Below are 121,896 nucleotides of genomic sequence, written 5' to 3' on the forward strand. Positions count from 1 at the left end.
AGACAGAAAAGGAGGGAAAGAAGGTCTCAATTCCAATAATTGAAGGAAAATGTACCATTTTGAATAAGAATACAGATATAAAGAAGAAAAAAATGGGACAAAGGGGTGGGAACAACAAAGTTAGGTTTTTAAAGCTTAAACAGAAATTAAAGGCTAGGAAGTTGTTAGCTAATAGTAAGGCTGCTTCCGTTTCCACACATCCAAATGTGCCCTGTAATGTCTATAATTTAAGTTCACGTGTACTCAGCCAAGAAGAACTGTCACTTCTCTCGAAGGGTTTAAAATTTGCACCTACTTCAGGAGCAGACCCCTTTAGAACTTTCTTAGACCTACAAAAATTCATTAGAAAATTAACCATTAAGAAATTTTTCCAGATGAAAAATAAAGATTCTAACTCTGGAGATTGTAATTCGGATAAATTGATTAAATTTAAAAAACCTTCAACATTTTATCCATCTTATATCAAGGGTCCTTATATAGAGACCTTTGGAAAACTTGTGGCTGATGAATTAAAAACATGCATAAAAAGAAAGAGAGAATTCATTTCAATTTGTCTCATAAAGAAAGACTAGCATTAAAGGAACTTCAAGATGACTCTAGTTTAATCATCAAGCCCGCTGACAAAGGGGGAGGAGTTGTAGTCTTAAACAAAGCTGATTATTTAAAAGAAATTAATAAACAACTGTCGGATAAGAATACTTACCACAAATTAAAAAGTGACCCCACTAATGTAATAAGGAAGAAATTTGAAAATCTTATTACTAAATATGAAAATATTGGTACTATTGACAAAGAGGTGTGTGATTTTTTGAGAAGACATCCCCATACCACCCCCTATATATATATATTCTTCCGAAGATCCATAAAGATCTGGTCCATCCACCAGGCCGCCCCATTATATCTGAGGTAAATAGCCTGACAGCTAATCTATCTGCTTATATCGACCATCATCTACAACCCCTAGTACAAAACAATCCCTCATACCTAAAAGATACCAGAGAAGTGTTAAACCATCTAGAAAATACCTCATGGAACTCAAGTATGTATATGGTGACAGCTGATGTCACTTCCTTATACACTATAATTGAGCATAAAAAGGGCATAACATCAGTTAAATTTTTTGGGGATAAATCCACCATAGATGAAAATTTTAAACATTTTCTCTTGGAAGGAATTATCTTTTTTTTTGGAGAATAACTATTTTTATTACAAGGGTGAATACTTTCTCCAAAAAACAGGAACAGCTATGGGTACCAGGTTCGCTCTGAGTTATGCCAATTTGTTTATGGCTCATTGGGAACATCTTCATGTCAATGACAGACTCGGAGCGAACCTGGTATCCTGGAGAAGGTATATAGATTATATACTTTTCCTTTGGAGTGGGGATAGATTCTCTTTAGACATTTTTTGTACTAGCCTCAACTTCAATAATTGGAACATCAAATATACATTTGATGTTAGTCGCTCTTCCGCCCATTTTTTGGATTTGCAAATTTACATTGAGAACGGGAAGATACAGACACAATGTTATCATAAACCTACGGACACCAACACTCACATTCCACCTTCTAGCCAACATCACCCTAACTGGTTGAAGGGAATCCCATATGGGCAGTTCCTTTGAATTAGAAGGAACTGTACAGATGACACTTCATTTTCCATACAGATGGATAAAATGTATGAAAGTTTTCAAAGTAAAGGCTATAACGATCAACTACTCAGCAAAGCCAAAGAGGAGATAGAAATGATAAATCGTAAGTCTCTTTTAAAACCCTCAAAAAGACCTGATAACAAAGATTTTCAACTATCCTTTATTACTGACTATAACCATACATATAAAAAGATGGAACAAATTATATCGAAATTTTGGCATATTTTAGGAAAAGATATATACCTTGCAGAGATTCTCCCCAATAAGCCTTCCTTTATATACAGGATTTCACAAACTTTGAAGGACAAGTTAGTAAAGGGAGCCTCAATAGAATCCCCCAGACAAGGGAGAATTAAGTCTAAGGGATTTTACTGCTGTGGACAATGTCTCCCTTGTAGACAGATTGCCCATAACAGTAGCAAAATAGAAGAATTTGCCATTCATAACAACTCTTATAAAATAGAATCTTTTATTACATGCCATTCAAGTAATGTTGTCTATTTAATAGAATGTAAATGCGGATTATGCTACGTGGGAAAAACATCACGTCCCCTGAAAAGACGCATATATGAGCACATTCGAAATATTAAAATAGGATACGAGCAACACTCTCTATCTATGCATTTTAAAGACCATCATAAATGCAACATTAGTGATATAAGGAATTTTATTGGTATAGATCTAGTACAAGGGGATTGGAAATGTAGAGACATTAACAATAAATTATCTCAGAGAGAAATGATGTGGATTTTTAGGCTTAATACATTGATACCAACAGGATTAAATAAAGATTTCGAATTGAAATGCTTTTAAGAATGATTCAATCCCATTTAAATCCTGTTTTTCTCCTCTATTTATTTAGTTTCAGAAGGATGAAATTATGCAAATTAACATCTGTTTTGTCTATTTAATATATTGAACTTCTTTGTAGAAGGGCAATTGACACATGGTCTCATACCTTTAATTCTCTCACTTCTTGCATTTTTAGTGGATTTAATTTATCTAATTATCATAACTTATATTCACACAGACATCACTGATCATATATTTATATCATCAAGGATTAATATCCACACAATTGGAAATAATTGATTCCATTTTATAGGGAATGCTTATATGTGACACGATGTGCCATTTCCCTTCATCTCCGAATTTCTACAAGTACTTTTGCACTTATAAGATGTCGGGAAATAGATTACTATACTCTTCTATCCCCATGGGAATATAGTTTTCTGAGAATATCTTATAAATATGAATGAATATGCATACTATGTACTTATTCACGGATCACCCTGATTATTGATCACGTGATCGGAGACAATTTTTCCAAATGTATTACAAAGTTCAAAATTATGTGATGCACCTTGCCATTTGTTCATATGTATTTTTATTGTCTATGTAAATTTAAGTTTGTGTGTAATGAAAACAATCTTTCCTTTATTAATTGGCGCTTCCATACACTTTTTGGATCCGATCATGTGATCGGAGTGAATTATAAAAGGAAACACAGTCTGCTACGCTCATTACCTTGAAAAAGATCCAATGAATAGGATCGAAACTAGTCGGTGATTATTACTGCGTTTCCTCCGTGTCTGCCTGCCAAGACAGAAGTCGTCCAGACTTAGACTTCAGTGATCGTTCAGCCTGCGAGTCCACTCCTTTCACAACTCTGCAGCGAAACATCCGGACGTAACTGACTTCTTGATTATAACTATCTGTGTACGACCTATTTGCTAGAATGGCTTACATGTGATGTACTGACTACTACTTACTCCGCGGTAGGAACACTTATGTTTTTTTTTTACTACTACCTAAAAGATATACCTCTCTGTTTTTTACATCTATTGAGAGGCTTTGAAGAAAAAGGGAGGAGCGGAAGGTTTATGTGTATTTTGAAGTGCCAATCTTAAAGAATCTACTGTAAAATTTTCATAATCATCTGAAAGGACTTGAACATCATACCATCAGTCGATATAAGTATCATTTTTTGTTTTATACTTATAAGATCTATTTTATTAGTTGTGTTCGGAAAACCGCAGCGCAGAAAAGTCATTTAATTATCTTTTTTTGTATGTCATTCTAACTTTGGTGTAAAGTTTCAATTTACTGATCTGCAGAAGCGGTATATGTAGCGCTGTAAGGGTATTCACCCTCTATTACATCTGACTGGTCATTAGTTGTTGTAGGATCAGGGCACCTGTTGTTTAGCTAGTAGCATTCTGTGGGTGGTAAACAATAGTCTCACGGTTAGTGTAGGTGGGAGACTGTGTGTTGACAATGCAGGTGACAGAGGAACGCGAGGGAGCAGGAGTCAGAAGTAGGAGCAACTCGGTGAGTATAGCTGCTAGGCTTCCCTACCTCTGAGTGGGCCCTCGCTTATTGGCGAGTAAAGTACCTGGGCGGAACTGTTTCTAATCCCAAGAATTTGTAGCGCCGGTTTCTGGCCCAGAGTAAAATGAAGAATCGGCAGGCAGGGTAGAGTGAGTGTCTCTGCCCCATTGTCGTGGCCTCAGACATATTGTCACCTGGTGCAAGCAGATCCTCACTTTTGTTTTTCTTCTTCAGGCGGCAGTGCCGGAGGATGTGAGAGAGATACTTAGATTAAACAAGTCGCAGGCAGTGATCTGGTGAGTCATTGGAGTGTAGGGAAGGGGATTGTAGTCTGTGCGGCTCTGTCTCTGTCTCCTGCGCTGTTCACAACATCATGATCATTTGAGATGATGGTTATGACAGACAAAAATCACAGCACAAACGCTAAATTGTGTAAAAATTGTTTAAAACATCTAGTGTGCATGCATGAATCGGCATGCTTCAGTTGTTGGTAAAATCGCTAACGATATTGCATCGTTAGAAATTTTTTGTAGTGTGTACTCAGCTTTAGACAACAACATTTTAACTTTGAATTTCCACAGTTGATAGTTATCATTAGATAGCTTGGTTACTGCTAGTCTTATATCTGTGTTGCTTGCCATTTACTTGCTTTTTATATCTGTATTCCCTCTGTGGTATAACAGTGGGTTACTCACATTTGCTCTGCAGATGTTTCTTGTGCCTAGGTCCTTGTAACTGGATTACTGTTTCTTGCATGTCTGGGATTCTGGTGTCTGGGTTGAGGTTCCTTATGCTTTTGCTTGTGTTCTTTATGCATGTGTATATTAGGGATGTTCACTGGCTTGGTTTTGATTTTGGTTTTGAATCAGTATTAACTTTGTATTTTGGTTTTCATTTTCATTTTGGCAAAACCATCCTCACGTGAATTGGTATTGGTTTTGGTTTTGGATCTGTATCTGACAAGAATGATGATACCTCTCATGTGTCTGTGTGAGCAATGGCACTGGAGACTGAAGAGTGACAAGAACAATGCTACCCCTCCTGAGTCTGTGTCAGTAATGGCACTGGAGACTGGAGAGTAACAAGAATGATGCTACCCCTCCTGTGTCTGTGTGAGCAATGGCATTGGAGACTGGAGAGTGACAAGAACGATGCTACCCCTCCTGTGTCTGTGTGAGCAATGGCGCCGGATCTCTTGGGAAGGGAGATACTTATGGAATCCAAAACCCGCAAGATCTGACGATGCAACAATGACATTTTGCCTAGATGTCAGATCCGAAGAAGCAGGAGAGTACAAAGCCGGCTCAGCTCGGTACTCAGATTTGGGATGTTTGAGGGGACTTGTTTTTTTAGAAAACCGAGCCTGTGTATCTCTAGTATAGACCCATAACCTGTTGCAGATTGCGCTTCTTTCATACACAGTCCATACGCACACACTGGGAAGTCCCTTGTGGAATAATAACTTTATATTAAACTGTGCAGTTTGATCAGCATACAGACAGAACACATCTTGCATGTAACATCAACATGAGAAGAAAACCAGAAGATTCCATGTACAACAGAGTACAATACTATAATACAGAGTGATAAACCCAATAACACATTTAAGAACAGCTCCACATGCAGTCCCTCCAGTGTAATCATTCATGCAACATTAAATCTGTTGCAATACCTCAACAAGTAATACTTATCAGTTTACTGCCATAAAGTTTTGTATGGCATCATTTTATGTCTTCTGGATAGATATATGGATAACTGGATATCTATCTACAGGATTTCAAGTGATAAGCAGCAATAGAAAACCAGCCACACATTAAAAATGTGCCTCTTTGTATCTTACATACTTACCAACTTTTTTCCATTGCCTTCCGGGAGCTGCCGTGGGGGAGGTGGGCGTGCGGGAGGCGGGACTCCAAAATCGCGTCATTTTGAACCCGCCCCCCGTGACGTAATGACGCAATAGCGTCATTTTACAGTGGGGGCGGGGCCAAATGCTGCGATTCGCGGAGTATCGCTGTATTTTGGCCCTAATTCTACAGATGCAGGATTTTGCCATACTCTCCCGGGAGCAGGGCTGCCAAGAAGAATTCAGGGCCCGGGTACAACAAATTCATGGGGCCCCCCTCATAGTGAAGTAAGCCCCAAAATTTTTTTGCGCCGCCTTACGGCGGCGCAAAAAGAATTATGTATATGGTCATATATTCAGGGGCGTGGCTAGCCAAACGGCAGTGCAAAAATTTTGGGAGGTGCGGTCATGCATTTGGGGGCGTGGCAAACGTGCCATTGGGGCGTGGCTAACATAAAAACCACTAGGCTCTCAATTCGCCGGAGCGTCACATATGTTTAAGCACTCCTGACTTTCAGGACATCTACCACCACAGGGTAGTATACAAACAATGCAGTGTGTACACAAACAGTTCAGTCTTGGCCTACACCTTACATTGGACACAACATTCACCAAAAATTGGTATTGTCCCTACTAGAATCACAACATTTCACACACTGTGCTGCTCTCTCCTACCTGTTCTTCTCACTTTCTCCACCTGTGGCTGCTGCTTTCTTTAGTTGTGGCTTGTCCGGATCCAGAAATGTTGAAGGACCTATTTTGAAAAAAAAATGGCTACATTTAGAAAATTACAGCCAGCCCCAGCGTTAAATCAATAGCACCCACGATTGATAATTAGGCCTTCCTCCAGCTCCAATATTACAATAATGTGCCCCTTCATCATCGCCATGCCTTATGATCACACTGTGCCCTCCATGCTGTTTTTGCCCCCTTCATCTGGCTCCCCTTCATCAGACTATACTATGCTGCTCCCCCCCTTTTTCAATCCCACTGTGCCATGCCTCCCCCCCCCTTTGTAACCCCACTGTGTCATGCTGCCCACCATTTTTTAACCCCACTGTGCCATGCTGACCCCTGTTTATTAACCCCACTGTGCCATACTGCCCCGTTTTTTAACCCATCTGTGCCCCTCTCATTTTTTCACCCCCTCTGTCATGCTGCTTTCCCATTTTTTAACCCCTCTGTGCTCCCCCCTCAATTTTTAACCCCTCTGACATGCTGCTTTCCCATTTTTTAACCCATCTGTGCCCCTCTCATTTTTTAACCCCTCTGACATGCTGCTTTCCCGTTTTTTAACCCCTCTGTGCTCCCCCCTCAATTTTTAACCCCTCTGACATGCTGCTTTCCCATTTTTTAACCCCTCTGTGCTCCCCCCTCAATTTTTAACCCCTCTGACATGCTGCTTTCCCATTTTTTAACCCATCTGTGCCCCTCTCATTTTTTAACCCCTCTGACATGCTGCTTTCCCGTTTTTTAACCCCTCTGTGCTCCCCCCTCAATTTTTAACCCCTCTGACATGCTGCTTTCCCATTTTTTAACCCCTCTGTGCTCCCCCTCATTTTTTAACCCCTCTGACATGCTGCTTCCCCGTTTTTAACCCCTTTGACATGCTGCTTTCCCGTTTTTTAACCCCTCTGTGCTCCCCCTAATTTTTTAACCCCTCTGACATGCTGCTTCCCCGTTTTTTAACCCCTCTGTGCCCCCCCTTATTTTTTAACCCCTCTGTCATGCTGCCCCCCCGTTTTTTAACCCCTTTGTGCCCCCTCATTTTTTAACCCCTCTGTCATGCTGCCCCCCCGTTTTTTAACCCCTTTGTGCTCCCCCTCATTTTTTAACCCCTCTGTCATGCTGCCCCCCCCCCCCCGTTTTTTAACCCCTCTGTGCCCCCCTCGTTTTCCTCCCTTCACTTACCTTTTCTCCTCTCTTGGTCTTCTCTGCTGCTCTGCGCTCCATTGCTCCAGACTGACTGAATGCTGGGCATGACATGATGACATCACACCCAGCATTCAGACAGTCTGAATAGAGCACAGAGCAGCAGAGAGGAGGGATGCCGGCTCCGCGATCAGGTGAGTATGTTTTTTTTTTTTTTTAAACTAGCCTGCTCCCCCCACCAACGACCGAGCCCCCCCCCCACCCCCCCCCGCCAAAAAAAAAAAAAAAAAGGAAAGGAAAAAAAACGTTTTGAAAAGAAAAATTAAAAAATTAAAAAAAATCAGCAGCGCAAGGGCCCGGGCCGGGCCCCCTGACATGCCGGGCCCGGGTAATTAGTACCCGCTCCCCCCCCCTCTCGGCGGCCCTGCCCGGGAGTCCGGGAGACTCACCCAAAATGCGGGAGTCTCCCGGACATTCTGGGAGAGTTGGCAAGTATGGTATCTTATATAAAAAATGCATAATATACTAAAATAGATATTAATTGTATTAAATAAATGAATGGAGAAAATCTTTCCTAAGCAATACATTACCTTCAGCTGATAATCTAGTGAACCAAAGAATATGAAAATACAAAGTGCAGACAACTTGCTGAAAACTATCATGAAAACAGAATTCAACAAGCAGCGTAATGTGAGAACAAAGAAATGTCCAGGGAATTTTTATTTATATGTACAGCTTGGAGAGTCTAGAAATGTCCAAACTATTGGAGAAGGTTCAAAAGACAAATAAAAGTCATAGAAAGATAAAGCTGTACAGGTTGCCTGCACTTAAACTAGACTTTGCAGTTTTCAGTTCTGCCCCTAGAGCAATGGATTCCAAATTTTCTGAGTTCGAGGCACCCTTAGGGCGTCCATAATTTTTTCAAAGCACCCCTAATAATTACCAAGAAGTCCTCCGCCTTGCTCACCCCTGTGAGATTGCAGCGTACCCAAGGGAGCCGCGGCGCACAGTTTTGGAACCACTGCCCTTAGAGTAAATGTTAGTAAACAGACACAGGCATTGCAGTTACATCTCAGCCTACTGTAGCTGTATGATTGCCAAAGTACTACAAAAGCCAATGCAAGAATATACACAGAAATGTGCAGTTTGCATTGCACTCAGTAAACAACATGCTGAAAAATACAAGAATTGTCAAAACTGTAACGTATGCCATAATTCAATATATGCCACTTATACAATGCACCAGTTCATAACATTCAAACAAGCAAACCAATCCACATTTAATGTAATTGAGTGTATCGGGTTACTATGCCTTATTTCACAACAAATAGAAAATGAGGTTGAAAACCCTCATACACAACATAAAAGAAGCCCTTTATGTAGGTTCATTTCTTTTCATTTACAGAGTAAATAGCCAGTGACAATTGTCACATTCTCTATTGTAATTTACTAAAAAGAACAAGCAATATTGTATTACTTCTAGATAAAGAAGTTTTTAAATGAAATTGAGACAGAGTAAAAATGTACTCCAAGCTGAATGCCCTTGTAATTTAGAAAAGCACAAAAATAATTTGAAATAACATTTACAATTAAATTATCTTATTCTAATTAAGTATAATGACTGATAACATATACATAATGATGAATCATTAGACTGCTTGGTCTGAAAATTGCAATAGTAACTGATAGACTATAGAATCTAAACCAACTGCTCTCTCCTATCAAAGGTACAATGTGGGTATATATATATATATATATATATATATATATATATATATATATACACATACACATATAGATAGATAGATTCCAGTTGAGACGAGACTCAAGGATTTAAGACAGACTGTAGTTGTATCAAATAAGTATATTTAGTCCATTCAAACACTTCAGTACATGACTTTTCTCATGGACACCATGACCTGCAAGGAGCTTTCAAAGCACCTACGGTAACTCACTGTTTAATGGTACCAATTAGGAGAGGAGTATAGAGTTATTTCAAGGGTGTTACACGTAAAATGAAACGCTATGAAGACTATAATAAATAAGTGGATAAAATGTGGCACAACAGGGACATTGCCAAGATCAGGACATCATTCCAAAGTTGATGACAGGACAAGGAGAAAACTCAACAGGTAGGCTACCAAGGGTCCTACAGAAAATGAACTAAAGGATATACAAGGATTTCTGACAGGAACTGGTCACTCCTTGCATGTGACAACACTCTCCCTTAATCTGTACAAGGCTATGAGTTTGATTGACAAGACTCAAGCCATTTCTCACAAAATGCAACTTCCAAGTCCATCTAAATTTTGGACAAAAATACATTTAATCACCACAAAGCATGTGGCCAAATGTCTCATATACACGATGGCCTGTAAGCACCGTGGCCACTTTAAATTGTATGTTTTATAGTAGAAACAGTTTTGTTTTTGTGCATGAAGCATATAGCATGTTACAGCGAATATATGCTGAGCCTCAGGACATTAGTGTGGGGGTTAATACCCAATTTGCCTAAAATGAGTGGGAAAATGTAGGGCCATCTTTTCCATTGGGCAGTGGGCAGCTGCCCGGGGGCCCAACGGGCAAGGGGGCCCCATAGGCACAGCTCTTAATGAGAATAAATAATCCTGCAAAAGAAAAAAACCTACAAAAAAAACCTACAAGGGTCACTGAGCAAGTACATCTATCTATCTCTATCTCTTTATATCTATATCTGTATCTGTATACATCTATATATCTATATCTATATCTATATCTAGGGGCCCCGGTGCACTGCTTTGCCTGGGGACCCATAATGTTGTTAAGATGGCCCTGGGAAAATGATTGAGGAAGGCTGCCCCCCAATGATCAGCTGGCTTGAGTCAGCTTAGAGTCACTCCAACTGATCCAGCCAATCAGAAGCAGTATAAAGAGATTAATCGGATGGAGCAAATAGCTGATACTTTAGAAAGAAGGGAAAGGCAATGTTAAAGTCTAACTACTAGATCAGCAGAATATATATTACATCGTTGGTATGAATTCACTATATGTTTAGTAAGGGCATTGATTCTATGGATTACTTTAGTTACTACACTGTCAGTTGTTTTATTTGCTCTTTGTCAGTGCCGCAAGTGACTGATATGGCCCAAGAAGAATTATTATAATCTCCATATAAGCTATATATTTTATATTCTATGCACTTTGAACATTTATTTGCACTAATGGCACTTTGCTCATCTTACTATACTAGTAACGCCTGTACCTTTCTACAATACAACTATGGTTACCTCTGAGAGTAAAATGCATCCATTTGGCACTGCTAAAAAGACTTGAACTACTGCATAATCATGAATTGTTTCCGAATTTGTGCATTCTCAACCCCTTCCAGTTTATTATAATATAGCTACAATGATATTCTGAGAGTTCTTAGTTTGCATTAGTGTGCTGAATCCCATATTGAATATCCCAATCTGACCATGCTTGGCAAGCCCTGTCCACCATAATGTGCATAGATATGCTTGTATCTCAATCAATTAATCTTTCCACACTAATCCATGCAAATGCTCATAGGAACAATATGGCATAACCATATGGACTGCATAACATCACAAAGCAGTATGTAATGTTATGGTTTTAGCTTTGTGTCTTCACATTTTTTTACATTCATACATAATTACCAGTACCTCATAGTGGGATAGTTATTTCAGTCATGCCACAAAGGTCGTTCATAATATAAACCAACATATCTGAGGGAAGGTTACAGTGAATCTTTCTACTCTATTTAAACAATTATTAGTTGTACTATTATAATTATGGAAGATTTGTAAGGCGCCACAGTGCTCCGCAGCGCTGTACAGTAGGGAAAACAGGACATACATAAAACATGGACATACATAAAACAGGGACATACAAAGTAGACAAAATAAACGCAGACATGAAAACAAAGGGTATGAAGGACCCTGCTCATTAGAGAGCTTGCATTCTAAGTGGAAGAGGGCACAGTTGAAACAAGAGGAGCAAATGTGGTTCAGATTGGAGACTGGGACAGTTGTGAAAGTGCATTGGTGTGAATAGTGTTATCGGGGACAAGGTCAGCTCAGCAAAAGAGATAGGTTTTCAAAGAGCGTCTAAAGATTTGAAGGTTGTGGGAAAGTCTGATTCAGTGTGGTGATTACTAGTGATGGGATTGCAAAATAACATTTGACGATATTGTATAAGGACACAAATAATTTTTCTCAAAATGAAAAAGGGAAAACACCTGTTTTATGAAAACTATCATCTTGTCTGAATGAATAGAAATGAAGTCCTTTCAGTAGTTATTGTACTTCTGTGACAATAGATGAAAATGATCATTTTATCCCTCTGGCATGCCTTATTATATTTCAGTAGGCAGCAAATGCTTTCTTTATTTTCAGATTTTACATGTTCTTAATAATCAACATCTACTATAGCCTCTTCCCACCTGTCACCTGTTACAACAACAATGCTATGGAATGAATGTGGTGTAGTGTCCTGCTTACCAAATCAAGGATAGTAACTAGGGGTCATTAGATATCATTTCTACTTGTAGTAATTATTACTGTTAATTTTGTAAAGCGTCATAGTGCTCCGCAACACCAGACAGGAGGGAAAACAGGACATACATAAAACATGGGCATACAAGGTGGACAAAATAAATGCAGACATGAAATCCAAGGTGTAGGGCGGACAATACCTAAGAGAGACCGTACATTGTAGTTAAGCTATAGTTCATGTTGCTGAAATGGTAGATTTTCTTTCAATTATATATAAAGCTAAAATCAATCAAATCATGTTTCATTAGATATATAAAGTAAACTTAAGAAATATTACTTACATTAGTTTTCTTATGTACAAATGTTGTTATCTTCTTTGCATTCACAAATCCATAAAAACACAATCTACCTTAAATGAACAATTATTCCTCAGTGCAAACTACATATAACAGCAGCTATGATAATGATTGTCTTCAACTAAAGTTTTACCTTGTATTTTTTATAATTTATTTTATTGTAAAGTCTTCCCCCTATTAACAGAACATTAGGAGATCTAACAGTTTCTCACCTCTGGGGCCTGTGCCCTCTTCCATTTAGAATGTAAGCTCTCCAATTCATTAAGGATCTTAAATTAAGAAGTTTCTTATCTAAGTCTCCTGGACAAAACCATGTTAAAATGCAAGGGTGCAAATTAGTTTTCTGTTTTGCACATAAGTTAAATACTGACTGTTTTTTCACGTAGCACACAAATACTTGATAGCTTATTTGTACACTGAGATTTAAAGTTGATATTTGTGTGCTACATGAAAAAACAGTCAGTATTTAACTTATGTGCAAAACAGAAAACTATTTTGCACCCCTTGCATTGTAACATGGTTTTGTCCAGGAGACTTAAATAAGAAACTTCTTAATTTAAGATCCTTAATGAATCAGGCCCCTGGTCCTTAAGTTCCCAAAATAGATCATGTTATCATTATTCCTCTTTGTGGGAAAACTTTGTGGGTAAATTACCGAACTGGTCAAACAGATTAATGCATGGTTAAGGTAATCCATAAATATGACCTTTTGTGGGACTGGAACACAGGGGCTGAGAAACCATTCTCTTTTCTTAACCCTTTTTTTTCTGGATCCAGACTATGTCTGTTTTTAGTAATGAACAACATTTTAATTACTTACTGTGTGTAATATAAATAGATGCTTTTGTGTATCTATAACTTGTGTGTCCTTGCATCTGGAGGGGCAAAACAGGGCGGGGGGTGTAAACGTAGACCATGTACAGTAACGATGGGGTCATGAAATTGAAATACATTTAGAGGACGGCTCAGCTACAAATATGACTGTCAGAAAGTGTACCTGTTGCAGGTGCAGGACCCCTGGGGCAATGATATGTACTGACCCCTTTTAATCCTTACATAATGCATACTGGTCCTTAAGGAGCGCTGTTGTGAATGACAGTCCAGGAGATCAGCTTTGCTATGATTGGTCAGAGAGAGAAAACCGTAACATTAATAGCAGTTACACCCCATGTGGGATCTGACCGCTAGAAACGATATTCATACAATGTAGTTAATTGATAAAATGTATAAATGAACTACATTGTATCACTGTCCTCCTACTCATCTGTGTCCTGACACTGTTTCCTACTTAATCCCTTTCTCCAGTTCCAATTCAAACCTCAGTGCTGGCACTTCAAGATGTCCGTTGAAAAGTGCTCCTGTACTGCTTAGTGCTGCTAGATGAAATCTCATTCTAATTCTGACTTGCTCCATTTTACATTTATTATTTCATCATACAACTCTGCCTTTCTCTTCTATTTTTTCTCATATATTCCCAGTTGCCCAAACCGCATTGCTTTATTATCACCTGCAACGCCCTATCTTTCCTTCTTCCGTAGTACATTCTCATCTCACCTAACCTCAAAAAATATATTTTAGTGACTATGACTCTCTCTCCAACTACCTCCTAATTTCTCTCCTCCCGCTTACCTCCAAACTCCTACCAATTACATTCAAACTCCTTTATTACTGCCTCACAAACTTACTCTACCCTCACTTCCTCCTTGACTCTCTGCAGTTGGGTTTCTGTTCTCTTCACTCTGCCACAACTACCCTCACTAAAGTGACCATCAATCATCTTTCTGCTAACTCTAAGGGCCACATGTCAATGTTCATCATCCTACACCTATGCACCGCTTTCAACACCATAGGCCACCCTATACTCCTGCACATTCTTTACTCTATGATATTCTTCTCTCCTGGATCACATCTTACCTCTCCAGCTCCTCCATCTCTTTACCTCTCCCCTATTCTCCCTCTTCCCTTTGGAGACACTCAAGGCTCCTTAGCTCTCTGCTCTTCTCACTGTACACTTCCTCCCTTGGTGAACAAATCAGTATTTTTGGACTCCAATAATACCAATAAGTTTGGACATGCAAATTTAGTTTTCCTCCCCTGACTTCTTCCTTTTTTTCAGGTTTCCAACTGTCTCTCTTATATGTCCTCAAGGATGTGTCAAAAGGTACCTTAAGCATAACATGACAATCACTGCACTAATCACCTTCTTTTATTCCAGAGTCCCCTCTATCCCTACACCATCCATCTCTGTATCTCTCCATCATCTACCCCCCCCCCCCTCCCCGGTCCCACTTTCCAATTTCTTTATAATATTTCTGCCTGGCTTAACCCCTAGTTCTCCTCAGACCTGACCACCATCATCCTAGATGACTTTAACATCCCCATCAACAACCCCACTGACCGAGTGTTCATCAAACTTTTTGCCCTTTCTTCCTTATTTAGCCTCTCACAATGGACTTCCCACAACCACTGCCTCATTCACTCCCTTGACCTTGTCTTCTCCCATCGATGTTCTCTTTCTGACTTCTCCAGCTCTCCCTTCCCACTACCTGACCACCATCTCCTCTCCTTCACTCTTTCCTCATCTCCTGCACCCCTCCACATGACCAAATCTACCCACTCTAGATGCATTCTTGATGCTCTCGATCCTGCTATTTTCGGCACTTCACTTGAAACTACTCTCTCCTCTATTCAATCTGGCCTACCTCAACCAAGTGGCCTCCCTGTACAACCACACCCTAACCATCGCTCTTGACTCTGCTGTCTCTACCTCTTCTGTACATCTTCAATGCTCTAAACTCCAAACTTGGCACTTCAAATATACCCGGTTCCTTCTAAAAAGCACACATACCGCCAAATGCAACTTTAGGAAATCTCGCTCATTGGCAGATTTCCTTCACTTCAACTTCATCCTCTCATCTTGCAATTCCACCCTCTCTCTCACAAAACAATCAATCGTCAAGTCCTTCATCTCTTCACAGTTCTTCAATCCCTGCTGCCTTTTTGCCACTTTCAACATACTTCTTTGCCCCCCTCCTCCCCTTCTATCCTCCTTTACTGCCAGTGACTTTGCCTCCTTTTCAATTGAAAAATTGAGGCTATCAGACACAAAATCTCCTCTGTCCATCACTCCACCCTCCTCTCATCCCAGCCACCAACTCTTGTGCTCCTTCTGCCCCACACAGTGTGACAAAGTCCATTCTCTTATATTATCTTCTCCACCCTCAACCTACACTCTGGATCCCATCTCCTCTAACTTTCTTCGCTCCCTCTCCCCCACTGTCTGCTCCCACCTTGTTCATTTCTTCAACCTGTCCCTCTCCACTAGAATCTTCCCCTTGTCCTTTAAATATGCTCTTGTTTCACTCATTCTTAAAAAAAAACCATCCTTGATCCCACCTCACTCTCTAACTACCGCCCCATTTCTCTTCTCCCTTTTGCCTCCAAAATATTTGAGTGGCTTGTCTACAACCATCTCAGCAGCTACCTCTCTTACAACTCCCTTCTTCATCCTCTCCAATTTGGCTTCTGCCTCCTCCACTCCAACAGAAACTGCCTTGACCAAAGTCACCAATGATATTTTGTCACCCAAATGCATTTCTCCCTGATTATTCTCCTGGACCCTCTCTGCGGCCTTTGACACAGTGGCTCACTCTTTCCTACTCCACACCCTTCACACTATTGGCCTTTCTGACACCATCCTTTCATGGTTCACCTCCGACCTCGCCAACCACTCCTTCTTTGTTTCTACCTCTGGTTCCTCCTCTACTGCATCCATCCTTCCCGTTGGAGTCACACAGAGTTCTCTTCTTGGCCCCCTGCTTTTTTCTCTATACATCCCCTCCCTGGATGAATTCATCAGTTCCTTCAGCCTCCAGTACCACCTCTATGCCGACGACACTTGACTCTACATCTCATCTCTTGATCTCTCCCTTTCCCTCCTCTCTTGGGTGTCCAGTTGCCTCTCTACCATTTCCTCCTGGGCTTAATCAGCATTGGTTCTCCTCTTAGAGCAAGTTCAGTCTCATATTTTGTGACCGAACACTCCCATATGTGAAAAAATTATGAAAAAGATTGTATCAGAATACAGTAGCATTGCATCAACTGTATGGTAATGCACTACTTATATCTAAGTTGTGAATTGCGTTCCAAGTCCTCAGGTATTCTGTACAACATTTATATAATGGCTGCTTTCTACATCACTATGTAGCTATCTCTTCATGGAAATACTTCTCCTCCCAATTTTGAAAATGGGTGTAAGATTAACATGTAAAACTAAATGATGCATGTGAAATCAAGCACACATTTATTGGTAAAAGACAACAGTTGACACTTACATGAAAGTTGCAATTAGTCTTCTCCGTCTGTTCGGCTTTTAGTATATGCTGTTATCAGAGCAGAAAGTCTTTTGAAAAAGTTCAGAAAGGAAGGAAACGCATCGAGTCACTAATACACCTGGCGATTTGACGTACTTTAACTTTATCTGATGCATGTGTGAGTGGTATGACTTTGATGTGGCTTTACAGACAGACAAAATAGCGCAACTGTTCTAATCAGTTTTATCTATGGAAGGTGGATGTGACAAACTCAGGGAGGGAAAGACATGGGTTTGACACCCAGCTACCAGGATAGATATGGGGAGGAGCTTGCTGTTTATAAGGCTTGTGTTTCCTGTGGGTGGGGCATTCATTGCCGGAGAAGCTGGCTGAACAAATTGACAGATATTCTGTGTTAGATAAGTGCCAGGGATCCCAAAGGGGCAATTGGATTCTTATGTCAATCTTGTTTGCCATCCTAACAATAAAACAGTAGGCTGTTAAACCAGAATACTTTGTGAGTGTGCAAGCGTCACAATATATAAAGTATATTATTACACAAATGTTAGTAAAAGGCAAATTTAAGTCCTTCCCATGAAAATGCTGGGTGTGACCCTGTTCTTATTTCGTACTATTGAAGATAAGAGAGCAAGCAAGAAAACAATTGCAAAAAAGTGAGGGCTAAAAGTGTTTGCCATACATTTGAAAATGAAAATACTGTTGCTTCTTCTACATACTTTTTCTTCTTATAGAGTGAAAATCTACATGTGATGCAGTCCTAAGTCTACACTAGCTGTAATTCCTGATCGACAAACAGCTGAGAAATGTGTGCCAGACTGGTACAGACAATATTCTTGCCCACTCATAACATCAGTTCACCTCTGCTTCTACCACAATTATATGTTTGTCAATGAAAGACCACTAAAAGCAGCAGGCATTCCGTTATGCCTTCTTCTTCCTACATTTGACACATCTTTACTTGAATAAAAAACAGTAGTTTGCAGTGGGGCAAGGACACAGATGGTCTAACCACCTGAGAGATATACATATATACAGATTGACAGGAATGAAGCATCCAAATGATAAAACTGAATAAAGTCATAATCAGGTTAAGGTTAAAAATCTGATAATCAGTATTTGAACCAAAATGAAAAACAATGGCAGACAAAAGAGAATGTAGCGGAATGTACCTCTCCTACATCATCCTCTCTCTTTGAGCAAAAGACCATACAAGGAATAGGTAAGGTATAAATAAATACTAATTTATGATTTTCTATATATAAATATAATACAACTTATTTACCAATTGTGACTGAATAGATGTATTATGGGAAATATCATACTATATTACAACAAAACTACTAAAATTAAAAGTGGTCTAAATTCTGACTTAAATGTTATAACATCATCATCATCATTTATTTCTATAACACCACTAATTCTGCAGCGCTGTACAGAGAATATTTGTCATTCATATCAGTCCCTGCCCCATTAGGGCTTACAGTCTAAATTCCCTAACACACACACGGGGGTCAATTTTGATAGCAGCCAATTACCCTACCAGTATGTTTTTGGACTGTGACATATTTGAAACAGCTTGCAATTAAATAATAAATACATTAAATTGTTTGAAAAAATAATATGAATATAAAGATAAATATTATTCTCTAAAACTGATAATATTAGAAGCTTGAAGAATTTGTAATTGTTACATATGATATACATTTTTTTCTCATATACTGTATTTTACACCATTGCATTTTTGCAGTTTGTGGTTATTTTATTTTAAATATGTAAATCTTTCTGACACATTTTTCATTAATGGGCTCTTCAATAGTTCTCCTGATATGATCTACCCTTAAGTGTTGAATAGCAATACCATCTCAATACTAAAGCGGAAACCAAACAATAACTGCACCCAACATGTTACCCATTTAAACAGTAAGGTTAATTTATGAATATTGCTCAAAGGTGTAACATCATAACAAATACAAAAGTGGAAGCTGCTCAAATCAATTTATAGGCCATAACAGGTGCTTGAAAGGGTGGGGTTATCCTGCAAGGAACATACACACAACATTTTTTCCCCCAGCACACTGCTATAGCCAGCAACAGATCTGCCATTTCTACTGTAGATAAAAATGCAAAAGTCTTTGTTGCACACATTTGCAAATGTATGTTTAAGCCATCCGCCATGCCAAGGCGCTTTTGCTAATAGGATGGTCCTACTCTAAACAATGAGAGTCCCATATATTTGGGCCATACATATGTGTTTTTAAATTGAGAGCCAACTTACCAAAGAGGTACCCCAGAAGCCTCCGAACAGCAATTCAGTGCCAGTACCCCCTCTCAGCTATTGACACCAACATGCCTCTCAGACAAATACAAAAGTGGAAGCTGCTCAAATCAATTTATAGGCCATAACAGGTGCTTGAAAGGGTGGGGTTATCCTGCAAGGAACATACACACAACATTTTTTCCCCCAGCACACTGCTATAGCCAGCAACAGATCTGCCATTTCTACTGTAGATAAAAATGCAAAAGTCTTTGTTGCACACATTTGCAAATGTATGTTTAAGCCATCCACCACGCCAAGGCGCTTTTGCTAATAGGATGGTCCTACTCTAAACAATGAGAGTCCCATATATTTGGGCCATACACATGTGTTTTTAAATTGAGAGCCAACTTACCAAAGAGGTACCCCAGACGCCTCCAAACAGCCATTCAGTGCCAGTACCCCCTCTCAGCTACTGACACCAACATGCCTCTCAGACAAATACAAAAGTGGAAGCTGCTGAAATCAATTTATAGGCCATAACAGGTGCTTGAAAGGGTGGGGTTATCCTGCAAGGAACATACACACAACATTTTTTTCCCCAGCACACTGCTATAGCCAGCAACAGATCTGCCATTTCTACTGTAGATAAAAATGCAAAAGTCTTTGTTGCACACATTTGCAAATGTATGTTTAAGCCATCCGCCACGCCAAGGCGCTTTTGCTAATAGGATGGTCCTACTCTAAACAATGAGAGTCCCATATATTTGGGCCATACATATGTGTTTTTAAATTGAGAGCCAACTTACCAAAGAGGTACCCCAGAAGCCTCCAAACAGCAATTCAGTGCCAGTACCCCCTCTCAGCTACTGACACCAACATGCCTCTCAGACAAATACAAAAGTGGAAGCTGCTCAAATCAATTTATAGGCCATAACAGGTGCTTGAAAGGGTGGGGTTATCCTGCAAGGAACATACACACAACATTTTTTCCCCCAGCACACTGCTATAGCCAGCAACAGATCTGCCATTTCTACTGTAGATAAAAATGCAAAAGTCTTTGTTGCACACATTTGCAAATGTATGTTTAAGCCATCCGCCACGCCAACATCATAACAACTAATCAGACATTACATTTTATTTGTCTAGTGCATGTTTAACAATGAAAAAATATCTTATTAGCTGCTATGGTTTTAAAGCATATAAATAACTCAGTAACTATTACTTGCATGTAACATATTTTGTTAAACAATACCATTATATGTTATAAAAAAAAATGTGTTCTCTGATATCAAATGTACATTCATATGTTATTGTACCATTTGTTGGGCATGTTACATTCTGCTGTTTATACCACCAATGTACTATTTTGTTTACATTGTTAACATATTTACTAGACATGTTTAATTCACTGTACAATAATGAACAACATTGTCTGAAAACAATGGGGCAGCACGGTGGCCAAGTGGTTAGCACTTCTGCCTTACAGCCAGGGCCGGACTGGCCATCTGGCAATTCTGGCATTTGCCAGAAGGGCCGAATGCCAGATGGGCCGGTCCGGCCGCCCGCATCTCTTCCCGTTCATAAGCACCGCTCTGTTTGATGGGCGTTTTCATTGACGAGCGGTAGCACGATGATGTCACGACGTCACTCGCGCCCGCGTAGTAGCTTATAGGAGCAGGCACAGAAGCGCGGTTTCTTCCCTGGGCTGTGAGTGAGGGACACTTAAATAACAGCAGGCAGCCAGACAGCAGGTAATTCAATTCAATTAATTACTGTACCAAAATGGCTGTAATCCGAATGTCATACAAAGGGGGCATCTGTGTTTTCATTAAAAACCATTACAGTGAATCTTTTTTTAATTTATTATATTCTGTATATAAGAAATGTTTCTTCCACAATAATATTACAAGGATTGGATTATATTGTAATTTGGACTTTTCAGGTGGGGACTTATTTATCTCTTATACTGCCAACCATACAGATACTATTTGGTTGAGAGCAGCTGTGACTCTCTAGAAGTGTGCACCACATCAATATTCATCAATTATAATTTTATTCTTTTAAGAAGGTCATTTTATGGTTTATGTGTATTTCTTTATAATCTTTCAAAGTTTTTGAAGTTTTTTTATGGTAGATGAATATGGTGTTTTATGTTTATACTATATCTTCATTATTAGACAATTTTTTATAAATAACTCAAAGAATTTTTAATGGTCTTTTTGGTCAACGCTGTATTTTTTTTGTGTCGTTTTTTTGGTTTGTGTTAGGCCACTTGGCAAGGTCCTATTTTACAGCTGCGCCCATATATATATATATATATATATATATATATATATATATATATATATATATATACATATGTATATATATATATATATATACATATATATATTTGATTTTTTTTTTTTTGTCATGTTAACGTCTTTTAACTACTGTACCTATATTTCCCAAAGGAATGACATCAGAGAATAAACATATATATTGCGTGGGTTTCCTCTGGGTTCTCCGGTTTCTTCCCACACTTCAAAAACATACTAGTAGGTTAATTGGCTGCTATCAAAATTGACCCTAGTGTCTCTCTCTCTCTCTCTCTCTCAGCAGGGACTGATGTGAATGAGTTCTGTGTACAGCGCTGAGGAATCAGTGGCGCTATATAAATAAATGGTGATGATGATATATGTGTGTATGTATATATATATATCATGACAGAAAAAAATAAGGGTAAGATAATATAACAAGAGCAGACCTTATTGCCCCGAATTTCACAGTTATAAGCATTAATATTTGTTTAATTAAAGTTTCCGCCATCAAAAAGGAATCTTGTTCGCTGACTTTGTAGGCATTGATGTGATATTACCTCTGTCCTGTTCGCTTTTTGATTGTTTTCTCTTTTACTGCAACTTGCTGAGGAGTCAGATTTACATGGCGATGACGAACACGCGTTATCTTTGGTCATAGTTTGTCTACAGGCTCTATCCTGCTTCGCCCTTCATCACAAAAGAATCATTTATAAAATTATTTACCCAATTTTTTTGTGTGTGTATTTCTAAAGGTGTGATATATAATATATATATATATATATATATATATGTATATATATATTTTATATTTTTTTTAAAAAAACATTACTGTTTTGTGCATTTTCACGGTGCTCCAGGTGATTTGCGCAACAAGGGAATTGATCAGGGTGGGCAGAAGACAAAGCGTGACACACAAGATTGCGCCACTTCAGCGTGCACCAATATTGCAATATTGTGCATGGAGCCCACAGCAGGTGGGCCTGTGTGTTTTAAATGCCAGGGCTGATTTTTAGTCCCAGTCCGGCCCTGCTTACAGCACTGGGGTCATGAGTTCAATTCCTGACGATGGCCTAATCTGTGAGGAGTTTGTATGTTCTCCCCGTGTTTGCGTGGGTTTCCTCTGGGTGCTCCGGTTTCCTCCCACACTCCAAAAACATACTGGTAGGTTAATTGACTGCTATCAAATTTACCCTAGTCTGTGTGTGTTAGGTAATTTAGACTGTAAGCTCCAATGGTGCAGGGACTGATGTGAGTTCTCTGTACAGCGCTGCGGAATTAGTGGCGCTATATAAATAAATGGTGATGATGATGAAGAAAGCTATGTTTTTAGTATGGTTGTTACTGAACTTTTTTGCTATTCACTTCAAAAATGAACTTTAACCGCATTGCTCAGTATTCGCTGGTGAAACGTGGAACTGCATACATATATTGCACTTTGTACATGTTATGTCACCAGTTTGTTACAGAATAAACTAAAAAATGATTAAGGGACATTTAATGAATTTCAGTAAAAACATGAAGCTTGGAGAAATAAGGACACACAAGGAAATGAGACCATGATATTGATTACTATATGTTATGAAAGGGATTTTCCAAAGTCTTTATGTAAAACCATTTCTAAGGTGTGTTTGAAAAGTGTCAAATTATCTAGAGCTCGGGTTCTCAAAGATTTAGTTTAAAAGGCTGCACAAGTAGAAGATATCTCACTTCAAGGCCTCAGAGCCACAAGGCACCAGTTAATCCAATCTTCATTTCACCATCTCATTTGTATTGCAGAGATGTCGCTTCCTCTTCTGAAACAAACTGCACTCATATTCCTCATCATTGGCCTCTGTGATGCTGGGTAAGTGACCTCTGAAACTGAACTTACATTACATTATTCAAAATCCAGTGTGATAAAGCTTTTTAGTAAATAACGAGCATCATTTATTTGGCAAACTCTTTCTTCACCTAGCAGTAGCAGGTTTGTGTATAAAAAAAAAACAAAACAGACTTAAGAGCATGTATCATGTTATATTATTATTATATTATTAATATTATTATTATTATTATTATTATTATTATTAATAATAATAATAATAAATAATAATAATGCAGCACAGTGGTTAGCACTTCTGCCTTATAGCACTGGGGTCATGAGTTCAATTCCCGACCATGGCCTTATCTGTGAGGAGTTTGTATGTTCTCCCCGTGTTTGCGTGGGTTTCCTCCCGGTGCTCCAATTTCCTCCCACACTCCAAAAACACACTACACACTAGGTTAATTGGCTGCTGTCAAATTGACCCTAGTCTGTGTGTGTATGTGTTAGGGAATTTAGACTGTAAGCTCCAATGGGGCAGGGGCTGATGTGTGCGAGTGAGTTCTCTGTACAGCGCTGCGGAATTAATGGTGCTATATAAATAGCTGATGATAATCATAATTATTTTAATTATTATGGATATGTGAATAAAGTTCATAAATTCGTGAGTAAAATATCTCTGGTCATACCTGACCTTTCCACAATTATGGTGTAACTGAGAATATAGATCAATTTAAATATTTACAAAAAATGCCTTTGTGACTACATCACAGAATTCTTCTGACAAAATGTGAAAGAAAAATCTGAATACAATGATGAAAATGACTAATTTTATTTTTTCACACATATCTGAGAAATATTTTTTCACCCAGTAATATTGCTTTTTCTAAAAATAACTGGATAATCATTAAATTGTGGACAGAAGTGTTCTTTCATACGAAACCAAATTCGGATCCACCAACCAATTTGGAAAATTTTAAAACACAGAATTTTTGTAATCTTTCTTACAGGCCATCATACCACATTATAGCACCCAATGACATTATCTCTGGTTGTAATACAACACTTGCTGTTCACTGGTTTGGCACTTACTCTAAAATTAATGTGACTGGGACGTTATTTGACAAAGGTGAAGTTTTAGTAAACACAAGTCAAGTCTTCCATAAAGGTAAGTACATTGATATAAGTCTAAATATCTGTAATAATGATACAAATGTTTCAGGAACATTTACCAATGTAGTGGACATGCTGAAAAGCCTTTTTAAAATGATGGTGCTTGACAGCAAGTCAATTTTCAACACTGATAGAAAAAATAAAGAATATATAGCTACCTGCAGTCCAACACACCATTATACAGCTTTAATCAGGTACAAAGGATACTACTAGCACAATTGATGAAATTTTGGCAAATCAGCCTTCAATTTAATAACAGAGTCCAGTAAACAACATTGCTGCACTAAATTAAAGGATACAAATAACTTAAATAAGTTTGGTGTAGGGCAGCACAGTGGCCAAGTGGTTAGCACTTCAGCCTCATAGCACTGGGGTCATGAGCTCAGTTCCCAACCATGGCCTTATTTGTGTGGAGTTTGTATGTTCTCCCTGTCAGTGGTGTACGCAGGGGGGGTTTCTGGGTCTCCAGAAACCCCTCCCCTCCGCTAAAAAAGTGCCCTATATAGCGGCACTGTACTATACAGCAGCCACGGCGCTGTCAAAGAAGCGTCCACGGCGGGGCTGTATTGTATACAGCACTGCCGCGGACGCCTCTTTGACAGCGCCACCGCTGCTGTATAGTACAGTGCTGCCTAAACACGCGGGCACATGTGCGGCAACTCTCTCGGTTTTGTTTTGGGGTTTTTTCGGGGAAGGGGAAACCCCCCCTTAAAAATGTTCCGTGCGCCCCTGCCTGTGTTTGCGTGGGTTTCCTCCCACACTCCAAAAAACATACTAGTAGGTTATTTGGCTGCTATCAAGATTCACCCTAGTCTGTCTCTCTCTGTCTGTGTGTGTATTAGGGAAATTAGACTGTAAGCTCCAAAGGGGCAGGGACTGATGTGAATGAGTTCTCTGTACAGCGCTGCGGAATAATGATGATGGTGTATCCTAGATCAGAAGAGGACTCGATGACCTAACACAATGACAATACAATTTTGTTTTATTTTAACTACAATACTCAGCCGTAATAGTTATCTACTATATGTAAATCCTAAAAAGCTATGTCGCCTTTCTGTAAAACTAATTGTGCTAGAAAATGAAAATATAAGTATTACAGCAAAAATATAATAGGAAAGAAAAATAAATTATAATTTAAGCTTGTCTACTAACACTAAAATTAAAATGGCTCATTGTTTTGTGTAACATATTTAAAAGAGAAAGGGTAGGAACACTCCTCCTGGCACAGTGAAATATACGTGAAAAGTTATTCATCAAAAATATATAGTTATATCATGCATTATGGACACTTACTGAACTATAGCCAGGTGAAATAAAATTTTAGTTAGTACTTATATATGGATCTTTGAAGCCACAGGTGAATTAATAATTATACAGGTTTACCTTATCTATACATTACAACAGGTATTGTATTCCTTATAATACACATTGGGCCTGATGTAGAGTTGGATGCAAGTTACACTTAAATCGTAAGTCCATCTCAGTGTGAGAGAACACAGAGACGGATCCTTGGCTACTGTGCATATGCAGTAGCCAAAAGTGCTTTTTGCGCTTACAAGTTTTGGCCCATTGTTTGTAATGGTTGTCCTACTTCCCGCAGCAAGTATCTTATATTCTGTCTTTAAACCTAATTTTTCCTTTATTTTATGTAGATTCTATTGGAATGCTGAGTCTTCCTGCAGTAAGTATGGAAGTAGCTGACTTTATGCTATACAATACTATCTTTGTATAAACAACGTAAAATAAATCAAGTAGTACTCTTTTGCGTTCACAAAATGCACTTTTTTTTTCTATTGCTTTAGTATTTTGCCACATTTCAGGCTCCTCATAGATGTGAAATAAAGGAATCCACTGACATGAGCTAATTTTGAAAATAAAATAAGAAGTGTAAATTAGGTATACAACTTTTAATAACAAAGGTAACAAATGTGAGCCCATTAAATGAAACAATGAATAAATATCTACTCTACTAATACAAAATATTAATTTGCCTATTAGAGACAATGATATTTGCTTTTTACATTAATCGTATTCCTTTTCATAATAGACAACATGACGCACTCCTACACACTCTAGTACAAGCTTTCTGGGTTCTATGAACAATGGAAGCAGAATACAGTGATAATGGCTATTTATTAGCAATACAATGGAATGGAAACAGAAATTGCTATGCTGCCCTTAAAAAAATCTGATGTAATGGACTTATCTCAGCTAGACTGTGGTTTACAAATACCTTCCATGATCTTCATCTCTTCCTTCCTTAGCTTGTATTGCAGGTTCCTTAAACTATAAGCCAGGTACCCAGTCCAATAACAGTAGGTTTAGTAGGGTCCTTTCTTTATATACCTACTGTACTAGTAACTAATGTAATTAACAATATTGTTTTACTAACTAATGTAATCAATACATTTGCTGGGAACAGTGTTATTACATCATTACGTTGAACAAGATCTGTCCAATGAGCATGTTTTTATAACATGTATGCAAAAATATGTTCAAAATTATTCATACAAAGGAAAAATAAGTAAACATATATATGATATACAGTATATGAAAGGTTTCAATGCAGGAGTTTGTCAAAATTGTCTTACTCTTTTAACTGAACAACATAGAGAGAAAAGAGCTTAAAAGTTAATTTAATGCGGACTCTGCCCTAATTGACTGTGTGCACAATCACATTTTTTTTTAGTTCAATTTTAACACTATAATTTTCAGATTGCTGAGCTTAGAGGGGACATTGTCACCATCGGGCAGGCAAGACAACCCACCATAAAAAAAAGCAATGTATTTACATTCATACACTCTGCATAGTTTGTATAAAATCTTCTGGGCTTCATAATTCCAATTATATCCTCTCTACTTTTAGCTGCAACTGCCTGTGAATACGAAATCACATTTCTATCATTTGGTTGTAAAAGGATTCCATCAAGATGAATTGCTCTTCTACTATGATGCCGGGGTAGAGATGACAACGGGGAACATGTCTATATTCATACAAACAGACAAAGTGACCTACAGACCAGGAGAGGTGGTCAAAATCAGAGCCATTTCTATGGATCCTGATATAAGACCATATAATGGACCCATTGATATTATTATAACTGTATGTATCAGCCATTTGTTTTCACTATATGTAAAGATTACAAAGATTTAGTATTCAGATGAAAAATATACTTTCTATCTATCAATCTATCCATCCATCCATCCATCTATTTCATATATATCTGTCTGTTAGTAAGCACTATTATAACTAGAAAAGAAACACATGCAAATCAATAGGCAACTTAACCTAAGGTTGCTGAGTTATTTTTCACATCTGGCAGATAAATAAAGTTGTTTTTGTTTTTTATTGCACTAAGTGTACTAATGTCTAATGGGGCTTGTGTCCAGTTGGGTAAAATATGTATCTCTGTACAGCACATACGCACCAAGTAAACGCATTCATACATCCGTAAGCAGATTGTTTCACACCTTACACTTATGACTCCTTATGACTAGTGAGGCAGAATGCGGGAGTGAAAGGTTGAGCAAGTGTAAGCTGAGTACAGTAAGAGGAGCGTTCAAGTAATTGCGACTGAGGTAGGTCTGGATGGAAATGCAGATACGCCTTTCAGGAGACGTATCTCATGAAGGAACTGGAGGGCTGGTGGGACAATACACAACGATGATGACAATCAGCATCACTAGTTAATTGCTTCTGATTGGCTGAAATTACAGAATTCAACAGTGTAGCTTTTCTAAGAAGTCGTATCTTTCTATTTACATTACTAAACTGATATTTCCATTTGGACTGTGACAGGAAAGAAGTCTCATTTCATTTTTAAAAATGAAAAAAAAACCCTGATGTTTGTATTTGAATTTTTATCTGTGTTTGTATTTAATTCTATTTTATATGGTAAATGCAACTTTCAAACTTATTAAAAGCTGTGAAGACATTATTTTCTCATGCGTATATAACGCTTCATTACATTATTAGATTGTGTACAAGTAGAGTAATTCAAAAGCTGCTTCTACTACTAACACTGTCAAACCACATCACTGCGTTTTCTCTTTCGTGTAGCGAAACTACATACCCACTTGCATAGGCAAACTGAGAGGGGCTTTCCTAGTGCCTGGAAACCCTTTGCCCAGCCTGGGGCACTGTATGTTTAAGGTGGATAAATGCCGTCCCCGGGACCAGCCACTTTGCAGCTTCTGTGCAGATCGGTTTTTTTCTGCACTGTTCGCAGCCATCTCTGCCCCGCTGTATATCCCCACCCCTTTCTTCCCTCTGCTGTGTGTCCCCGCCCCTTTCTCTCCCACTGCCTGCATGTTTCATGTGTGCAGCAGGAGGACACAACACACAACACTAGATGAAGAGGGTAAGTGTGTGAATGTAAGAATGTGAGTGTGTGTGTAGGGGGGGAGGTTCTCATGTGCTTTTAATGTAAGTGGGGGGATTTAATGTATAAGTACAACAGTTCCTTTGTAAAAATAGTCTTGGAGGGACTTTTAATATAAGTGTGGGGGAAGGGAGAAAGGAATTTTAATGTAAGTGTAGGTGGGTTTTTATGTGATATGGATGGGGTGTAAAATATAAATTTTAATAGTAGGTTGAGAGTGGGAGATTTTAATTTATTGGTGGGGTGAAGGTTGGGGATATTTAATGTTGTGGGGTTTTGGTGGACCTATTAAGGGATGGATGATGGGACTATTAATTTAATGTTGGGGTGGTTTGGGTGTATTAATTCAATGTAAATACCATCAATTTAATGTTGGGGTTGTTTGGGGGACAAAGGATGTTTTTTAAAGGTGAATGACATTAATTTACTGCCCGGGTTGGTTGCTGGGAGGCCTAATTATTAAACGTGTGTGCTTTTGATTTAATATTGGGCTGCTTTGGGGGAGGGAGGCCTACTGTGTTCACTCATTGCTGGGACTTCTATATCATGTACCTGTCCTTTTTTTTTTCCAAACAGGAACCCAACATTCAGGGATCCAGACAAGCAGCAACTGAGCTTAGGATACGAACAGGAGAGAGCAGGACAGTCTGCCAACTGTTCTGACACATTCAGTCAGAACTTTGTAGGGACAGTTGAGAGGCTCTTCTCTAAAAGGGAGAGCTGCGTGTATCTACAAATAGTGGACGCAGCATTGCCCGTGTATATAATGGGGATAGGAAGAGTTGGAGAGCAGCTAAGCACTGTCTGAAATTATAGCCACGCCCTCATGCATGGTGGTCACGCCCACTGGTGGTGTGGCGTTGAAACCCCTCTCTACAAATCCTGCGTTTGCCCCTGACTTGTTACTCATGAAGTAAGCTTGGTGCATACACTAGTGATCAGTGGCGCACGCAGGGGGGGTTTCTGGTTCTCCAGAAACCCCTCCCCTCCGCAAACCAACGGAACTGTACAGCAGCCGCGGTGCTGTCAAAGAAGCGTCCGCGGCAGTGCTGTATTGTAGTATAATTCAGCACTGCCGCGGATGCTACTTGACAGCGCCGAGGCTGCTGTAGAATTCAGACTCTCCGAAATGAAGCTGCTGCGCATGTGCAGCAGCTCCCTCTCTCAATATTTTTTTCTGGGGGGGCGGAAACCCCCCCTTCTAAATCCTGCGTTCGCCCCGGTGATGTACAGCTGAATGCACCATGCTACACTCTGAACATATGCATGAAAAAGCTCTTTTTTTCATGCATGCATCTTTGCCTGATTATGCTCTTACTGCTCCACAATTGTGAAATTCAGTTAACAGCTTGAACTGAGGTATCTCCTGATATAAGAAATTGTTAGTTACTCGCATTTCCATTTCAAAGCATTTCCACCAACAGAAAGCTATACCATTAAATTACCATGACACAGAAGAACTGTTTGATACATATATCTACACAATATTAATGTTTATTGTGTGAGATTTTAAATATTCAGAGCATGAAATCAGGTGTGGAATCTTCAGAATGCAGAATATAATGTACTAGCTCATAAACATATAATACCTATTTTTATGTTTATTTTTTCTGTAGGACCCACAGGAAACTGTTATCCAGCAGTGGCTGAAACTGAAGCCCGATTTGGGAGTGGTGTCTATGGAATTCGTGCTTTCTAATAATCCTTTGCTTGGTACTTGGAGAATACAGGCTGCAACAAAGGTACAAAAAAATCAACACACAAACAAAACATATTTCTTACATTTTGCTGCAAAACCAAATTACTTGCTGATGATTGTATAACTTAATGACAAGAGAGTCCCTAAAGACAAAAGCACTTAAACGCAGACATGTGTGCTTTTCAGTAGCTTTACACTCACCTGTAAGGGGTTCATATTCCTGTGTCCAGGCCAGAACCGGATTTAGACCTCATGGGGCCCTAGGCAACATACTGGTTTGGGGCCCCCCTACCTAATACAATCCATAGCACTATATTTTTGTAGCATACCATATACCCCTATAGTTGAGTAGAAGGGAAGCTATGTGCCGCAAAAGGAGGGGTGGCCATACCATTGGGGGCATGATTTGCATCGTTGGGGGCATACCTAACATGTGAAAAGAGCTAGGCCACCCTCCTACAGAAAAAGGCAACACTAAATAATTACAAAGCAGTCTTGTTTTTTAAGTAGTTGGGTCAAAACAACCTAATAAGTATTTAAATCAGGACAGAAATACTTATTAAGTTATTTGCAAAAATAATATGCATAAATCCAATCATGTGCCACTTGTAACTTCTGTCCCTCCATCATAACACTATGCCCCTTCATTGCCACCTTTGCCCCTTCATAATATCACCTCTGTGCTCCTTCATATCACCATGGTGCCCCTTCACATCACCATGGTGCCCCTTCACATCACCATGGTGCCCCTTCTTAATTATGTTTGAAACAACTTGTTTACCCTTTATCATAGTGTGACATTGTGCCTCCGTTAGTTTGCATACCTTTCTATTGCTTTCTTCTCTTCTGTTTTCTTCTTTCTGTGTTCTCATCTTCTGTTCTGTTTTGTCTTCTTTCTTGCCCCGTCACATGCGCTGCTCCTCTCCGCTCCACAATGAGTCTTCTCTGAATATGATGTCGGGCGTGATGACATCACACGGCGTGACTCACCCCAACATCCAGTGGAATGCAACAGAGCAGGTCGGAGGGGTGGAGGCTTCCGGGGACCACTGTAATCATGTGATTTTATTTTATTTTTTTCCATCGGACACAATGTTTTTTTATTGGCTGGCATACCCCACCACCTGCTTTGCTGCCGGGCCCCCTAGGGACCGCTGGGACCTAGGCAAGTGCCTAGGTTGCCTAGTGGTAAATCCGGCCCTGGTCCAGGCTGACCAATAATAGCAAGTGGGAGTGACCTGGCAGTTTATATAGATCCCTAGCAGGTCTGGACTGCTCAGTCTGCTTCACAAGATCCCACCAACCCACACCAAGACGGAACTGCCTGCTTTCTTTTCTATGTTTTAACCAGATTTTTTCCCAGCGTCACAGAGCAGGCACAGTTGGTAGGAAGGGCACTGCGAGCAGTGGTTGATACACATGGTGCTATCGCTGATTGGCCGCAGATCACTGACTCCTTCGAGGTAAAGTGACTCTTGGTGCTTTTTGTGTGAGGGATCCCTTGGCCTGCTTGGCAAGCATGTCATTGTGAGCCGAGATGGGGTGTAGTCACTCTGACGCCAGATTTAGCGCTGGCCAAGCAGTTAGGGATTAGTTCCCAGGTTAAGTGGATACAGGACAAGTTCGCCATCCATGCTTGGTTCGGGTAATCAGTTGGTTAGCTGCCCCTCAGTGCACTTTCTCCGCCACCAAGTTTTTCCTAATAAATAAACTATGACCTATTTTAGCCATTTATACATTCTCTGTGCCTTCATTTTTGTCAAGTAAGTTAAATATTAACATTTGAGTTATGGGAAGGGTCAAGAAAAAGGCATGCAGGATATGTCGTTTAATGCAAATATCTATCAGAAAATAGTAGAATTTGCTAATTGCTCATTCTTTATTGAGTAAATATTTGGCATTGCATGATACTTAGGCCAAGGGAAAAGTGTAGTAAGGATTTGGCGTGACTAGGCATGAGGATGTAATCTCTAATGTCTTTTGTTGTATTCCAACTTCTGAGGGATACAAAGGTGCGCTTAGGTAGTATAGACACAAAACTGAAATTACACTTTAAATCAAGAAGGTATTCACTTGCACAGGCCCTACATCTTCACACAAAACTTGTTGATGAATTGTGGCTTTTCATCTTATACTTGTATTAGTGCTATGTATAATGGTTAAATACTACTATCATTTTAACTTTTGAAAGATTATAACAGTAATTTTATCCATTCAAGCTTATCACAATTCCTACTAAACAACATGTTTTGTTTCTTTTAGAAGTCTTCAAAAACTGAACATTTTGTTGTTGATGAATATGGTAAGTTAACAATATGGTGGTTGAATTGCTTCTATACTGTTTGCTCTGCTATGACTATCATGACATAAAGCACAGCTGCTTTTATACAGTTGGAAAAATAATATTTTAAAGCATACTTTTATGGAGCCTAATGTAAATGACTGCATACTAATTATAGAATAAATGCTAATAGGATCTTAAAAAAAAAAATATCCGTGCAATGTGGTAATATTTATAACTAATTGCAAATACAGTATAATCAATTCAACATGGGCTACTTGTAAACATAACCTGTAAAATATATATAAGAAAACATATTCATAATGTTTCATTTACTTTCTTATTCGTTTCAGTTTTGCCCAAATTTGATGTCTCACTAAAAGTTCCATCTCTTTACATTGATTCAATACAACCCGGCATTTTTGGAACAGTCACGGCAAAGTAAGAGATTTTAGAAAATATTCTGAATTGTAAACTTATAATGCAATTACTTTTCATTTTTTTTTACTATTGGCTGTAAAGTATATTTGAATATAAAAATATAATTATTACTGGTACATATTTTACCCATTTTAGAGCTGTGGCCCACAGGTTAAGAATTCGTAAATTACAGTGCAATAGAACTTAGAACAATTAAGAAACAGTAAACAAAAAGGCTGGAAATTAGTGAGAATATAAGACACTTAATATAAGACACTTATTAGCACATCTTATTGCTATGCCCTATTAAGATGTTCTATGTTGAGATTATTTAGGTGTTACTTCTAACATTCTCCATATTACTTCTATCAGTACACCATATTATGTGCCAGATAGAACCTCTTATTCAAATAATGAGATATGCCTATTATTATGAATCTAGGGTCTGATTCATCTTCTAACGCAGCCTGCACACAAGTCGTGTTCTTAAACAGAGCATGAGCGTAAATACGTCCGTATTCAAATCCAAGTGGATCTCAAGATACCTTAACATTTGAATCTGTACTCTCTGTATGCTCTGCATAAACAATACATGACGTATGTTAACATCCAGAACAGACTGCATAAAACTATAATCATTATTAAAAATGTTTTATTTTTAATTTTTTACATTAAATACATAAATTGGGATGTTCTTAATACATACTGTACATACAATCTGTTTTTATAACTTGAATACACATGTTCTGTGTTATCTAGTGGCACGCATACATTTAGGGCCTGATTCATTAAGGATCTTAACTTGAGAAACTTCTTATTTCAGTCTCCTGGACAAAACCATGTTACAATGCAAGGGGTGCAAATTAGTATTCTGTTTTGCACACAAGTTAAATATAATAGACACACAGGACAATAGAGGTGTAAAAGTATTTGTCGCCAATTACCAGATCACATCATTAAAACACATTAGGCCAAATTTAAAACTAGGGGTAAATCCATCTAAGGGGTGCAGATGTACACCTGGACACATGATGTTGTGATGTTGTGATACAAGTGGTGCAAATTCCATTTGTTTGCTCCTTGGGAAAATACTGTCCACTTCTGCAAGCACTGTATTGCGTTGTATCCCCCTTAACCTCCTGGTCATTAAATGGTCAGTAGGGCAGAGAAACGGTTGTTAATTTATTTGAATCGCACCACTGTGTATGTATATATATATATATATATATATATATATATATATATATATATATCTCTATCATGCACTTGTAAATATGTGTAACATAATTATTTCAGTAAAGTGCTAGCCACGCCCCCAAATTAGGTTGGTCACACCCACTTGGCAAATGTCACTCCCACTTAGATGGGGGGCGTCGGTGTCCTGTCTCGTCCAGGGCACTAAAATGTCTAGTTACGGCACTGATTGTAACATGGTATTGTCCAGGAGACTGAAATAAGAAGTTTCTCAAGTTAAGATCCTTAATGAATTAGGCCCTTAGTTTTTAATGCAAAGATGATGCCGTGACAATTATAACAATCAGGCGGCAATTACACCTGCCCTGTTGCTGGTGCAAATGAGACAGCTAAAAAACAAGCACGTAAGAGAAACCAAGAGCTTGAATCGCGCCCTTACTGTACATTGCCTTCGCTCATTCGCCCCCTGCCTCCCGCTTTCCTCCCCTGAAGTTGTAGGTAGTGATGTCATCTGCATTCAGTTATGAATTGTATGCAATTGTGTTCATTGGTGTAAAGTTCGTTTCTGATCATGGGCAGAGCTGTGTCATGCAAGTTATGGCATGCAAAGGGACTTCTTTCCGAAGATGAATCAGGCCCCTAATGTTTCACATTGATTAGTTATAAGTTCCCTTTTTATTATAGCTATGCGGATGGAAGACCTATGGCAGGCAATGTAACAATAACTGTGGTACCAACATATTCCTATGGATATATGAGTGATGTTAGTAAAACATATGAGGTAAGTCATCTTCTTCCTTCTTTCTTTCTTCTTTCTTTTTCCTGGGTATTAGCAGACAGACAAAAAAGTAAGTGCGCTGTGCTCACAAGCTTACAATCTATTAACATTGTCTTATTTTAACAAAAAAAAAAAAAAGGATTGAAATAACTTGTCTATGCAGAAGAAGTTTCCATAAACTGCATGGATTTATTCACATTATCTTTAATCTATAAAGTAACACAACATAGCATTAAAACGCAGTGAAAACCAGCAGCTGATTATATCTTTGTTCTTTCTTCTAATAAATGTGTTTTTGTGTTGCAAGACCCAAAGGTAAATCTTAGAATTTAAAGGAACACAAAAACATTCAAACAGATATGACAGCTAAGGGGTACACGACATGTGTCATCTGTTCTCTTTTGATCTCCATCAGAGAACCAACATCAACACTCAAAAGGATGGACTCTTCTTTGAACTGGTCTTAACAGTCAACTCTTACTGTCTGATGTTACATTTAGCCCATTAACGTTTCCAGTCAGCAACTAATCCTTTTCTATGACCACTTCAGATATTTGCTCTGACTCTTCTTGAGATTTGTGTGAAACACCTGCAATGTTAATATTTTAATTTGGTTTCTTTACTTTACCGGTCATCACCAAGAAAACTAATCTCGACTCATCTTACCTGTTCAGCTTTCTCCCTGTTTACAATCTATAATACCAGTTGCTTAAACATTTCAAATGTTTCCCTTTTTACCAGACTAACTGGCTATCTCAACTCTCACAGCCTTTTTTGATGGTCTGCAATCTAATTTTTGCATTCAGCAGAGTCTGTCCTATGTAGATTGACCAATAACCTTTAGATTGCTAAATGCAAAAGGTATTTTTGGTGCTGTAATGCCCCATTGATCTCTCTGCTGCTATTAACATGGCTGAGTCGCGTCTTCTTATCAAGTTTCTACATTCTCTGAGAACGGCTGCATGGACCTCTTCTAGATGTCTGGTCGCTCAGGCTCTGTACAGTGCTCTCTACTGGAACCTGCATTCTTCTACTTATATATTCTTTCTAGAGTACTTCATCTGCTGACTTGGGTTTTACTATACGCACATGTCATGGGGCAGCACGGTGGCTAAGTGGTTAGCATTTCTGCCTCACAGCGCTGGGGTCATGAGTTCAATTCCTGACCATGACCTTATCTGTGTGGAGTTTGTATGTTCTCCCCGTGTTTGCGTGGGTTTTCTCCGTGTGCTCCGGTTTCCTCCCACACTCCAAAAACATACTAGTAGGTTAATTGGCTGCTATCAAAATTGACCCTAGTCTCTCTCTCTCTCTGTCTGTCTGTCTGTGTCTGTGTGTATGTTAGGGAATTTAGACTGTAAGCTCCAATGGGGCAGGGACTGATATGAATGAGTTCTCTGTACAGCGCTGCGGAATTAGTGGTGCTATATAAATAAATGGTGATGATGATGTCAACTTAATCTATCTTTCTGATGCCTCAAAATCGGACTGATGTTTGCGATACTCTCCATACAAGTAACCCACCACTCTGACAAAAGTACCTAGGACAAAATGGAGCTTTTTGTATTTTTACCTAGAACTGTTTATATAATAAACTCCATACTTTTTCATTTCATATTAGTACTGTGGTCAAAACACATGCCCCCATAGTTTCATGCCTTAATAACAGAGGCTTATATTTTCTGTTTTATCTACTCTCCAACTTTCTCCCCTACGCTCAACGGCTATGATTAGCTCCACCTCTACAATTTGCACCAGCCTATACTTTGATATGTTGCTACATATTATCCCTTATTTACATAAAGATATACATTGAGGGATCTGCTTAGCTTCTCTCAAAATTGCCACCTTTTTGCTCCATCCACTCCCACTGCTAACTCACTCTATATGCTTTTCAATCTGACTCCTCCTTACCAGTGGTAGTCAAAACCTCTTAAATTGTTTTAAACTCTGTCAGCATCTGTCTTCAATACTAAACTGAAATCCTAAAAGGAAAATTCCACACAGATGCCTAATAACTGTATATACAACAACACTTGCATGTGGCTCAGTCTGTCATAGGGGTCAGTAATTGTTATTTTTTTAAAGAATGTTGTCATGTGATAACTATGGGAAATTGTAATTTTTCTGATGTGGAATGGAATCTGCCAATTGCTAAGTCAGAAGTGGTGACAGTCTGGATTGCTTATGCAAGGTGTCTAAGCAATTAGTTAGTAAACCAACATGCAAGGAATCAATCCTTGATTTTGTTCTCACTAATGGAGAATGTAAAATCAAATATGCCTATAGAAGAGAACCTGTGGTCTAGTGAACATTGGTCAGTGTGGTTTAATATACAGGCATCAGCAAAACAGAGCCACACCAGAACACATGTTTTAGATTTTAGACAGGCTGACTGTTGTGAAATGAGATAATATAATAATAATTCATGTAAATCTGTTACAGGGTTAATAGGGGAAACAGTGGAATAAACTAAAATATCATTATCAGCTATTTATATAGCGCCACTAATTCCGCAGCACTGTACAGAGAACTCAATCATACCAGTCCCTGCCCATTGGAGCTTACAATCTAAATGCTAATATTACTACTAAAATGCTACTAGTATGTTTGTTTGTTTGTTTGGAGTGTAGGAAGAATCCAGAGAGAAGCCAAGCAAACATGGGGAGAACATACAAACTCCACACATATAAGGCCATGGTTGGGAATTGAACTCATAAACCCAGTACTGTGAGGCAGAAGTGCTAACCACTAAGCCACCGTGCTGCCCAAGCTGCTTACAGAGCTTTGTGACAAATACAATAGTGAAAAGCAAAAAGAAAAGAGAGTTAATATGCAGTAGTTGTTAAAAGTGCTAAGAAAACTGTAATATAATATAGACAAATTTAATCAGAGGAGGATAAAAAAGCCATATAAAGCTATTCTAGAAAATCCTAAACACACAACAAAATGTGCTCAAGCACAAACAGAAGAAACAAATGCACAGTCAGTAAAACAGGAGACAAATGGTCTTTAGATAAATTAGTGAAAAGAAAAAAAACAAAGGGAAGAATAGTGTGGTCAAAAACTGAAGGGGTGGATATGATGACTGACAAAGGAATTGCAGACTGCCTAAATAACTATTTTTGCTCTGTATTTATTGTTCAGTGTTCCAATGGGCAGGTATATACTATTATACTGTAGACACACATATATTTACTACAGAAGAGTTGTTACTAGAACTCACATAATGAAACATTGATAAGTCAGGGGTCCAGATGGAATCACTGTTTTCTCAAACAATGATTTGTATTTCAAGATAACAGGTTAATAACATATTCTGCATTTTTAAAGATAAAATTAATTCAAAATATAAATATACTTTTTCTAAAAAACATGTATTCCCGGATCCAAGATCCAAGGCAGCATGTATGTGCTGGTGGGAGATAATTTTAAACAAATCACATTTTTTCTTTGTGGCATAATACAAGAGCAATGCTAAAAGTTTCAAAACCAGTTCAGGCCATGCAGTCAATGAAACTAAATGCTTTACAATCATGTCCAAGTACATATTAGTGTAATAAGATATAGAAGGAACGCACTGTATAAAAGTGAGACACTGTGATTACCAAAGTTCACTTTACTTATATTGAACACATGGGGCCTGATTCATTAAGGATCTTAACTTGAGAAACTTCTTATTTCAGTCTCCTGGACAAAACCATGTTACAATACAAGGGGTGCAAATTAGAATTCTGTTTTGCACATAAGTTAAATACTGACTGTTTTTTCATGTAGTACACAAATATCAACTTTAAATTTCAGTGTACAAATAAGCTATCAAGTATTTGTGTGCTACATGAAAAAACAGTAAGTATTTAACTTATGTGCAAAACAGAATACTAATTTGCACCCCTTGCATTGTAACATGGTTTTGTCCAGGAGACTGAAATAAGAAGTTTCTCAAGTTAAGATCCTTAATGAATCAGGTCCATGGATAGTAATTTGTATACAGAATGTACAGGTGGAGCAACGGTCTTTGAGATACTGTGCAAGTGGGTGTTCGTCACATGGAGTGCCAGTTAAGATGCCTACCACAAACTGTCACACAATGTAGCACAGTAATTTTGTACCATTTATTTAAAAGTCCATTCCTCTATATGTAAGTAGCCAAAGCAATAATCCTAATGATAACAGCAAGAGATATGTGTGGTCTGCACTCTTGAGCTCGCAGGAAAATGCACTACAAGTATGGTTATTTTCCATAGCATGCTCTGAAACAGACCACTTAAATGTCTAATCCAGAGTAGAGATTATAGTACATGTACGCAGAGAAGACAAGCTGAAATTGACATATTTTTGTATGTAGACTCCAAGGGGTATATTCACTAAACTGCGGGTTTGAAAAAGTGGGGATGTTGCCTATAGCAACCAATCGGAATCTACCTTTCATTTATTTAGTACTTTCTTCAAAATGACAGCTAGAATCTGATTGGTTGCTATAGGCAACATCCCCACTTTTTCAAACCCGCAGCTTAGTAAATCTAGCCCCAAGAGCATAATAAAGCAACGTACTGCAATGATGGATGTTATTGACTAAGAACAATCTTATAATTTAGAGCGCAATATGTTGAAGTAGAAATCATGCTTTTTTGTATCATGCTTCTATATTCCTTGTAGATCTCAGGATCTGTAAACTTCAGCTTCACACACATGGAAGTAGTAGACATAATGATGTGGGGTTTAGTGAATGTAACAGCCTCAGTTACAGAAGAGCTGACAGGTAATCTGTGGAATATTACACTACATAATGTACATTTAAGGTTTTTTTTGTCAAAAGACATTTTTTGTCTGTGGTGTTTATTAAAGCACTATTTACAGGTTTGCTTTCAAACACAAACAAATGTAACTTGTGTACTATACTATACTATACTATACTGTACTATAGGCCTAAAGATATATCAATTATAAATGGCCAACATAAAGTTCAAACAGCATGACAGGTGAATGTGTAATTTAGCAAAACTAGATAAGAGGTCAAAACATAAGTACAAACTGACCTTAATTTTTTTTATTAGAAATAATGTCTGTGCTGTACACAGATTTAATAAGGTATAACTTAGATTGCCACATAATTTGTGGCATATGGGCCCCAGGTCTATGTACATTGTCACCTCTCTAGGCTTCACAGCAGTATAATGTACAAAGCATCTAAATAAATAGTACTAAAGATGCTGTGTACATTATATTGCTAAAAACATTGGTAGAGTGGCAGTTCAGTGAGATGTGTTGTAGACAATTTCAGCTATGAAATAAATTAGGAAATACAGTAGCTTTACTGGGGTTTTTGACTCTCTTATAACAGCATTAGACAATTGTTCATGATCTAACTATGCAACTAATGTAAAATGCAGATATTCATATCTCCCAACTGTCCTGATTACAGCAGGACACTCCTAATTTGAGGGGAATGACCCACAGTCCTGAAGTCGGCACGTTTGTCCCGACTCACATAAAGTTGGAAGATAAGTCCCCTGCCTTGTGAAGCTGGGGCAAGTGCCTCCGGTGGACCCAACAATTCAAGGGTGTTTTGGGGGGAGGGTTGGCAGCTGCCTAGCACTTCAGAAGCACTGGGCACACTCATTGGGGATGTGTCACATCCCCAGTGTTGCGTTACCACACCCCTTTGGTGGTGCACTTTACTTGTCCCAATCTCCTCAAGGGACAATGTTGGGAAATATGGGTATTGCATAATTATTTTTTTGATAATAATAAGTATTATATATTTATAGGTATCACAATTAAGTCAACATCATGCATCACAAGAGCATATTCTGAGTACATGCTTATACTACAAGACAGAACAGGATTGTTTTATCCAGGTTTAAATTACACCACAAAGGTATGTCAATAAAAGTTTAAATGTTGTATACAAATAAATAGAACTGTTACCGATGCTTATTGTTTATTTATAAACTGTCAATCATGTCATGCTGCACTGTACAGGGAAATTGTAGTCAGTCATATGAATCCTTGCCCCATTGGAGCTTGCGGTCTAAATTCTATGTCTTTGAACTCTCTGAGGAAACCACAGCATCTAGAGATACAACCATGGTCAGAATCGAACCCATGACCCCAGCACTGTGAGACAGCCATGCTAACCACTGTGCCATCGTGCTGCTCTGAATGAAAAGTGATCAAATAAATAAATGAATGTCCAATCCTGAGTTTCAAATAACAGGATATGTTACTTACAAGGACACTTGCGTGGCCAAATACACAAGGGGGTTTAATAGTGTGGTCAGCTGTGATAGTACTTACAGGCAGATCAGTGACCCTGGCTAGGAATGACAAGCATTTTGGCTGACATGTAGTCATTAAGGGCCAGTTTGGACTAAATCTAACAACTCATTCAATTAAGTCCTTGTGTGCATTCTACATTTGCATAGTTTATAATTAAATGTTCCCATTCAAAAAGTAGAATAAGCATTGATAACTGTATAGTATAATCCTTGTGCTTCCAACAATTTTTTCCTGAACTTTACATTTGCCTTGAATTTGCTGCTTTCACAGGTAAAAATACTGCGACTGGATCATGAAGCATTGTCCACAGAGGAGAGAGAAAACAATGTTTCTATTAAAATAACACAGTTAGCTAGCTACTGGTGGTATAATTTCAACATAGATAACAACTCCATTCCACAACAATACATAATCCCACAAAATGGCATTATCAGCATTGAATTTGAAGTACAACAATCAACTGAATTGATTCAAATTGAGGTAACGTCAACATAACAATGCATATATAGGGAAATGGGTGTAATAAGCAATGGGTGCTGTGGGTAATGGACATAATTGGTAACAAATGCTGATAACTTTACTTGCGGCTGTATATTGGAACACACTTGTTTGTTGGACCTTATAGAGCATTATTTGTTATTGTCATAAATTAAGTACATAATTTGTAGACTTTATCAACCTTAGGATCGTGCTGTATTTTTAATATTCTATTTTGTCATTCTTATTGTATAATGACAAAGGCTGATTATATCAAGTTTTTGCACTATGTTTGTGGTCAGAGTTGCAGTAGCATCTTTAAATGTTGTCATTTGGTTATTGCTAGTAATCCAAATCCACATTGTTTTTCACATTGTTAGTAATTAGCAAATGAATATGTTTGCAGGCTGAGTATCAGAACATCACACAATCCTGGCAATTGTACAAATCGTATGGAATGAATTATTTTATAGAGATACAAGAGCCAAGTACTCCAATAGAGGTAATGCTAAACTAAGTAAGATAATTTGTGTGTTCCCCTTCTAAGGTGCAAAGATTGCAATCAACATGAAAAGAAAATCATTATATATTTTTTAACTTTTTTTTTTTACTAATATCAGGTTGGGAAACCATTTGAATTGCAGATTGATGTCTATCCTGAGGTGGATGAGTTATTTTATGTGGTATGTACAGAAAGGAATAATTTGAATTTTTGGTTTCTTTTTTTAAATGCTAATATCTAGTTACTGTTTATAGTATGCGATAGCTAAAAATGTTAACATGTAAATGTATGCACTCAGCTTTAATGTGATGTAGTTGTATTTTTAAAATTTGGGAAAACAATTTACTTAAGGATAACTAAATCCAGGGTTTGTAAATATACATTTACAAATCCTGGTAAAAAAAATGTCTAATTGTGACACTGGCACTCTATATTTTGTCACATAATCTCATGCGCTGCATTTATTTGCCATCCTGTCCAAACTCTATCCCTTACAGTCAGGGCCGGTGCTAGGGTCCTCGGCGCCCTAGGCACAATTTCAAAATCCCCCCCCCCCACCCCCCACTTCTTTCCTTACCTTAACTTGGCTCCATAAAGCTGCTCCTCCCTGCCGGGTCCTGTCCCTCACTGACACTGTCGGGCCGTGATGATGATGTCATGCTCGACAGTCAGTGAGTGGAGGGGAGGAGACGGAGCGCCCCATCAGCTGTTGGAGGGGAGGCGGCGGTGGTGATCCATAGCCTCTCCCCTCTCCCCGTGGATCTATCTGAAGCTGTGCGGCGGCCGTAGAAGGTATGCTCAGCGGTCGCCGTGCAGTTTTAAAGTACAATAATAAATGCATTTTAAATCTGTGGCGCCCATCAGAGCCCGGCACCCTAGGCAACTGCCTAACCTTGCCTAATGGGTGCGCCGGGCCTGCTTACAGTCATTACAGTTTCTATTGCTGAACATCAGCCTGCAGTTAACTCTTTACCTACCAGGAGCTTGAAGTACACATACACACATTTTTAAATTATAGTATATTTGCAAGCTTCCAAAGTGTACCATGGTAATACTACTACTACTACTACTACTACTACTACTACTACTACTACTACTACTACTAATAATAATAATAATAATAATAATAATAATAATAAATACTACTAGGCACCATGGGTAATGGGAGCCAGCTCTGTGCTATGGAATTTGCTGGAGCTATATAAATAAATGTTGATAAGGATTATGATGATGATGATGGGTGCTATGTGTGCTTGAGCACCCCCAGTACTTGTGCTGCTGCGCCACTAACCATTTCTATGCATGGTTTTTTCGAGGGGAGGGGCGATAACGTGAGCACCCCCAATCATTTTAAAATGTTGATAGATACAGTTAATAAAGAAAAGCTAATTTTTAATTGGCGGCAGGATAAAAGATAAAGAACATTTTTGTTATGTCTAGATAAATAAACAGTAATAGGGATACGAAATGAAATACTGTTCCATGGTAATACAAATTAGTTTTTGGAAGGTTTGACTGGAATCATCAAAAGACTCTAAAAGTCAATTACGATGCACAACCGAGGTGCACTGCAAAATACTTTTGTTTTGCACTGATACACTTTGCTGGTATGCCCAGCACATGAAGGGATGCATGCCTCTTGTGGGAGCAGCCTCAGAAAACTAAAAGTGTACCTGTAGGCAGGGCCGGATTAACCCAAGGTCTAACTGGGCTATAGCCCAGGGGCCTCGGGCATCCAGGGGGCCCTTCAAACTCCTCAGCAGCATTATTGATCGGTCCACGGCCCGATCAATGTTGCTGAGTACTGTCAGTGCAGTCCTCCATCCCGGCGCGATGTAGTCTGCTTACTGAGGATATCTCGCGAGAGTTCATGAACTCTCGCGAGATCTCCTCAGTAAGGAGCTTACAGCGCGCCGGGACGGAGGACTTGGGGGGGGTCCTCGCGGGGGGCGGCGGACGGCTCACATTGGGGGCCTTGCGGGGAATGGAGGGCCCCTTAGCCCAGGGGCCTCCATTCCCTTAATCCGGCCCTGCCTGTAGGAAGGGGACAAAAGGAGGTGTCTTGTAGAAAAATGGAGATGTTACATCAAAGACCAACTTCCTACTCTTTTAGCACCGCCACTTTCAATTTAAAAACCTTTCAGTTTTCCTAGTAAAATACTGCTCGGTTTAAGCCTCACTTATGACTTAAATAAATCATGAGATCAGAGTGATGGGTCATCAGGAATGTTTTTATTACTAGTCATTTTTGTCTGTGGAATGTTTTTTAATATATTGCATGGAAGCGCAGAGAAATGCACTTCTCTGCTGGAAGCCTATATATTTAATGGGACCAGTTTGGTGGAGAAACACACACCATATTCAATAACATAGTCCACATCTTCTACCCTCTACCCTTCTCATCTTACTCAACAAACCTATGCGTCCTACTGAAATCTAGGTGCACTTTCACAAATTCAAGTCCAAAGTTATTCTACTATTTTGTACATTAACTCCTATTTATTCTAGTCTGGCTGTTTCAGATGTGACATTTTGGGACCATCATGCTTATTTAAATGTTGGTGTGGTTTAAAGAAGGTGCGGGTGAATGAGGTTCTCTACTATTTTACGTTTTGTTTTACCCCATTTTTCATAGTGCTATTTTGCTAATAGTATTTACCTGTAAACTAGATCTGATTGCTGCCACTGATCACTCTGCACAGCTTCCTAGCTGTAAGATGTACAAGGTCCACACTCTCCTGTTAGCTATAATGGATTATAATGTGTTATAAAATGATAGCATATTATAGTATAGAATCTTAGAATGTGTTATGATCATGCAACATTGAGTGGCTCACTCAACAGTAACCCACAAGCACGGAGCAGGTTAATACACTTGAATGGCGCATACTGTGAAATTATGAGCAGACTATAATCCTGCAATATATACATTAAGTAGAGTCAAGAGAACAGCCATATTTAGTAAAAGGGAGTAGGAAATTAATTATAGCTTTTCCTATACACGCAGGCTTGCAAAAATATTGAAATGCCTAAAAATGTAACAGATTTTTCTGCATTACAAAGTACACTTACACAGATTGTTCCCGACAATATTTTTATTTTAAACCAATAGGCACTTAAAGTAAATGTTAAAACTCATAATTTATTATTCGTCAGCATATTTTAAAAGAAGAAACACACAATGAAAGTGTAATTTGCAATTCAGTCAAGTCTGTAGACTTTTTAGGGATTTGAATGCATTGTATATATATATATATATATATATATATATATATATATATATATATACACAAAAAAAGGCAGTGATCCTCTGCACTCTCTATGTACTGGACTTATATTGCAATATGTGGGACTAACATTCCCTGTTTTTAATATAGTAGAGTGGTTAGAACAGCATTAATTGTATATTATATATATATATGAATAAATGACCAATGTATTTTATAAGCTGACCAACTCACGCCAAAGTCTTCCCATTCTGGTCAGTCCTAACATGATCAAATGCTATGCTTTTAATCTGGGTTTAAGGCTCACCTGCACACAGCTTTTAAAGGCAAGTCTTTCCCAAGCACTAACAGCCATGGGAGACCTGGCCTTAAGCCCAGATAAAAAAGCATAGAGATAAAAAAGCATTGCATTTGATCATGGTAGGACTGACCAGAATGGGAAGACTTTGGCGTGATATTGCAATATGTGGAACTAACATTCCCTGTTATTAATATATAAAAGCATTTAGTACAGCATTAATTATGTGTTTGCAGAGTATTCCTGTTTTTTTTGTCTATACAATGTGGGCAACCCCCTCTTGCACCCCAGTCTGTATATATATATATATATATATATATATATATATATATATATATATATTCATATTTGGGCTACTGTCTCCTGGGGTTAGATGGCTGTACACAGGAACACCCTCCCTCAATTGAAGGACCTTTGTGCCCCCCCCACACATAACAAACAGCACTTACTGGCCATACATTGCAATGTCTCAGGAAGCATCTGACCTCCTCCCCAGGTCATAAGAGACTCAATAAACTGCCTAGCAGCATTTTAACAGCACCTCAGCAGGTGTAACTCCTGATTAGCCAGCAACTTACTAGCTCTCTGGAACCGGAAATAAGCCATGTGAATGGTGTTTGTCTTTCTCTCTCCATACATAAACCCAGGGACCCTTACAAGTTTTCCCAAACACAACATTCTCCCTGGGGTTTTAGAAAGTACAAGACAGAAGCCTGTTAGATACATATCTGCTTTTAATCCCTTTCCCAGTGTTTATGTCACAGGTAATAAGAGACTCGAATAACTGCCTAGCAGTCTGTTAACAGCACTTCACCAGGTGCAACTCCTGATTAGCCAGCAGCTTGCTAGCTCTCTGGAACCCAAAATGAGCCATGTGAATGGAGCCCGTCCTTCTCCCTCCATTCATAACCCCAGGAACCCTTTCAAGTTTTCCCTGGGGTTTTAAAACGTACAAGACAGAAGCCTGTGAGACACATATCTGCCTTCAATCACTTTCCCTGCGTTTATGTCACTAAAAATATATATATATATATATATATATATATATATATATATATTCATTTGTAAACTCATGTTTTTTAGGGATAAATGTAGTTTGTTCTATATAATGTTATTATAATAAAGACAGAGCACAACTTTGTTCTTATGTACTGTAGGTTATGGCTAAAAGGATGCCTGTCTCTGCTGGGAGGAAGAACAGGACATCATTTAGTCTCACACCCCAGCACTCTTGGGCTCCCTCCGCTGAACTCATCCTTTACTTTCATAATGTTAATGGAAATTACGGTGATATTGTGCAAACCTCTTACATGCTGTACATCAAAGGCATGTTAAAGAACAAGGTAAATGTCCTCAATTTATCTTTCTCACCTAACTGTGATTGTACTAGGTGTAATCTAATTACCTTAATTAATTTTAATGGTTAAACTCATGTAAGGTTTCTAACTGTACAGCATTTAGATTACAATTTGAAAAAAAGGTTTTAGATGATAAATTGTTGCTGCCCTTTTGTAGTAAATGTAACTCTTGTGATAAAACATCATTTTGAAATTGTGTCAGCTGTTGAAATTCTTTCTGCTTAACATTGAGTGTGGTCAGTACCAGGTTTTCCCAGCCTTTCTCTTTGCTGTAAGTCCAATCTCTACCAAATCACTACCCAGCGAACACAGTACTAAAACGCCTGAGATCAATGGATTTACACTTATTGACTGAGTACAATTTTTTAAGGCCTCAAAGACAGAACAATTTAATTTAGATTTTCATTGACAGCAATCTTAAGGCAAATACATAAAAAGGTTATAAAATCATATACTTAAGATATAAAAATATGTACTATAAAATATAAAGTCAGAAAGCCATTCATTACCAATTGTTCCATATTATCTCCAGTCATAATGTTAAGAACTAGGGGCCTGATTCATTAAGGATCTTAACTTAAGAAACTTCTTATTTAAGTCTCCTGGACAAAACCATGTTACAATGCAAGGGGTGCAAATTAGTTTTCTGTTTTGCACATAAGTTAAATACTGACTGTTTTTTCATGTAGCACACAAATACTTGATAGCTTATTTGTACACTGAAATTTAAAGTTGATATCTGTCTGCTACATGAAAAAACAGTCAGTATTTAACTTGTGTGCAAAACAGAAAACTAATTTGCACCCCTTGCATTGTAACATGGTTTTATTCCAGGAGACTTAAATAAGAAGTTTCTTAAGTTAAGATCCTTAATGAATCAGGCCCTAGATCATGACAGCATGCTTTATATTAGCCTTTAAGGCATAAAGAGTTGAGAACACTACTAGTCTATAACTTTTAACCTACAGTTGTATTTATTTTGTCTCTGTTGCAGGCGACTTTATCGTGGAGTAAAAACACAGCTCAACCGTCAGAAAATGTGTCCTTATCTGTCAATGTTAAAGAATCCCGTTCTTTGGTGGGACTCCGAGTTGTTGATAAAAGTTCCACACTTCTAGGAGAAGGAAATGATTTAACTACAAGTAGAGTGAGTTTGCGTGAATATACCACTTGGGAAAACATACACATTTATAGGCATGATTGTGTTCTAGAAAGATTGGACCTGTTTCTTTTACTTACTATAAACTGCTTAAAAAACTGATCAAAGGCTGGAAATGGCTGGTGCCTTTTTATGTGTTTATATTTATATAATCTCATTGTATTTCCAGGTGGAAAAATGTTTTATGAGTTACATACAGGTATGTATTCTATTAAACATTTCTTAAGTTTGGGAAATGTAGATTTACTACTTCTGACACAATCATATATTTAACAGTTTTGATACAGCCCGGCCTGCAACTGTACATAGTATGCTGAGTTGGATGCATCTCAGCTAATCATCATCGCTATCAGTTCATACATTTTGCCAACTCATGTACTTGAACTCACCCTTATTGTACTTTGCCTACACTTGCTAGATCCATGCAGCCAGTGCTAACAGTTACTGTGTTATTTGTGGCTTCATGCAGCTGTCAACCACAGGCACTGTGCTAGTTCTGGCTCCATACAGCTGTCAACCACAGACACTGTGCAAGTTGTGCCTTCATGCAGCTGTCAACCACAGGCACTGTGCAAGTTGTGGCTCCATGTGGCTGTCAACCACAGGCACTGTGCTACTTGTGCCTTCATGCAGCTGTCAACCATAGGTACTGTGCTAGTTGTGGCTCCCTGCAGCTTTCAACCACAAGCACTGTGTTAGTTGTGACTCCATGCAGCTGTCAACCACAAGCACTGTGTTAGTTTTGACTCCATGCAGCTGTCAACCACAGGCACTGTGCTAGTTGTGACTCCATGCAGCTGTCAACCACAGACACTGTGCTAGCTCCTGGCTCCAGGCAGTTGACGATTATAGGCACCATAAATCTATATCACTGTGAACGCCCATGCGTGACCATAGTGACATATTCTAAAGCATAGAGCCATTTTTTAAATTATTGTGACACAGCTAAATTAAATGGTCTAGCAAACACTCTATAGATAAAACATGTTTTTTTAAGTTTATTCCACTCTCTGAATAAATAATATAGTTACTAATATTGAAAGTGAAAAACATTTACGTAATTGTATTGATCCAGAAGAGGGTAAAGAATGTAGTTTGCCATACATACTGCTTTTTTTAAAAATTGAAGTTTTAAAAGTTTCAATAGTTTTTAACATTTGTAAAATACATCTAAATGAGCCTGACAGTATAAAACCATTGTTTCTAGTCTTATTATATCCATTTATGTTTATAGATGCATTGCATTCTATTGCTGTAGTGTTTTGTGGAACTCTACTGTTTTGTGTACTTCTGCATTTCAATGCTTATTAGATGCTCATAAAGCACTAGTAAAAATACTTAACCCCTGTGAATCCAATGTGTTTAGATGTTTGATTTATTATAAAAAGTTAAAAGAATTGCAAATTAACCTCATAAGAGTTAAACAAATTCCTATTCTACCCCTATAAATGGCAAAAAACATTGGGCTTGATTCATTAAGGAAAGTTAAGCAAAAGTAAGCAAGTAAGGCAAAACCATGTTGCATTGGAGGGGGAGGTGAATTTAAAATTTGATGGCAGATTTATAGTTGGGGTAGGGCATGTCCTAGATGAACTTTAAATTTCAGTGTACAAATAAGCTATCAAGTATTTGTGTGCTACATGAAAAAACTGCCTTTTCCTTATGTGCAAAATAATTAGAGATTCCCTAAGAACCGAACATACCCGAACTTAGCAGATCCGGGTACCGAGTCGAGCCGGCTTGGTACTTTCACGCTTTTTAGGAATTGAAAACGAGGCAAAATGTCATCGCTACGTCGTCGGATCTCGTGAGTTTTAGATTCTGTAAGTACCGCCCTCCATGGCGATCGAGCGCCATTTCACAGAGGGACACAGAAGAGGTAGCACAGTCTGTAGAGCAGTTGGACAGTGTCATGGGTAAAATAGAAAGAGGAGGGGGTAGCAGTGTTCTTTAAAGTCTACAGTGACATTCACGAGAGCTCCATTGCTAATTGTCATTGCTGAAATAGAATTAATAGGTCTGGCAGGCTTGGTCTTCTAAATCTGCAGTCCCATAATGTACGGAGTTATATAGGTAACACACAAAGAGGAGAACTACATTGCTAATTGTCATTGCTGAAATGCAAATACTAGGCTGGCAGGCTTTGTGTAAATCTGCAGTCACATTGTACTGTGTTATATAGGTAACACACAAAGAGGAGAGCTCAATTGCTCCATTGCTAATTGTCACTGCTGAAATACAAATACTAGGGCTGGCAGGCTTGGTCTTCTGAATTTGCAGTCAAATTGTAAGGTGTTATATAGGTTATACACAAAGAGGAGAGCTTCATTGCTAATTGTTATTGCTGAAATACAAATACTAGGGCTGTCAAGCTTGGTGTAAATCTGTAGTCAAATTGTACGGTGTTATATAGGTTACACACAAATAGGAGAGCCTCATTGCTCCATTGCTAATTGTCACTGCTGAAATACAAATACTAGGGCTGGCAGGCTTGGTCTTCTGAATTTGCAGCCCAATTGTACGGTGTTATATAGGTTACACACAAAGAGGAGAGCTCCATTGCTAATTGTCATTGCTGAAATACAAATACTAGGGCTGGCAGGCTTGGTCTTCTGAATTTACAGTCAAATTGAATGGTGTTATATAGGTTACACACAAAGAGGAGAGCCTCATTGCTCCATTGCTCATTGTCATTGCTGAAATACAAATTTTAGGGCTGGCAGGCTTGGTCTTCTGAATTTGCAGTTAAATTGTATGGTCTTATATAGGTTACACACAAAGAGGAGAGCTCCATTGCTCCATTGTTAATTGTCATTGCTGAAATACAAATACTAGAATAAGCAGGCTTGGTCTTCTGAATTTGCAGTCAAATTGTACGGTGTTATATAGGTTACACACAAAGAGGAGAGCTCCATTGCCAATTGTCATTGCTGAAATACAAATACTAGGGCTAGCAGGCTTGCTGTAAATCTGCAGTCACATTGTACTGTGTTAACAAAATGGATTCACAGCAGTACACAGAATACTGAAGCTTTAATGAGACAGACACAAATATAGGGAAGGGTGCATAAATTAAGGCAAGACATTCAACAAAACTTCAAACACTGATAGGGGAATGGGTTGGGGGGGGGGGGGTAAGGAAGGGAGATACACAAGCCCAAGGTTTTATTGAATAAACAGATACATAGGGGGAGAATGAGAAGAGAGAGACAGAAAATTAATCATCTTCCTCTTCCTCAGGACTATCAATGGTGTTATAGTCTCTTAGCAGGCTGTGGCTCAGCCTGCGACAGTCCTGGATGGTCATCTTCCTCCTTTTCAAGATGAGGCAATTTCTGGCAAGCCAAATAGCATCCTTAAAGCAATTCATAAGGCGCCAGGCCTCCTGGATTGCCCCAGTGGTGTTGGTCCCAGGAAATAATCCATAAAATACCAAAGGCAAGTTCTGGGCACACTGTCCTTAAATTCATGTGCCGCACTGCAACAGTGCCTGTGCAGTGGGGCAGTCCCAAAAAATATGCTGTGCTGTTTCCCTTCTCGTGATGCAGAAGGGGCAGTGGACATATTTGCACAGGTTCCGGGAGTGCATGAATGTCCTGAGAGGCAGACCTCTCTGAATAGCCATCCATGCAAAGTCTTTGCGTCTATTAGCCTCTTAGAGGCCACATTCTCTCACACGTATTTTGTTGTTGCAGCAGAGAGACCTGGAACAGACCTCATAATGTCTTTAGCTCTGATGAGCTTGTGGACAGTTTGTGGCTTCCACAAGTCTAGTTTAAGTCCCTCCAGATGGTGCTCTCTCACAAATTGTCCAACATCCAGGTAAAACCAAGGTGTAGTACAATTGTAAGGGAAAGAGCTGTCCCACTTGTACCAACCAAGGGTCCTCCAAAGAGTCATGAGGAAAAAGCAAGACATGGACTTCACAGCAGAAAAAATATTCTTTTCAATAAGAGTTCTGCGGATGCAGTTACAGACAAAGAAGGCTCGCAGCATGGTGGGGATATCCGGGATCCCTTTCACACTTTTGAGGGTCTCCTTGTACATGACCACCCGCTTCACTCTGTCCATGTATTAGCTGTAGAATTACCACAGTTATCCAAGGATCAGGTGGAGTGATCAAATGAACCATAACTGATTTCATGATCCAAGGACAAATCCATCTTGCACCACTTTTCTTTTCTGCCACTGCTATGTGCCTATTTTTCCTAGATGTGCTAGGAAATGCTGTGTGTTTGAGTCATTGCTCTGTCACTTAGCATCCAGCCAGGTCGCTGCAGTATTTGCCCGAATTGACTGCAAATGACTTGAAATATATATTATTGAGGTTAATAATAATGTAGGAAAAATAAAAGAGCAAAATTATGTGATTTTAGCATATTTTAGCAATTTTTCTAAAAAAAAACAGGTCCAAAACCAAAACACACGAGGGCTGTTTTACCAAACCAAAACACGAAGTTAATCCAGATACAAAACCAAAACCAAAACCAGAACACGGGGGTCCAATGAACATCTCTAAAAATAATAAACTCATTTGCACCTCTTGCATTGTAACATGGTTTTGTCCAGAAAACTTGAGTACGAAAACTTACTCAATTATTTGCATCAGGCCCATTGTTCCTTTGTCTGCATCAGTTATATTATTTATTAATCATAGATACAGCAACATTTTCTTATAAGAAATACATCCAGACAAGACCATTTTAAATCCAATTAGTGAATTTGACATTGTCACCTTTCTTAGTTGGAAAATGCACCAAAAATCTTAGTAGTGTCAGAATATGCAATTTAATGTGCTAAACTGAATGGCTATACAGTGAACAGTAGGACTAGATATATGTTTAGCTTCAACTTTTGTTTGCTAATAAATGATTCCTTGTGTTACAAACTAAGCCTGACATTTTTACTAATCTACCACCAGCCTAGGGATTACAACACTCTGTCTGACGCCATAATAAATACGCTTTATCTGCCAAATGAAGGTGAGTCTTGTAAAGAATATATTACGTCTGCTGGTACATTCTTTAAATATTACAAAGCTTAGATAAAAGTACATTTTACTTTGCACTGTGTGTGATATGCATTGCTATGTTTATAATTCGCTTGCTATTCACTTTAGACTGCTTTTCACCTTATAGAACATGCAATATACACTGTTATGTGCATCTAGTTGCATCCAATAACGATTGTCCACTTCCAGTGATGTGGTTTCAAAGCACAATTTGATTTATTAGCCAAAAGTAGCAGAATAACAAGTGTGAATAAAATAAGTACAGCCGTTACTTATCGCAGGCGCTCTTTATCCAGTGTACAGTCATTTAGGTCTGAAGGCTGTGGTCAAGTAGACTGAACACTGGTCCCAGAGCTCCCACTTATATACAGTCAGTGATACATTGAAAACAATACAGATTATGTGGCTTGCTTCCATAGGTTCAGGCTTCGGGAGGGTTCAGTGCAATGCATGTCATTGGCCAGTTCAAACGATAATATCCAAGGGTGGGGGTCAGTTCTCCTGGAGATGCATTCCAATCTTCCCGCCAAGAACTGGTTTAAACTGGTCTATTTGCACTACACAGACAATATCATTCTAATCATTTATTTCCTACAATCTATAACTTCCATACGCAAGGTGCGATCCGTTCGGCGATTGAACGGACATCTGCGCATAAATTGGGGATTAAAATGATACCAGACATGATATGTTTCCTGTGACCTGAACCTTGGATATCACTAACGTGTATATAACTTATAATATCAACCATAAATATTGCAACATTTCGACATAAATAACTATGTGTTGCAACTACATTTAATATGAGCTAATTTCAAGTGTACGGCCCCTGTCTCGATACTCACATTTTGGGAGTTATGTTATAATAATACACACATTCTTCTTCATTCTATCTCTCTCAGGAACACATTTCCTGTTAGGGTACACGTTCTCAACTACTATTAGATTTTTGTCCTCTGTCCATTTGCAAACATTATAACGCGGGCAGCACGGTGGCTCAATGGCTAGCACCTCTGTCTCAATTCCCAACCATGGCCTTGTCTGTGTGGAGTTTGTATGTTTGCGTGGGTTTCCTCCGGGTGTTCCGGTATCCTCCCTTACTCCAAAAACATACTAATAGGTTAATTGGCTGCTCTCAAAATTTACCCTAGTCTGTCTCTCTGTCTGTGTGTATGTTAGGGAATTTAGACTGTAAGCTCCAATGGGACAGGGACTGATGTGAATGAGTTCTCTGTACAGCGCTGTGGAATTAGTGGCGCTATATAAATAAATGGTGATGATGATGATGGTACCACTTCCAAGGCAGAGTGGAAGGACTTCATAATATAAGACATTAATGAAAATTAAAAAAATATTTGAAATTGATACATTGAAAGATAACTTCAGCATGTATAATTCAAAGAAACAGGATGTATGTACACTAGGGATGAGCGCACTCGGATTTATGAAATCCGAGCCCACCCGAACGTTGCCGATCCGAGTCGGATCCGAGACAGATCCGGGTATTGGCGCCAAATTCAAATCTGAAACTGAGGCTCTGACTCATAATCCCGTTGTCGGATCTCGCGATACTCGGATCCTATAAATTCCCCGCTAGTCGCCGCCATCTTCACTCGGGCATTGATCAGGGTAGAGGGAGGGTGTGTTAGGTGGTCCTCTGTCCTGGTAGATCTCGTGCTGTGCTGTTTAGTTCTGTGCTGTGCTGTTTAGTTCTGTGCTGTGCTGTGCTGTGCTGTGTTCTGCAGTATCAGTCCAGTGGTGCTGTGTGCTGTGCTCTGTCCTTCTGAGGTCAGTGGTGCTGCTGGGTCCTGTGCTGTGTCCTGTTCAGTCCAGTGGTGCTGTGTCCTGTGCTCTGTGCTTCTAAGGGCATAGTTATTTCCCCAATATTCCCCTGTGTTTAAAAAAATAAAAAAAAGTTATTTAAAAAAATACCAAAAACTACTTTAATTTTTTTTAATTACCACAAAATTTGCACAACCAATCCTGCAGTATAAGCCCATTGGTACTGCAATATTACCAAGTTCACACATTCAGCAGTAAAAGTCCAGTGGTACTGCAATATTACAAAGTTTACACATTCGGCAGTATCAGTCCAGTGGTGCTGTGTCCTGTGCTCTGTCCTGCTGAGTTCCGTAGTGCTGCTGGGTCCTGTGCCGTGTCCTGTTCAGTCCAGTGGTGCTGTGTCCTGTGCTCTGTGCTTCTAAGGGCATAGTTATTTCCCCATTATTCCCAAGTTTTTAAAAAATAAAAAAAAAGTAAAAAAAAAATTACAATTAAAAATTAAAAAAAAAATATATATAATTATAACCAAATTTGCAAAACCAATCCAGCAGTATAAGTCCATTGGTACTGCAATATTACAAAGTTCACACATTCTGCAGTATCAGTCCAGTGGTGCTGTGTCCTGTGCTCTGTCCTGCTGAGTTCCGTAGTGCTGCTGGGTCCTGTGCCGTGTCCTGTTCAGTCCAGTGGTGCTGTGTCCTGTGCTCTGTGCTTCTAAGGGCATAGTTATTTCCCCATTATTCCCAAGTTTTTAAAAAATAAAAAAAAAGTAAAAAAAAATAAAAAATGTAAAAAAAAAAAAATATATATAATAATTATAACCAAATTTGCAAAACCAATCCAGCAGTATAAGTCCATTGGTACTGCAATATTACAAAGTTCACACATTCTGCAGTATCAGTCCAGTGGTGCTGTGTCCTGTGCTCTGTCCTGCTGAGTTCCGTAGTGCTGCTGGGTCCTGTGCCGTGTCCTGTTCAGTCCAGTGGTGCTGTGTCCTGTGCTCTGTGCTTCTAAGGGCATAGTTATTTCCCCATTATTCCCAAGTTTTTAAAAAAAAAAAAAAAAGTAAAAAAAAATAAAAAATTTAAAAAAAAAAAAATATATAATAATTATAACCAAATTTGCAAAACCAATACAGCAGTATAAGTCCATTGGTACTGCAATATTACCAAGTTCACACATTCTGCAGTATCTTGTGCTACATATAATGGAGACCAAAAATTTGGAGGATAAAGTAGGGAAAGATCAAGACCCACTTCCTCCTAATGCTGAAGCTGCTGCCACTAGTCATGACATAGACGATGAAATGCCATCAACGTCGTCTTCCAAGCCCGATGCCCAATCTCGTAGTACCGGGCATGTAAAATCCAAAAAGCCCAAGTTAAGAAAAAGTAGCAAAAAGAGAAACTTAAAATCATCTGAGGAGAAACGTAAAGTTGCCAATATGCCATTTACGACACGGAGTGGCAAGGAACGGCTTAGGCCCTGGCCCGTGTTCATGACTAGTGGTTCAGCTTCACCCACGGATCTTAGCCCTCCTCCTCCTCCCCCCCCCCCTACAAAAAATTGAAGAGAGTTATGCTGTCAGCAACAAAACAGCAAACAACTCTGCCTTCTAAAGAGAAATTATCACAAATCCACAAGGCGAGTCCAAGGATGTTGGTGGTTTTCAAGCCTGACCTTCCCATCACTGTACGGGAAGAGGTGGCTCGGGAGGAGGCTATTGATGATGTAGCTGGCGCTGTGGAGGAACTTGATGATGAGGATGGTGATGTGGTTATTGTAAATGAGGCACCAGGGGGGGAAACAGCTGATGTCCATGGGATGAAAAAGCCCATCGTCATGCCTGGTCAGAAGACCAAAAAATGCACCTCTTCGGTCTGGAGTTATTTTTATCCAAATCCAGACAACCAATGTATGGCCATATGTAGCTTATGTAAAGCTCAAATAAGCAGGGGTAAGGATCTTGCCCACCTAGGAACATCCTCCCTTATACGTCACCTGAATAACCTTCATAGTTCAGTGGTTAGTTCAGGAACTGGGGCTAGGACCCTCATCGGTACAGGGACACCTAAATCCCGTGGTCCAGTTGGATACACACCAGCAACACCCTCCTCGTCAACTTCCTCCACAATCTCCATCAGATTCAGTCCTGCAGCCCAAGTCAGCAGCCAGACTGAGTCCTCCTCAATACGGGATTCATCCGAGGAATCCTGCAGCGGTACGCCTACTACTGCCACTGCTGCTGTTGCTGCTGTTAGTCGGTCATCTTCCCAGAGGGGAAGTCGTAAGACCGCTAAGTCTTTCACAAAACAATTGACCGTCCAACAGTCGTTTGCCATGACCACAAAATACGATAGTAGTCACCCTATTGCAAAGCGTATAACTGCGGCTGTAACTGCAATGTTGGTGTTAGACGTGCGCCCGGTGTCCGCCATCAGTGGAGTGGGATTTAGAGGGCTGATGGAGGTATTGTGTCCCCGGTACCAAATCCCCTCGAGATTCCACTTCACTAGGCAGGCGATACCAAAAATGTACAGAGAAGTACGATCAAGTGTCCTCAGTGCTCTAAAAAATGCGGTTGTACCCACTGTCCACTTAACCACGGACATGTGGACAAGTGGTTCTGGGCAAACGAAGGACTATATGACTGTGACAGCCCACTGGGTAGATGCATCCCCTTCCGCAGCAACAGCAACAGCTGCATCAGTAGCAGCAACTACAAAATGGCGGCTCGTGCAAAGGCAGGCAACATTGTGTATTACAGGCTTTAATAAGAGGCACAACGCTGACAACATATTAGAGAAAATGAGGGAAATTATCTCCCAGTGGCTTACCCCACTTAGACTCTCATGGGGATTTGTGGTGTCAGACAATGCCAGTAACATTGTGCGGGCATTAAATATGGGCAATTTCCAGCACGTCCCATGTTTTGCCCACACCATTAATTTGGTGGTGCAGCATTACCTCAAGAGTGACAGGGGTGTGCAGGAGATGCTTGCGGTGGCGCGCAAAATTGCTGGACACTTTCGGCATTCAGCCAGTGCCTACCGCAGACTAGAGGCACATCAAAAAAGCATGAACCTGCCCTGCCATCACCTCAAACAAGAGGTTGTGACGCGCTGGAACTCCACCCTCTATATGCTGCAGAGGATGGAGGAGCAGCAAAAGGCCATTCAGGCCTACACAGCCACCTACGACATAGGCAAAGGAGTGGGGATGCGCCTCAGTCAAGCGCAGTGGAGACTGATTTCCGTGTTGTGCAAGGTTCTGCAGCCATTTGAACTTGCCACACGAGAAGTCAGTTCCGACACTGCCAGCTTTAGTCAGGTCATTCCCCTGATCAGGCTGTTGCAGAAGCAGCTGGAGAAAGTGAGGGAGGAGCTGGTAAGCCATTGCGATTACACCAAGCATGTAGCTCTTGTGGATGTAGCCCTTCGTACGCTTTGCCAGGATCCGAGGGTGGTCACTCTTTTAAAGTCAGAGGAATACATTCTGGCCACCGTGCTCGATCCTCGGTTTAAAGCGTATGTTGTGTCTCTGTTTCCGGCGGACACAAGTCTACAGCGGTGCAAAGACCTGCTGGTCAGGAGATTGTCCTCTGAAGAGGACCGTGACATGCCAACAGCTCCACCCGAATTTTCTTCCACATCTATGGCTGCGAGGAAAAAGCTCAGTTTTCCCAAAAGAGGCACTGGCGGGGATGCTGATAACATCTGGTCCGGACTGAAGGACCTGCCAACCATTGCAGACATGTCTACTCTCGCTGCATTGGATGCTGTCACAATAGAAAAAATTGTGGATGATTACTTTGCTGACACCATCCAAGTAGACATGTCAGACAGTCCATATTGTTACTGGCAGGAAAAAAAGGCAGTTTGGAAGCCCCTGTACAAACTGGCTCTATTTTACCTGAGTTGTCCCCCCTCCAGTGTGTACTCGGAAAGAGTTTTTAGTGCAGCGGGGAACCTGGTCAGTGAGCGGCGAAGGAGGTTGCTTCCTCAGAACGTTGAAAAAATGATGTTTATAAAAATGAATAATCAATTCCTCAATGAAGTACAGCACTGCCCTCCAGATACTACAGAGGGACCTGTGGTTGTGGAGTCCAGCGGGGACGAATTGATAATGTGTGATGAGGAGGAAGTACACACTGTAGGGGGAGAGGAATCAGAGGTTGAGGATGAGGACGACATCTTGCCTCAGTAGAGCCTGTTTAGTCTGTACAGGGAGAGATGAATAGCTTTTTTGGTGTGGGGGCCCAAACAAACCAATCATTTCAGCCAAAGTTGTTTGGTAGGCCCTGTCGCTGAAATGATTGGTTTGTTAAAGTGTGCATGTCCTATTTCAACAACATAAGGGTGGGTGTGAGGGCCCAAGGACAATTCCATCTTGGACCTTTTTTTTTTGCATTATATGACCAATCAACAGTCGTTTGCCATGTTCAAAAAGTAAAACCAAATTTAAAAAAATTCAAGAAATTAAACCAAAAGTAAAATGCCATGTCATAATTTAAAACAAGAGGTATTGACGTGCTCTAAAACTACTGTATTGTTGTTTATATTTTATAAACACTACACTTGAAAGCTTGAGTCTTTCAATAAAAAAGTAACTGTCCATTGCACGAATATTTGCAACAGGGACAATTTTAGGGTTAAGAAAGTCAACTAATAACACTTCGACGCTGTCTGTCTTTATAAACACTACACTTGGAAGTTGGAGGAGGTATTGTGGCCCCGGCACCAAATTTACTACCGGGGCCACTCCACTGTGCAGTCCATATTTAGGTGTATCAGATATTAAACAACGGTGACAGTTGATGCCTAATTTTTTAATTATATTGTGGCCTCTGTACCAAATTGTGTACCGGGGCCACCACACTACGCAGTCCATACCCTTTTTTGGTGGAATTCTGACACGTGGAGGGTTTTTTAATTATATTGTGGCCTCGGTACCAAATTGTGTACCGGGGCCACCACACTACGCAGTCCAGATACTTGTTTGGTGGAATTCAGACCAGTTGAGGGTTTTATTATTATATTGTGGGGACCACTATATCTATACCACACTACAACTCTATACCACTCTATTTAATACTTTAATTCTATTTAATACTTTAATTCTATTTAATACTTTAATTCTATTACTAATTACCATAAAGAGGAACTGCCGCTTCTATTTAATACTTTAATTCTATTAGTAGTTACCATAAAGAGGAACAAAATAAACCAATTTTACCAAAAGTATAATATGACTTAGACTTACAAACACTACACTTGAAAGATGGTGCCTTTAAATGAAAAAGTCAGTCTTCATTGCACGACTATGTGCAACAGGGACAGTTTTTTGGTTTACAAAGTCAACCAATAACACTTCGACCCTGTCTGTCTTTAACATACTTGATGGGATCTCAATGACGAATTGTCTGTACCATGTTTGGAGGAGGTATTGTGGCCCCGGTATCAAATTGGGTACCGGGGCCACCCCACTACGCAGTCCAGATACTTGTTTGGTGGAATTCAGACCAGTTGAGGGTGTATTTATTTTATTGTGGCCCCGGCACCAAATTTACTACCGGGGCCACTCCACTGTGCAGTCCATATTTAGGTGTATCAGATATTAAACAACGGTGACAGTTGATGCCCAATTTTTTAATTATATTGTGGCCTCGGTACCAAATTGTGTACCGGGGCCACCACACTACGCAGTCCATACCCTTTTTTGGTGGAATTCTGACACGTGGAGGGTTTTTTAATTATATTGTGGCCTCGGTACCAAATTGTGTACCGGGGCCACCACACTACGCAGTCAAGATAGATAGATGCGTATCATAGATAAAGTACATTCAGTGGTGTGGGGCAAATTGAAAAATATTCAAAATGCACTGACATTATCAAAAACAAGAGGTTGTCACACGCTAAAACTCCAACATGTATATGATGGAGAGGATGGAGGAGCAGCCGTATGTGTAGTGTAATGCAGACCTGTTGAAGGTTTTTTATATATTTTATTGTGGTGCCCAGTGCCCACTCCTCTAGGCAGTCCAGGTACATTTATTGGTGCGATTCATAAAAGTTCAGGGTTTTTAATATATATTGTGGTGACCCACTCCTCTACGCAGTCCAGGTACATTTATTGGTGCGATTCATAAAAGTTCAGGGTTTTTAATATATTGTGGTGACCCACTCCTCTACGCAGTCCAGGTACATTTATTGGTGCGAATCATACAAGTTGATGGTTTTCTTATTATATATATTGTGGTGACCCACTCCTCTAGGCAGTCCAGGTACATTTATTGGTGCGAATCATAAAAGTTCAGGGTTTTTAATATATATTGTGGTGACCCACTCCTCTAGGCAGTCCAGGTACATTTATTGGTGCGAATCATAAAAGTTCAGGGTTTTTATTATATATTGTGGTGACCCACTCCTCTACGCAGTCCAGGTACATTTATTGGTGCGATTCATAAAAGTTCAGGGTTTTTAATATATTGTGGTGACCCACTCCTCTACGCAGTCCAGGTACATTTATTGGTGCGATTCATAAAAGTTCAGGGTTTTTAATATATATTGTGGTGACCCACTCCTCTACGCAGTCCAGGTACATTTATTGGTGCGATTCATAAAAGTTCAGGGTTTTTAATATATATTGTGGTGACCCACTCCTCTACGCAGTCCAGGTACATTTATTGGTGCGAATCATAAAAGTTCAGGGTTTTTAATATATATTGTGGTGACCCACTCCTCTACGCAGTCCAGAAAGATACCTTGTTGCAACGTTTTGGACTAATAACTATATTGTGAGGTGTTCAGAATACACTGTAAATTAGTGGAAATGCTTGTTATTGAATGTTATTGAGGTTAATAATAGCCTAGGAGTGAAAATAAGCCCAAAAACTTGATTTTTAAACTTTTTATGTTTTTTTCAAAAAAAAATCCGAATCCAAAACCTTAAATCCGAACCGAGACCTTTCGTCAAGTGTTTTGCGAGACAAATCCGAACCCCAAAAATAACGAAAATCCGGATCCAAAACACAAAACACGAGACCTCAAAAGTCGCCGGTGCACATCCCTATTGTACACATATGTGCACTGTTGTTATGTAGGACTGGAAATATGCATATACTAAAAAAGATACATGCAGCACTTATCAGAAAATCAGATGGAAAAGCAATACACTTTATTTTCACCGATTTTACATGCAAATTTATAATGCATAACGTGTCCTGTAAATAACAAGCCCTAAAACACAATACATTTGGACAAAATACAATAGGTTATATTGCCCTCGTGTGTCAGTCACTAGTATTACATGACAATTCACAAAATAGGCAAAAAGTTCTTTTTAATACACATCGCGCATAAAATCACTTCTGCAAAATTATAGAAGTAAAACTAAACTAGGATGCCAGAACATTTGTGCAAAAAGGTTAATTAGTAATACAATCTAAAACTTACAAGCATTAGAAAGCATGCATAATACTTTACGGCACCTCTAGTTTTATGTTTTTACTCAATTCCATACTTGCCAACTCTCCCGGAATGTCCGGAAGACTCCCGAAATCCTAGTCGGTCTCCCGGACTCCCGGGAGAGCAGGCAAGTCTCCCGCATCCCACAATTTCCTGGCCAAAAAAATGCGATTTGCGGTGAATCGCGTCATTTTTGCCCCGCCCCCCGCGACAAAACAGAATTTTCTTTGCTGGGGGCGGGGTCAAAATGACGAGATGACCGCGCCCCACCACCTCCCGCTCTCTAGTCACGCCTCCTGCCCAGGATCTCTCGGACCTCACTGCCTGAAAGTAGGCAAGTTTGCTCAATACTTATTATGTTCGTAAATATATTCTGGACAGAGAGGCTTCCATTTTTATGAAACAGAAATTGACATCCTTTTTAATATGTAATTTGTTCCACCCTTAAAATGTGTCATTCTTCCTTTCCATTGCAAATAAAGTAAACTAATTCAAGATTGCTGTTTACTATTTTAATCCACATATGAAAAATAGGGATGCTTACAAAACAAGAAATCACTTTAAGATTTGCAGTGGCTACTCTCTTATTTACTTATATAAGCATAGTTATATAGTCATTGTTTAGAATGTACTATTTAGTTATAGTTTTTTGTGTGTATTTATCTAAGTTACAAGACTTGTATTTTTCTGTGTTTCATTTTCTTTGTTTCAAATAACAGTGGCAAATACTTCAGTAAACTGAGTAATGCACCTAAATCAGTGTTACAGTACATGAATTTAATTAATCTGTAATTATATTTTTTAGCATCTGAGCTGGCCATTTCAGGCATACAATTCACAACGCCATCACCTCCACTTGTTAGATCACTAATGCCAGAAACTTGGATTTGGTTAGAAGCCAACATCAGGTAAACCCATTTTTTATGCTAAGCTGCTTAATGAAACTGCAGTGTTTACTGAGCTGGGTTTGGTAACTGAAAATACGTTACTTGTATTTGTGATCCTGATATATGTATAATATACAAGTGAGTTCAATATGTGTATAAACTCCTGTAAATGATATTTCTGTGGGTTCAGAGTCAGAGTTCAATAGGAAAATGTGTATTTTAAGGAATTACCAGGGCCGTAATGAGGGTGGTGCGGGCCGGTGCCGTCGCCCAGGGCGCAAAGCCAAGTGGGCGCAGCAGCAGCCCGCTACCTGCCTTCATACTTTCAGCCCTTAAGTTCCGCTTAAGGGCTGAAGAAGAGAGAGAGAGGGAGAGATTAACTAACCAGAGTTTGATGCTTCACTCCTTAACTTTAACATCTGCCGTGAACTTACTGTCAGTGGAATGCACATGCGTTCCACGGCGGAAGTTAAGGACAAACATCAAACTCTGGTAAGTTAATCTCTCTCTCTTCTCCCCCTCCTTAGATGGGGGGCGCTGGTGCCCTGTCTCACCCATGGCACCAAAATGTATAGTTACGCCACAGGGAATTATGCAACCCCTACTGCAAAGCACATGTATTTTATTATTCACCTCTGGCTGTGTGCTTTTACATGGTCACGAAACTCCTCAGTGACTTAGCGGTAGATTTACCAAACCTTCTAATCTGGAAAGGTGGAGGTGTTGCCCATAACAACCAATGAAATTCTAGCTGCCATTTTCTAGAATGTAATAGATAAATTATAGCTAGAATCTGATTGGTTGCTATGAGCAACACCTCCACTTTCCAGATTAGAAGGTTTGATAAATGTACCTCATAATTATCTTGGTCATTTGCAGCAAGGGATACATTATGCCATATATCTAAGTGTGTTTTGTTTTCAATATTACTCATGCAGGATAGAACAATGGCAATTAGTAATATGGTACAGACTTTACATTGTAATCTAAATTTAGGAGGATCTCTGGCAAGCGCAAAAGGTGCTTCTATCTTTGTTGAAGTGCACTTAGACATGTATTTTCATTAATACAGTCAATGCATCTTTCAATTTCAGTCTTTCAATAAGCTGTAACTTGGGTGCCATTTGTTGTTTATGAATAATATTTTCATAGTGATAAAGTCAATATTAATATGTAGCTACAGCTACATACCGAGTTTAATCTTTCAGTGATTGCCTCCATGTACAGGGCTGTGAGTATACAACTCCAAAATAGATAAACAGCTGTCACTGGAGAGAGAAGTCCTTGCAAATTCTAATGCAATTGTTTTCTGTGCTTATAATACAATCCATTAATGAATCATTATTATTCAACAGCTCAGGAGCCACCTTCAATCTGCCATTATCTGTCCCTGACACAATGACTACATGGGTGGCCAGTGCATTTGTTATTTCTGAGACGCTTGGACTGGGTGTTACAGATGAAGCAGTTGAGGTGATAGCCTCTTAGAATGTTGTTATCTATGAGTATCTCAAAATTACTTTACATAACGGAACTGTGATTATTTTCAGATATAAACAGGAACACATTCTGCAAGTAACTAAGGTGGCTCTTCCAACAATTTCTTTGTAGTGCAGGTTAATACTGTGTATTTGCATTTATGTGGATTTAGTATCTTCAAAAGTGCCCAAGTACTTATTTCAAAGGGAGATAATCCACTTTCTCTTTTCACACTTATTTTCTAAATATCTGAGTCAATTATCTGGAGCTAAAGGCATTTTCTTAACCTCAGTTTACAAACTCAATACAGGTTATTTCAATAGGAAAATTAATGTCAAAAGCAGATACAGAATATTATCACACGATCAATACTATCAGGTTATCAATACTGTCAGGTTGGCAGCAGTTATGTATCTTCAAATTTCAAAATGTATTTTATAGTCTCCTGTCTTAAAGACAGACGAGAACTTCTATCTTCCACAAAGTCCTCAGTGGTAAACATTTTCTTTGTAAACTAAAAAGCTATTCTAATGTTATTTCTCCTCTCCCCTCATAGAATGCATACAAATGCCTCTGCAGCTAGAAAAATCAAAGTTCTGATTATTAGGATATATTAGGCCACTTCACAACACACAATCCCCTGATCCATTCTCAAACCTGAAAGATATTAGTATGAGGGTGTGTATGAAAAGCTAGAATGCAAGGAAGAGACAAATGGTACACAGCTAAAAAAGTAAGAATAAAGAAAATACAAAGCAGAATCCAATAAAATGCAAATCCAACAAAATGATTATAAACTGCATATTAAATAGCAGGAAGGGTGAATCCCTCATTAGTACATTACTACAGTTTAATTAAATTCTATCCCCTTCTGACACTAGAAATATGAGGATTTCAGTTGGTGAACAGTTGAACTTGATAGACTTGCTGTCTTTTTTCACCACAATGACAACTATTTAATTATGTGAAAGCACTCAAGGCTAAACTTATATATAAAAATCATTGTCTGTTTGACTTTCCGGTTATGCATTCGGACATCCCTGCACCGATTTGGATGAAACCAATACAAGGTGGTCTAGTTGAATCCTGACCATGTTTTAGTGGGATTAGGGTTCCAGTCAGACCTCCCATTGGTGTACGCTGGACAGAACTTTGACCCGGGGAGCCTGTTCTGAGCCTGCATTTGGACACCCCTGCACCTGTTGGGATGAAACCAATACGAGGTGGTCCAGTTGGATCCTGGTCAGGTTTTAGGGGGGTTAGGATCTCATTCAGAACTCCCGTTGGTGTACACTGGGCAGAACTTTGACTCAGGGAGCCTGTTCTGAACCTGCAATCAGACACCCCTGCACCGATTGGGATGAAACCAATACGAGGTGGTCCAGTTAGATCCTGGCCAGGTTTTAGGGGGGTCAGGGTCCCGGTCAGATCTTCCATTGATGTATGTTGGGCAGAACTTTGACCCAGGGAGCTTGTTCTGAGCCTGCATTCAGACACCCCTGCAGCTATTGGGATGAAGCCAATGCCTTGTGGTCCAGCTGGATCCTGGGATAGGGTCCCAGTCGGACCTCCCGCTGGTGTACGCTGGGCAGAAGTTGGACCCGGGGAGCCTATCCTGGATGAATTTGGATGACAATATAAAAACAAAAATGACACTAGGCAGCCACATCATGGCTGTGTTGGAAGAACTGCTAAGCTACTAATTATTTTTAAAAGGTTGACAGTTACATCCAACTCATTGATAATTTAATAACTTGAAGATTTAAACCCGGCCAACACTGGCTACTTCAGCTAATTTTCTATATGTTTGTGGTATCATGGTTCACAGGTAGTTTTTAACATACTAATAATTCAGACTGTTAATTTATGGTGACATATTTGCTTTAGTGTGTACACAGCATATATGTTTTCATGAATGAAGTATATCATATTGTTATACAGTGAGATACAAATAGATGTAAATAGAATGAAAGTGTGAAAATGTCCTCCTCAGATAATTTGAAAATATATCATACATATTTGTCATGTTATTTGCTTTTATGCTACTGAATATTTTTTTTATGAATTCTTATGTTTTTTGCAGCTTCAAGTATTTCAACCATTCTTTATTTCACTGATTCTCCCTTATGCCGTAACTAGAGGTGAATTATTCATTGCGGAAGCCACATTATTCAACAATTTGACAGAAAGCCTTGAGGTACAGTGTACAGATTTTACATGGTAATTCTGTTGTGTTGTATTGTACTACATCAGTGATATTACTCAGTGTACAGTGCTAAAACTTGTGATTAATTTCTCCTTCCAATGAAATAATTACCTACCTCACTCCACCTGCATCCCCTACCTGAACAAAAATATGTACTGTTTTCTTTCTGGTACCTTCAGACATAACCCTTTCTCTCTTCCAGTCCCGTGGCTACATTTATTTTCTCCTCCTGACATAATATATCCTCTATTGACCAGTATACGCAGCTCACAGCTCGACTAACCTAAAAAAAACTAAAAAAGGAAATTAAATGGGTAATCACTCAAATTCAGTGCCATGTTACTACTCTAATTTATTCATGTGTGTTGATTAATGTTATGTCTAAAAAAGGACTGGGCTGGTACTGGGTCCTGAAAGCCTTGATCCCCTCTGACATCACCACCTCTGAATCGGGGTCTGGCTGGCAAATTTTATTTCAGGCTGCCAGACTCGGCTCAGCAGCCTGTTAGGAACATTTCAAAGGAAAAAAATGCAGGTAGCCCAGTGACCCAGCCCAAGGTAGCCCACTATGGGACTGGCCAGTTGGTCAGATGGCCCTCTGCCCAGCAAGCAATGTAATTAATTTAAGTTATGTAAGTGAATTGCAGAAAGGTCATTTGTGTCTGTACTGTAGACTTGGGTGCATTTGTGCATGTTCTATAGATTGGGGCATTTATGTGTGTAATGTAGAATGGGAGCATTTGTGCCTGTACTGTAGACCTGTGGGCATTTGTGCATGTTCTATAGATTGGGGCATTTATGTGTGTAATGTAGAATGGGAGCATTTGTGCCTGTACTGTAGACCTGTGGGCATTTGTGCCTGTTCTATAGATTGGGGCATTTATGTGTATAATATAGAATGGGGGCAATTGTGCCTGTACTGTAGTCTGCCTGGGGTAAAGCATGAGAGATATTCTTGGGGTAGTAGTCCACCCAGTGCTGGCAGGTTAATTCATTTTAAGAGGCATTATGAGCTATTCAATATTTTTCACACTTTTTACAGAAGAAGACAATGCAGTAGATTTAGGAGTGGGGCATTGGTAGGGCAGTGAGAGACACAATAGAAAAATGTGGCTGAATAATTGTCAGTGTGACACCAAGTGTCCTTGGGCAACCTTTTTTCTTTTTGTGAACTCAGCACTGCTTTAAAAAAAATAGGCACACAGCCTATGGTTACTAGTTAGAATAGGAGGTAACAAGAATTTTGACATTAATCTTGCATAGTATAGTCAGTATGCTTAAACTAAATGTTATTTATTTGTCACGGGAACTTGGCAGCCCTTGAGACTACAAATAAAAAAATGATACAAATTCTAAATAAAATAAATTCATAATGTATATCGTAAAATGATTGTGTTTGCAGGTTCTGGTATCTTTGGAGGCTAGTGATTCATTTGAAATATTTGTACCAAATAATTCAAGTTCTGTAGCTGGCCAACAGATTGTGGATGTTCCCAGCGATGGAAAAAAAACTTGTCTATTTCTAATTAAACCAAAAGAACTGGGTGTGATCCCAATCACAGTGAAAGCAACTTCGAAAACAGTTTCTGACATTGCTACCAAACAAATACTTGTGAAGGTCAGTGATTGCTGTATACAATGTCTTATCTCTCCCATTGCATGTTACATGGCTTGAGCGTAATTAATCTATATTGATACAGAAATATATGTAAAATGTAGAATTATGTGGTAAATACAAACAAATGTCTTTAACAATCAATCATGAATAATAACTAATAAGGGACATTTAGATTAGGGTTCTCAGTTTTTCACACTGAATATATTTTATTTGGAATGTTTAGTTTTTAAGATCTTTTCTGATATGGATAAATTAATAGGATTTAATGGTATTCTATAGTAGTTTACCAGGTCTTCCACAAAGGAAGCAAAAGTTGAAAACTAGAGTGAGTAAACTAAATTCCATGGGGTAAATGTATCAAGGTCCGATTTTTTCAGCGTTTTAAAATCGCGGCAAATCTATGACCCACGATTTTAGTCCCCAAGTCGCCAGATGTATTAAACTGCAATTTTGAATCTGATCTTAAAAATCTCTGGTGATTTGCTGCAATGTCAAACACTCCCGTATTTAGCTAACTCTCCTGTGTTTTGCAAACCCTCTTGTGTTTCCTAACTGCATAATTAGTAAACACATCACTGTTACACTACCTGTCTATAGAGCCGGAGGTCCGGCGGGTGTCAAAAGTTTAAAAATAGATAAAAGTAAAAAAAAAAAAAAAATGTGGGGCAGCCCCACCCGACCACTATTAACGCTAGTGCTGCCAGCTTACTGCTGGTTGCGTGAAAATCGCGGGGACCCCACGCAAATTTTTCACAGATTTTCACACAACCACCAGTAGGCTGGCAGCACTAGGGTAAATAGTTTTGGGTAGGGGGACTCCACACATTCTTTTTTTAGAACATTTATCTATTTTTAAACTGTTGACACCCGCCGTACCTCCGGCTCTATAGGCAGGAGCAGTGTAACAGTGATGTGTTTACTAACCACGCTGCTAGAATGCAGCGTGATGTATTTAGCGATTTTTAATTGTAGCTTCATACATTTGAGACTTGTATAGCCAGAGTGGCAAACAGTCATGACTTTGATCTCTATCGATTTTGTAAATAGCGATTTTGACAGAAACACATCTCTGGCGATTTAATAGCAAATCTCACTTTAATACACCTGTGAGATGAAACAGCCGCGAGAAAATCGCTGGATTTTCAAAATCAGAGCTTGATACATGTACTCTCAGGTCATTTAAATGCCTCCACAAATAGTGACTCCATCCTGATTCTTTTAAAAGAAGAATATTTCCCTTGTTAAGAGAAAGGTGTTAAATACTCATATAGTGTCTGACATACGTTTTTATTTGTGTAAAATATGCATTTCCGTACTGCACATGCACAACTAAAATGCGCACGTATATATGTCTGTATGCAGATTTTGTCACTTCTTACACTTGTGACGCCTTATGGCTAGAAAGCCAGAATGGAGACGTGAAAGGGTAAAGGGTAAGCGACTGTAGGCCAAGTTCAGTGGAGGGTGGAGGGCTGGTGCAAGGATATGCAAAGATGATGGGGACGATTAGAAACACTAGTTTCTGATTGGCTGAGTGTACATTCACCTGTCCAGGTGACAGTACTTCATTCATTAGTGTAGCTGCAATATTATATAAAGGGACAGCCATTTATTTGTATTACTTAATTGATATGTCCATTTGAACTGCATCAGGAAAGAAGAGTTCCATTTAATTTTTAAAGAGGAAACAAGTTTTTATTTCATTTAATTTTGCTTAGTATTTTATATTTGGGTTTGCATTTAATTATATTTTATATGTTAAATGCAAATGTTGCATTTATTAATAACAATGTGAGGACACTACTATCCCTGGTGTATATGCCACTTTACATTTTTGTATTGTTCCCAAATAGGGTAATATGACTTTGCATTTACTACTAAAACTGTTAAGTCGTCAACGCTTTATCTACACTATTGTGATGCATAATTAAAAACTCTTGTTGCTCCTGATGACAACCTGGCACATATGGTAGAGTTGTAGAGCTGGACACATTGTGAGATGAGTTAAACTAAACATATGCACATAAGTGCGATTTTTCATGTGTGTGTAGTTTCCTGCTTATGTTCTAGGCACACATGTATCCAACTCTACATGAGCCCCCAAGTGTTATAATGAATTTGATGCAAAGTTTACAGGCCTGCATGCTGTGCTAATGATGAAAAATGCCCTAACAATATGTCATTATACTTTACAAAGGCTGAAGGAGTGCCACATTATTATTCCCAGTCTACTCTTTTTGACTTTACGATCACCACATTGCCAAGTCGCCCTCTTTCAAAGACCTTGTCATTCAATTTCCCTGATGATGTGGTGAAAGGAAGTCAGCAAGCTTATGTCACTGTTATTGGTAAGAATGTTTACATTAAATTTATATAATGTTATTAGTGTTATCAGTGGTCAAAATGAGTGTGTACCATATCGCCACTTGCCCTACAGCCTTCAATGTAAACCTATTAAATCCCATTCACTTACATTCACCTTACATTTTTCATACCGCCACTTCTACATTTCCACTTCGACTGCTATTTGTTATTCAATACGTTTCAAAGAACCTCTGAATCCCAAATGTGAAATATTCAGATATGAATCATGAAGGTATAATATATTGTTCAGCATTAGTCTGACATTAATCTGACATTGCAGGTCTCTTAATGAATAAATTATTATCTTTCCACTCCACTGCAGACAGCTGATGCACTTCCCAAATCCTTAGGACAGTGTCCTAATGGGATTTGATGCAGGTCCAAAAGCTAAGAGGGCAGACATTTGGGTTGCCGTGACATCACTAGCTCCAACCCAATGTGTGAATCTACCAATTCAAATAACATAGGTCATTTATGAAATGCAAATAGTCTGCTGGACAGTGTAACAGCAGCTTTGGACATGTCATGCACTCGATTAGCACAATTGCAATAAGATTGCCACATAAGTTTACACAGCAAGGCTACAGCATTTGCAGAGAAGTAGATGTTTGCACAGATAGATGGGAGGCATTGGATGGAGTTAATGTGTCCCTAATAAAAGTAGGCAGACCAATGCGCCTCATTTTACAGAGCAGTGCAGAAATTAGATTTCTTTTGCGGCTCATGATTATTGCAATGTGATAAAAGTGTGAACAGGGTGCATTCCTTGCTGTCCTCATGGCCATTGACACTTCACAAAATGACTTCTAGGCTCAGTTTAGGTCACCTTATATTATATATTTAGGTCACCTTATATTGCAAAGAGACAAAATTTACACCGTCTCTTGCACTTCAGCAAAGGAGCAAATCTATAGGCACATTTTACATTTTATGTAAAATAAGCAGTCCCGAAGACCCTTCACTCTAATAACTAATTTAAGCCATGAATGAGTCTAAATGGACATCTTTTATTTAATGCAATGGGTGACTCTAAAGTGGTAGGAAGTTAAACTTTGCATGTCATTTTTCATTTGTATAGTGAGCCTCCTCAGACTTTTCTCCACATAACTAGGCACAATTCTAGGTTGCAGAAGCGTCTCCCAAAAGCAGAGGGTAGACAAGGACCATCCAGTGCAAAACCAAAGCAATTTATGCTGCACATAGGATGTCCATTGTAAATTACCTCATATCTATTTCCACAAAAGCAAGGCTGCAAGACTGTCAGTCACTGCCTGTCTCTTTAATTAGACCAGCAATTTGCTTCTCAGGAATGAACGATAGCATGGTAGACATCTTTAGTTAAGTATAAATACTTCAATTATTTCATGTATACTGCTCAGCTCAGTAATTTACATTAAAAGAATACAATTTAATGAAAAACTGAACATCATCATCAACATTTATTTATATAGCGCCAGCAAATTCCGTAACACTTTACAATTGGAAACAAACATTAATAAAACAATACTGGGTAATACATGCAGACATAGAGATAAGAGGGCCCTGCTCGCAGCTTACAATCTATGGACATAAAAGGATGGTACATGAAATAAAAGTAGCACTGATATTCCCTCACTTTGTATTATATAATCTAAAAAAGAATTATTCGATTGAGTAGAATGTTGGGAGAAAACAGGAAAAGCACAAATAAATAAAAGGCGATGAGGGTTCAAATGTGATAATAGATGGATCTGGAGCAAACTTTTTTCTCTGCAAACCTGGGGGTAAATGTATCAAGCTGAGAGTTTTCCGGCGGGTTTGAAAAGTGGAGATGATGCCTATAGCAACAAATCAGATTCTAGCTGTCATTTTGTAGAATGTACTAAATAAATGATAGCTAGAATCTGATTGGCTTTTCAAACCCGCCGGAAAACTCTCAGCTTGATACATTTACCCCCTGGTGTGTTTAAATTCCATAAAGAGTTCTGCAATGATCGCGCTAACTGGTCTATTTACTATGTAGAGAAAAACCCTATCTCCAGCAAAAACTGGTGTTCTTGAGAGAAACAGGGCTTCTTCCTATCTATCATGGTCTACCGCCATGCTTTCTCTAGTGATAGTCTAACCCATGCATATGGAAGTCTATTTAACAAGGATTGCAGCTGCATTTTTTCCAGAACATATGTAAATTACTTCTTACATTTTTTATCTCTGGGAGGCTGAGTCTATAGCTCCGGCAATATTTTCTTGGTAAATTGTAGTGATAGAAGGTTTCTATTTCTGAGATAAGCAATAGAAAACCTGCCATATCTCCTCTTTATAGTAAACAAACCCCTAAGAGTGGAATTCATAAACAAAATTTTAAGCTGTTACATTTGTTTTACATACTTTTTTCTTTACCAATATCACCACAATTAACAAAGGTATTTCTGACATGAAAGTCAGTTTAGAAATTTACATGTTAAAACTGGACTTGGCCAAATTGCCTTTATTTTAACAAATGTTTTTGTAAATCAGAAGTTAATTTTTTTTACATTTATTTATATTCAACATTAATGCATCTTATTTTATTAATTAAAAAATGATTTCTTCTTTCAACATTTTATGGCTGTGCTATGTGCTACTCTTAATTAAGTTACCAGTTTAGTGAAATAAAAAAGTAATTATCAATTCTCTAAAATCACTTAATAATTATAAAATAATTACATTTTAGTAGTAATAATTTTATTTCACAAAACAGTGTAAACACATTACTTTGGTTTCATGTTAATAAATAGCTTTAAAAGCTTCTACATAAAGGATTTTACTAAGGCAATCCTACCTCTAGCAAGAGACAAGGGGGTTGCTTAATACAGCCCTTTATCTTGGTGGCATATCAATTTAGTTAACCAAGTTTAAATGGCAGTGAAGGGGTGGTGTGAGCAGAATAACAAATCACAAAACCATGGGTGTTAGTGGGTGGACAAGAATAAATCAGATGCTGTAATCTTTTAATTGTGACTTGTAAATCACAAATAACTTTGTGATTGATGTAATCATTTTTATTATTCCACAGAGCTATTAACTCTACATACATGTTTTTATTAAGGAAACCTTCTTGGAGCTTCAATCGATGGTCTGGAGTATCTGATACGGATGCCTTGTGGTTGTGGAGAGCAAAATATGATTTTCCTTTCACCAAACATCTATGTTCTGCAGTATTTAGAAGCAACTAACCAGGCATCAGAACAAATAAGAGCAAAATGTATTGCAAACATGGAACAAGGTAAGTATAAGACTAGGGGGTAAATGTATCAAGCTGAGAGTTTTCCAGCGGGTTTGAAAAGTGGAGGTGTTGCCTATAGCAACCAATCAGATTCTAGCTGTTATTTTGTAGAATGCACTAAATAAATGATAGCTAGAATTTAATTGGTTTTTCAAACTCGCCGAAAAACTCTCAGCTTGATACATTTACCCGCAGATATGTACAGTTTTCTTCTTGTATGGGATTCGAGGAGGAGGCCCTCACTGTCTGCTTGTCTGTAATACATATATCTGTCATCCAGATGGAGGTCTAGGATTTTGTGGTGTGTCTGTCAGAGACTTCTTTTAGATGATAGACGTTGCTGAACTTCTTACACTTCTCATACACATAGCTGTATAAGGAGAAGTACACAGACACAGTGAATAGCACAAGTGCCAAAATTGGAGACCAGGTGCCGGATTAAAGTTTGAATGCAACTTGCACGCAAGTTGCGTTTAAAAAGCAAACACTGAACTTAAGCATTGTTCGGACCACATTAAAATGAAGCGGGATCTCAAGAGGTAGACAGATAGAACAGACTGCAGTATACTGTACACACAAGTGTATGTGCCATATAAAGTCATATCAGAGCGTTTACATTTTTTTTTAGATTTGTACAGTAAATTTACAACTCTTAACAATATAATCATTAACAAAAATCTGGATTTGAATTACATATATATCAAAATGTGATTGTAACCATCATTTATAATGATTTACTATATTTTACATAGTCCATTCAATTTTACAGAGCTGTACATATAGAATTATCCATGCAGTGATTTGTCCAAGGCTACAAGCAGCTTACAATTAGTTTTCAACAGAGACTTTCAGCAAATTTCTCATTGTCACAATTATATTGTTTTTATCCTTAACTACTCATACTCTTTTTCATTTTTAAAAATATAGGCTACCAGAATGAATTAAATTACCAGAGACATGACGGTTCCTTTAGTGCCTTTGGGAACTCAGATTCTTCTGGAAGTACCTGGTAAGCAGTTTAATTTATATATTAAATAATTCTTTTTATTAGGACAAAAGTATCTCAAAATGAACATGGATCAAAAATGAAAATCAGCAGGGGCGGGCTGGACCAGGGGGCAGGGGGGCAGCTGGGCCGCTCAGTTTAGCGGCTGTTAGGGCCGGCCGCCTCCCCCCGTCCCCCGCCGTGGATGCAGTAATTTATGACGTATCACGTGATGCGGCCGCCTGTGTGCCCCCCGGGCTGGTACCTCCCAGCCCGCGCCTGAAAATCAGTCACATTTATCTTCACATAAAGCAACTTACAACTGATACTTTACAGGCTCTGAAAAATTAGTCCATCTCTGTAAATTTGTGTAGAGATAAAGGAAACCTCTATACAAAGGTAGTTAAAGAATTTCAAAGCCTTTCACCGAAGTTAAGCCCTCAACGCATTTCGTTACCATCGAAAATGGCCAAATCTAAGAAGAAATTCTCCTTCTCCAACAAATTATGTTGTAGATTCAGTATCCAGTCGGCTTAGAAGGAGTATAAGCATCTTCTCCAATAGGATGTCTAAAACACCAATCAGTATAATCACCTAGCCCAGGCTAACTAAATGTAGGAGTCTAACACATACACAGCACAACACAATGCATTCGTTGTTGGTAAATTAGCTTATTAGTGATGAATAATGTAAAACAAAATACATAACATGACTCAATATAATTTGAAAAAATGCCATTACAATAAGAAAAGAAACACATTCACTGTCCAAAAAACAAGAAATGTGCTGCTGACACTCTGTTTGTTTCAAAATCAATCTGAGAGAGAGCCGTGCCCACCCAAACTTCGTTGATCCGAGTACTGGCTCAGTACCTTCGTGCACCCTCGGCAAAACGTCATCGCTGCGTCATCAGATCTTGTGAGTTTTGGATTCTATAAGTACCGTCCTCCACGGAGATCCAGCGCCATTTCACAGAGAGACACAGAAAGGGTAGCAGGGTTGTTGGAAGTCTCCAGTGCAGCTGCCCAGTGTCATTAATGAAAGAGAAAAAAGATGGCTGGCAGTGCTCTTGGCAGTTTCGAGTGACATTCTACTGTGCCATAGCTCACCCAGAAACAGGAGAGGTGACAGTTTTCCATGCTGAAAGACATATTATAGGGCTGGCAGTGGAATTAAAAGTCTCCAGTGACATTGTACTGTGCCAAAGCTCATCCAGAAACAGGAGAGGTGACAGTTTTCAGTGCTGAAACCAAATTGTAATAATAGGGCTGGCAGTGTTTTTCAGAGTCTCCAGTGACATTTTACTGTACCATAGCTCACCCAGAAACAGGAGAGGTGGCAAATTTCAGTGCTGAAAGACACATTATAGGGCTGGCTGTGAAATTAAAAGTCTACAGTCACAATTGTATATAGTCAAAATGGATTCACATCAGTCCACAAAAGACCAGGAGCACTAAGCAGCTGCTGCCACCAGTCATGCTGATAGCAATCCCTCTACGTCACCTGCTAAAGCCTATGTTAAAGTGCATAGTGATTTTAAGTCAGGGAAACAAAAATGTAAAAAAGCACCTTTTATCTCGGTAAAGAAAAAACACCTGTAATCCAGGCAAAGTTAAGTGCTGAAAAAAATAAATTTGCCAACATGCCATTCTACGCATGCAGTGGCAAGGAAAGAATCAGGCCTTAGCCTTTCTCTATGAGTGCTAGTTCTGCAACTGTCAGTGAGGCATCTTCTTGTAAGATAAATCATGATGATTCAAGACCTTGTCATTCTGACTCAAAAAGTGGTGCCCAAATATTTTTACATGTAAAAGCCAAGCTGGAAGAAAACAGTAAGGCATTAGAATAAACAGTATGTTCAGATTCAGAAATTACACAAATACCTGAGGAGAGTCTACCCATGAGTGCTAGGTGTAAGCCTGATCTTTACTATACTCATAAAGAAGCCTCCTATCAGAATTTCTGCAGATGTGTTGATGAGCAGCCCAAGTGTAGCCGGTGATACACAAATTGAGGATGCCACTTTAGAATTGCAACAGGATGAGGTGAATATTTGTGTAGCTGACAACGGCACTAATGAGGATGTTGATGAGGATGATGTTGTTTGTGTAAGTCCTGCACCAGTGACAGCAGTTCTTGCACATGATAAGAAAAAGGCCATTGTCATGCCTGGGTATAAGACCAAAAAATCCACCTCTTATGTCTGGAATAATTTTTACCCATTTGTAGCGTTTGTAAAGCCACAGTCAGTAGAGGTAGGGACTTTAATGATCTAGCAACCTCATCCATGTTACGCCATTTGAAGCGAGTTCATGGCAAGCTGTTGGGAAAATCTGAAAGTTATGCTAAAAAAATAACAACAAGCAGTCCAGCATCAGCTAGCTCCCTTCTCTCACCTAGATACCAGCACCTGCAATCTACACCCACAACACCGTCCTCATCAGTGTCCTCTATAGCAATCGGAGTTAGTCCTGCATCCAAGTTGCTAAGGCTAGATGACTCCTCCACTTTCTATAATTCCTCTGAAGAATTATTGAGCATTAGTCCCACTGTTGCTGCTGCTGCTGGGGGTGGATCTTCAACCCAGAAGCAGACCAAGAAGAAGACTACTAGTAGTTTACAACAATTGACTGTTAAACAATCCTTTGCTAGCAGAAGCAAGTATGAAAGTTGTCACCCAGTCGCAAAGCGGATCACAGACGCCATGGCGACTATGCTAGTATTAGATCTGCGTCCAATATCCAATATTAATGCAGTTGGTTTTAGATAGTTAATTGATGTGTCTTGTGTCCCCGTTACCAAATTCCATCACAACACCATTTTAATCGAAAAGCTATTCCTCGCCTGTACAAGAAGGTTCGTAAAAATGTAATAATTGGGCTACAAAATGCCATTCTACCCACTGTACACGTAACCACAGATATGTGGACAAGCGGAACTGGGCAAACTAAAGATTATATGACTGTAGCAGTCCACTGAGTTGATGATTCGCCTTCACCAGCTGGAACAGCAGCAGCATGTACCCAAATACATCACATTTTTCAGAGGCAAGCTACTCTGTGTATCACCAGCTTCACTAAGAGGCATACAGCTGACAATCTGTTACAAAATCTAAGGGATGTCATTGCAACATGACTTATCCAACTTGGACTCTCCTCAGGATATGTCATTTCTGATAACGCCACCAATATTGTGAGAGCATTACAGCTGGGTGAATTCCATCATATTCCCTGTTTTGCTCACACAATCAACTTGCTGGTGCAGAGCTTTTTGAAAAATGACAGGGATGTGCAGAAGATGGTGTCTGTGGCCTGTAAAATATCTGGACATTTCTGGCATTCAGCAACAGCATGTAGGAGATTGCAGCATCTACAAGAACAATTTAATTTGCCCTCCCACCAACTGAAGCAAGAGGTGGTAACAAGGTGGAATTCCACCTTGTATATGATTCTGAGGATGGAGGAACAGCAGAAAGCTATCCATGCTTACTCCACAAGCCATGACATTGGGAAAGGAGGGGGGATTATTATTTTTATTATTATCGTTTATTTATAAGGCCCCACAAGGTTTCCGTAGCGCCGTACACAGTACAAACAATGGACCGTACAGGGAATAACAGTACAAAACAATAAATGAGTAGTACCAAGACTTCAGAGGCTCCAGGCAAGGCAAATATATTGAAGTGGAGCAGAAGATAAGGTAGCGAGACAGGAGGGAGGAAGGCCCTGCTCATACGAGCTTACATCCTATAGGGAGGGTAGACAGACGGCAGGCACAAAGGGAGTCGGAGGAGGGGAGCAAGTGCTCCCCACTACTGAGGAGGAGCGAAGTGAAGAGAGTGAGGGTGGAGAGAGGGTTAGGTGGAAGGCTAGTAGGCTTTGCGGAAGAGATGAGTTTTGAGTGCCCATATGAAAGAGCACAGGTTAGGGGACAAACGGACGGAGCGTGGGAGGTGATGTATTTTACTCAAGTGCAGTGGAGAATAATTTCCATGTTGTGCAAGGTGCTGAAACCATTCGAAGTAATCACCTGTGAAGTGAGTTCAGACACTGCTAGCTTGAGCCAAGTGATTACCTTAATTAGACTTTTGGAAAAGCAGCTTGAGAAACTGAAGGAGGAGATGAAACAAAGCCATTCTTCTAAGTATGTCAGGCTTGTAGATCAAGTTCTTTATTCGCTTCTCCGGGAACCAAGAGTTATTAAAATCTTGAAATCGGATCACTACATTTTGGCGACTGTGCTTGATCCTAGGTTTAAGAGCTGTGTCTTCTCTTTGTTTCCAACTGACCAAGATCTCAAGAGATGCAAGGAGCTCTTGGTGAGCAAGATGACAGCTCAAGTGTTATGTGACAGGACGGCGTCTCCTACTTCAGTTTCTCAGTCAACTGCTGCTAGGAAAATACTTATCTTTCCCAAGAGATCCAGGGATGATGCAGATGACTCAGCACAACATCTTACATCTGGTATGGTCTAAAAGCATTGACCAAAAACCATGACACCTCTGCCGTAACTCCACCTGATCCCACTGTCAACATCCAAAGGATGGTGGAGGATTATTTTAGCGACAGCATTGAAATAGACACGTCAGACAGTCCCTTTACATACTGGGAGTAAAAAAAGAGATGTGATTTGAGACCCATATACCAACTCGCTTTGCAATACCTAAGCTGCCCACCCTCTAGTGTGTACTCGGAAAGAGTTTTCAGCACAGTCGGGAACCTTGTCAGCAATCGGCATATGGGGCTACTTCCTAAAAATGTGGAAAAGATGATGTTCATCAAAATGAACTACAATTTCCATGAGGAAGGCCTTTACCGCCAATTACATAAAAATACTGAGACTTCTGTAATGGTGGATTTCAGCAGGGATGAATTAATATTGTGTGAGGATGATGTACACACTAATGAGGGTGAGGATGAGGCTCAGGGTGATGACAACAACATCTTGCCACTGTAGAGTTCATTAAAAGCACAATTAGCTTAGGTGCTTTAAGCCCATTGTTAGCTTGTTCTGTGGGGGTCCAAACAAACCAAACACTTCAGCCACAAAAGTGGCACTCCTGAAGTTCTTGGTTTGTTAAAGTGTATATGTTCTATTTAAGATCCAACATAAGGGTGGGTAAGAGGGCCCAAGAACAATTCCATCTTGCACCACTTTTCTTTTTTTCTGCCACTGCTGTGTGGAAATGTTTCCTAGATGTGCTATGAACTGTCATGTATTTGTGTCGTTGCTCTGTCGCTTAGCATCCAGCCAGCTCGCCGCAGTCTTTGGCCGAAAGTGTATTAAAGTAATATTGTGACCTGTGATGTGGTCTCAATTGACTGGAAATGACTGGAACATAGTGTTATTGAGGTTAATAATAATGTAGGAACAAAAAAAAGACCAAAATTATGTGATTTTAGCATATTTTAGCAATTTTTTTAAAAAAAAATACAGATCCAAAACCAAAGCTAAAACCAAAACACGCGAGGGTGGTTTTGCCAAAACCAAAACACAAAGCTAATCCAGATCCAAAACCAAAACCAAAATCAAAACACGGGGTTCAGTGAGCATCTCTAATATATATATCTACATACATACATGCACACAGTATTCCGAGCTGCCATTAACAACACACTCAAGCGGCGCTCAGGTATATTAAGATCCATAACGTATATTATCAATTAATTGAGTTCATATAATTAGAACAGGCAGAGTTTACTTCACATCGGAATTGACTACACAACATTTAAAATACCAATATCTGTTAATAAAAACACAAATACAAAAAAATAATTTGTATATTGATAAAAACGTGTCAATTAACCAGGTTTGATTTGGCAATACCTCCATAAAAAACATTAAAATAAAAAGGTCATCAAACAAGTTTTAGGACTCACCAATTATCTCCCACCTAAGATGTTCCACAATGTAACTTAGTCCCACAAGTAGAATGTTGTCTCAAATACAGGAGAATAATTGCCCACATCAGGGAAGCTGAAAAGTCCTCTCCTTAAGTATTTTATGCACACATCCAGAAAGCCTCCCTCTGACATTATCTCCTGTATCTGCCTCTTCTCCTCACAATATTCTTAGTTGCCTCTATTTCAAAATGTTGTAAACCCTCCGGCTTACTATCACATCCTACCAGCTATGTAGTGAAGGGGTTAACATGCAACATATCTTTAATTATCAGTGATTCTGGCATCAAACCTCACAGATAATGTGAAGCTATAATGCAGAGATATGTATATAGGTATATTATTGTCTAATAATTGTTATAGAGGTATAGTTAATTACCCCAGTATTGCAATTTACAACCATCAAATATAGTTATGTATTCCTTTAGTATTGAATCATTAGTTTATTTTACATTATGAATATAAAATAACATTTAGTTTGTGCACACTATTCCCAAACCGAATGCCTTACTGATACAAGAAATTCACAGTAGTCTTGTGTCTTCTGTACTTTGTCATGCTCTGTCATAAACATATTCCTTTGTTTTCAGGCTTTCAGCTTTTGTTCTTAGATGTTTTCTTCAGGCTCGGCCATTTATATACATAAATCCAAATGTTCTAAATGAAACAATAGAGTGGCTGGTGCAATTTCAGGATATTAACACCGGTATATTCTCTGAGCCTGGGCGAGTTATTCACACAGAACTCCAGGGAGGATTAAATGGCCCCATCACCCTCACTGCTTATATACTGACCGCACTGCTAGAGGATGAATATTATAGAGTAAGTATAAACACTCACTTACAACTTAAAAACAATTAATTAAATTATTGCCTGCCTTCTCACAAAATTGCATAGGCAAGATTGTAGAGTGCAATGCTCCAAGTCTAAAAGTATATTAGACTTGTAGACTTGGAGCATTGCACTCTACAATTGTGATATATATATATATATATATATATATATATATATATATATATATATATATATGTGTAAATATATATATATGTGTGTGTATATATATATATATATATATAGATATATATATATATACCATATATATTACCAGCTTTATCCGTGCAGTCCCCCTGTCTCTGGAACGATCTCCCGCATTCTATCAAGCTATCCCCTAGCCTGCTAATCTTCAAATGATCCCTCAAAACCCACCTGTACAAGAAAGCCTACCCTTCATCTGTCTAACCCTTCATCTGTCTAACTTCCTATATTCCCCCCTCATTCCACCTCTTCTTGGTCCTTCTTCACTTGCCATAGTACACCTCACCCTCTTTACTCCTTCTGCCCCTCAAGCTACCCTATTGCTCATCTCTCCCTCCCGAGAACTAATCCTCTGACACCCTTCTTTGTTTCCTGTCAGTCTGCCCCTTCCCTTTAGATTGTAAGCTCCCATGAGCAGGGCCCTTGTGTCCTCCTCCACCTGTTTAACTCTGCCTTCGGCTCCCCAGCTTCATTTTATACTTCGACAATGGGCTCCTGCCCTTGGTTTTCTTCTTTACCCTTACCTTCCCATATCCATCACTGCTCTGTTCCTGTTAGTTGTGACCACAATGCTGGGCACATGTCAGCCTGTTTTAGTTTACTCTCCACCTCTACTCCTTTCCTTTCCTAGCTTCTATGTGTTCTGGCATTCAATTATACCTCTTAGCTTTGTTCCCTTGTTCTTAGCTAAATTGGTTGTTAAAATTGCACTCTATTTTTACTTTTGTACTGTAATGCCGTGTTTTATCCCATGCTCTATGTATTGCATTGCGAACCCTTTGTGGCGCCATATAAATGAAAATAAATAAATAAATAAATAAATAATAATAATAATAATATAGACATACTTCCTAACATTTGAGGACACAAAACAGGTAGACTTTAATCCCTCACCGATATGTCCAGTCTAAATTCTTTTTGTTTTTGTTTAGAGAGGTGTTATTAATATATCCCTGCTTTTTACCTGTCATTTTTACCTGATATTGTTTAATAATACCAGCCAATAGTTCCATATTTAATTGGACAACCCTGATTCTTAGGTTCCAGATGGGGTTTACATATTGGTTGGTGTTGCCTCAGGTATTGAGAATGTAGTTTGGGTAGATCAGGCATTAGAAGATGTCTCTGTCCAACAGGTGCAAAATACTATGCACCCGAGCCTCGCACTCAATATACTGTTGCAGTTAACTATCATGAATTAGGCATAACTGCGCATTGTTAATGGTAAGCATAGGCTATTGCTGGGTAATCTATTTCTTGCCATTTTCTCTCCTTCAAGAAAAGAGATGTGGGGGTGGGAAACACTAACTTTCTCTTTAGCTTATATATTTTATTTTTCTTACTTTATCTTCAGTACCCACTATTCTATGTTTTATTTTGCTTGTTGTGTATGTAATTAAAAATATGTTTATGATTGTACTTGCTATTTTTTGCAAAATATTTTCAGCATCAGCCTGATTTCCTTTTTACATATTTTTCTACATTCCTTGTATTTCGATAATAAATTGAACCCTTCTAGTTTTAAGAATTTTAATGTGTTTTTCTCTTTATTACCTTCGATTCTTTCTTATTTAACCACCTTGATTATCTTTTATTCCTAGAAATGTTACAATGAATCTCTTAGCTGATTACATTTTGCCCTTCTAAGATGCTATTACCTTCCTCCCTCCATATGTACATTATTTATAATATCTGGTTTTTTACATAGAAAATTCCAACAGCGCTCCACCTCTAGTTGTTTTTTCTATCACTTGCATAAGGTAGTCATTTTTAAAATAGATAAATCTTCTTCTTTTGCCAGAACCATTGCCCCGATGCATAGATGGCTACTTAAAATCACTCATGAGGAGGATGACATTTTCAAAGCTGCCCTGCTAAGTGGCTTATAGTAAACCCCAATTAGTACTTTACTGGTGTATTTATTCTCCATGTATACCCATAAGGTCTCTACATTGTTAAAACCAGCAGATACTGTATCCTCCTGCTAGACAGATTTCTATACACATACCCTTCCTTTTTTCCTAACCTTCATAAACATTTTTCACTGCCCAGTCATGTTTCAAGCCAAATTTTGTTTACACCCTCTATATCATAATTCTCTTTCAAAATCAATAATTTGAGTTCACCTACCTTTATTGGCATCTCATTATTCCCTTTAAACCCACCACCATTCATGCATTTACCTTGCCTAAGTTCTTTGCCCTGTCTACAATATATTGCACACTGTTTCTATCTTCACCCTGCCCCCAATATTCCTCCAGCACACCCCTCTGAGGTGCCACCAGTTACTGGTATAGTTGTTCCTACACCAAATTCTAAGTCACTTATTAATTTTCCCAAGCTCCCAATGTCTTTCAGGTGCTGTACATATTACAGGTAGATTTTTAATTAATATAATACCTATTAGGCTTTTTCTTTAGCTTTGCAGTCTAATTCATGTTTAAGGATCATCTACCTATCTCTAAATTGCCATTATTACCAATATGTACCTTGATCTCTGTGTAGTCTTCACCACCTACCAACAATCTATCGAACAGAACAAGAGCACCATAGAGACAACAAACTGTTTGGCATTTATGGTTCTGGTAATAGATCTTTCCTCCTATGACTTCACTACCTCCAGCCTCTGTCCTTCTCATCTTCACTGGAGCAGCCACTCCTGTGGTTGTTATTAGAAATATCCTGCTGCAGCAACATTACTGAACTCACATCCCCACATAACTTACTGTGGTGTGTCAGAACCAACCACACTGACATAGGCAAACCGATGGAGGGTTTCCTACTGCCTGGAAACCCCCCTCCAAGCCTGGGGCACTGTATAATTGAGGTGGCTGGACCCTGCCCCCGCTTCACACGGCTTTGATTGAAAAGGGAGAGCTGCGTGCACCTAACACTAGTGCACGCAGCATTGCCCATGTATATTATGCATCACGACTTAGTATAGTGTACCTGCTATCGTTGGCACTACTCGAAGGAAGGTGCGGAATCTGACGTGCCCCTGGTATTCACCAGGGAGCCCCGCAAGGAGGTATGGACTCTGCAGGAGACACGCAGGTCGCGGCCCTTCCACGAGTCAGATAGCGAAGCACGAGAAAGAATTGTCAGACAAGCCGGTTCGGTAACGGTGCGGGCAGTGAAGCTACACAAGGAGAATCCGAAGGGAAGGTGAGTCAAGTCGGGTCAGTAGCATTCTGGAAGCGTGGCACAAAGGGAGATCCAAAAGGGGTAGTCAAAGGCAGGCAGGCAAATATCAGGAGACAAGCAATGAACTGGAACACTGAGGAAAATGCTGGAGGCAGGTAGGGACCTGAAACTCTGGCATTGGTAGGATGGCCAGGAGGGGTTAATATACTACTGTGGGCCAATGGGAGGTCAGCGCCGCAGCGCTGTCATAGTTAGCGCCATCGCGCTCAGAGAATAGCGTCCCATTGCCTAGCAACGGGAACGCTCTAATGAAGCTGTAGCCGGGCGGTCGAGCAGCTGGAAGTGACGCGTCTGGTTGCCTAGCTGGATAGGAGGCACAGACGGCCATCCCGGGAGATCGTGGGCAGCGCCTGACATTTTGGGGATAGGAAGAGTTGGAGAGCAGCCAAGCACTGTCTAAAATTATAGCTACACCCCCATGCATGCTTGTCACGCCCACTGGAGGCATGGTGTGGAAACCCCCCTCTACAAATCCTGCATTTGCTTCTGTCTGGCAATCTTCCATGTACACCTTTGATCTAGCTACCTACTTTGGGATTCTGCTCACCCATGTTTCCACCACCTTTTACAATGGCCCCAACCAGTGTCTGCTTTAGTCATCAGCAAACTATTCTCCATGTTGACAGTGGATTTCAAAGTTACTAGTTAATAATGTAAAGCCAGACGATGGGCTTTCAGTAGAGAAACTTACATCTTGCACTGCAGTATTCAACTTCATGTAGCAAAGCAACTTATTAAGTTTGTGAAGAATATTAATTATTCGTTGGAATTCATGAAAGTCACTTTATGCAGGGGTGATATTTAAAAATCACCAGGCTCCATAATAACATTTTTCAGTGAGGTTTTCCCACCACTCCTCATTTATCTGATAATGTGAAGCTAGGGGTGAAGAGTATTTTTAAATTGTGTGGTTAGTTGTGTATTTGATAGGGGTCTTATGAACTACCTGTGCAATACACATTGATCCAGAGGTAGAATCTGCTTTTTTCAGGGCTGGTGTTGGTGGTAATAAGTAGATAGGGGCCATCCAGTTTTGTCTTGCCCCCACTTTAATGCAGCAGTCAAACCAACACTGAATATATTAGATAATGGACTTGCACCACCTCATGTGGTAAGGAATTCCACAGTTAAACCACCCTTACAATAAAGAACACTTCCTATGCTACTAGTGATATCATCTTTCCTCCATTGCAAATTAATGACTCCTTATCCTCTATACAGTCCTAAGTAAATTAGTAGCGATGAGACCACCCACTTTGTTTGTCCCCCCACTTTACTAAAGCCCAGCCCAGAATAACCCATGAGATAACACTTGTGATTGAACAGCCCCCATGGGATTATCTCTGCATACCCATTAAGTGTTCCAAAGAATGTAACACACTTAATTGTGTTAGTTTGAAATTGGTAGCAATATTGAAGTGCCTAATTGGCCACCGTGTTTGAATAGTGAACAAAAAATATCACAAAGGCATTGGCTTTGAAATCAAATTTATAATGCAGGTCAACAAAGCTTTCCCCGATAATAAGACCTAGTCACTTTATAAGCCCTACCCTAAATTCCCTTCCTATGGCTAAAATAAGCCCTACCCCGAAATTAAGCCCTATCACGAGCGCCATTTTCCCTGCGCTCCGCTATGGTATACACTGGTACCCTATCTGCCCACCTTTCCTGACATGGATGCCGCGATTTTGCGCCGGCATCCAATCACAGGCTGCAGCAGTGAGCGCGCTTCTCTTCCTTCCCCCTGATGTGCCAGCGCCATTGTTGAGAACCGCAGAGGAGAGCTGAGACGCGAGGCAGGAGGCAGGACACAGAAAAAAACAGGTATGTAGCACTGAGGGGGCATGATGGGGATAAAAGGAGCACTGAGGGCATGATGGGGTTAAAGCAGCACTGAGGGGGCATGATGGAGGATCAAAGCAGCACTGAGGGGCATGATGGGGATAAAAGCAGGACTGGTGGTCATCATTTACCTTTACCTTTGTTTAATTGAAATTGCTGTCAATGTTAATTAAAATAAGCCCTACCCTGAAAATAAGCCCTATGGTGTTTTTTTGCCCAAAAAAAAAATAAGACAGTGTCTTATTATCGGGGAAACACGGTAGTAAACTCTGACTGATGCTGGATTTAAGCAAATGGACCTGTACACACACTTTTTCTTACAAGTATTTTCTTGGCATTGCCTGCAGCAATCAGGAGCATTAGCACATGGTAAAATAAAAAAAAGTGTTATATGGGAACACTTATTCTTGTATTAAAGTATATAGTATCCCAATCTGCACTCTGAAACACATTTACTCCTCTTGTTTCAGCTGTGCCCTCTTTCACTTAGAATGTAAGCTCTCTAATGTGCAGGGTCCTTCATACCCTTTGTTTTCATGTCTGCATTTATTTTATCTACCTTGTATGCCCTTGTTTTTTGTATGTCCTGTTTTCCCTACTGTATGGGCCTGCGGAGCACAGTGGCGCCTTACAAATCTACGATAATAATAATAATAATAATAATAGTAATAGTATACCAGGCCACAGTGCAAATTTGAAATGCATTAATTAACACTTCTCAAAGCTCCACTGAAGTGAGGTCAAATTACCTACCCATCAACTAGCATGGGGGTCATAAATAAGTGACTAAGGCTGATTACTTTGGTTAAAGGATTATTCCACTCAAAATTAACAATTTCATTTTGGGTGGAGTATTACTCCTACATACATTTGTATGTCATTTAATTTGTGGGCAGATTGGGTACATTGGTCCCATGTTAGTGACATTAAACTAAAAGAACAGTAATTGTTTTCAGTTGAGTAATCAATACAATCATTAGATTGCAAGTTTAATATTTTATTTTTTTAATACAATGTTAAGGTTGTATTATTACTGTGACTGGTACAGTAAATCACCCTAAACAATTTTTTTGATATTATGCAATTTAAATACATTAAATGTTTTAAAAAACGAAAGTGTTTTAAATAATGTACATAAACAAGATTTCTATATTCTCTTTTAGGATCGTTATGAGTTCAGAGTTCAGAAAGCCTTACAGTATCTTGAGCGGAAGTTTGATGAAGGAATTTCCAGCAACTACGCCTTGTCAATTGTTGTGTATGCTCTATCACTGGCCAATAGTACCAGAGCTGAGGCTGCTCTTACCCAGCTTAATGGAAGGGCAAGCACTATAGGTAAAAAACCACATTAATGTTAGAACACTTTTTTTTTTTATATATTGAAGCTCGAGATGCCGTGCAAAAACAGTGCTGGGGGCTTGGGACTTTAGACCCTTCCCAAAAAGGAAAGTGCCCTGTTGCTCCCTATCCCCCAAAGCCAAAAGGCCTCTTAGGAGGACAAAGATTTTTCGGACACCCCTTCGCCGAAGCTAGGGGGTGCCCCTTTACGTCCCCGACCCTCGGAGCCAAAAGGCCCCTTAGAGGGCAAGGGTCTTCAGAGCTGCCTCTGCCGAAAGGCTCGGGCAACTCCCTTTACCCTGAGGTTGGCCGAAGTTTTCCCCGGGGGGACTGGCTCTTCAACTCTCCCCACAAGGAGAGAGTCTCAGACAACTGAGGGAGAGGGGTTCCCCTTATGGTCAAACCCAAAACCCAAAACGTGCAAACAAAAATCACTCAAATGAAATCTGTGCAAAAAAACCTGATGGCCGGAGGTTGTAAAAATGTTTCTGGCCCAGCCTAAAGGCCGGGACCAAGAAAGTATATAGTGGTGCAGGGTTCGCTCTCAGTGTATTGTACTCTGTGCCTTACTCTTTACACGTGATTATGGGACCACCATCACCCATGCATTTTCAGGTCACCTCCGGGCCCTGTCCCCCCGGAGGCACAGACACCTCGAGCCGCCAAGTCACCACTGACCTTCTGGCATCAGACCAAGGAGACCCATCCCTTCCAGGGCGTTTCCTCTCACCCCTTCTAGAACAGGAACTACACTTGATCTTAGCCAAAAGACCGAGAAGCGATATTAGAACACTAGCAAAAACTCAATACAACTGCCACTATGCTCTTCCAAATCGTAATGTCTTCCATGTAAAGGTCTTTAAAGAGACACACTTATGGAGTCTGTGGATGAGTTTGTAGCTTCAATTAAATATACAAACATATAAACATCCACATTTTGTGCATTTGCAAGCTTAGCATGTATATGTTTTGTGAGTTTATTTCCCAAAATATGTGTTTTCATCTGTGTATGCTAATGATAAGCCATACTGTTTAGCCATTTTAAATGTTGGTACTTAAAACAGCAAACTCACATAGAAGTTTTTTCTTCCTCTTTAAATAGCAAGTTAAGTACCTTTTAAGCATGCATTTTTTCGTAGCTGTCCTTCTACAAATTGTAATCTCCTTTTCAAAATCCCTTTGGAAGTTGCAAAATATGGCTGCCAGTTACACAAACACATGCTCTCAGCATGTAACTTGAAGGCACAGAGGGGAGGATTTTACATTATACAGAGCAGACAGAGCTCAGAGTGGTGTTCCAAAGCCTCTTTGCTCACTACATCATATTCCATGTGACTGTGGTTGCCATGGCATTCCATGACACTGCAGAATTATAACTCAATAATAGCAGCCTGAAGAAAAAAACAATGGATTTTATAAATACCAACATTCTTCTTATAACCAGTGATTTATATTAAAAAACAAATCTCGTTTTTTCATGGAATTGCTGCTCTAATGTAAAACTGTTCTGCTCACTAAAAGACAATAGCAGTATTACAGTGTTTTAGAAAATGAAGACATCTGGCAGGACAAGTGGAGGGAGGAAGCTTTGCTCTGGTTTGGGTGGGAGATCATGGGCTTTAATAACCAGCATTGACAGGGTTATTTCTCTGTATGATTTAAATTTAAAGAGGCTATTAGTCTTAATAAAAACTGCATCCTTTGAAATCCTATTGCAACTTATAATGATGCCGCATTTAGATTTAAAGGGCTGACGTGTATGACTGGGATAGGAAGGAGTATGTGCTGGAATGTAGAGATAACTTGCTGTTCCCAGGATAGTTGTTTTATACTGACTAGGGAATGGTAACTGATAGACCATGCACTGGGGTTTGAATATTAGGGAGAAGCTTCCTAAACCTCAGGAGGCAGAGATATTCAATGACTGGGTCTAGAGCATATGCAAAGGAATACGACTAATAAGAATAATAAGACCTTGACTTTGAAGGGTATTGTTGCTACTGTTTATGTCATTGAGTACTGGGTAAAGAGCATACTTACCAAGTTGCCAAAGTTGGTTTCCGGAAGAGGTGGGTGTGATGGGGTGGGGCTCCAAAATGCGCGTCATTTTGGGCCCCCGTGACGTAATGACGCAAATGCGTCATTTGACAGGGGGGGGGGCTAAACGCTGCGATTCACCGGGAATTGCGGCGTTTGGGAGCTAATACTGCCCACTTCACTAGGAAGTGGGCAGTTCCTAGTGCAGTGGGCAGATCCGGGATATTGCCACACTCTCCCGGGAGTCTCCCAGACATTCAGGGAGAGTTGGCAAGTATGGTAAAGAGGCTGGGCATACAAATAAATTAAGCAGTTTATTAAGAGAGAGCTTAGTAAGGAAGAAAAGTAGGAGACTTTTTTACAGAATTTGTTTTTCATTGTTTGTTCTTGAATCTCCATACATTGTAAACTTCTGCTGATCACATCACTAGTGTTGAAGCGTGACAATATAAAGCATTCATTATTAATTATATTTGTATATATAGCTACCCAAGATGGTCTGAATTCACATTTCTATAATTGTAAAAGGCTTCACTGCGCATACACAAATTGCCTACCTGTGGGTGATGGCAATTGCAGCGCTAGCTCTGTAAACAGTATTCCCCTAATGTAAGCAAATAAATTAATTTAGTGAAATAAGGCTATTCATGAAGAATGTCTCTTTATTTTTTGAACACTTAAAGTATAAAATGTAAATGAAGTCTAAAAATAAAGTAAGAATTTCCTGGAAATCATTATTTTTTGGTTATATAGGAGGGACAAAGTACTGGTCTTCACCATCTGAAACATCAAACTATTACTGGCAGCCAAGGACAACAGATATTGAGACAGCAGCGTATGCCCTACTTTCCTACTACCAACAGAACAGAATTGCAGAGGGAATACCTGTCATGAAGTGGCTCAGTGAGCAGAGGAATAATCTTGGAGGCTACACTTCTACTCAGGTTAAATGTTTCTTTGCAGTTTTTAAAGTCTTAAAATGATTACGTAAAAAAATGTAAAACTGTGTTTTTTCTGTTTGAGCTCTGCCTTTTTCCCTGGAGAATTATATTAAATCTGTGAACTGATTTTTTTTATATGTTTTGTTTTGAGGAAACAGGAATTCACATATAACGCAAGGAGCCCCATGTCTATCACTCTTCACAAGAACTTAAGGGGCATATTTAACAATTATCGTTTTTTCGGCAAATCATCACCCTCACCCATAAAGCTCTTAGTCAATCTTCCCCTCCCTACATCTCCAATCTCATCTCTACCTACACTCCTACACGTCCCCTCCGCTCTGCCTCTGACCGCCGCCTCACTACTTCACTGATCACCTTCTCTCACTCTCGTCTTCAGGACTTTGCCCGGGCTGCTCCCCTACTGTGGAACGATCTACCACGTTCCATCAGGTTAGCATCTACTCTCAAAGGCTTCAAGCGTGCCCTTAAGACTCATTTCTTTATTCAAGTCTATCAGTCCTCCTAACTTCCTTGTCCTGGCTCTCTCCCCCAGTTAGTACCACCCATTATGTGTCTCCCCCTTCCCTTTAGGTTGTAAACTCTCATGAGCAGGGCCCTCTTTCCTTGTGTGCTCCTTCTACTGTTCCTTCACCCTCTGTACCTCTTGGCCTGCTTCACTAGCCCTGTTTTCCCTGTTTTATTAAGCTTCGGCCTTCTTCTTGCTGATTTCTACCATCCCTTTCACTATCTGTCAGATATAATCTGATTTGCTTTACCCTGTCACCTGTGTTTGTATATATTTGTGTATCATGTTTTGTCTTGGTTCTGTTTTCTGTATATGTAATGTACGGCACTGTTGACCCTTTGTGGCTTCATATAAGTAGCATCCGTTGGGGGCCTCCAGTGTAGCACCCCCCTGCAAAGCATTGGGAAGTCTATTTAGTAAGGACTGTGGCGGTACATACGCAAATGGATACTGCACTGACCTGGAGACTCCACTTACTAATACCAGACAGTATCACAGAGGGGCTAAACATCACTAAGCTCCCCCAGTTAAAGCTTATTAATAAACTGAGACAATAGACAATAGATAGAAAATCTGATATCGTCTCGGTTTTGAAAAATAGTATACTATGGAAAGGACTGAATGGCAGCATCTCATTCATCTACTCTACAGCTGTGAGAGCTGTTTCTAGTAAGGATGAGCGGGCTCGGATTTCTGGAATCCGAGCCCACCCGAACAGTGCGGATCCGAGTCAGATCCGAGCACTGTCCGGGTATTCCCGCCGATTCCGAAACTTAAAACAAGGCTCTGACTCATAATCCCGCTGTCGGATCTCGCGATACTCGGATCCTTTAAATTCCCCGCTTGCTGCCGCCATCTTCACTCGGGCATTGATCAGGGAAGAGGGAGGGTGTGTTAGGTGGTCCTCTGTCCTGCTATTTCTCGTGCTGTGCTGTGCTGAGCTGTGCTGTGCTGTGCTGTGTTCTGCTCAGTCCAGTGGTGCTGTGTCCTGTGCTCTGTCCTTCTGAGTCCAGTGGTGCTTTGTCCAGTGCTGTGTCCTGCTGATTCCAGTGGTGCTGTGTCCTGTGCTCTGTTCTGCTAAGGGCATTGTTATTTCTAAATTATTCCAAAGTTATAAAAGATTTATAAATAATTTATAAGAAAGTTATAAAAAAAAATTATAAAAAAATTATAAAAAAATTATCCAAAAACAATTGAAAAAAATAAATAAAAAAATTAGGTTGAAAAAAATAGGTAGTACTATTTCAATTCAAAGTCACACTACGTTCACTCTTGCAGCTGTCACAAAAAATAGGTAGTACTATTTCAATTCAAAGTCACATTACGTTCACTCTTGCAGCTGTCACAAAAAATAGGTAGTACTATTTCAATTCAAAGTCACATTACGTTCACTCTTGCAGCTGTCACAAAAAATAGGTAGTACTATTTCAATTCAAAGTCACATTACGTTCACTCTTGCAGCTGTCACAAAAAATAGGTAGTACTATTTCAATTCAAAGTCACACTACGTTCACTCTTGCAGCTGTCACTAAAAATAGGTACTGCTGTATAACTACAGTCCAGTGGTACTCTCCTGTGCCACAGATAATTTGTAAAGGCTTTGCCGAGTGTGTGTGGTTTAGCTCTCTTGTGCTGCATATAATGGAGTACCAAAATTTGGAGGATAAAGTAGGGAAAGATCAAGAACCACTTCCTCTTAATGCAGGAGCTGCTGCCACTAGTCATGACATAGACGATGAAATACCATCAACGTCGTCTGCCAAGGCCGATGCCCAATCTCCTAGTGCAGGGCATGTAAAATTCAAACACCCAAAGTTGACTAAAATTGCCAAAAAAAGAAAATTAAAAACATATGAGGAGAAACGAAAACTTGTCAATATGCCATTTACGACACGGAGTGGCAAGGAATGGCTTAGGCCCTGGCCCGTGTTCAGGACTAGTGGTTCAGCTTCACTCAAGGATCTAAGCCCTCCTCCTCCCCCCCTCTCAAAAAAATTTAAGAGCGTTATGCTGTCAGCAACAACAACAAAACAGCAAACAACTCAAAAGATGACATCACAAATCCCCAAGGCGAGTCCAAGGGTGTTGGTGGTTGAGAAGCCTGACCTTCCCATCACTGTACGGGAAGAGGTGACTCCATCCACCATTTGCAGCACACCATCTGCATATGCTGGAAGGATCACCCACAGTGTAGATCCAGATTTGGATAATCAAGGTGTCAATGTTGTACACCGGGAGGAGGCTATTGATGTAGCTGGCGCTGTGGAGGAACTTGATGATGAGGATGCTGATGTGGTTATTGTAAATGAGGCACCAGGGGGGGAAACAGCTGATGTCCATGGGAGGAAAAAGCCCATTGTCATGCCTGGTCAGAAGACCAAAAAATGCACCTCTTCGGTCTGGAGTTATTTTTATCCAAATCCGGACAACAAATGTATGGCCATATGTAGCTTATGTAAAGCTCAAATAAGCAGGGGTAAGGATCTTGGCCACCTAGGGACATCCTCCCTTATATGTTACCTTAATAACCTTCATAGTTCAGTGGTTAGTTCAGGAACTGGGGCTAGGACCGTCATCAGTCCAGGGACACCTAAATCCCTTGGTCCTGTTGGATACACACCACCAACACCCTCCTCGTCAACTTCCTCCACGATCTCCATCAGATTTAGTCCTGCAGGCCATGTCACCAGACAGACTGAGTCCTCTTCAATACGGGATTCATCCGAGGAATCCTGCAGCAGTATGCCTACTACTGCCACTGCTGCTGTTGCTGCTGGTAGTCGGTCATCTTCCCAGAGGGGAAGTCGTAAGACCGCTACGTCTTTCACCAAACAGTTGACCGTCCAACAGTCGTTTGCCATGAGCACAAAGTAAAACAAAATTAAAACAATTTAAACAAATTAAACCAAAAGTAAAATGCCCTGTCATAATGAAAAACAAGAGGTATTGACGTGCTCGAACTACAGTAATGTTTATAACTTATAAACACTACACTTGAAAGCTTGAGCCTTTAAATGAAAAAGTCACTCTTCATTGCACGAAGATTTGCAACAGGGACAGTTTTTTGTTCCCAAAGTCAACAAATAACACTTCGACCCTGTCTGTCTTTGACATACTTGATGGGATCTCAATGATGAATGCTCTGTACCATGGTCGTCGAAAACAAGAGAGGTATTGACGTGCTTGAACTACTGTAGTGTTTATAACTTATAAACACTACACTTGAAAGCTTGACCCTTTAAATGAAAAAGTCACTCTTCATTGCACGAAGATTTGCAACAGGGACAGTTTTTTGTTCCCAAAGTCAACAAATAACACTTCGACCCTGTCTGTCTTTGACATACTTGATGGGATCTCAATGATGAATGCTCTGTACCATGGTCATCGAAAACAAGAGGTATTGACGTGCTTGAACTACTGTAGTGTTTATAACTTATAAACACTACACTTGAAAGCTTGACCCTTTAAATGAAAAAGTCACTCTTCATTGCACGAAGATTTGCAACAGGGACAGTTTTTTTGTTCCTAAAGTCAACAAATAACACTTCAACCCTGTCTGTCTTTGACATACTTGATGGGATCTCAATGATGAATGCTCTGTGCCATGGTTGGAGGAGGTATTGTGGCCCCGGTACCAAATTGGGTACCGAGGCCACTCCACTACACAGTCCAGATAGATGCGTATCAACTTCATTCAGTGTTGGGGCAAATCCAAAGTTAATGAAAATGACCTGTCATCGTCAAAAACAAGAGGTATTGACGCGCTCGAACTACACCCTCTATATGCTGCAGAGGATGTAGGAGCAGGCAGCTGTGCAGTGGAATTGAGACCATTTGAAGGCGGAGGTATTGTGGCCCCGGTACCAAATTGGGTACCGGGCCCACTCCACTACGCAGTCCAGAAAGCTACCTCGGTGCAACGTTTTGGACTAAAAACAATATTGTGAGGCGTGAGGTGTTCAGAATAGACTGGAAATTAGTGGAAATGATTGTTATTGAATGTTATTGAGGTTAATAATAGCGTAGGAGTGGGAAAAAAAAAAAAAAACTAGATTTTAGTGCTTTTTATGCTTTTTTAAATATAAATCAGAACCCAAAACCCGAAATCAGAACCAAAACCTTTCGTCAGGTGTTTTGGCAAAACAAATCAGAACCCAAAACCTCAAGCTAATCAGAACCCAAAACCCAAAACCCTAAAAGTGCCCGGTGCACACCCTTAGTTTCTAGCCTGCCATCTAGAATTCTCCCAGAAAGGACTGTGCAGACTTAATGCCCATTAAGACAAAATATTGTCCTATCAAACTATAGTGACAAACCTGTCAAACAGTTTTACCTATTTCTGCGTTTTGGTGCCCAGCTCCTTTTTGGAGGCGCTTGAATTGCCATCATTCTTAAGTGGACATGTGGACTTCTAGTTATAATTTATAGTCACACTGTTCTCCGTTATGTCATATATGTGGGCTTGTTAAGGTTTGTTCTTATACTCCTTTTGTACTCTGCCTGCTTGACTCTGAACCAGTGGCTTGTATTCAGATTTTGTACTGACTGTTATCAGAAGAATGCTGGTGAGAATCCTTTAGGGGTAAGTGACTGTGGTCCCCTTAAAACTGAGTGCATGTCCATCTTATCTGAAAATGGGACTACTCTTCTGACTTGTGCCTAATCTTTGGTAACCACATCTCACTTCTGTCTACAAGAGTTCTCATGTGCAGCTACTCAATTATGGAATTCTCTACCATGCTCAATCAAACTCTCTTTCAGCCTTCAAATCTCTAAATTCTCTCTGAAAACCCATCTCTTTATTAGAGCTTACCCTTCCCCCACCTGTACTACTCACACTAAAGTATCCTCACAACTCTTCCAATCTCTACTCTGAGCCACACGTGTCCTTGTTTCAGCTGTGCCCACTTTCAATTAGAATATAAGCTCTATAATGAGCAGGGCCCTCCCTACCCTTTGGTTTCTCTTCTGTGAAAATGGAGATACCCTAATACTCACAATTGCTGCATTTACCACAACATTCAGATAAGATCTTTGGTGGACCTGGAAGGGTGGTTTCATGGTAATGGGATCACTGCTCAGTATGCCATTCAGTTCTGATGCCTGGCTATGGTGACCAATCGGAATTATGAGGCAAAGTGGATTTTTTTTACAAGATCTGCCCTACAGATTGAAGGATGAACTTATAAAAAGTGGTCTCCTGAACAATCTTAACGATCCCCTTATTCAACAAGACTGATATACACTGATGTGAACATAATGGGGAGAAGTCTAGAAGACCTAATTGCTCATGACTATATTCCATCTTCCACAATCCCTTGTTACCACGTATACCCTATGCACCTGGGTCATACCACTATTTCTGAGGAGGAATGTATATACAGAAGACAAGAGGGGCTTATGCTGGTTTTGTGGTATTAACTTGTTCCCAAATGTCTATAGATTGTTTTATTTTTCATTTTCTGATTGTCTGTCTTGTACATCCAATGGTGCTGAAGCCAAAGACTTTTTTCCTGTGTTCCTGCTATAAATTCCAAGGACACTAATTTCACACTATCTGGTTCTAAATAACAGGCTGCTCTAACAAAGCTGACTGTCTTCAAGTATTCTTTGCTATCAAACATCAGAGGTTCTCATTTGTCCTCCATTTTGATGGTAAAATCTGGTTATCCACTAAACACATTCAAAAAACTTTTCATTTATATATTCTCCTGCATTGGCCCTTTTCAAATTATGAAACAGGGTAATCAGGTGGCATTCCATCTTAAATATCTATTTTCTTTAAGCATTTCAAAAGTCTTCCACATTTTTTATTAAAACCTTAATTTGTCAATCATTATTATTTAAGTGTATACCCTACACCTGTAATTGCTGATGATCATCAAAAATTCAAAGTCATACAGAAACTGTTTTCAGTACTTGGTCGACTAGAAGGGTTATGATATTTACATGCTCTTCCTCTTGTTAAAACACCTTCCTTTTATTTTCTCTTAAGCCAGCAAAAGGGGGCCTGAAGTCATCCGTAACTTGGTGCTGGATGTTAGGGGTGGGATAAGAGATATACTCCCTATGTTTATTTACATTTTAAACACCAAGGGCCTGATTTATTAAGGAAAGAAAAAAAAATGAGTAACTTTGAATCTTGGCAAAACTATGTTGTATTGGAGGGGGAGGTAAATTTAAAATGTGAGGACAGCATGTCCTAGATCAACTTTTAATGTCAGTGTAAAAATAAAGCTATTAAGTATTTGCGTCATACATGAATAAACAGCAGTATTTTCCTTATGTGCAGAATAATAAGCTCATTTACACCCCTTGCATTGCAACATGGTTTTGCCGAGGTTCAAACTCACTCATTTTTTGCTTTACTTTCCTTAATGAATCAGGCCCCAAGTGACTATTAAATGGCAGTTGAACTCCTGTTCTGTCTGCCTGGCTTCTTTTTAAACATAAACTAAGCTTCACTTTGTAATTATGCTCTCTATGCACCTTCTTGTGATGGTTTACGCCAGTGATATCACATGTTTTTTTATATTAATTTCCCTCATTCTTTGATTGAGCAACATGTTTATGTATCTTTAACTCTACTGTGGAATTTTGTACTTGTTTTCTGATTCAATGCATTGTTTTGCTATTGCAGTAGCCTCATGAGTCTCTCTTAGGGCAGCAATCTGTGGGTTGTTAAACACGTTTTATTGAGTCTTGTAAGAGAAATTATAACAGGCGTACAGAAAGAAAAACATGGGAGTAAGAGGGAGGTGCAGGAGTGGGGGTTACAACACATATCAAGTAAATATGAAAAACATGAGAACAGCACAACAACAATATCCTACTCCATGCCCCTTGGCCCTCCTGATCAATCACAGAGTACCTCTTAAACAGATTTAAACGTTAAGGAAGCAACAGAGTACAGAGGAAGCACTGGAACTTAATATCTTGACTATTGATGAGTGGATAGGAAAAATTGCAGGAGGGGAGAGTGCTGGGTCAGTATGTTGGTCCAGTCTTCTGAAGCCTGTACCAATTCGAGTTACAAGCTGAGACTGAGTGGTGGAGTAGCCTTGTGATGTTCAAGCTAAAGGGAACAGATTACAGTAAATAAAGCAGGGGAGTTGGTGATACTGCATGTGATATGTTCCATACTGTGGACATACCAAACTCCCTCACTTCTAGAAGAATGATGGCGGATCAGAGTTTTTTTATGTTAAATTTGCATTTTGTTGAATTTAAAATATTCCAGATTATCCTTTCTATATGTATATGTACATCAGGGTTGTGTCAGAGCAAGAGGGAATATGTGTGACTAAAGTGACTTTGAAATTTAGGAGATGAACTTCCTTCCACATTGGGGTGAGCTTCTGACAGTCCCTTAAAATTAGGGACTGGCTGCCCTCCTGATTGTACAATCTACAACACAAATTAGATTGGAAATGTTTTATGCAATTTTGCAGGAACTAAGTACCATATGTAATATAACTTGGCTGCATTTTCTCCTATTCGAATGCATATAGAGCTAATTGCTATGTCTGATGCCTGGGGGGACTAATGTAGGAGTTAGTGAAAGCAGAGTGAGGCTTTGCATACTCCGGTTCCAAGTTCAGAGTAAGAAAGGGTGAAGCCTGACATCTGGAGCTCTGTGGTGAGGGGGAATCTAGAGGCAGGTGGAGATTGACAAAACATTTGATGATCAATTTTTTGTTTATCAAGGTACAATAACATTTTGCTTGTGGAATAAGTATATTTTGTGAGAACATTTTAATACCATGCATATTCTATGACTGTATTACTGTAAAAGGGTTTCCTCTGTTGATGGGTTTTAATCTCTTTAATATTCTGGCAAATGTATGGATGACCATTTAATGCCGTTATATATGACTATTACCATCAACCAACTCCTCGGAAAGGCACTTGTGATTTAACCCAAGAAATATAATTCTTATTTTTCTCTTAAATCCACAGGATCAATTTTCATATAATAGCTTATGCTCATATCTTCAAGAATAACCATAGCAAGATATAACTTCATTTAAAGTGTTGTATTATATTATAAAACCGTAAACAGCGTAACAATATTTTACACAAATTATAGATTTTGGTGCCATATATTACATTAATTGCCTTTAATATAAATATACATATAATTGTGTATGTGTTTTGACTAACTATTGACTAACTAGGTGTGTGCATTTTAAGCTCATACCTATTGTATTAGGCCTGTGAATGCATTGTGCATGTTGCCGGGGGAGGAGGGGGGGGGGAGGAGCACACAGGCACACTCCATTCATCCCATATCTCTCATTCAAAGTTCAACAACCATTTTAACACATGGTATTTCAACCACATACTAGATCCATTTCCTCTACTTTCCCTTTAAACCAACAGTCTAACAAAATGTTATATTTAACAATCTGACCACTTCCTGAATAATCCATTCACTTTCTATGCATTTACACTAAACTGCATAAAGCAAACCATTTCCATACAAAACTCCATTACAACCACAGAACTATGTATATCACCAATGCTTCTATGGCCAAAACTTAACCAACACAAGCTCCAAAACACTTCCAATCACATTTACCATCTGTATAAATGATCATTCATTCTCATATACTCTATACATATGACTATCTGTATAAATGATCATTCATTCTCAGATACTCTACACATATGACAATCTGTATAAATGATCATTCATTCTCAGATACTCTACACATATGCGTCCAGATTCGAAGTCCATCTTCCATTCAACAACACATTACAACATTTATAACATTTATGTATACTGACTCACTCACCTTTCATTCATTCCATTCAAAAACTCCATCATTCCTACTAGTCAGGGAACTTACTTCCCTGCATGGCCATCCTTTTCATTGGGCACGATGGGCAGGTGCCCGGGAGCCCCACGGGCAAGGGGGCCCCATAGGCAGGGCTCCTAATTAGAATAAATAATCCTGCAAAAGAAAAAACCTGCAAAAAAAACCTTCAAGGGTCACTGAGCAAGTACATCTATCTATCTCTATCTCTATATATCTATATCTGTATTTCTATACATCTATATATATATATATATATATATATATATATATCTATATATGTAGGGGCCCCGGTGCACTGCTTTGCCCGGGGCCCATAATGTTGTTAAGATGGCCCTGGTCTCATTAGTCTGGGAGCAGCTCACAAAAAGACCTTTCCTCCTCTGTGTAAAGTGTAAAAACCCCTTCTTATGGATGGAGACTACCTTCCACAGGAACCAGGCTACAGCATTCATATGTTAATTTGACCAACTACTCCAAAACGTGTTTCTCTGGTATTCAAAAGCCATAGTCCCAGGTGGGGGGAGTATTTTTATGTGCACAGTCACTTTCTAATTCCATTATAAAATGAAACATAAATAATAGATTATTTATGTACGCTTCATCAATTACAATATTTTTATTTTTATTTGGCTTCAACCAGATTAATACATCTTTTTTTGGTTATTTGAAAACTTTTTTTTATTTATTAAATCCCTCTTATCATTTTAGTCCCCATTATTTTAATATTTTGTGTGTGTGTGTTATGGCTCTCTACAGACAAGATAAATGAGCTGCCTTTTTGTAGAACTATCCGTATGTACTGTTAGCATGTTTGTACTTTGGTTTTTGTGATGCCATTTCTATTATTTGCTTTTATTTATTTTTATTTTATTTATATGATACAGCAATGAACATGGTTGACATTGGATGTTTGTTGTGTCTTTACAGGATACAATAATGGCTCTGCAAGCTCTATCTCAGTTTTTGCTAGCTGCATCCTCTAGTGACTCATCTCTTACAGTATCTATCACTGGATCAGGTTTACACATACCAAAAATATTTCAGATCAACAGTGAAAATATTCTGTTGTTACAAAGTCAGCAGGTAAAATGCTATGTTTGATAATATTAATAATATAAGGTAGCAAATGTAATTTGATGAATTTATACATTTCTAATAAAAAAACTGCATATTATTTGTTTCAATTTTAGATTGAAGTTTCCCAACCACTGTCAATCAATGTGACTGCAACTGGAACAGGATTGGCTATGGTGCAGGTATACCATGATGTCTCAAAAATGATCTCCTTCCCTCATTAAGTACTACTAACTTATCACCAGTGCCGAAGTGGGCGATGGTATGCCATACTGCCATTTCTCATGCTGCCTACATTGTAAAATTTTTAGTTACTCAAGGGTAGTTGGTGGAGATGGAAAGGGAGAACCTCAGTTTTAGAATAATTGATTTTTTACCGCAACAGGAGGCTATATAGAGATAAAATCTTAGATTTTGGACTGTTGAAGTTAGGGCAAGAAGGACCTCATCAGTGAACAAGTAGATCTTTTAATCTTCCGAGCCCAAGTAATTGGAGACAGTTGAATTCTCGTGACCAGGGACTCAATTTCAAGAGCATAAAACGGGTGAAAGAGGATACCCCTATAGAGTAACATCCACTGGGAGCCAAGAATAGGGCATTTATTCCTCTCAGAAAGTCACCCCCAAATCCAAACAAAAGTATCCAACATGAACGGCCAACTGATTCTATCAAATACTTTCTCTGCATCGAGAGAAAGCACAAGTGTCAGTGATTTATGAGATTTAACAGTGTGGATGAGGCTAATGACCCTCTTGGATTTGTCATGGGCCTGCCTGCCGGGGATAAAACCCACCTGATTACAGTGTCTAAGTTGACCAGAGAGGTCGATTGGGGGGGATACCACTGAAAGTTTTGGAATAGGAGCCTGTAAAGCCATTAAAGTCATCTAGACCTGGGGCTCTCCCACCCAGCACCTCCAATGAACTAGTTGTTAATTTAGTTGAGACAGCGGTCCTGTATTGGGGGGCATAAACATTAAGCAGGGTATAAGGAATGTCATCAATTCTCCTGACAAGGTCAAATATCACCCCTCCTTGTCACAGATGATGCTAAAAAGTTTAAATGTTAGACTGCTAGATAACAAAGTAGCTACACCCTTCTTCTTATGTGTAGGATTGCAAGTCTGAAAGGAAGAGGAAAGCATTGTGATCTGAGAGAGATATACTGTCACCTCTCATTATTCTCACAGTCTGGGAACAAGGTAGATCTGTTTTGGAGGCTATGCAGATCATTTACATTAAATTACAGTAATTGTATGTGTTTATGTGGTTGAGCACTGACTGAAAATGAGAGCAGAAGAAAAAAGGCCATCAGGGCCCCTTGGAGGTCGCCTCAGGGGTGAAGGAAGGGTGGAACACGCAATGGGGGTGAGAAAAATGGGTTGGAGAGTGAGCACTGGCCAAGGGGATGGGGGCTAGGGTCAGTAACATAAGTACTTGTACTCAGGGATGGGGTTGGCGGAAGTGCCTAAGTTGTCTGAAGCTACCTCTTATGGCCAGAAAAGGGTAGTGCAGTATTGACCACAGTTAACTGCTAGGTGTGTAAGTTTTTAAGACATAAAAGTCTATTCTGTGGAGAACTATATTTATGTGGGTACTATAAAAAAAAAGTAAATAGGTATAGTGGAGCAATAGTGCGCATGGGGGGGTGTCCGCAGGTGTGTGGTAAAGAGGGGAAATAAACCTTATAAGGTTATTTTAAAGTTGTTCTAGTTTATAAGTTTAAGCAAGGTTCATATGTACATTAAAAGTAATATAGTAAATAACTATATAACTACCACTGGTATCTAATGAAAGCAAAAAAAAGTGGTTGTCCAAGAGTTGTAGACAGGGGAGAAGACATGGTCCCAACCTAGAGGCTATGGTCAGTCCACCTTGGCTATGTAGAGACCTAGAAATAAGCAAACAGGCAAGAAAAATAAATAGTTTGGTAACTGTTATATATATGACTGGATGTATGGGAAGCCAGAAAATGGTATGGTCCATAATACAATTGTATGGATAGAAGATGCCAAGCATTGTTAAATTACTATTGATCTAATAATAGCTGATGAGTCAGCTAGCATTAAAACACTCATTAACACATTGTGCTATTGTCAATCTTAGGAACTGATTGGCTCCTTAATTCCCTCTGCTGGCAAGTAGTTGTACAGTATGGCCCTTTTTGAAAGAGATCACCAGAGTATGGGGGTAGCAGAACAATGTCCATAACAATGTTTTGTTATTGATTGGCTAGTTAATATGTGAGAGGTTAAAACATAAAGACATGCTGTAGGTCAAAGACATGTTGTAGCATACAGTAAATTTGATAGCAGGGCAGTATGCAAAATACCTCTGCTATCAATCCATCTTTTTAAATATTTTATGATTGTAAATCTGAACTAAAACATTCACTTCATAAAGCCTATAAATGCAATTTGTTGGTCAAATGTGATGATAGGCTATTCTATGTGACGGTATAGCTTCAAAAGCACAATGATCATACACAATCGCATGTGGGCTATAAACTTGCTAATTGTGTAGATGCACATGTTCATGTGTTGATCCATACTAATACATGCAACTGAGCAATTGTATGCTGTAACTTGTAAATGATGTTCTTTGCAAATGACTTGTCTTAAATTAAGTGTTGATTTTGAGTGATATGGCAGTAAAGTAAAATCAATAGATGAGTAAATATATTTGTTCAGATAGCTTAGAAAAGCTAAAGCTAGATACACATGTTGCAATGTTGTTGGCCAATTTGGTAATTCTTGACTTAGGTGAGATATATCTTTGCCTAAAACAGTCACCTTTTCTGGCCCAAAAAATCTGATTAGATCTAACAGAATTTTGATTGGACTGTGTAATAAATCCTGTTGGCCTAGGCCCACTTGGGCCTGTATGTGATCATTGGCCAATAGGAAATATTGTGCCTCTTCTCATTTGATCATTTGGACTGCACAATGAACAACTGAGTCTGTGGTAATTTATCCATAGTGGGCTTGATTCTAATTGGAACGCTACTTACAGCAAGTACCTGCTAAATGGTGCTTGCCAGATGTTAACAGACAAAACAGACTGCTGTATATGCATGAGCATCTGTACAATATAAGGTCACATCAGAGCGCATACAAAAAATGTATATTATAAAATAAATGAACAACTCTATAATCTTTAATACAAATTTGGCTGGTTTAAACATAATACTTTTATATAATTTTTTTACATTAAATTTATAAATCAAGATGTTTTTAATACGTCCTGTACATACAATGGGTCCATATGGTCTATCTTACTTGCAAATACATGTTCTGTGCTAGCTAGTGACATGCATTCTATACTTTTCCAAAGACTATGCCGTCATTACCATGAGTCTGCAATTACACCTAACAAGCAAACATGAATCAAGCCCGATACATTTGGTTACACTAGCCGTAGACCTAATTGTTCAGTGGTGGAATGTAATGTAAATGCAAGCACACACTAAGCTTGTTAATGAAATGTATCAACAAATCACATACTGGCATTCAACGGGTTAACTTGGTCGAGCTATTTCTTCTTAACAGGCTAATGGATTTGTTAGAGTATGAAGGACGCAACATATTAAATTATAGATTTAATATACAAAGTACAGGGCATACAGATATAAAAAATAATTAATAAACAATAGATTGAGATAACATACACAAGCAAAGCAGTTTAAAATAAAAGGGGTTACATTCAGAGTAGCACTTGCGTGAACTTCCTTTTCTGGCGAAGGGAAATTGGCTTGGAAGATGGACAGTTTATCAATGTGAATTGATTTTGCAAAAAGTCTGACAAATTGTTGTAACTGGTCTGTTTTTTAAAGACACTTCCACACATGTCTCCGCCCCCAGGGGTTGTGTCTGTGATACTTTTTTTCAATCACCATTTGCATGTTGCCTGATTTACTACCCAATTCTATCTTTGTGACCTAACTTTTCTGTGTAGTGTCACACATACCCAATTTCATTATTAACAAATCCCCTATGAAAATGTCCATCTTTTGATGCCAAACATGATGGAATTGTGACAATGTGACATACCTTTTTTCAAAGATATGTGATTATAACTGTTCCCGGATACCGCCAGTACCTGTCATTTACAACCCTGGTGTGATTTCTGCTCTTTGGTATGGAGTGGCACCCCGATATCCCAAAATATGAACTATGAAGACATTTTCCTTTGAAGCCCATTGTAACGATCTGCTTACAGCTTGCTGCTTGTATTAGCAGCCCCTGTCTCCTGGAGTTTTGGACTGTATTATTTGTGTTTCATTTCATGTGTTAGCAGCAGTACCTCTGATAACCAGAGGTGCTACAATTGTGCCTGCTTCTTGTGCTTTAGGAGTTAACCTTTCTGTTCACTAATTATTACTTGCACCTGGGTGTGTCCTTCTTATACTTGACTCTCCAAGCATTCATGGCTGGTTATTGATGTTACACTCTGTGGTCACTTCCTCCTGTTGTGCTCCTGGGTTTATGCTGCTTGAGATCTCAACATACATTCTGCTGACCTGCTTCATCTGTGAACCTGGGACTTACCTCTACATTTCCCTGTACTTGCTGCCTGGAATCTTTCCTCACCTCCCGTTTACCTGCAACTGCTGTATATCTGGTAATTTCTGCAGGCCCATTATTTCATCATCTGTTCATACTCTTCAGCAATAAACATTGTATGTTTTTTCACCTTATTCATGGCTCCTCAGCTGTATTCCTACATTGATTCGTGACACCCATATTTCTATATACCTGTATAGGCTTTCAAATGTAAAAGCCTTTAAAATGCCTTTGTCTTCACGATTCTCACCTAGGCATATCGATCTCTCATTTACATTTAGTGGTTCTTTGTGTTTACACTACCTATTGAAAGGAAGTCAATTAGGAAGTGGAATACGTGATCAAAACAATGGATGTCTGATCTGCATATCCTATGCAGGTCTCCTCACAAAAGGGTTTTTTTCAACCTAATTGCCTCCTACTCGGCTAATTGTTTCCTTTTTAAAAACATTTGGTCAAACATTTATCTGAGTTGAAAATCAGGTTCATTTATGTATCAGTGCAATTTTTTATTTGGGCCCTGGCATTTAATATTCTATTTCATCATATCAGATTTATGCTCTCATCCTGACACATACCTTTCAGTTTTATCACACTTATTGAGCTTTTAGTAGGAGCTTGGCCATAGATTAGGATTTGCTGAGCGTGTGGTAGAAAAGATAAAAACAAATATTTTTTTTGTTTGCTTGTCCTGAAGTTTTCCTGCTTTATTAGCTACTTAATTCAAGTTTAAATGATGATCCACAGCAATTGCGTTCATAACCTATAATATAAAAGTTTTTTTTTACATGTCCGCAAGTTGAATGCAAGTGTCTGAGGGTTGTGTCTAATCCCAAGTGGAAGCTTCTCCTATTCATTCAGACCTGGATGCATCCTCAACTCTGAATACAGCGTACATACAGATTCACTAATGCAACTTTTTCAAAAGCAAGTTACACTGTGGCTTTAAAATCATCCAATCAAACAACTCTGCTAGTGTTTTAATATTTTAACATCAATATTAAAAAAAAAAATATTTTGTTAACAGCAATGAATCTCATATTTCAAGTCCCAGCATTTGTACTGACATGTACTGTATTCATTTCATATTGTAGCTTAATATAATATATAACCAGAAAGCATCTTTGAGGCGTGAAAGGAATCTTGTCATGTCAGAAGCTTTCTCATTAGATGTCACAGTAACAGAAGACAAGTACAAGACTGATCTTCTTACAGTGGATATATGCACAAGGTATTCTGCCATTTTTTACTAATATTTTCCAATATTATTTTCTTACAATCTATTAACTATATGTTTTGTTTCAAAACAATGTGTTTATGATTAGGTATTTTTTAGACATGATAAAATGCTTATTTTGCTAACTGCTCTGTTTAGCATCCCAAAAAAGCAGCATTTAGACAAACGTTTACCAAAAGTTTTCATAGCTAGTGGTGCTTGTGCTAGGCAGAATGAAGCAAAAGAGGATCCTATAATTTTCTTTACATGTGTTATATTTTGTTTTGTTTGTTGTTTCTTTTTCTGACAGTTATTGTAGTAAACCATTGTACACTTCTGAGGCACCATCTGATTACATAATAACTGCATAATGATTAAGAATGTCATACTCTATGCTCAAACCCAGTGCTCAAGTGCTACCACTACCAACAGATCATGTTTTCAGGTTTTCTTTAATCACAGGTGAGTTAATCTATTTTTTCTGGATAAGTAATTATACCACCTGTTTCTCTAGATGGAAATCCTGAAAACATGACCAGTTGGTAGATCTTGAGGTCTGGGTTTGGGCACCTCTGTTCTATAGTTTTAAAAAGGGGAAATTCTTACTGTTCTCTACATTTATTTCTGGTATTACCTTGCTGAAAAAAAGTTAGACAAAGGTGTATGTTATATGACTTTTTTGAAAATGTATTTATGTCCTTAGTGAATAAAGGCTGCTCAGTTCTCAATAACCATTCTAATTTCCATGTTTTTATGTGGCATAGTTTTCTCCAGGAATAGTTTTTTAAGTTCTTAGTCTACCCACGTGAATTTTATATTGTTTTGTGACAAATAGGAATCTATTTTGTACCATTTTAGAATAAATATTATTTTATGGGCATTCAATAGTAAATAGGTAATATCACAAAGCGTACAATTAATTCTTCTCATAGCTAAATTATAGTGTACTGTGTCAATAGCACAAATACAGCCACATAGCGAACATAGCAAGTAAATTAGAATAGTGAATGAGTACAAAAAGTACACAGTATACACAATATTCTGAAGAACACTGTAATATACCATAAACGCAACAAAATACAGTAAATGGTATTCTTGGTTTGCCCCAGCTTTCACTATGAATGCTGTGGGCGCTATTTGTGTTCAGCACTCAATGGATACCACAAAAAGGCATAATATTGTAGTGCTGTATCTGGATGGTCAGCAATGTAGCTTTACATGGACAAGAAGGAGCCTGGCCATGTCACATTGCTCACATTGCCTTACCCTAAAAACACCTCTACCCCTTCAATACCACATGCACTGCCACTGGTGCATAGGGCATTGAAGGGAAACTCGTCAGTGGGGCACACTGGACAACTGTCCTAAATCGAAAAAAAAAATCCTGATTTGCTGGACACTTCCCTCAAATCTGGACTGTCCTGCTTAAATCGAGACAATTGATAGGCATGATCATATGTGTGCCTAACCTCGTACCATTTTAGAAACACTTTTTATTTAAATGAAAGGTTTAAATTTTTCTCCTAAAATATTGCTTGGTTTATATTTTTTGTTTCATAAATGTCCTCCTATGTGCACCATAAGTTCATGATCCCTGCATATCCATGTGACCTATTCAAAATTACATATATCCTATATCCTTGGAGGAGAGCAGCTGAAACAAAATGGACAATGGGCACATGACAAGTACAATGTGTACACACTCTTATAAGATTTTAATGCTACATTTTCCTAATGTTCTGTTCTCAGATATCACGGTGCAGGGAATGAAAGTGGCATGGCAATACTAGAAGTTGGATTTATAAGTGGATATACAATGAGCACTGAAGGAATTCCCATAAGTGGATCAGTTAAGCGAGTGGAGCCTAAAGATGATGAAGTTTATATTTACCTTGATTCAGTGAGTTTTCAATTTCTTGTTATCCTTAAACAACTTTTTCTACACACATAATATATCTCTATGTATCTATGTATCTATCTCTCTATCTATCTATCTATCTATCTATCTATCTATCTATCTATCTATCTATCTACACACACACACACATACACAGAGACACACCTTACTTACCTGCCATAGCACCCAATACCCCACAGCAATATCACATCACATCTTTTATTATGCTATTATAATACCACTATTTCAATATACTGCAGTGATATACAGAAAGTAGCATAGCATAGCAATTTTTAGAAAATTTCAATTACATTCATGCCAGATATAAAAAACTACATCTTGCTGAGAATAGACCAAAAAAAGTTTATAAATGCTAGTTTCACCTGAATCTAGTAGTAAAGCACTGTGTCTTTGACATACCACTTAATGGACAGTAAGCTGGCCTTGGACATGGTCTTTACTTAACATTACACACATTCAATCATACACCCACAGACACTTAATCAAACCACAGCTCCCTGCCTTCCTACTACTATATCCCTCACAGTGATTTCTTTTAGTGTATGCTTTCCTTTCTCTCCTGCTATACCCACCAACATAGAGGCACGAACCACTCTCCAATTCTCTCTTTTGTCCTTAGTCTGCTGAGCTGTTCTCCTACACTACTATTCCTACTCTCCACAGCTGCTCACTCCCTTTCCTATCTTTGTTCTCTGTAGATGCTTATACCCTCTCTTTTCCCATCGCTACAGCCACTCAAACTCTCTCCCATCCCCTCTCTCTGAAGCTGCTCGCCCCCTCTCCCCTCTCCCATCCTTTGTCTCTACAGACCTTTGCCCTCTCTTCTTTCTAACCCTCTCCTGTCCCGTCTCTAGAGTCACTCATGCTCTCTCCTGACCCTTCACTCTATAGTTGCTCACCACCATCTCTTTTTCCCTCTACAGCTGCTTATACCCTGTTCCCATTTTTAAAGTTGCTTGTCTACTCACGTTGTGCCTTCTCTGTTTAGCCACTGACCGTCTCTCCTTCCTTCTCTCTACAGCCACTCATCTTGTCTCCTTTCTCTTCTCTCTAGCTATTTGTCCCACTCCCCTCTCCTGTGTCCTATTTACAGACGATCACACTATCTCTTGTCCCCTTCCCTACAGTCATTCCCACATTCTCCTGCACTGTCTCTATAGTTTCACACTCTCTCTGTATCTGTTCTCTCTATAGCTGCTCACCCCCTCTCCTGTCTCCTCACTCTAAAGATGCGGTCTCCTGTCCACATAGCCATTCCCACCCTATTGTATCCCAGGTCTATAGCTCCTCAACCCCTTTCCTTGTACTTTATCTTTATAACCCAAAAGACCTATCTTATTTTAATGGTCTTTTTGTGTTTGTCAGCAGATATGTTTGATATGGGTCGACTGACCTTGGCCCACCAATACCAATATCAGTGATTAAATTATTGGTCCTAATGTTATGTTTTTACCTATTTTAAATAGGGCTAGGCTCCTAATTTGACTTTATACTAAATAAAATAGAGTTGTTCAAATTAACAACAGATGTGTTTAGCTATTTATTGAACTAAACTTCCCATACATTCAAAGATATAGTACCTTGTACAGATGCTCTTAAGTATACAAGAGTGGCATGATAGCTTTGATGCATTAATGTGGCATTATCACAAAAGATAATCACAAGTGAAAGTAGCAATACAGAAACTTGCAGATGCGATTTCTGTAACAATTTTCAGCCATTGGAGGGGTTACCAATGGCTGAAAGTCCCGATGAGCATGCAGATTTATTTGTACTCACCTACACAATTTACCTTCAGATCTGTGCTCTTCATCTGTCATAACCAGCTACTGAAAATATTGTGATTCTGTAAACTCTATAGAGATCAGAATACACTGCTGGTCGTTAATGCATACACACTTCCACATTTGCCTGACATCGTTCCATCGTTGATAGAGATTTAGTTATTTCAAAAAATCAAATCAAATGTTATGATGTGCTTTGGTACTATAAAACATGATTGTGGGAACGTACACTCTAATTCAGTGGTTCCCAAACTTTTGCAGTCTCCAAATTTTTTCAAGGCACCCCTCCAAAATAATTATTGAGCAGTCCTGTTTTAGAAGTATTTGGGTCAAAAAAATATAATAAGTATTTAGGTCAGGACAGAAATACTTATTTAGTTGTATGCAAAAATGCCCCCTCTGCATCCAGACACTCTGCCCTCGGCACTCTGCCCCCTCTGCATCCAGACACACTGCCCCCTCTGCATCCAGACACACTGCCCCCTCTGCATCCAGACACACTGCCCTCTCTCACACTGCCCCCCCCTCCTCTGCTCTCTGTCACGCTGTCCCCCCTCCTCTGCTCTCTGTCACGCTGTCCCCCCCCTGCTCTGTCACGCTGTTCCTCCTCCTCTGCCCTCTCTCACGATGTCCCCCTCCTCTGCCCTCTCTCACGATGTCCCCCCCTCTGCCCTCTGTCCCCTCCTCTGCACTCTGTCACACTGTCCCCTCCTCTGCACTCTGTCCCTTCCTCTGCCCTCTGTCACGCTGTCCCCCCCTCTGCTTTATGTCACGCTGTGTCCCCCTCGACTGCCCCTCTCATGCTGTGTCCCCCTCCACTGCCCCTCTCACACTGTGTCCCCCTCTACTGCCCCTCTCACGATGTCCCCCTCCTCTGCCGCGCTGTCACACTCCTCTGCCCCGCTGTCACACTCCTCTGCCCCTCTGTCTGCTCCACTGTCACACTCCTCTGCCCCTCTGTCACACTCCTCTGCCCCTCTGTCTGCCCCTCTGTCACACTCCTCTGCCCCTCTGTCTGCCCCTCTGTCACACTCCTCTGCCCCTCTGTCTGCCCCTGTCACACTCCTCTGCCCCTCTGTCACACTCCTCTGCCCCGCTGTCTGGCCGCTGTCACACTCCTCTGCCCCTGTGTCTGCCCCACGTCTGCCCTGTTGTCACACTCCTCTGCCCCTCTGTCACACTCCTCTGCCCCGCTGTCACACTCCTCTGCCCCTCTGTCACACTCCTCTGCCCCGCTGTCACACTCCTCTGCCCCTCTGTCACACTCCTCTGGCCTGCTGTCACACTCCTCTGCCCCTCTGTCTGCCCTCTGTGTGCCCCGCTGTCTGCCCCTCTGTCTGCCCCGCTGTCAGACTCCTCTGCCCCACTGTCACACTCCTCTGCCCCGCTGTCTGCCCCGCTGTCTGCCCTCTGTCTGCCACGCTGTCTGCCTTCTGTTTGCCCCATTGTCTGCCCTCTGTCTGCCCCGCTGTCACACTCCTCTGCCCCTCTGTCTGCCCCTCTGTCACACTCCTCTGCCCCTCTGTCACACTCCTCTGCCCCTCTGTCACACTCCTCTGCCCCTCTGTCTGCCCCGCTGTCACACTCCTGTGCCCCACTGTCACACTCCTCTGCACTTCTGTCTGCCCCGCTGTCTGCCCTCTGTCTGCCCAGCTGTCACACTCCTCTTCCCCTTTGTCTGCCCCTCTGTCACACTCCTCTGCCCCTCTGTCACACTCCTCTGCCCCGCTGTCACACTCCTCTGCCCCTCTGTCTGCCCCGCTGTCTGCCCTCTGTCTGCCCCGCTGTCTGCCCTGCTGTCTGCCCTCTGTCTGCCCGTTGTCACACTCCCTCTCACTCCTCTACCGCGAGCCAGCCATAGGAAGAAACAAAGAGCACATAAACTTACCAATCCGCGCGGCGCCGGGACCCAGCAGACTCCTCTCTCCCGCAGCTGTCACTGACGTCAATATTCAGTGACAATATTCGCGCCACCCCTGTGACACTTTGGGAACCGCCGCTCTAATCCCATATCGGACCTAACAGTCTTTTTTCGTGTAATTGGCACGGTAATTGATTGATAAACCCCTAGTGTGTACCCAGCAAATTAGGCTGATACATTTTATGCTGATTAATCATTTGCATTAGAACTATATTATTTGTTTTTAAAACTAAATCTATTCTCAAATTTCTATTAACACTTAGGTGACAACTAATCAAGTTTGCATATCCGTTCCAATGGTACGTTCTGCAAAAGTAGCCAGTTCTCAAGATGCTGTGATCAAAATATACGACTATTACAACTCAAGTAAGTACTTGCAGTTAAGCTCTGTCTTAAATGGTTTACTTGATGCAAACCAGTTAAATTAAAGCTATCTTTAAAGTACAAGATAAGTAAGAGAATGATCTACTAAAGAGAGAATTGGAGAGTGGTTCGTGTCTCTATGTTGGTGGATCCACTTGGGTCCATTCCACCCACTGCAGGAGAGTCAATAACCCGGAGAAAGTGCGAGATAAAACTGAGACCGATGACACAGATCTGTCACTCGTAAATCTGTTCCGGGAGACCTAAGGCCCGCAGTCAAGACACCTGAGCCAGAGACGTTGCATCAGACTCCCTAGTTGAAGAGAGATGCATCCAGCGATGCCAGTCCACCGGTAACCTGAATGTGGGCGGGCATCCTCTGGAGGATTATCACTCCTTGGTGGGTAAGGTCTTAAACCAAACCGAGTGCTGGGTGTGCTCTCACGTGCCGCAGGGGCAGCATAACATAGGACTAGTGCCTTTCCCATTAAACATCTCCAAAGTACTTGAATTGAGGGGTGGGAGGCCCATAGAGGGGAGGTACAATAACACTAGGTCCCCTAGTCTAACACTTCGACAATACTCTGTAGACAGATCTTTGCTGTGTCTAAATATCTCTCATGCAAAGCATCTGGAGAAATGGGAAGCTGACCTATCAGATCAGACAATGGCTCACCACACTCCTTATGGAGGGAGACTGAGACCACCAATAAGCAGGAATGTTGATGGAAGTCACAAATTAGGGCGTGTAACCAAACATAAGAAAGTATCCATTGGAAAAGTCTCTATAGATAATTGTAAGAATGTCATCCATGCTGACACGTGTCTTGAGCAAATGGAGACACTAGGCATGGGTAGTTTTACCAAAACTCTGTGTGATATAATTAATGGACATACTGTTCCTTATGTTCTTCCCGATAATGTGTACTTTGTTTGTGGGAGGAAAGCTTATTCCTGGGTGACTCCGAGTTCCAAGGGCTTGTGTTTCTTAGCTAAACTGGTTCCTGAAATCATGACTATTACTCATGAAGAAATGGTTGGTATTCACAAGATTACATCACCACCATACATACACACACAGTATGAACACCGTGACAAGAGAAATTTGATTCCTGGTGAGGAACCCATAGCTACAAAATTGATTAGTGAAACCACGGGTTTCCAAGTTATGGTTGCTCTAGACCTCACCAGGACCGCTCGGAGAACGTTAAACTTTAAATATATCCAAGACTTAGCTAAATTAATAGACAATATCACCGAGATGTATGATGACACTTTCAGGTATACTGGAAGGGAGCTACAAGCGTGCAAGAAGGAGTTGGTACTACATAGACTGGTACTAAATTATCTCACCTCTATTACTGGTGGGTACTGTGTGACACTGGCCACCCAGTTCGGTGTCAAATGTTGCACGTACATCACCAATAATACGGATGACCCTAAGGAGGTTATATACCGGAAGATGGATGAAATTCTGCAACTGAAATGGGAATTTCGAAGGAACCATAATTATTCGTTATATGAGGTCAGGGAAAAGGTGGCAGGTTGGTTCTTATGGTTGAACCCTGTGAAATGGTTCTCTGGTCTGGGGGAGTGGGTACAGGAAATGGTTGCTAGTGTAGGCAAGCTCCTTCTCCTTATACTGGGTGTCATCTTAGCAATTGGTATATGTGTCAAATGTGTAACTACTGTGTTGAAGTGTGGAAAACAGTCTTCTAGGAGAAACACTGAGAACGAGACTGAAAGGGTGGTGCAAGACACCGAGATCATGGTATGTGAAGAAGTGTTCTATAACCCTGAACTTGAAATGGTGATTAGGTGATAGTTTATTATACTATCAAAGGGTGGAGCTGTCGAAGTCAGCAAATTGGATAAAGTCATTTCAATTAAAATCAAGCAAACTTGGTTGTCTTTGTTTGAAAAGATGCGTACGGCACGCTACGGCGTGAAAGGGCACGTCACGGCGTGGAAGGGCGTACGCAGCTGCAACACGTGGCAACAACAGTATTTAGTCTTTTACATGCATTTGCACAAACACGCACACTTGTAAAATAGTACACAGTAATGGTAGTTGCAGCACATAGTTATTTATGTCGAAATATAGTAGAGTTTATGTGTAATATTATGAGTTATATGCATATCAGTAAAACATATGGTACACGTTGAAGGAATGTCATGTGTGGTATCAAACTAATCCCCTTTACATTTGCGACTGTCCGGTTCACTCTGCGAAGGGATCGCAGAGTGCATACGCAAGTTATTAATGTTAAGGAATTATGGACTATTAGGATTAGTAATCTTGGCGGGAAGATCAGAGCTCATCCCCTGGAGAGATGACCCCCTCCTTTGGATTCCTGAGCTTAAACTAGCCTATGAACTACAACCCCCTGGACCCTCCTGAAACCTGGACCAATAGAAGCCACACCCTTTGCATTGTTTTACTGTATTACTGTTTGCATACTGTTTGCATATAAGCAGCAGCTCCTCATCTAGAGTTCAGACATCTTGTCCACAGACTTCAGGACTGAATGACTGTTCACTGGATCCAGAGCGCCTGCGATAAGTAACGGCTGTACTTATTATTATTTTGCTTGCATTATTCTGCTACTTTTTGAGAATAAATATTTGTGCATTGGAAACACAAATCGAGATTCGACAATCGTTATTGGATAGCGATAAAACGCTCATAACAGTTAACCTAAAATTCTTAGTTAAACACATTGAATGTGAGATACCCTCTATTCATGTAGATCATGAGGACAATCACCACATATAAACGGACCTTTCCGCTAATTTCTAGTATGTAGTTGGTATGAAATAAGAGAATTGATCAATATTTCTCCACTTCATAAGCGATCATGTACGCATAATAGAAAAAGCGATCAGATACCTTCAGCGCGTTTCTATGATCACATAGATCTCGTCGGAGACGGGAGTCCCGTAACATATGTGATTTCAGATATGCGCTGAAGGTATCTGATCACTACTATTGCTATGTGCATATTACTTCCTATATAATGGGGATAATTGATGAACTTTTAATACAGGGATTCCGTTTCAATATGTGATCATTGATACGCGCTGAAGGTATCTGATCACTTTTTATATTATTTTGGTTAATTTTTATGGGATTATTATATTCTGTCCCTTTATGTATTATTATCATATAGTACACTTGATGCCGTTGTTGGGTACTATTGAGGTTTTAATACACAACATACACAATTATTCATTTTTTATATATATTTCGCTGCTTTTTAATAAGATAAAATAAAAGTAAAGTTTTATATTCTGTTATATTATTATTCTTTCACCAATTGATTACTGGGGACTGGAGTGCCTCTTTTGTTCTTTTTGGATTATAGTCTCCACTGATGAAAAATGGTGAATATACTGTTTCTTTTTTATTTAGGGGTTAGCACCATGGTATGGCATTTTCCATTACATAAAATAATTTTGTTGACGATTTATTTTCAGGAAATTCAGCAACCCGAATGTACAGGTCTGAGACTGTGAGAAATATCTGTGATTTATGTGGAACGGATTGTGATCTGTGTCATTTTAAGGAACCCAGCAGCTTAATTTCACCAGAATTCTATGAGGAACCCAACAGCGCCATCTCACGGGAATTCTCCATGTTTTGGTTTTGCATTCTTTTATTATACTATCTATTTTAAAATTGTATTTTCCTTGGCAGAGCAATTCACAGCTGTTCTCTGTACAGATATAAAACATTTCTAACAACTCTTTTTATGTTAGCTTTTTAGATTTAGCTATCATTTATGTAACAATCATGAGATTGGTGATTATTCAATCATGTCAAATGTGATATTATGTCAAATGTGCTTGACCATTCTGTATATTATAATAGTATAAATGTATTTTTTATTCCTTCAAAGGGTACATAACTGTTGGAATTTGCTAATAAATACACATTTCTGCAATCTGTCAGTTTGTTTTGTATTAGTTATTTTGCATTTCTGCCTCGGTTTTTCAAAATAGAATATGAGCATAAAAGTTTAAGCTTTCAGATGCCCTTTTGGATGTCATAGCCCCACTCTCTCGGATGCAGTCAATTTCTGGGGAACTGAAGTAGTTACACTGTTAAAACTTTGCCTGTAGTGTTCCCTCCAATTATAGGGCCTTCACCGGGGGGCTATTTCCAAGATAATCTTACCATTAATTATCCTCAAAGACCAATACTAGCATTGACGATGCAGACTGATACGTCTGTCACAAGCCCAGATATGCCCCTTTCTACAGAGTTTCTTATTTTCCCTAAACACCAGGAAACCCTTCAATTTTCTATTATTACAATGCTACTGTCATGGGAAAACCACACTGAAATTATCAACCTCTGTTTTGTATCAGCCACACCATTTTGTGCAGTGACTTCAGCAGACTGAAGTACCCGTCAGGGAGTGACACTACACTGCTAAAACCAACCCTCATCTTTCAAAACCTTGCCGCAGTTGCTCACAAAAACATGCCAACCAACCTCCAATAACAGTCAACTAGGCTATACCTAGTTACAAACTCGTGCAGTAACCGAAGGAGGGAACCATCAAACACACACACAATCATGTCTTCAAATATACAGGTTATCGTCCGCTACCGTTCTCAACTGTCTCTACCCTTACATCAAAGCTTATCTATGTAAACATACTTTACACTTCAATGTTTCAGAAATATGTCAAATGGAAACAACAATTGTGTCCAGATTTGAAATCAAATCTTTTCTTACAATCAGTTTTGCCTATTGTTGGCAAATCTATTTTAAAACACTTTTTCTATCAATATTTGAAACAGACAACACTTTCTGTCATTCAATCTGTTCTATTGTTGCATATATCAGTGATGGAACAGTATTGTATACTTAATCTGTCTAGAGCAGACATATATATATATTTCTTATTATTATCCTTTTGTCCCATGAACCATTTTATGTATTCAACTATATGTTTCTTCAAAGTTACATTACACTTTATCACACCACCCTTTTAAGTGGGACTATTGACATCCACCCTTTAATTACTTACCTCTTCTGAGTTATCTCTTCAATAAGAATACATCAACAATCTCTTACTTCTAAAGTATTAATTTAATTATTACACTTTAGACCCGCTATGTATTTTTAAATACCCAACATTCTATAGCTTAACAGAAATAGCAAAACTATTAACATAGGAATCAGAACATATGGACAAATAGCAGTGCTGCGAGTCAGCTTATGAAAATATGAGCTCATACAAAAATGTAATATGTCATTTGTGGGTGCTCATATTTTCATTTTTTTAATTTACACTCTAATGTAGCACTGTTTATACCAGTTATTGGGGTTAAATAAAAGTATCTTATTCAATATAAAAAAATTACATTTCATTTGTACATACCTGTTAGAGTCATCTTACATCTCTTATGCCGCCAACCAATTATTCTTACCCCAACTTTTATATATGATATCTGATATTAAGTCTTGTCACACTTATCATATCTTTTCCTTTCCGTATCCTTATCTATGAGCAAAGTAAAGGGATTGACCAAGCTTCTTATCTTATTAAAAGGTTTACAGAATTTTTTAATATCAATTTCTGGATATTTTTTAAGGGTAGTGACCTAAAAGGGAATTATAAAAATGATGAAAAATATAAAGAGAAAATAGTTAGGACTTGGTTTGGTTTGATTGTCCATTCTTCTTTTCTTCTTTGCTTTGTCCGTCTTCCATCTCCTGGAACAAATTCTACAGCTTTGGGAGTACCTATTTGGTAGTATTTCTTCCTTCCTTTACTTGTACTGTGTAAAATGGATGCAAGTCTCTATTTCATCCAACTGTGGTGGTTGCCTGTGGTAACTTGAAAAAAGTCCTTGTTAAAAAGCTGGTAAAACAATCTCGAACGTAATAAATTCTTCTATTGTTACTATGTATAGTTCACATTGTCCTGTGGGCTTATCACTGGATGTGGTTTTCTTTCAAAAGGATTTTCCAAAATAATGAGAAATTTAAGAGACAATCTGGGTGACTCTGAATGAGTGATTCTGATACTGTGTGTGGCCAAAAGAAGAACTTCTTATTTATGAACCTTTTTGTTCTCATTTATTTGCTTAATTCATTTGAACTTCCAGTTTACCACAAAATAATCATATGCAGAGTATAAATTCTACTATACATATCATAATTCTCCTATCTGCAAAATTAAACATGTTTATAGACTTGTCTGCCTATATTATTTCCCTTAGACTTATCCTACCTGCAAACTCTTGCACTAAAGAAAAATAAACGAACATTTTGCATATTGATACTATTAGCTTGTACCGACACATTTTTTATGCAATCAATGTGTTTTTTTCTGGAATGGAATTGTGTGTAAAAATTCTTATGCCTTCCAGTAATTACTACGAATGTTACCATTATCCAACTTTCTATAGAGCTGTGGACCCTTGGCAGGGCTGCCAAGAGGATTTCAAGGCTTGGGTACAATAAATTCATGGGGCCCCCCCTCATAGTTGAGTAAGCCCCAAAAGATTTTTGCGGCGCAAAAGAATTTAGGGGTGTGGTCATACATTCAGGGGCGTGGCAATGCACCGTTGGGGCGTGGCTAACATCAAAATCACTAGGCTCTCAATTCGCCGGAGCGTCACATATGTTCAAGCACTCCTGACTTTCAGGACATCTACCACCACAGTGTAGTATACAAAGAATGCAGTGTGTACACAGAGAGTTCAGTCTTGGTCTACACCTTACATTGGGCAACATTCACCAAAAATTGCCATTGTCCCTACTAGAATCACAACATTTCACACACTGTGCTGCTCTCTCCTACCTGTTCTTCTCACTTTCTCCACCTGTGGCTGCTGGTTTCTTTAGTTGTGGCTTGTCCGAATCCAGGAATGTTGAAGGACCTATAAAATTACAGCCAGCCCCGGCGTTAAATCAATAGCACCCACGATTAATAATTAGGCCTTCCTCCAGCCCCAACATTAAAATAATACTATTCACATTTAATAAATAAACCTATTTCCCTTCCTGCAAACAGCCCCAGCAATGCCTATTTCCCGCAACCATCACTGCCATTAAATAATTCATAGTCACATTTAATAAATAGACCTCATTCTCCCTAAACTCACCCCAACATTCAATAGCCCCCAAACCACCCCATCTTAAATTAATAGTCCCCACCATCACTCTACAAACAAAATAGCACCCATTAATTAGCCACCACCTACCTCACACTCACTACATTGCAACAAGCCCCCTGTGCCATCACACACACAATACTGTGCCCCTTCTTCACAACTACACTGTGCCCCTTTATGCTCACACTGCGCCCTCCATGCTGCCTTCCCTCCTTCTTTTTCCCTCTGTTCGTCTCTCCCACTTTTTTTATTCCTCTGTGCCTCTCTTCATTTCTTCCACCTCTGTTCCTCTCTCCCACTTTTTTTTCCTCCTCTGTGCCTCTCTCCCACTTTTTTTTCTCCTCTGTTCCTCTCTCCCACTTTTTTTTTCCTCCTCTGTTCCTCTCTCCCACTTTTTTTTCCTCCTCTGTTCCTCTCTCCCACTTTTTTTTATTCCTCTGTGCCTCTCTCCTTTTTTTTCTCCTCTGTTCCTCTCTCCCACTTTTTTTTATTCCTCTGTGCCTCTCTCCTTTTTTTTCTCCTCTGTTCCTCTCTCCCACTTTTTTTTCCTCCTCTGTTCCTCTCTCCCACTTTTTTTTCCTCCTCTGTTCCTCTCTCCCACTTTTTTTTATTCCTCTGTGCCTCTCTCCTTTTTTTTCTCCTCTGTTCCTCTCTCCCACTTTTTTTTTCTCCTCTGTTCCTCTCTCCTTTTTTTTCTCCTCTGTGCCTCTCCTTTTTTTTCTCCTCTGTTCCTCTCTCCCACTTTTTTTTCCTCCTCTGTTCCTC

The 121,896-nt window shown here is 39.4% G+C and overlaps 1 protein-coding gene across 1 annotated transcript; it reads left to right on the forward strand.

Annotated features, from left to right (window-relative positions):
- The first annotated feature begins 23,218 nt into the window (after positions 1–23,218).
- Positions 23,219–117,908, forward strand: LOC142143196 (CD109 antigen-like). The gene is made up of 33 exons (XM_075200906.1): positions 23,219–23,283; positions 24,249–24,406; positions 26,064–26,092; positions 27,278–27,514; positions 30,410–30,535; positions 32,755–32,794; positions 33,127–33,214; positions 35,072–35,168; positions 39,825–39,927; positions 40,937–41,046; positions 41,718–41,927; positions 42,331–42,426; positions 42,545–42,607; positions 47,109–47,294; positions 48,304–48,456; positions 48,638–48,667; positions 53,390–53,450; positions 63,533–63,635; positions 64,970–65,087; positions 67,177–67,290; positions 68,702–68,917; positions 71,115–71,265; positions 74,349–74,525; positions 75,453–75,534; positions 82,001–82,232; positions 88,656–88,827; positions 91,621–91,811; positions 102,087–102,242; positions 102,350–102,415; positions 107,890–108,026; positions 109,761–109,911; positions 113,898–114,000; positions 117,475–117,908. The coding sequence occupies exons 1-33, from the start codon at positions 23,219–23,221 to the stop codon at positions 117,672–117,674; spliced, it is 4,221 nt and encodes a 1,406-aa protein (XP_075057007.1). The 3' UTR covers positions 117,675–117,908.
- Positions 117,909–121,896: the final 3,988 nt, after the last annotated feature.

The sequence above is a fragment of the Mixophyes fleayi genome, chromosome 3 (genome assembly GCF_038048845.1).
Source record: "Mixophyes fleayi isolate aMixFle1 chromosome 3, aMixFle1.hap1, whole genome shotgun sequence".
Lineage (NCBI taxonomy): Eukaryota > Metazoa > Chordata > Amphibia > Anura > Limnodynastidae > Mixophyes > Mixophyes fleayi.

Coding starts and splice junctions, on each gene's coding strand:
- LOC142143196 (XM_075200906.1), top strand. CDS start 23,219: ATGTCGCTTCCTCTTCTGAAACAAACTGCACTCATATTCCTCATCATT. Junction 68,918..71,114: donor CCAAACAAATACTTGTGAAG/GTCAGTGATTGC, acceptor TACTTTACAAAG/GCTGAAGGAGTGCCACATTA. Junction 75,535..82,000: donor GATTCTTCTGGAAGTACCTG/GTAAGCAGTTTA, acceptor CTTTGTTTTCAG/GCTTTCAGCTTTTGTTCTTA.